At 47.6% G+C, this 121,896-nt stretch overlaps 1 protein-coding gene across 1 annotated transcript; it reads right to left on the bottom strand.

Annotated features, from left to right (window-relative positions):
• Nucleotides 1-2,689: 2,689 nt before the first annotated feature.
• SLC8A1 (solute carrier family 8 member A1) lies at nucleotides 2,690-117,821 on the bottom strand. The gene is made up of 8 exons (XM_005147411.3): nucleotides 117,723-117,821; nucleotides 105,225-107,060; nucleotides 16,928-17,031; nucleotides 13,905-13,922; nucleotides 11,859-11,989; nucleotides 10,937-11,036; nucleotides 7,116-7,391; nucleotides 2,690-5,243 (listed from the first exon to the last, which is right to left on the bottom strand). Exons 2-8 carry the CDS (start codon nucleotides 107,021-107,023, stop codon nucleotides 4,867-4,869), a joined length of 2,805 nt encoding a protein of 934 aa, XP_005147468.1. The 5' UTR covers nucleotides 107,024-107,060; nucleotides 117,723-117,821; the 3' UTR covers nucleotides 2,690-4,866.
• Between the last annotated feature and the right edge of the window lie 4,075 nt (nucleotides 117,822-121,896).

Genomic DNA, 121,896 nt, shown 5'->3' with positions numbered 1-121,896 from the left:
GTGAGTTAATAGCCTCTATCCAGACTTGTTACCAGAAACGGCTCAAAGCCTCCCTTTTTCTATTGTCCTTTAAGGAAGTGATGAAAGCAGGGAGAAGGATGCACAAATGACTCTTGCAACCTGCCCTTGCCCCAGAGCCACTGCTGGAAATAGGTGACACATGAGCAGGCATGTTGTTCGGAGACAAGGGATTTACATCTCTGGAGCAAGTGGTTCCCTCACTGCCCTGGCACAGGGGCAGGCAGGAACTGGTAGTTTGGATAGGCTCAGCCATGAGATGCTGTTGGTTTGTGGCTCCTATTGGCACCAGGGACTTGCAGAGTCCTGGGCTGTTTTGCACCTTTTTAGCATGTGTTCAGGTTGTGGCTGGGATTTGCCTCCATTCCCAGTGGCCCCTGAAGAGCTGCGGATATGGTTTTGCCAATATGCTCAGGGCTGTCACTGCTCTGTGGGCTCCTTTCATTTATCCCCAGGCACCCTGCAGTATCCTGTTGACTTATTTGGATGTTGGCCTCTGAACGTCCTTTGTGCCTTGCTGCAACCTGTTTCATGGAGAGGTTTGCTTTGGCTGATCGGGTGATAAGAGGGGGTGAGAGCAGCTGGGGCAGGTGAACAACAGAAGCTGAGGGTTTGAAGTGCTGTTTCTGGCAACCTCCCTGAGCATGGGGCTTTTTCAGAGGTACCCCATGCCTTTCCCTTCTGAGGGAGGGTGGAGAGGCTGGCGGAGATGGGAGAACACTGTCATCAGAGAGGGGACATGGAGAGGCAGGTGCCCCACAGGGTGAGTCTGCGGGCAAGATGCACCCCATGCTGGGGCTGTGCTCCTTGCTGCCAGCTGCAGATGTCTCACAGAGGGGGGCAGTTTGCTTTTGCCTTTGGAGGGTTTGGTTTAAAGACGAGGTTGGTGCGGAAAGGCAGGCATTACAACCTTGCAAACACAGGCTGGGGCTCGGTGGAGCGGTCCTTCCCCTCCTCAGCATGGAAGATGGCAGCCAGGTAGAAGGCTCGCTGCTCATCCGTGGCTCCTCCTGGGCACATAGACATCATGCTTTCATCAGCTTGTTAAAGATGCCAGAAAGCACATGGCTGGCAGAGAGTAATTGGATAAACAAGACTGGTGTTTACTGTGTGATTTAGGCCTTGTCCTAAGCAAGCAATGCTCCATCATTCCCTTCGGAAAGCTCTCTGAGCAGAACAGCTATTTACTGCCTGTTAAACTGAGCTGCTACACAAGCCCCGTTTGACTTGTTAATGACTTCAGCAACAGCAATTCATTCTGAAGAAGCAAATGATGAGAGTGAAATACCAGCATCACCTTTCGGCAGATGTAATTACTGGGTCAGGAGAGCTGCTTTGCTTCTGTGATTCACTGCCTGGGAGAAGCACGTGGATGTGACTGGCTGTGCTCGCCTGGGGCTTGATGAGCATTGGAGCTTGACCTGCACTTATCCTGGAGGGTGCTGAGCACCCACAGGCATCGTGAGGCTAGTGGCACAGATGGCAAGAAGCAGCATAGGGTGTGGGGAAGGGCCAGGTTTGCATGAGACCATCCTAGAGATGATGTTAACTCCTCTGGCTGCTGGGGTGCGTTACCTGCTCTGCCACGCATCCCTTCACAGATGGGAATTTTACTGCCTCTGGGCCTTTACAGACACGGTCATGCTGCAACAAAATCAACCACCTCCTATCCTCTCTCTTTCTGCTTGGTGGCACATGTCCAGCCTGGAGCTTGAAAGTCAGACCCTGCTGTGTGGTCTCATCCTGACCCTGCCTAGTGGAGGGGCAGGAGCATGGGCAGACCCCCAGGAACATGCACCCCAGGCATGTGCACCATACTGGGGGAAGCAGGGGGAGCCCCACCAGATGAAGGCAGTGCTTGCCTGGAACCTATCTCCGGAGCTGCTGTTTGAGTTCAGCTGTCAGAGCTGGACCTTGGAAGCATCGCAGGGAGGGTTTATCTCAGGACACTTCAACAGATGCTGGATGAAACACAAGGAGGAGCAATATCCCTGGCTATGTGGAGGCTTTTCTCCTCAGTGCTGGCTGCGATCAGAAAACATGTGGCCATGTGGATCAGAAACAGCCCATGGCATCTGGACTGGAGCATGGGCAGGAAGCTGCCCAGAGCAGATCAGCTCCTGCTTCACTCAGCAACCTCATGGGGTGTCTCAGATCTCTGTTTGCACCCACAGATCCTGTCCTGGTAATGCATCTCCTGTATTCCCACTTATCCTTAGCTAGTGGCTTAACCTAGTGCGAGTCACCTTGAGGCTGAAACAGCAGAAGCAGCTCTGTGTAACTAGAAGACAGAAGCAGAAGGAGATGCTGAGTACCATATGTATGGCTCTCCTCCATTCTAGGGCAAGCCAGCACTGATGGGGGACCCAGCACAGGTGAAAATCAATTGCACTGCAGCTTTGCCCCTGGGTGATCTCCTGCATCCCTCTGAGAGCCAAGTGGCCTGCGAGCCCTGTCTGTACCGCAGCACACCAAGCCCGAGGCACAATGGAGATGGAGCAGGAGGAAAGCTGTGAGATGGGACAAGAGTGAGCGTGCGGAGGCACGTTTGCCCCCCATCAGTGGCAGAAACACAGTGAAGGCAAACTAATAAGAAGAGATGGGTGTAACAAAAGGGGAGACAATGGGAGGAGAGGGTTTTCCACAGAGAATATGCAGGAGCACTACTGGATCCATCAGGAATCATTACAAACTTTATTTGTCTGTGCATTGTGTACCATTTATAAGGATCATCACAATTAGTGGACTCACTGCCTATAGTGGTGGGCAATACACACAAAAGAAAAGTCAATGAAGCCAAACAGATGAAAATGAAATCATTGTACACAAAGGTAATCATAAACCTGAACAACCTGCGCCTTTGTTTGATTCTTCCCGCAAAACAATGAGAAACAAAAAGAACCCCCCCAAAAAACCTGTCAAAAGTGGAAAAAAGGTTTGAGAAGAAGAAAAAAAACCCAACCCACAACTTCGTTTTCCTGGAGAAAAACCTTAATTAAAATTTCCACAGATTGTTCAAGATGAGTACAAATACTCCCAGCCAATTGGTTATGCTACAAGCATCAGATGTGGTTTTCAGCTGGGTGGGAAAAGCTCATCAGCGGATGTGCAGGCTGGGCATTTTCCTGGCTGGGACACCAGGATGCCTGGTGAAGGGCATAGGGAAAGGAGACATCTCTCAACACCAGTGCACAATGTCATCCCTGTGCTGTGCCCAGGGGAGTTCTATGTCCACACCTTCCTGGGCTTGGCTCACTACCCTAGTCCGTACTACTGGAGTTGGGAGGTGATGCCGAGTTACACCTCCCTGTCTCATCCTTCCCACTGGTTGCAGATTTGTACAGTGCAAAATGTGGCCTTTTTTTTCCTGGGGGACGCTTTCTGGTGATGCTCCCAGTGGTGTGGGAGATCTTGGTACAGCCTTCAGCTCTTACGCTGAATTATTCTGCTTCCAAATGGCTGTGGGAAAGGACCAGCTTTAGGGACTGATCCCGATGGCTTAACACTCAGAAACAGGGGCTGTCACTAGACTTCTGGGGACACAGGGAATACCAGGGGGCTAAGGGGTTTTGAGGCAGCCGCCAGCTATAAAGGCAGAGGCAGGCAAGGTGCTGGGAGCCAGCCACGCTTGTTCCCCTTGGGCTCAGCTGCTGCTCATCCCACTCAGGTTCAGTGGGACCTTGTGAAAACCTCCTGCAGATGGTGGAAGCCTTCACACCAGCTTCAGCATGTCCTGGACTGGCCAATGTGGGGGAACCCCAACCACATGGGGAGACAGAGCCTGCAGCCTTTGGAGTGTGGGTTTTCCTCCCCTGAAAACCTACATCTGCATGGCTGTTATTGCTTCTTGTGGACCCACGTGCAGAGCAATAAACGGGAACAGCTTTCCCTCCTTTTATTCCCACTAAGAGGAAACAAACAAAAAACCTATGGCAAAACTAAACTAACTAAAATAAATAAAACCTGGTGAAAAGAAAACACTTGTATCTGCAATGCTCAATCCACATGGCTGGAAGGACTATCCTATAGGATGCTATATACAGATAGGGTTCATTTCATTCATGCAAATGTTACAAGTACCACGACAGCATGCCCGAGGAGGCGGATGAGGCAGGAGGAATGCCCCTGCCGCTCCGCACAGCCTCAGCTTAGGACACTGGACACGAGGTTGCGGCTGCGCATCCCCGAAGCACGGAGGGGAAAAGGTGAGGGGCATGTGGGGGGAGATGCTACTTGTACACACGCCAAAACAAAACAAAAAACCCAACCCCAAATCAATGACGAAAACGGTTTGTGTTCTATCCTTAGAAAGCTCCCAATTTCCCCTTGTCTTCAGTCCGGTCTCTCGCTTCTCTCCAACAGGGCCAGAGGGGATGTTCCCGAGTGGTGAAGGCAGGCGGATGGTGGTCGGACATCAGGACCCTCACTTTCCTCTCCTTCCCTCGCCCACTGCTCTGTTTCTTACCAGCTACTCTGGACTTCCCCGTACTGATGCACCCTGGTTGCTTTCACATCCATCCTCCCGGGGAGCCGGCAGGCAGGAGAGAGCGATGGGAAAGGGCTCGGTGGCTATCAGCTGCTCTTGTTGATAGAGTTGCAGAGAGGGCCCTGCTGCTGGGCTCCTGGCCAGGGCCGCTGCCCAGGGAGGGGTCCTGCTGGCTTTGGGGTCCTGACTAGTTCAAAGGATCCTCCAAAGCCGCTTTCCGTCAGCAGGTGTGTGAACATGGCAAATCTCTTTTATTCTTTCTCTGTTCATTATACACAGCTTTATATCTATATCTATACCTATATATCACTCTATATAGATACATATAGATATACATATATTTACTATCTCTGATTGTCCCTTTAGAAGCCCTTTATGTGGCAGTAGGCTTCCAGAGATGAGAAGAATATGTACAAGAGCCAGAGGAGGATAAAGAGTGAGGATGTGAGCAGCTTGGAAGTCCGCGGCCCGCCCAGCTCACCTCCAATCTCAGGTCTCCGCCGGTAGAGCAGCACACCCACACTGATAAAAGCAAAAATGGTGAAGAGGGTGACGGAGAAGGCCAGGGTGCCGGGTGAGACTTGGAAAGCTTGTCCGTGCGCCGCATGGTAGATGGCTGCGATCGACCAGGCCACCCCGATGCCCAGGAAAACGTTCACGGCATTGCTCCCGGTGACATTCCCGATGGAGGCATCTGCATACTGGTCCTGCGTCGCTGCTACTTTGCTGGCAAAGGTGTCTGCAAAGGAAAGATGGAGAGAAACCTTCAGGAAACAGCCAGGTAAGGAGGGACCTCACCAGGCAGCTTGGGCACAAATGTCAATGGCATCCCTTTTGGGGAATGAAGATAGGGGTTAAGGGGACAAGGTACAGCCCTGTCTATATGCACTTCTAAGTAAGACACATCTGGCCAGAGCCAGAGTGAAAGTCAGGGCCCAGAAATGCCTAGGAGGGAAATCATAATGTCCAGAAATATGGGGCGTCCCCCACTATGGCCCCAGATGCCCTGCAGTGATTCAAGCATGAGACAACACCTCCCAGTACTACACCATGTTGGCCCCTTCTCCCGCATGCACTAATTTGTTGACTTGCAAAACACCTTAAAAGGTTGGAAAAGCTTTGTGGGAGCCACAGTGGTTTGTATCTATACTTCAGGTCTCCTGAAGTTTTCTTTTTGTGTTTTTGTGTTTGCTTTAATGATGTCTCTCCAAAACCTTTTTCCTCACTAAAGTCAGTGCCTTGTGCAGACCCTGACACTTTGGTAAGCAAGTGGTCATCTTTCACCCCTTAGGGAGAAAAACCATGCAGGTGGGTGTACGCTTGCATGGATTCTCCACCAGCTTTTATACTGGTAGCAATAGAGCTGTGATAAAACTCAGCTGGCCTTTTATATGGCAGATCTTGTGTCAAATAGACCAGCACGATGCTGCTCTGCACCATAGAAGAGTGTTGATTTTACATCCAAATGCACTCTGGATCTGCAGGGGGGTGAGCAGGAGAGGGATAAGCATCTGGGTTTTGTCTGGGTGAATTCTCTGAGATGATGATGAAAAGATGAATCCTTAACACATCTGCACTCCCAGATCACGTCGGTTACAGGCAGCAGAGTGTGGCTCAGAAAGAGAAAATGGAGAGGTCAGATTTCATGTTTTTAATTCTACAGTTTCCTTTACAATCCTCAGTGGGGCTTCAAGGTGAGATGGTGAAATGGAGCCTGGCACAAAGACCCAGTTTCATGTAACAGGAGAGGCTGAGCACCTAAGCACAGTGAGAGTGGCCGTTTGCAGCAAAGAAGTCAAAAGGCTGCTTTATTTTTTAAAGAAGCTCCCACGGAAATACATCTGACTGCTGAGGGAAGGAAAAGGCAATTCCCCTTGTTCTCAGCCTTGGTTACAGTGCAGTAATGGGGCTGTGTGGCAGTGCTGATGCCTCTGTGGCTCTCCAGGTGCCCCCATGGGAGGAGGAGGATGAGCAAAGGAGACTGGGTTGCAGCAAGTCGATGTGCACTGGGAGAACAAAGTGGCATGTAGGTAGGGAACTTGTGGTTGTTTTCTCTCCCTGGTCAGTCATCAATCTCTGTGCCTTCTGAGGCTGGGTCACCACTCAGTTGGAGACATGTCTCCAAACAGAAGGCTCTCAGGGCCTTCTGGGGGCTTCATAAGTTGCATTTTGAGCAACCTCACCTTGATCCATTTGAGCCAAAGCTGAACCTGGTCTCACACAGAGGTGTGTGGCCTAGTACCTAACTCACCTGGAAGGCAAGGTTAAAGGAGCAAATTCTGAGAAAGAAAGTGCAGGACTGCCAACATAGGCAGCATTTTAATGGAAAACCACTTTCCTGCTCTAAAAGTGGATGTCATGGAGACTGTCCACAGAAACAGACACCTCACAGTCTTTGCAAGGGGAAGGTCCTTGAAATAATTTCATCTTGGTTCAATCCTCCTGGCCCATCTGAGAATGAAAACCAGCTTCTACATACACCTGAAATATGTTCTCAGGGGTCCTGCACAGCACAGCCAAGGACCTCGCTGTTCCCAGCTTTCCTAACCCAGACCCAAACCCAGGCTGGACAGAGATGGACCTTTATAATAAACCCTGCTGTTGGCCTTACCTGGCACTGATGTCCCCAGCGCGACAAACACGACCGCGGTGACCGAGTCCTTCAAGCCAATGGTGCAGCCAAAGTGGGATGCCAGGTCACCGATGAAAGCTGTCAGGAGGCCGATCATGAGGATGGAGACGACGAAGCAAGCCCAGCCATTCCAGTAGTCTGTTGGGGGCACGAAGGCAAAAAGGACCTTCCAGAAGACGGTCAGAAAGTGCATCACGTAGTCAAAGCAGGAGGGCAGCTTCTCCTCCCCACATTCATCGTCATCGTCGTCTTCACCTGCAGAAAACCATCAGTTTCTGCCTGCCTGCAGACCTGCCTGCCTGGCTGTCAGCACAGCTTATCACCAATGGGTAACACATAATATGTTACCTCATGAGCACACAATGTGCTCTTCATCCCCATCAGACAGCACGAGTGAGCCCAGCTCTCCTTCCCTGGAGAACACCTCTGGATGGCAGAAAAAGTTGCTAAGTCCCAGAGTAGCCAAGATCACCCAGTGAAACCAGAGCCTTTGCTCTGCTCTACCACAGTGGATGAGAGGACAAGGTCCCATCTTGTCAGACACTGGTTTTAAGGGGATGATGGCTCTGTGCCTGGGAAAATCTGCTTCTCCCAGCAGCCACAGTACTGATGAGCCTGGCATAAGCTTTTGAATGAGACCATGCTGGTTTTATCTGCCCCACTGCTAGCCAGGGTGAACATTTCTCGTTTCACATCTTCCTCCACAATGTGGATGTTTAATTGAATAACAAGATGTATAAAGCCTCCACAGGGAGGATAAAATGGTCTTGCTGTTTGCTGTGTACCAACACGTGGCTATCAATGAATCCCGTGTTCAAATGGTGGCTCTGTGCCATGACAACAGGGTTTGTGGGGGAAGCTGCTGGTGCACATGCCGCACACAGTAGCAAGAAAAGCAAAAAGCCCAGGGATCACTCAGACCAGGATCACTCTCAAGAGATTTGCTATCCTGTAAGGAGAATCAACCTGCTCTTGGTCTGGGGCAGCTCTAGCATATGTAAACCTTGCACTCTGCTAGCATCCTTGGGGTTTTCAGCAGAGATGCAGCTGCAGGAGAGAGAGTAGTGACAGAGCCAGTGGGAGCAAGAGAGGAGGGAATCCCTAATGCAGATATCTCTGTACATGGGGCATATGGCATCCGACATGAGGGCTGGGCTGAAGTTGGAAGGCATTCAAGCTGGGCTCACCAAGATGACTGGAGCCTGGAAGATGTTGCCTATGGGGAGAGATGGAAGTAGCTGGCTTGGGGAAATAGGAGAAAAGGAGGTTCGAGCAACAGCATACAGCAACTTGGAGGGCATGTGCAGAGAGGGGGAAGCAAACTCTCTTCTGTGCTGACAGAGGCAATGGCCACAAACTGCAGCTTGGATGGTCACATCAGGAGATAACATTTTCTACAGGAGGGCAGTGCAGCCCTGGGACACATACCCTGGCCGATGGACATCATCTTCAATATTCAGTTAAAAGAAAGCCATGACCAACCAGGGAAAACTTCTACCCAGCACCCTGCTGGGGGGAAATTTTGCACAATTTTGTTGTCTTAAAAGCACTTTTGCAGACCAAGACCAACAGATATGATAGAGGTAATGGGAAACTTGATGTCTCTACAATAACTTGATGGAAATGATACATTGCCTGGCTTGAAAGCTTCAAATTCACTATGGCAGAAACAGTAGAAACAGTGCCATGATGTTATTATTTTGGCAGATATAAATATCCTATTCCTGTGTGTTGTTGTGAAGACAAGGAACAATTTTCAGCCTGGGAAGCTTATGCTGGCCTGTTTTTTTTTTCCCCTCACTGCACAAAGGCTGGTGCTGTGCTGCAGTTTTGCAGCAGGTATTTTAATCCCCTCTCAAGCTGCATGGCAGCAGGACTGTCATGGATATAAACCTTCAGGGAAACAATAAAACAGGCTGAAAAATGAACATGCGTGCCACTGTCATAACATTCGTCCAGATCTGTCTATCATTTCCTTAAGCAGCAATAGCATCTCTCTTTCAAATTGCTACCCAGATCCTGTGTAGGTGACTTAAAACACAGAGTGAGGTCTAGTGGTGACCTAGAGGAACAGGCTCACAAACTCCATGATGTTTTTGCTCTAGAAGAAACCTTATGGGCTGTTGGGTGAACAGTGAAGGCAGCTATGGATGACAGGCTTTGTCTCAGCCCCATGGACAGCATAGGATGGTCTGACCATGGTGTGGCACAATCCGGCCTGCACCAGCACTGCCTTTCCACCAACCTGGCCAGCATTGCCACCAGTTGATCACTGGATTGGAAATGGGGTTTTAATGTTTCCTTTCTCAGCTGGGATGTTACCTTTTGAAGTGTGACTTTCACCTGCTCTCCATGATGGGATGCAGGTAAAAATTTAAACCCTCAGCACAAAGCTTGAGGAGGTAAATCCTGGCAAAAAAGAGTAGGTCCAGATCTCTGATAAAAACTGCTGTTCCCCAAGTGCAAGGGACAGCTCATGTCCATCCAAAATGCCACATTTATTATATGTTTGCTAATCATCCTGTTAGCACTGATGGTGGTACCAGGGCTTTCACGTAACTGAAGTCTTTACATGTGTCACAGAGATCAGATCCAAGTAGCAGTGATTACCTTTGCTTTAATATAGGATGCAATTAAATAATTGATTCTGGCATAGATTAGTTGAGCTACAAAACCTGCAGCAAGGACTGTCTTGCATGATATGTTCATGCTGTATCCGAAATAATGGGAAGCTTTTGGCTGGAGGCTCTAAGAATAACTATGCTACAAGAGGAGAGATTGCATTTTGAGGAGATAGCTGCTGCACAATGTCCTGTCCTAATTTTCAGAGGTGGAATGGTAGGGCCATCACTTTTAATTACTTTGTGCTGGGCAGAGGTTACCCTGTACAGCAGAGCTTGAGGTAAGAAGTGAGAGTGCTTCCCCATGCTTTTCAATGCACAATTAGTCAGATGAGCTCAGATTGCCTTCCCCAATAGTTTAATTTAAGCTCATTGATTTTGCCCTAATGTGTGTGCAACTCAGTCTGGGCTGTGAGGCTGTAACATCCAGCTAGTGAATTATAGTACCTCCAGCTCTTAGAAATACATCTGGAGGGGACCTCCTTTCTTTCAGATGTGGGAATACTAATGTGTGCTATACTGGGCATACTGGTAACTGTGGCACTGGCACCTGTGAGAACAGTACAATGGCATTTCTGAGGGAAAAGCAATTCTCCAAGAGAGGGAAGATATAATCAGATATGATCTATAGAATCACAGGTATCACATGCTGCTGCCACTAATGGGCTGCTGAGTCATAACCTCCAGCCTCAACTAGCTGAAGCAGGAGTTCCTGAAAGCCAAGGATCAAGGGCAAATTTTGCTCTATAGATTCGGGATTCAGTGGCTGTCTTTGGAGCTTGGCACCCTCACTACTGTGGTGAGGACAACATAGTACTATGGGGAACACCAAGGATGGGAAGCGCTGCTGGTTGCACCAGCATCATTTACGCCACTCTAAATTTAAACACTGTATTTGCCTCCCAGATCTCCCCCACTGAAATGACTTTTCCTCTCTGCCATTTGGCAACAGTCAGGGAGTTTCTCTTCCGGACACAGTGCAGGAGGTTTCCTACACACCAGACAAGGTGCTCTCACAAAAGGCTTTACTCAGCAGTCTTATTTATGCAGACCCTGTAAATAACTCAGCCACCTGGTTTGCCTATGGCTGCTTCACTATGGTCTGTATTAGTGGTACAGCAAAGTGGAGTCACGAGAAAGGCTGATCATAATTCACCAGGAGTTGTGGTCCAAACTCACCTGCACTAACAGTAATAGCCTCAATAAACTGCTCTCTCCAGCTGTTTGTGCCAACCACCAGGGCCAGGTTTGTCTTCTTAATGAGCTTGTCCACTGTGTTCTGCGGATGGAGATGCAGAGGAGAGAATTAGGGACTATCAGGCTAGAGATGCTGGGCTAAAACCCACTGGCACTACTGCTTACAGCCATAAACTTATGGAAAAAGCTTAGCAGATTTTAAGCTCAGGACAACAGCCCCAGAAGTGAAAGCAAATGTAACTTGCAATTCCCCTTAGAGCTGCTCAAAAAGACCTCCTGAAACCTGCTCATGATGAGAGTCTGAACCATCTCAGTGGAGGTTTAACAACAAATGGTGCTGAGGTGCCAGGGCCTCGGGAAGAATTTTTATTGGGCTGCAGCAAAACATTAACTGAGACTTGATCAAGGCCCATTTGAGAGGCTGTGCTCTACCTAGGAGTTCCAGGCTCAGGGCTCACTCAAAACCGGCTGTAAGTAAGACCTGTGGGTAGCACATCACTGTGAGAACAAGGTTATATTTTAAAGCCACCTGCATCATTTTGGAGCCCAGTCAGCTCTTAGGCTCACCAGATTGATGTGCTCATATTATAATAATAATCACCACAAACGGTCTGTGAATGGGACAGAAAGTCTGGCATCATCCCCCAAGGACCATGGCTGTGGGCTAATGGACAGAGTGAGGATGCAGAGTGTATTCTAACCCACCACCATCTCACTGGAGTGACCCTCACCCTTCTGTCATGCCTTGACTTGGCCATCTTTCAAAGCATCCCTTGATCTTGCTCTGAGACCTTCTGATGCCAGGAGCTGCCTTGCTTTGCTGTGGTTCCATAAACATGTGTTTGCCAGTGTAGAACCCAAAAGCAGGGAAGGGAAGAACAGGAACAAGGGGCATGGACAGTACCTTGAACTCGTAAGATTCCTCAATGATGACTTCGAGCTTGGTGTGCTCCCCCAGGACCGGGCGCCCCATTTCTGCGATCCGACGCTCTTCCTCTTCCTTGCTGGTCAGGGGATGCTTTTCTTCATTCTCCTCTGTAAATCAAAGAGCCCACAGGTAAGCCAGGCCCAGCTGGTCACTCTCTGGAGCTGGCTTCCCATCACAGGGGAAGGTCAGGAAGCCTCTAGGTGGGAGCATGAGTGACAGAGCAGCTGAGAAGGAGCAGGTCATGGAGCAATAGAGAAGGTAGTATAGGTGGGAAATGCTGGTAAGGTCTGTAACCTCAGAAGTTCACTCTCACGGGTGGGGAATAGCTTATCACTGGTACTTGCTGTCTGTCCCATAGGGATGCTGAGAAGCGACAGATCATCACTAAGGCTGCTTTATTTCCCAGGTCTGCATCAGAGCATGGACTTGATTTCTCTCAGCCTTTTACAACCAGAGAGAGCTGCCAGAAGCCCTAGGTCTGAGAAGGATATGGAACCTTGGCTCTGCCTCCTTCTAAGCAGGTTTTTACTTTAGGGAGAGGCCTGGCAGCTGGAAAGCATGAAACTCTTACTGCAGTCATGGGGCTGGAGAAATAGTGCTGGTCCACACAGGTGTGAGGAGCCATGCACAGGGCATGGCCTGGCCCCATGCTCTGGGAGACAAGGCAGTGGAGGAACTGCAAGAACAATGGAGGAGGCCAGCATCTCCACTGGCATCCATGCAAGCTTTGGGGCATGGGAACCCCAGCCAGCATGGCTTTTGTCACTGTCCCTGCATAGACCCTTACTGAGTCCCCTTCCATCCCAGGAATGAACAGAAGGACATCAGGGCTAAAAAGGGCTGCATTCAATTGAGACAGGAGTCAAGCTATCAGTAAGCAAACACCCTGGTCGTCCATGTTAGACCACCACAGCCCTTGGGCATCACACTGCAGGTACCTTGGATGGTAATCACGGTGCAAGGAAGATGATGATCTCTAGGCTGGACCTTCCTGAAGATGGGTTTGCCTATCAAAGCGATCAGCAGGAGATCAGCAGGAGGGACTGTACACCCCATGCAAGCCACTGCCATGTGGTTAGTAAACTACTCCTACTTCACACAGTGTTAATGTTGCTGCTTCTTGTTTGCACAGATGGCACCAAGCCACGAAAAAGCCCTTCTCCTGATGGTCAAAGGGACTGACCCCATGTCCAGAGCCTTGTTAGTCTGAGTTATTGCTTCCAGGGCTCCTGAAGGGCTGCACTGCAATATGTGGGACCTGGGATCTTCCTTTCCTGAAGTGTTTGGCCTAATGATAGGTGCTCAGCTGGCTAATGATGAATAAGCAAACCTCACTGCCAGGTCTCACTGGTGGTAAGAGCAGGGGCTGAGTACCTGAAGCAGCCTCAAGCTGTGCTAGGGAAGGTTTAGATTGGATATTAGGAAAACATTCTTCACAGAGAGGGCGATGAGGCATTGGAACAGGCTGCCCAGTGCAGTGGTGGAATCACCGTTCCTGGAAGTCTTCAAAAACTGTATAGATAAGGCCCTTAGTGACATTGGTTAGTAGTGGACTTGGCAGTGCTGGGGAATGGTTGGACTTGATGATCTTAAAGGTCAACCTAGTTGATCCCATCATTCTATGATTCTATGCGGTCCCACACCTCCCACAGTGCTCAGGCACTGTGAGGACAGGCTCCCTGCGCCATGCAGAGTCCTGTGCGCAACTCTTATTTGGGCAGCAGGGAGGGCTGGATCCAATGGAGAAGTCCTCCCTTCTCCAAGAGATGGAGGGGGCTGCCTGTCATTGCTGGGGTGATGGCTCACCCTCCCTGAGGTGGGTTAAGTGTGTGTGGCAGGCAGAGCACTCTGTGAGAGGACACTGTTAGTGTGACCGGCTGCAGCACGGCACCTTCTTACCCTTCCAGAGTTTCCCTCCAGGACAGAACAAAAGCAAAGAGGAAACCAAGAGGAAAGAGCAGGGTAAGCATATGGACATTAAGAAGAGGGTAAGGAGAGGTGGGGGAGAGCAGAAATCCATACCTGTGATGGTGAAGCCACCTAGATGAAACCAAAAACATGGGAGAGAGAAAGAGAAAGAGAGAAGGAGAATTAGTATTGGCACAGCAACATGGACACCCTGTGGCCCACAGGGACATGGTGTTCCTTCCCTGACCACAATGGGGACTGTGGACATGGGGGAGCTTCTTCCCAACACACACCCCTGGGACAGTGGTAGGGAGACCTGAACACAGGCTTTTCAACCCACATCGGCAAGCTGCCACTCCCCAGTATCTAATATATGCTGTGGACTGGGTCAAAACAGTGTGAGCTTGCTTTGGGGCTAGGGATATTTCAGGAAATGAGGGCAGCTTTGCTTCATTCCCTGCTGCTCTATCCTGGGGATGGCCAGCAAGGAAACTCAGGGGCTGGGTGAGCTCTAAAACTCCCCAAGACTGGAGGCAAAGTTTGCACCATCTCTTCGAAAGGGGTTGGCCAACTTTCTTGTCCAGCCACAAGCATCCCTAAGTCACCAGGTAATCCTTTCTCTGCCATGTAAGGGGCAATGAGTTAATTTGCATGGTGCAGGTTTGTAACTTGGGGTGTTGGCAGGTTTACTGTGACTAGCAACACCACCCCCTAGAAATGCTCCTTGCCACAGCATGTAACTCCTTGTTAACAGTAGTGACTTTGAGGCTCTGCACCAAGGAAAGATGTGGCATTAGATACCCGAGCTTACTTAAATAGTTCTGACCACCCTAAAAGAGAACGGTGTGAGCAAAGGAAAACATTAAGCAAAATCAATTCGCTTCAGAAAATACGCAAACTGGAAAAACGGAAAAGAAAAAACGAATGCACGCTTACCAAGCTCATTCAACAACAGGGCTGTGAAGGAGACAGACAGAGACAAACACAGAAGAAGAAAAGTAAATGAATAATGAAATCAAAAGGGATATCCACAGAAAGACTCCAGATCCAAGGGCAGACATTTCAGACCTGTAAAGCTGCAGGATACCATTAGTGTTGAAGGCACTAAAAGGAACAAAAAAGTTTCATGGAACTGTGGATTTAAAATAAAAACTATTGCAAACATGATGTGGATATGGGATTACAAGGCACACTTCCAAAATTCATTTTCCCCCTTTGAATTGCATGTGCAAGATCTTCCATTGGCCTTGGAGGCAGTTCTGCCCCAGGGGAGGACACAAGTTGTCCCATGTACAGCGGCTACTGGCTTTGACCTCCTCCACCTGCCTAATGGGGAGCAATAGTTCCAGCATGTAGCTGTGCTTCTGGTGTATATGGCAGAAGAAAAATTCTTGGCAAGGCTTGGCTCAGGGATCTTGTTGCTCAATATTTCAGGTCTCCAAAGAAAAAGCCTCTCCCTTAATGTACCAGTGTCTCTAGCCCCTGCGTTGCAGACCCCACCATGGCTACATGGCCCAGAGGCGATGTTTCAGAGATGCTCTCATCTCCAGGGTGCCAAGCACATTGCTTGCTCTGCCCCACTGCCCCTTGTACAAAACCAAGCACAAAAAATGAGATCTAAATAAATAAATAAATAAAATCATTGCATGGCCAAAGCAGCAAGCAGCATCCTTTAAAATCCTGGCTTGCTTTCATCAGTGAGTTTGCAAAGCTGAGCTTCCCTCAGGTTTCCTCTGTTATCTATGTGACCAGGAAGATGAGGGACTTTCTTTCCTTTTCCTTTATTCTTAATTTCAGCTGGGGACCTCGTGGGTTAGCACAACAATTATCAAACCTGGGTCCTGGAAAGCACGTTTCCTGCTGCCAGACTTGTAAGGTTGAGCCCACACTGGCCCTCATGAAGGTGGACAAAGCTGGAGCCACTGATTTTAGCTGTCCACGTGTCACTTTATCCTGGCAACACTGGCTATGCTCCACAGATGCCATCAGCATCATTTAATGATACGAATCTCACTCGCAGAGTTGGGCCATGTCAGTGTGTCTGTTTTTTTTTAGCCCTGCTTCTGGTAGCTGGTCACATAAACCAGCAGGGAATCTGATGCAGCTGACCTAGATGGCACCTGCACTGAAGGGGAACGTGACAACACTGCCTCATGTGTTTTTAGACTGAAATAGAGTAACAGTCCCCACTCAGCATGGGGACCACTGGGGGCCTTTTCTGTCCTGAGCAAGTAATGTATTACAGCCCCATGCCTGCTGAACAGAGAGCTTATTTCCCAGAAATTAGAAAGCAGCTCCAAGGCAGACAGACCAAATCCTGCTGCCAATTTTTCACAAAGGCTTTAATGAGGGTCTGTTGTAGGACAACTAATTATCTTAAGTAACTCTAAAATTGCTTCTTGCTCAGCCACCAATAGTGCACAGAATTAGCTGCTGCCATTAATTTTCACTTAATTTCCTAGCAGAAAAATAATACATAGAAAACCAAGTAAACTCTGTATTTTCGGGAAGTTTTACAGTTGGTTAAGAAATGTGCTGAAAGAGGAAATTGGTTTTATTAATCCTATGAGAAGCCATTATCCAGTGCAGAGCCATGAAACTTTATTTGAGTATAACCTGATTTCTCCTAGACTGATCGCATCTTATGGTATTACCTGCTTGTGCCGTGATTCTTAGCTATTTTCAGATCCTAGTGCCAGTATAAAAAGGCTGGAATTACTGCTCTGGCCATGCATTTTATCTCCAGAGGAAGCTATTTTATGTTCTGATAAAAATAATGCAGCATTGCCTTTTTAATTCTCAAGGCTGAAGTTTCTACTCAATAAAACGAATGTGTAGTTGTGATGTGGCAGGGTACTGCTCTCAAAATGTCTCTAGTGGTGCTCACTGTCCGCTGCCTGGGTGCTCTGGGGGCCATCCAAGGAGCTCATCTTGCTCCTGGGGTCCCTTGTGAGTGAAACGGAGTCCTCCCGAAATGAAAGAGGAAAGAAAACAGAGCAAAAAGTGGCCAAGCTTCAGAGGAGGGAGGGCAAAACGGCTGGGAGCCAAAGTGCGAGGAGAAAGGAGTGTGAGAGTAGGGAGACACAGAGAAAGCGGACGGCAGCGTCTCGAGAGCTGGTCTGGTTTTACTCTCACACCTTTCACTCCTCGTCGTAGCCACACCGGGTCCCCAAGCACAAGGAAGAAACTGCACTCTTTCTCATACTCCTCACGGTCAAGTACTCTAAGGGTAATGAATTTCCTGTGGGAACACAAGACAAAGGCAAACACATGATTGGCATCACACATGCATGCAGTTCACATCTGCTGGGGTGCCGTGGTGCCGGAGATGGTTGGATGGGGGAAAGCGGCTGCACATCCCTCCTGGGGCATATGGGTAAGGGCAGGAGCATCCCCACAACCTGGCCATGGTTGGGCCATGGTGGGATGGGGCATGTCTGATTTCAGGGGAGACAGGAAGTGTCCTCACTCCTGCCCTTTTCCATAGGCGCTGGGGATGTGAGCTCGGTGTTGCATGTGCCAGGTATGAGTGAGCCAGACAGGGACACACAGGCTGGGCTCAGCCCCGGAACACATCCCCCACCTTTCTTCTCACTCATCTCCACCAGCCGGGGCTCCCCGATCTCTAGGTAGAAGGTCTTGTTTTTCTCATACTCCTCATCATCTATCACCTTGATTGATATCGTTTTGCTGGAACAGAGAAGAAATAGAGATTCAAGAGTAAGGGGGGAAAAGGGAAGAGGGGAGACAGGGAGGAGGGTAGAGATGGCAGTAGAAGGGGGCTGCAGACAGAAAACAGGTTTGGTAGCACAGGCTGGAAGGGGCAACACAGCTGAAAGCAAAGGGCAGGAGCTGATGGGCCGAGCTTGCTTCAGGATGAGCACAGATCATAGGATCAAAGCACCAGCAGCTCACAGGGTTCCATCCTCCCCGGCATGGCCAGGGACCATGACTGGATATGACACAGCCTAGACCAGCCTCCCCCAGAAATGCCTCAGCCTGGGGGCAGCAAGACACGTTCCTTCCCAAACACCCAGGGTACAGAACAGTTTGCACACATTGCGTGGGCTCCTAGGGCATGAGCACTGGGAGCCAGCACAGATCAAGCCTCTGAAAGCACAATTAATTGCTTAAACCAGACCCTGTGCACAGAAAAGGCTGTCTCACCAGGAGGAGCAGATCTATGCACAACACCATGATGATCTGATCACTTTGGGCTTTGGAGGCTCCAGTTTACAAGATTGAAAGGGATGCTGGAGTTTGGACTTTTTCTGTGCAGGGAGCATATGGGAAAGATGGCCTTTCTGGTTAGGATAGGCTGAAGGAAAGCTTCACTGATAGTGAGATTTCACTTCTTTATTTTCCTTTGCAAGCTGCACATCCTTCCCCAAGCCTCAAAGGTTTGTTGCTTTCCTGTTAGAGAGTATTGAAGCAAGTCTTTCTTCTCACACGGCCAGGGCTGCTGAACTTGCCCCTCTATCATCAGCAGGGCAGGTCCTTAGGGAGAGCCCCTGCTCAGAGCACAGCCATGAAGCATGCACCATGAAGGGTGAAAGCCTCACAGGAGGCTGTGGCCATCAGCAGAGAGATTTGCTCCTTGTGGCACCCCATAGAGTGAAAATTGCTTTACGGGGAAAAAAAATAGCACAGAAGTATTTTCCAGCTCTTTTCAGGGACTCATGTAAGTGGTCCAGAAACCCTGCTGAAAGCTGCTTGCCAGAAGGTGACTAAACCTGAAGTACAAGAGGGAACTGGGTAGGAAGGTGACACAACACTACTCTGATCTTTCCAACAGGGCAGAGCCCTCACAAAGTCATGATGGGGGACAGAAATCCAGCATCCCCTGCTCTCACCTGAAGCTCCCTGTTCACTGTTTACATGGGACAAGACCTCCTGCTGGCTCTGATCTTGTCCCAGACAAGGAATAAGAAGGCAATACCAACAAGAAACCAAAAGGCAATGGAGTGACTGCAGCCCTCTGCTTGCAGGTGACCTCCTGGCTGAGTTTGCTTCTCCACTGCTCTTGTTGGCACTGACTTCCTGTGAATGCTCTTAAACCAAAGTCTCAGTCACTCTCCCCCTGCCCAAGCTTGTCCCATGCTTCAGACAAAAGCCTCTTGTCCAGTCCCTGGCACCTCTGCACTTTCCATGGGCAGCCAGCACAAGCCAGAGTAGCCCTGAGGCTGATCTAATATACGACCAAGGAGGTTCCTAGCAGGTCCCAGCACTGAAACCTTATAAACATGGAAGGAAGCCACGCTCTAGGGGAGTGAAATTCAGGCCATGCTGCCGTAATTTCTGGCTTTCTCCCTTCCTTGCACATCTGTACTGCCACCCAGAGCCCTTCTGTTAAGCTGACAAGTATTTGGCAGCAGAGTTGACACTTTATTCAGAGCAAACACCGCCAACCACTCTGAGGAACAACCAGGATGATTTCTTGTGCTGTTTGCTATGAGTCAGAAGTGCATTAAGTTTGCCCTTCATGCTTATAATGAAACCATTTACTCAAGAACAAGCGATGGCTATGAAAATTGTAACAGTGCAGCACGGCTCGGTGTAATTGTATTTTATAATGAATATCTGTAATAATTTGTTCTGTTTATAATTATTTCTGCAATAAGTTTGTACATAGAAAAAAATGGTTACCAAGCACACAGCTGATCTTGCTTTGCATTGATGAGTTAGGGGAAATTATTGTGCATTAAAAAACTAATGAAGGATGCAAAAATGCTCTCAGCAATATTCTCGAGGAGGACCTGACAGAATTAACTGAATGGCATGATTTCAAAAGCATTACTAGAAAAATCAATAATTTCCTTGACAACTCCCATTAAAATGTACACTGCACCCTGCCCCCATGTATGAAAAAAGGCCTTTCTCTGGAAAATCAGTTAAAAAAGCTGCCTTCATCAATTCTGAGGGCAGAGAATGTATCAAGATGTAAACTTCCTATGGGCATCCTCTGCCTTGAAGCGTGCGGCCTTCCCCAAGGCCCCACAGAATAATTCTCAGCAATTAAAAGCCCTGTTGCTAATGCTTAGACCCAACATCAATAGGGCTTCCTTGAATAATGTGGCCTCAGAGCCTTAAATGTCACTGCCAGAGGGTGCTGCTATTCTGTCGTTTTCCAAGTGATCTTTGTAGGGTGTGAGCAAGTGCTACTTGTTGGGTAGATATGTGCACGGCTGCTGTTCCTGCTGTAGAAGGTTGCTGGGGAAAAGGGTGGGAAGAGCAAATGCTTAGTCTGCCATCTGAATGAATCTCCAATGGGCAAGAACTGCTGAGGTCAGTTTGTCCCTGGGATGAGATTGCAATCCCAGAGAAAAGGATGTCCTCCTGATAGTGTTTGAGATCACATCTGTTTGAGAAATAGCAAATTATGTGAAAATAACACAGGCTATTCTTAGAGCATGCTTCATCTCCACTGCACTGCCTTTTGCCCATTGCAAAGCCCCTCTGCAGCCATGCATGTGGCAATGTGGCAGGGTTTGATCAGTGGGGAAGGAGGAGGATGAGACAGCTCCACACTCTATCCTGCACTAGAGCAAGGACTGTTCTCTACAGCAATTTAGGATGTGCACTGGTTGCACTGATGACACCCTGCTCTTATGGAACCCTCTGACATGGTCTCTGCTTCTCATTTCTCTCCCAGGCAGAGATTTGCTGGATAGCAAGGCTGTAATAATGTAAGCAGCATTGAGCTAACATGGGGCTGTATCCATAGCCCGTGCATTTGCAGCCGTTGTTCACAGTGGCCTTGCTTAGTCCTGTGCTCCTGCTGCATTCAATGTCCAGTTTTGCAAGCCTACTGCCTGCAGTCCTCTTTTCCAGAGATACGTAGAACCATAGGATTATTTGAGTTGGACCTTGACCTTAAAGCTCATTCAGTTTCACCTTTCCACCACAGGCAGGGACACCTTCCACTAGACCAGCTTGCTCCAAGCCCCATCCAACCTGGCCTTGAACACTGCCAGGGATGAGGCAGCCACAGCTTCTCTGGGCACCCTGTGCCAGGGCCTCAGCACCCTCACAGAGAAGAACTTCTGCCTAAGATCTCATCTCAGTCTCCCCTGTGTCAGGTTAAAGCTGTTCCCTCTTTTCCTGTCCCTACAGGCCCCTGTCAAAAGCCCCTCTCTGGCTTTCTTGTAGCCCGTTTAGGCACTGGAAGTTGCTGTGCAACTCTGATTTTCTTGCATTAGAATACATGGTGTGAATGAAGCAGACCAGGAGTGCCTGGCAGAGCCAGGACAGCTTGCTGAGGCTCATGGTGTGATGTGTGATGCAGCACTGAGTGCAGCAGCTGAGATGTCTGCTCCTTGGCTTCCTTGGCTGGACACAGTGGGATGAAGTATGCCCATACCTGAAGTCCCAACAGTGCAAGTACGTGCTGAAAGGTGTGTTTAAAATCTCTTTCTCCTGTGGCTCAGGGGCTCTTTCAGCACAACAAGAGACTGTATAGCACCCTGAAAAACCTACTGCTGAGTCACTGCAGGGACAGAAACCAGGAGTTCCAAATTCATGAGACAGTGGCAAAAAAAAGAATATTAAAACAGAAGATCAAAACAGCCTCTAAGCCATTGCACATTTTCTTCTCCCCATGTAAATCTGGGGTCAATCTAGACAGCCTTGCCAAGCTGTTCTTCAAGTTTCCCCAGAGGTCTAGAATCAGCTTTGATTTGAGGATGAAAGTGGTGTTTCTGCCATAATCTAACATCTGCAGGAGCTGGGAATTTAAGCCAAACACTCAGGATCCCATGAGTGTGCAACACCACAGCCCTTGAAAAAGCTGAAGTTTTTTTCCTGCCTTGTCCCTTGGTCACATTGCAGGTGGGAAAGAACAATTCCTGGAGCATCTCTCCAACAGATTTATGTGCAGGGGGCTGGAGGTCCGCCTGCTGCCCCAGGTTGTGTGTTGGCCTAACCCACCAGGCTTGGCACATCTCCTGCCTTCTTCCCTGCACACTGCAATAAGCCCCAGTGACACTATGGGCCAAGTTTGCAGCAAGCTGCTGCTGCTGCTGGGGTTCTCCTTCCATTGGTGCTGAGTTCATTTCACCTGAGCTAAAGAGCCCTGCTCTGGCATGAAGGCTGAAGGCATCCATAGCACATTCAACTCTGCATTTCTGTACTGGAGATTGCTCTTCCCTGAGCCTTCAGCCAAGGCAATTGCTGAGGGAATGATTTTCATCTCATTTCCATGTACGGGAAGTCAAAGAATAAAACAAATCTTGCAGAACTGCAGCTCCAGCTCTTCTCCTCTTGCTGACACCCAGAACCAAAAAGAGAAGGATGGTGTCTTTGTGAACATTGCATACAAATCTTTGATATCTTTCCAAGTCTAATACTCTCCATCAGGATTTAGTTTTCATTTCAAACCATGCTATTTCATTTGAACTGTAAAGGTGTTTTAACAGCACATTCCTACATAACCTTTAGTTGCAACAGCCCACAGAAAAGTCCTCCTGGCTGATGATGCTGGTACACCAAGGGAAGAATCGCTACACCCTATCAGATCCAATGGCTATCCAGTACAGCCTCTTCTTCTACCTGCCATGAGCACCTTAAAGTAGAAGGGTATAAGAGCAGGATGGGCATATATACAGTATTTCCAACTGATGCGCTCCCAGATTTTCCTAGCCAGACCAGGTTTCTATGTATTTAGCTATGCTCTGCAGTTTTCTCCCATTTCCCTTTGCGCTTGGCTGAGCTTTTGACATTTATGGTATCTATCTTATATGCTAGGGAGGGACATGTGGTTGATAGTTCCAGCTCAGTGTCATGGACAGCAAGTAGATGCTCTGGGGAAGTGATCTGTACTTTACACACCAGCCCACCTGTGATTTTTGGGCACATCTCTGGAAAGGGACAGATCTCAAGGAGCAGAAATGTCTCAGCTCCAGCACTCACTTCCTACTGCTGCCCAGATTCATCATGGTGAAAGGTGCTTTTCATTGCTGCATAATGTATCTCTTAGCTCTTTCAGAACTGTAGTCATGCCTTTCTAACACTACCTTCTTCCTTTTTTTTTTTTTAATTATTGAGAGAATGAGGCCATCTACCTCCATTCTTGGGGATGTTCAAAGCTTGCCTGAGCAACATACTCTAGCTTTGATGTTGGCACTCTGATCCAGAGACCTTCCAATCTGGTTATCTTGCCCACCTCAACCCTGCAGTGCACCTAGATCAGAGATCAAGCGGCTAAGAAAACATCATTGTCCCTAGATCACCCACGAGCTGGAGCTGGAATAGACAAGAAGTACTGCACATAGCCAGTAATGGTGTCTCCAGTGGGCCAGGAAAATGTTCATCTCTAAACACACAACCAGCAAGTAACTAGGTGGCCAGTGAGAAGATGGAATGCTGGCACTGCCTGGATGGACAGACACTTATTCCTGAATCAACAGAGGGAACAATATACTTATGGAGCTTGTCACCCATCCAGCTTTCACTGATCACCCTGATCAGTGATCACTGATCACACTATTATATAGGAGAGCTATATGAGTAGCTTGGAAGACTTTCAACTGCAGATTCATAGTTACACCATGGAGGGTAGGCAGTCAGGGGTGGATCCTGTTGCCTAAGCCTAGTGCTGCCAGCTCTGACTCCCCAACAGCCAAATATTTCCCACCCAGAGGTTTAGTGATCACAAGGAGAATGTACCACTGTGATTGAGGGATGCACATTCTGGAGGTGGTATTTAAGTGCCACAACCAGTGGTGCTGCCCATTCCAGCCTGTGCTCTCAGACTGCTGCAGAAAGCTGCCACATTGATTTCTCATACATCTGCTTGCCAGCCAGTCAATTAATTAGCTGAAGTTAAAGCTTGCCATGAGGGACAGGCACGTGGCTTGGGAGACTCCTCTCCTCATGCAGCTCATGTGAGCGTGCGCAGGGCTGTACAGCAGTGCCTATGCAGAAGGGCAAACAGGATTCCCTATGGGATGTGGTGCTGCAGGGAAGAAAGTTCCCAATCATTCCCCTCACTGCAAGAGACATTGAGGTGCTGGAGCACATCCAGAGAAGGGCAATGGAAGTTGTGAAGGGTCTGGAGCACAAGTGCGATGAGGAATGACTGAGGGAACTGGAGGTGTTCTGTCTGGAGGAGGCTTGGGGGGACCTCTACAACTACCTGAAAGGAAGATGAAATAGGTGGGGGTTGGTTTCTTATCCCAAGGAACAAGTGATAAGAAGAAATGGCCTCACGCTGCACCAGGGGAGGTTTAGACTGGATGTTAGGAAAAATCTCTTCATGGAAAGGGTGCTAAGGCATTGGAACAAGCTGCCCAGAGAAGCAGTGGAATCACTGTCCCTGGAAGTGTTCACAAACCATGTAGACAAGGCCCTTCATGACATGGGTTAGTGGTGGGCTTGGCAGTCCTGGGGTAATGGTTGGACTTGATGATCTTAAAGGTCTTTTCTAACCCAGTTGATTCTATGATTCTATGGTCATCATCAGGGCTGGGCACCACCAGAACCAGCAGCCAGGGCCATGTAAATTGTCCATGATATGATCAAGGAGCCTGGACCAGACTCCACGGCATGGTGAGAGTCAACCACTAACAGCAAGGCAGCTCTTTATCTCCTCATACCCACCTTCACTACGTTTTGTTCTTCATCTCCCTGCGTGTCCTTATATCTGCTTGGTGAGACAAGCTCACGGAAGCTGCCAGTGCTTGAGGCCCTGTCTGTGCAGCTATAGATGCAATAAAAGCTATCTCCTGCCATGTTTGTCCCTGCAGCTGATAACTCTTCTGACTAGGGCACCAGGGAGTGCTTTTATGCACTAATCAGCTTTATTCCTCAAACTTCTGACAGCTACTTGAGAAGGGAAGTTGTCTTGTTCCTGGGAGCGAAAATGAGCGGATCAGGCTTTTATTTCACCAGTTGACAATAAAATTGCACCTGATGGTGAGGAGGTGACAGCCTCACATGCAGAGAGGCACCCAGGTCTGTGGTGGAGGCGTTCATCCCCATGCAGGGTATCTGTGCCTGGCAAGGGACACATGAGACGGCAACACGGTGCCTGTTCAGCCAGCACAGGGATTCACCTTTCTGAGGGACAGAAGATGCACAGAAATAGGCCAGATTATGCAAACAGACTTGTGTCACACATGATTTTAACTGTTACCCAGTGGTCTCTGACAGAGAGGGGCTCACGAGGGTTTCTGTCCTTGCTGATGGTATCCCATGAATCATGTTTGCGGGGTCCTTCACTGATTCAAGCCTTGCTGAATGAAAGGTCTGTACTTCATGAAAACTGTGCCTGCAGCGTGCTACAAACATGACATGGAGGGCAAAGGAAAACCTGCCTGAAGCTAAGCCTGGTGCATGCATTGGGAACTGTGGATGTGAGCTGATCTGATGTGGCAGCTTGGTTTGCTGGTCCAGCAGCCCAGGTCTGCACAGTCCAGTGCCTACCAACACCATGGTCAAGCACACCAGCCTGGGTACAGCAAACAGAGGGAGGGAGAATGAGTCCCTCTGTTCTCCCCCCATCTCTGGAGCCAAAATTAATCTGGCTGTTCTTGTTTTCTTGTTACTCTCCACCTCTTTCTCCAAGGTTTGCTGAATCAATCTTTGTAAGACCACAGGGCTGTGTTGTCACTCCCATGGCAGCATAAACCTATTGCTCCTCTGGCCTCAGGATGCATTGATTTTAAATGACAGCATAAGGCTCAAATATATAACACTGGCCTGCTCCAGAGCATCACTACCAGGAAAATACTGGAAAAGGATCCAGCCTGCTTTTTCTTGTCCTAAGGGAGACGCAAGATGTGAGACGTGGTTTACAGAGACAGGAGGACTGAGAGCTGTTGCTGCTCAGAGCTGGCAGATGACAGGCGCAGCTGATGCTCGGTGCCTCAGAAAACACTTTTCAGGAGCAACAATTGCCAGGTAAGATGATTTCACATGCTAGACTGAATGCTGCTTGACTGTCCTCTTATGAAGACCATATTGGGCAGGATTTGTCAGACCAGAAATGCTTTCTGGGGAATCTCAATGTTTGCTCTGACTTGCCATGAATTTTAACTCTAGCTAACACACTTCATTCTTCTGTCAGTGTCTCATCTTGCAAAGGGCCAGCTAGGCAGAGATGCATGGCACTCTCTTGGTGCTATGCTTAAATGTTCTGCTGTCCCAGGACAGCTGAAGGAGTGACCTTTCCTTTCCCATGCAGTAATACCAGTAAACAGTGCAGTGCTGTTCTTTCCCAGACCCATTGCTGTCATGTCTAGTGATCTAGAGACTGTGATCCACAGCCCTTAAAGCTCCCAGAGTACCTGCTGGAGGCAGGACCACTGGGGATCAAACAGGACAGACTCCATCTAGATCAGCATCTCAATCTCCAAGGACAGCAGGCACAAACAGTGCAATACAAGTGACAACAACTAGGAGGGAAAACACATTTGTTGTGAATTTGATCAAAACTACCCCTAGCATCAATTGCTTAAGGTGCCTGGGAAAGCTGACAGAGCACAAATAACTTCTCCTCTGGCTTGGCACAACACTGCCTGTGCCAGCTAAGAACTAACATTAGTCCCTAAAAATTCAGCCCACGCTGCAAGCAAATGATTGACTGCCCAGTGCTCAGCCCAGCCCAGCATCCTTGCTCAGTATAAAACCCTGCAAAACACAGTTCTAAGTCTGCAGGGTTCAAAACCAAAATCTGGTATTTCCCCCATTCTGCCTTTCTGGGATTTGCTCCTAGTCCCTGCCTGCTCAGTTGGGTCTGTGGATAATGCAGGCAGGTAACAAAGGGGACAGAAGCTCAGCTCCAGTGTTTCATCAAGATCAGCCCTGGTTCACACAGGGGTGAACAATAGGGTGGTGTATTGCAGGGAAGAGATGTGTGCTGAGCTGGGCTAAAGAGAGGTCAAGGCTAGATTTGAAACCTCTGCTGGAACACCTGAAGTGGAAAACAAGAATGGTAAGAAATAAAATAATGAAGATGTTTGTATGGGAGAGGACATCTCAGTCAACCCCCCATCCCATTCTCTGATCATCCTCATATATGTTTTCCCCAAGGAAAACAACTGGAAACTCTTACAAGTGCTTCTTGCTTCTCTATGAAGGTGAATGCACATGTGGTTTTTCTTTACAGCCAGGTTCCTCCTTAATTGCTCTAACCTTTCCAACAAATAGGAGTTGCTCTTCCCTGTGTGCCCCTGGCATAGTTGCCATGACAATGCTTCTCAAACAGGAGACGTCACTCTTAGTAAAAAGGCTTTGACAAGCGTCCAAATGTATTTCAATGAGCAGCTGCCAGCAAAGGGGACATTTCTGCAGCCCTGTAAGTTATTTAGCAAACTTTGCTGAGCTAAAGCTGACTAAACAAAACACTGGGACCATGCGAAATAAGAGGTCCATGTCCAAAAGCATGGTTTCGGCACCAGGAATTGGGATTTGAGGAAGCCCAAAATGCATCTGCTATGCATCAGCTGCTCCAGCACCACCACTGCAGCAAGGTTTTGTATAAATCATAGCAGTGCTTCCCTCCCAGGGAAGGCACATTTTGAATTCTGCTTGTCTGGCTTTCAGGGCAAGGAAGACACTGGACAAGGGGTCTCAGTTGTGCCCTGCCACTCTGCCAGGGCTGCTGACAGGTAGTTCTGCTGCTGGAAAAGCAGCTCTATGTTGGAAAAAGAGAGGATGAGAGGGTACTCAGTGACAGCAGAAGGCATGCCATAGAAATTCAAAGGGCAAGCATCAGTATCAAATGTGCATGTTCCCTTTCAGGAGCAGTATTCGTCTTCATTTTAACTCCATGCTCAGTCAGGGATGCATCTGACCCATTTTTCACTGGCTGGTCCCAAAAATCAGCCCCCTCTTTCAAGACACCCCCAAAACTGTTGGAATGGTGACCCAAATGCAGGATCTGGTCCTCCTGATGGTGTTGCAGAAATAAGGACTTCACCACCACCACATTTAGCATCCTTTGCCTAGCGATGCAAGCTACTGACTCACGACTTGGAAGGTACCTGTGACTGAACCTGTGACTGCTTACACTGGCATGCCCCACTGCTCTCAACAGCTTCTGTGCCAACTTGGCAAAACACATGTGCGTGCACATGCACATGAACACAAGTTGCAGTCAAACTGCTGAACAAAATGACATCTGCTTCAACACATGGTGTGTGCATGTGTGCAGATGTGATTTGCATTCGTAAGCACCGCACACAGCACACATCCTACCTGCTCTCCCTGTGGGGGTTCTGCTTGATGTTAGTGGACTCCTAAGCTACAGAAAACCCTTCTGACCTTTCATGAGCTTGTCACTGTCATGCTCAACTTTTATCAGAAATCGTAAGTAATCTGTCAAAGGGAAGTTCAGGTGCAGAGTTCACATTTTGGCAATTTAAATGGCTGGCTGCAGAGTTCATCACTGGTCCTTTGGCAAGTCACCCCGGCTGGACCAATACTGAGGGTTACCTGGCTGTACAAAAGACATGAAACCTCTCAGTACTAGCATGTGAAATGTGTCATTGTACAGGCCCGAAGCATCAGGGATGCTGATTCCTGAAGACCACAACCTAACCACGAACTACACCCCAGTGCCATGCAGTGCTGTCACTTTGCCACAAGGCATGCCCTGTGAGGGAAGTGATGCAGAGCTACCCAGAGATAAGGCCAGCAAAATCAGAATAGGCCCTGTAAAATACTCCACAGCAACCCTTAGAAGGGCTGCTGCTATGGCAATGCTGCCTTAAACAGTGACAGTGTTTGGAGCATAAAGGCAAGAAATGACTTAGTGTCATTTAATGTCACCTTGCTCTTAAGGTTCTTTCCAACTCTAACCATTCTATTATCCTGTGAAATGACTCCAAAATCTCAACTGTAAGTTCTGCACTAAAGGTGTTGCTGGGTGTCTTCACACTGCTGTTCCCATCCTTTGGGGATGGATCTGGCCAAGAAAGAGCATGAGCTGAGGTAGGCTGGCAACAGCAGAGTTCCTCTCTGTCCCAAGCCTAGAAAGACACTACAGGGAGGGAACAAACTTGGCCCCAAGGCGTGGCTCTGACCGGAGCAGAGCAATGGGGAAAGCTGTTCTGCCTTTGAAAACTGTCTCTCTGGACACAACTTGTTTTCAGAAAGAGGGAATAGAAAAAGAAAGGAAAGAGCTGATTTTACCTCCCCTGGCTGGAAACACAACCAAGCCTTCAGAGTTTGGGAGTTCTTTTCATTTTACTATTTTCTTTCCCCCTTCCTTTCCAACAAGTTGCCTCTCCAGAAGGCAGAGGTAAAAACAGTGTCAGCTGAGACCTGAGATGGGGCATTTCCCCTGCCTTTTCAAACACCTCCAGATCTTCAGGATCTGCCAGCTATTAATGCCCATCCCCTTGCAGGGACCTTTCTGAAACTACCCCAAGAAGACTTTAATGTCCTTGGGCTGTTGTGTCCTGGCAGAGACAAGCACTACAAGATGTGCAGGGCTGTGGTACCCATGGTGGAGAGTGTCACAGCAAGGAGCTGTTTTCTGTCAATGACAAAGGGTTTTGCCACTCCGGTGGCTGCAGCATCTGGACAAAGGCCACTCCAGTAGAGCTTCCCTGCTGCTGGACACGCTTGAGGCTGGAAGCACTTGGACAATTGTAAGAGCCTCTGTTCACACTGTGTGACTGACACGCTCTCTGTTTACTGCCAAATAAATTAAACTGTGAAATATGGCCCTGTCAACTGGAACTCTGTTTATAAAAGCCCTTTGAAAGAGACACCAGGTCCCCTTAAATCCCCAGTGATACATGGGGTTGAAGCTTTGTGAGAGCACAAAGCAAACACATATTTGCTAAGGCTCCCTCCTGGTGCTGAGATAGGCAGGAAACCAACCCTATGAAGAGGATAAAAAAATTCTGCTTCTGTCTCCAGTTACCAAGGAGATTGTTTAAACAAAGCTAAAATAAGAGGAACCAAGTGGCCAAGAGAAACGTGAGTGTGGAAGAACACTCAAGTGCTTTGCGACATCTTGCTGCCTTACATGATGGGCAAGGGTCCATGTGGTGTGCTAAACCTTGGCCAGCAGCCCTTCCCCTCCTCCTGGGGGAAAAAGCCCATGTTTCATTTCACATGCCGCTGGGTGAAAATGGCAAGGGGCATTTACAAATGGCAATACAGAAAAGTTTTTGCCCACAGAGGCCTCAGCCATGTGTCAGCTCCGTGTATGGCAGCAGGATGCAGTGTTTGGTGCCCTCAGCCTGGACCCATCTTTGTGTGTTTGTGTTCAGGCCACCAGAGGAGACCTCCCCTGGGAGAAAGCTTAATCCAGCTATATGTGGGGCTAAAAATGACCCCCCTTTGTGGCCAGTTCGGGAGCTCCAGTGCCTGTCTGTGAGCTGGGAGGACTGATGGGTATAGAGAATGCTAGATGGAAGATCCTACTGCAGAGCCCTGTGGACACACACATTGCTGGATTTGCTTCTGAGACAGTCAAAGGTGAGAAGCCAAAGCCCACCAAAGACAGGGCTCTCTCAAGCCCCACAGGTTGCACACCCCATGCCAAGGGTGGCTCCATGTCCAGCTGCATATTGCTGTTATGCTGGAAACTGCTGATATTATGTGGAAGAGATGATTCCCACACAAACTCCAGAGCCAGGGAGCTGGTTACCATCCCTTGGCAATCCTTAGTCAAGATAAGAAGAGGGGAGAGTTCCTGAATGCCATTTCTCCAGCTGATCCCCACGTCTTACATATGCTTATGCGGATGCCTGATGCCATCCAGGCTTTGAGTCAAAGGCAGAGCATGCCAAAGCGCCTGCCATTAAACTTGCTCATGACTTTCCACTGTTTTAGAGTTCCTTGCTACTTTACCCATTCAGACTGAAACTTTCCATGTGGAGTGACCACTGCTGGGACAGCTATTGATAGCCCCACTGTTTTCACCAATGAAGAATCAGCTTAGGGAAAAAAAAACCCGTGGTTTTACCCATGCAAACATTTTTTTCCCAGACACCTTATTGAGTAATTCTGTCTTCCTCATGCTTTGCTGCAGAGGATAAAATTCAGCAGAAGGATCTCTCCAGAGTTTAGGATGTGCCAATCCCATAAAAATCTGCTTAAATTAGACCAAGTTCTAAGGCTCTAAAAACTTGCAAAATGCGTAGGCTTCTTCGAACTGGCAGCTCAAGGTCTTGGAAGATTTAATCTGCTCTGGAAATGCTCCATCCTTTTCCAGTGCCAAACCTGCCTTTACATGAGCTGTGTCCTCAGCAGGGCTTTCCCTGTGCCGAGGAGCCACTTGGGAGCTCTGACTGCAACAGGGAAGCTGGCTGGCCTGGGTGCCCATAGTAGGGTCAGGCACATGGCCTGAGGGAATTCCATATCCATGCCTCCTCCCGTTTACCAATGGCCTCTCAGCTATGAATCATAAAATGATTAGGGGTGGAAAGCACCTTAAGATCATCTAGTTCCAACCCCCGGCCATAGGCAGAGACTCCAAGTACATGAAGTCCCACTTGCTGCAAGGGTGACAGGCTCTTCACAGTAATTTTGGTAGCACTCCTCATCAGCTTGTGCTAGGTGGGCAATGAAGCTTGCTGGGGCATCTCCACCTGCCCCCTCGTACTCAGTCTGGGATCTGCAGGGGATGAGTCTCCTTTTACAGCTATCCTGATCCTGAGCTCATTGTAGTGAGCCAGGGTTGCTGGGAAAAGCCAGAGGCACACGGCTGGAATTTAACTCTGGGCCAAAGCACTTATCTTGATAGGACCATGCCCCAGCCTGCTCATTGCGTTGGCTGGCTGCAGATGGAGTGATGCTACAGAAAATAACAGGGAAGGGGAATTTAAAACCAGAAGACTTTGAAACATTTAAAGCACAAAGAGTTTGAAACACATCATGGTATATTGTGCTCAGGAGTTTCTACCTAGCCTGGGCCTGGTGGGAACTACAGGGATGGTTTAGGAGCCGTTGGGTGGAAGTAAGGAAGGAGGGAGGGAAAGGGAACAAGAGAGACCTCTACCAGTGCAAAGCCTGTGAGAGGAAGAAAAAGAAACAAAGCTAGCATTAATTGCCTTTGGCTCCAGAAAGCCATGCTGTCAATGGCAATTGAGTATAAAGAAAAAGAGGTGCTTTTAAGAAGATTTCCTTGTCAGGATTCAAGGGGATTGTAGCAAAGTGTAATAAGAGGAAAACAAATTGACCAAACCAACCACCCAGGAAATAAATGCTGTTATTTTTTATTCTGCCCTTCTTCCTCTCTGAAACTCATTAGCTTTTCCTTCAAGCATGGGTAGGTGCTGTTGTGAGGATAGTAGAGCTTTCAAAGAAGAGTGAAATTTCAGCAGGATTCAGAGTCCTTGTTTCAAACCAGGCTGAGCTGCCCTTCCAAATGCTCTGCGGTGCAGCCCCTACTGCTGAAATTCATCACACCAATTCTCACCATCTCTTTGTGATGCCAATTTTTTAAATGAATACCAGGATGCTTCACCCACCCGTGAGCATGTTTATTTACTGCAGCCAGGTAGGGATTCTCTGGTAGCCATACACAGTTCTGTGTCCTCACCAGAGCTCACATTTTCAAAGCTATTTAAGTGTTTAAGGTTAATTTAAGCCACAATAGCTGTAGCAGGACTCAAGCACAGTCAGGGTTTCTGGCCATGTGCCCTCAGTCTTCAGCCTGAGCCTGAAAGGCCAAGAATGCCTGTGGCAGCACAGTCCCAAAGACTCAGATGATGGTACCACCATGTGCAGCAAAATGTGTGGGGATCTGGACCAAATCAGGAGAGAAGGGCTGTAAGGAGGCACAATTAAGTCAAATTTGCCCCACTGCAGTTTTTAGCATGTTTTGACTGCATGATCACCATGGTCTAGTGAAAGGTGTCCCTGTCCATGGCAGGGGTTTGGAACTGGATGATCTTAAGGTCCTTTCCAACTCAAACCATTATGTGACTATGTTTGGCCAAGCCAATGTGTCTGGGCACAGCTGCTGCAGCCTTGGATTCGGAGTCCTCCATCTGTAGAAGTGAGCATTTGTTTGCAGTTGCTGTTTCCCCAGAGGTACCTTTGCAGAGCACATTATCAAAAGTCTCTAATTTTATTGGAATTACTCAGGGAAGATGCCAGGAAATGGGGTGGAAAAGAAAAAGCTCAGGAATTTGGAACAGTGCAGCATATAATGTATTTGCTGAGAGACATTTTTAATTTGCTGCCTCCTTTTCTGAGGGCTACACTATATATCAAAAAGTATGCTTTTTTTTTTAATAGAACCCTTTAGTAATGGTCTTTATTGTTTTCCAACTCATAGCTGCTGGAGAGCCTGGAGAAATATTCTGCACAGAGCTATAAATGATGCCCCATATTAATGATTGGTTTCACTGATCTTTGCAGGAAAATTCCAGGGGAGCTTGTAAAGATGAGATTTCCATTTCTACACCTCAAATAAACAGCTTCATGTCAGAATCCAAGCAGATAGATAGGCAGAAAAGTGTGCTTCCAAGCTCCCAGAAACCCAGATAGAAATGCCCAAGGTGTATTCCAAGTTGCTTACAATTTATGTGGATTGGCCCTGCCAGAAAAGCTGTGAATAAAACCCATCTCCATCTGAAAAGCAAGGGGAACCCTGCACTATGTTCTTGGGCTAGGCAGCATGCTCAGGCATGAGAGACCACAGCTTTTCATGGGGCCAGAATATGTCAAAGTTTCCCAACTGAAACAGCAGTGCTATAAAATAGACCAGAGGAAGGCTGGTTTGAAAGATGAAGATAATACAGGTTTACTTCCAATTCACACAAGATCTAGGTAAAGCCACCAACTCCTCTGTGCTTCCTAAAAGGCAGAGCAAGTCAGCCTGGTTACTTCCTGTTGTACATATAATGTCCCACAAATAGCAGGACCATGTATATTTAATAGGCATTGGCACACAGACACACACAGCCTGGAGGCATGCAGAGCTGCAGCAGACACTTGTAGCCTCGATGCTGGCTTGTGTTGGTTTTGCCTTTTCAAGTTCAAAGCAGCCCTGGTTCCCTTCTGCTACTGCTGTTCAGGACCATCAGCCAGCCACAGGTAAGGGTTTGTTTTCCAGCTGATGGGCACACACAAACCCTGTAAACACAGTGTGTCAGGAAGGGAGGGTAATGCCACAAGCAGCACAAGCCTGTTCACTGACATGATGGGAGTTACATTCACCGTGGATTTTGTCCTGTATTAGGCCTCCTGTGTTCACTCTATAATTCATGAATCCAGCCTCATTTCCTCAAACTGCATGGAAAGCCAAGAACTAATCGAGATGATTAATTTTTGGGCTGGCACCCTTCACCTGCCAGAGCACCATGGGGAAGCACCCGGTACCAGGGGAGCCAGGATTTCCATTCTAGGGCTGTTGTGAGCACTAGGAAAATGAGCAATATCCAGGCAATATCCAAGCAAATCAAGACCAGCTGCAAAAGTCACTGCAGCTATTGGGAAAAATTTGACCAGCCCGTGGGGCTTCCCTTTTCCTAGCATGTTGATAGCTACAGGAAACAGACTTTTAAAAGTTTTCACAACTGGGTTTCAGGGGGACTCATCAGACTTATTAAATACAATATCTCACTCTACAAACCCTTATTTATTTATTTATCTTGGCCCTGCCATCCCCACCAAGCTGCCTGGAAGTGAGGAAACACAGCCCCACTGAACTGCAGATGGAAGCAATGCTCTGGGTCTGCAAGCCAAGGAAGAACAGAAGCCAAGCTAAAAATATGCATGCATATATTTGTATATATATTTGCAATTATTCTTTGTGGCAAGGATTTGGGATTTTTTTTTTATTGCTTTCATTGTGTTTATAGACCTTCTTTCCAAATCTGATGCTTAGGGAAACATATTTTGTTACTATATCCAGCGATCATTATGATACTTTGATTTGCAATGTGACAGGCTATTCCACAAACACGGCTCCAGCCAGGCCCTGGTAAACAAGAGAAACAAGGCTGGAAGCGAGGTATGTGGAAGGCTTGCTTGTGTGGTTTGTAGCTGTTTATTTAACAAAGATTTTGCATAAGCTGGATTCCATCTATGGATGCAACCAACACAGATGCGCTTCAGTAAGCTCATCCAGGCAGTGCTTGATTTTTCCCACTCTTCCCTTGCTGTTTGCTTCAGCTGTGTGCTCAGATCACAAGTGGGTTCATCCTGTTCCTCTGTGTAGCTACTAAAAAAGAGCCTAAATGCTTCAGAGGAAATGAAAGTACCTCACTTTGGAGCTGGCTGTGCACACCAGCCATTTGCACCAATTGCATATGATTTGCATTTCATCATTGATCACTGCACAAATGTGCAGAAAATACCATTTGAGTCAGCTGACTGTGGGCAAACAAAGTAATCCCTCTCACAGTTTGGAGCCAGCAATCTCCTGTCATGGCATCGGACGTGATGTGAATTGCTCCTCAGATGGCCCGGGCTTTAAGCGGGCAAACCAAGCTGTCAGCCCATGGCCATAGGATACCCTGACCTGCCCTGCTCTTCTCTGGTCCTTCTCCCTGGCAGTGCTAATTTCATTTAGGAAAGCAGTGTGATGCTTTGTGAGACCCATGCAATTGTTACTGTCAAGTATATATCAGCATCCCAGAGCTCATGCCTGCAATCAGAGGTTGGAAGCACCAAGGCACAGGACTCATCCCAGCCCTGATGAAATGGATAGACTCGCTCTCACCAACTCCCTCCATCACTGGACAGACAGATATCTCCAGGGGACACCATTCAGGCTATCAGGAGGCCAAACACTGCAGAGAAAGGTGCTTTCAGACCTGAGGATGGGCAGCTCACTAGCAGTAGGCTATGTGGGAGCACCAGCAGTTTCTCCTCCCGAACATTGGTTTTCTTGTCTTTTGCTTTGCACTTCAGCTCTTTCTAAAATCTGCTTGTGTCTTTCAAAAGTTGCCACATGAAAACCTGAGCAGCTCACAAAGTGCTGTGCTTTTGGATGTCCATGGCAAAAGGAACCACGACCGCATAGAGCTACCTGGGGGGGATGAAGGTGGGTGCCTGTCACCAAACAGGCAGTGAATTTGGGGTGGTAAATGAGCCTGTCTGTCAAACTGCAGAGGCTGTCAGAGTGATGCATGTGCCCCTTATAAAGCCAGCTGCTTTTTGGATAGGTATTTTAAAAGTTTTCTTACCAGAAAGAAATAATCTAGCAGTGATTTACACCTCTGTTTGCGTTGCTTGGCACAGTGGGAAAAAAATCTCCTTTCTGCTAAGGCAGTGGGAGGTAGGGCACTGTCAGATGGCTTTTACTGATGCTAGGTGATCTCAGACACACACTAGCATCTTTCATAGCCCCCCTCACCCGCATGGTTCTGCCCCTGCACCCTCAGAGGAGGTGATGCTCCAGGACCTGCACTGCACACTGTGGGGTGTCCCAGGAGAGATCATAGTCTGGTTGCTGGAAAGGGGAGGCTTACAGGATCACCAATGCACACTTGTTTCCCTGCCCTGCTTCCCTCCTCTCCATCTCCTTGAGAAGTCCATGGCTGACTGGATGTTTTGAAGGGTGACCTTCAAAAACGCATTTTGCCTTGAGCAACCTGCTCTAGTGAAAGGTGTCCCTGTCTCTGGCAGGGGGTTCGAACTAGATGAACTTTAAGGTCCCTTCAACCCAAACCATTCTGTAACTCTGATTGTGAAAGTGTCATCTTTCTAATGACTAGTCATTAGAAAGTTATGGCCTGACAGCAAGCTTTCTGCTGCTAACCATGTGCAAACTCCACATGCAGATTTTTCTGCAGCAGGGTCATGCCTGATGTCTTGTTCCTGTATGAGTTTTCAGGTGTCTAATACTGGGTTAAGCTACTCCAGCCTCCACATAATTCACTTGAGATATCAGTCAGCCATAGGCAAGCCAACTGTCATCAATGAGCCAAATCACAAACTGAGCCTAATTCATGCCAGTGCATGCAGAATGGCTGGTTTTCCTTACTGAATCTCTCAAAACCAGGCAAACTGGTCCCATTCACCACTTAGAGGTTTGCTGATGGAACAAGACAGAAGATGGGAAGTTCTGACCAAAACAGGACATTTCCGGGCAAGTCCAGTGTGACTGGTTTTCCTGAGGACAGAAGTGGATGTTTGTGAGCCTAGGGCAGTTATTCAGCAGAGAAATCCCAGCTTTGCTCGTGACCCACTGTCTGAGGTCTCAGGAGAAGGAGCCAAGCCAACATTTCATCACAGCCTTTGGAGAAAGATGCTGAAGTCACCCGGTCTAACTGGCCATGTGCCCAGTGGCCAGTGTCACCCCCATGGGCAATGGGCCAGGTCAGCAGCTCTGTAAATACAGCCTTTTTAATGAAAGTCCTGAACTGGAGCTGGGTGTCTGGCCTAGACAAACCCAGATTAACCAAGGACTGACTGCATTCTGCCGCTATTTTCAGCTTCCCAAAACAGTCTGACCATGTGCTGCCCGTGAACCCTTTCAGTTTGATTTGACTCAGAAACCCATTAGACACAAGCGTCCCTGTATCTGATCCTCAACGTTTCTGTGGTGCTGATCTTCTCTTTCTTCCCACGTCATGCCGGATCCCAGCTGTATTTCAATCCATATGAGCGAGTGGGTGTCTCCAAGTGTTGGTGGACAAATTCCCCAGGAGCTACCTCAGAGTAACCAGGCTGCCAGGCTCATTGGGATGCTTCACAGCAAAGATGCCTGAATGCGCACTCCGCATCTCCTCTGAGCCTCGGGTGCTTTGTTAATCTAACAAACTGATAGAATCGTAGAATCATGGAATGGTTTGGGTTGGAAAGGACCTTAAGATCCTCTAGTTCCAACCCCCTGCCACAGGCAGGGATGCCTCACACTATACCACGTTGCCCAAGGCTCTGGCCAGCCTGACCTTGATACATGCAGTGCCTCTTGGGTTTGTTTTGCCACTGACAAAGCACATCTCTGGAAGCAGGAGCTGTCTGGGCTTATGCACCAAATCATTCACCAGCTTTAGAGAAGGGAGAGCAAGCTGAGAGGCAGAAATGGTTTAGCCACCTTGGATTTGCCTTGGTAGGTGCCAGCTAAAATGTCCCAGCCAGCTGGTGGCAAAGGGAGGGCTGCTTACACATCAAGATGTCCATATCTGCTTAGAGCATGCTGTAAAAGTGTTGTCCTGCTGGGTTAAAGCCAAACAAATACAGACCCAGCTTTTCTCTCAACACCTCTAGGGCTGAGTGCCAGCACTCCAAGCAGAAATGCTGTGTGCCTCTTCCCAGATAGGTGAGGCACTGCACACACAGAAACTTGCTGATATGGAGGTGTGAAACCCAGCACTGAACTCATGCTTAAAAACAGAGGTCCTGCAGGAGTCCTTATCTCTCCTGCTCCATGAAACGCAGTCACATGAAGCTCTGAAAAACAAATCATGTGTTTTTGTCCCCCATCTGTGATTCTCAGAGGAAGACAGGGTCTCTAAAATCATAGGCAATTATTAGAAGTCTGGCTCTGTTTTTTCCCAAATCTTCCCAGCACCATAAGGGGCCCATTAAGTTTGGACCTGAAAGTCAAAATCTACTTGAAAAAAACACACTCAACCCTACCCCAGACCCCTTCAATGTGATATACACATCCTGCTGGACCAGGAGCTGCTCCTTTCTAACTACCGGGTTTTGTAAGAGGAAGGAAGAAGTTTTTCCACTGCAGTTCTATGAGGCTTTCGTTTTTCTTTCCCTTCTTATTTTGTCAGAAGGTACAAGATGAAAAGTTACGAAAGATAAGTATTTCCTGGAACACAGATGGATCCCTGTTGTACAGATGTGAACATTAAGCCTTATCTGCATCATAGTTTCCAGGAAGCAGCTCATTTTAACTCCCCGATCAGCAGTAACACACAGCCCAAACGTCCTCTCGGACACGTGGTCTCACCTTGCTGAGGACTGTGGTCACCACCAAGCCATCCACAAGCAATGGTGGGGAGGACAGCTACACACGTGGAAGCTCAGTGCCTGCTCCGGCTTAGTGGTGGCATCACCTACCCCCAGTTCTGGGGACAGCTGGTAGCAAAGGGGAGAACGCACCTGCTGACACTGGAGGCTGGACTGGCTCTGTTACCTCTCCCATCCTCAAAACCTCCTTGTCCTGGAGGAACAAGATGCTGAAGGAGGGGAGATCACCACAGATTTGTTTCTCAATCATGCTCTTTGTGTGTAGTTTCCATTTTTACTGAAAATGACGCATTGCTCTATGTCCTAGGATCCACTCAGCATACCTTATGCTATTGGTAAAATGCCAATTCATTTACAACCTTACTTTCTATGTTCAGAACATAAGTCACAGTGCCCATAAAAAACACCCTCATCACATCTCTGCCAAAATGGCTGAAGCTCTTACTTGTACGAAAGCAACCTCACTGTCCTAAATCAGGGTATCCTTATCTTGCCAATTAAGTACCCACCACAGATCACAAAAGCTTCTGGCCCACATAACAAAACTCAAATCCTTTTCCCCATATCAAAGGCAAACTGTGGGTTTCCCATTTGTGTTGCACCAGTCATCATGGTTTCCAGGCAGATGGGACCCAACTCCACCCTGCTTACATCACTCCAACTAACCACAGATGGACACAGCAATCCCATCCAACAGACATAATGGAATGAACTCCATGATATGACCAGTCGTCTAAAAATACAGCTGTTTTACAAGGGGAGGTCCTGGGTGGGAAAGTGCCAGAATTTTGTCTCTGGCACACTTTAGTCTGGCCCTGCTCAGTTTTCAGCCTGCTCAGCATTACGAAACAGTAATCACAAATAGCACAATTAAATAGAAACCTCTCCTTCCTGCACAGGAACATCTGTCATGGAGAAAAAGTGTGTGAGATGGATCCCTTCCATGCTCACCATCTCCAAGGAACCTGCAAAAAGACTTTGCCAATCCCTCTTTTCTTCCCAGGTGGCAGTTCCCACCTGCTTTCTGCTGACAACCTGGCTTTTGTGTGGGATGATGAGAATTGTATGCAGGAGGCTTGGGGAGAAATTTCCGTGACCCTGTGAAACCAGTAGGAAATGTGCTGCTGGTGCCAGACATGGCAGTGCTTTGTCCCTCGCCCATTGCTTCCAAATCCTTCCTCACACTCTGTACATGTCAAATGCATGCATATCATTTGGCCCTTCATTTAATCCCCAAAACAGCTGGACTTAGGCTGCTGTTCCTGTACTCTCATTGCGCATCCTCTCTCCAGCCAGGGCTGTGGGCAGTGTACAGCACCCATGGGTGTCTCAGACCTTGTCAGACTTAGGCATTTTTTACCCCCCTGAATGTGCAGAATCTTTATCTTACAGAATACCCATGCCTTTGATTAAAACATATTTGTTATCCCTTCCTGATCCCTGCAGTCCATGCAAGGAGCAGTGCCACTTGCCAGGTATCATTCAATAGGATGCCCCCATGGGCAGGGTAACCCCCAGTTGACCTGAGCTCTTCCCCAGTGTATTCACTGTTGAGCCCCACTAGCTGGGGCCGCATGCAGCCCTGCTCCCTGGCACTTCTCCTCCTGCTGCCTCCATCCCTCCCTCCCTAGCAGCAGGGGCTGATGGGGACACCCATCCCAAGAGGCACGCTGAATTATGCCAGAGTCAGCAGTGAGACCTAAGTCCTTGGCTCATCCCTGAGTCTTGATCCGCCAAGACAAACCCAGACCGGTCACAGAGGCCTCCTGGCAGCATGCCCAGGTGCTCCTCTTGCTTTAAGTGCATTTCTTCCAAGTTCATGCCTGGTAGAAACAACGTTAAGGAAGAACTTTGCTGCACATTCCTTCTCTCGAGGAGCCAGGTACTTCCCACTTGCTGGACTGCCACAGAGAGGATTATGAGCTGCAATTAATGCCTGGCTTGTTTCCCAGGGTTGTCTTTTCCTTCCTGGGAGGAAAGGGAAAGGGAGTAACATGGTCACACCAGCCCCGCCAGATGATGGAAGTGCTATTGTGCATCTCAGGGACATTCCTGGAGTCCAGCATCAGGCAGAGGCAAGCTCCCACTCAGGCTGGTGGAGCAGAAAGCAGTGCTCATCCCCAGCCTTCATCTTCTGCTAGGCTGCAATATCAGAAGTGCCTGAAATATACATTGAGAGATGAAGTCGCCCCTGCCCTTCCCAGAGGCATAGCCTTGGTTTTGGAGAATGTGCAACATCACTGGGGCAGTAAAAACACCTGACTGGCCAGCAGCTCTTCAAACAAGAACACCAAGGGTAGAAGATTTGTTGGGAATCAGTGGGAGTCACATCTGCAGTAATAAGGAAGGCATACAGCACACAGGGGTGTGTAGAGGGCTGCCATCTGGAAGATGACAGGGCATGCAACTGCTTTTCTCCAAGCCCACCTGGAATGCTGCATCCATGACACAATATCTTTGGAAAGATGAAGGTGACCTTGAGATATATTGGAGGGTGCTCAGGAGGGGGCAGGCATGGGTTTCCTCAATAAAACTGGGTATCAGGGCAAAACCACCCTGTCTGTTGGGCATGGTAAATAGTGGTGCTGGTCAGGCTGCCTGGCAGGGAACATCTGTGTCAGTCTAGGCTAGAGGTACACGTCAATGCAGCAGAGACCATACTGCAGCCTCTGGAGTCACTCACTGCCAGATCTCCCCATTTTCACTTTCTTCCCTATTTTCTCCCCTTTGCTCCATCCTCTTTTGCAGTGATGGAAACCTTATCTCTGCCTGCATCAGCTGCCAGCAGCCCGATGAGCAAAATGGGGCCAGAGCAGGGACTGTGGTACCGGGAGGTTTTGGCGCAGTGAAACCTGGGGGGAAACATGCACGTCACAGCCTGGACCCAGGGAAGAGATTATAATGCTCCTGTTGTGCCTTAGGCTTGATATCCAACATAGTTAATGCTTTCTTAATCACTCATAAGCCACTCTGCTCTGAAAGAGTAATAATAATAATATAAAAACCCTCTTTAGCCTCCTTGCTTTCTATTTCCCTGTTTGTAAATCTGAAGGCCTTCAACAGAGCACTGTCACTGCTAAAGTGAACTGAACTGTTAAGATACAAAGAGCTACCAATGATTATGCCTCTGAAAATAGATTTTATCCATTCCATCCACTCCCCTTTACTGATCTAGACAGAAATGCTTAGTGATTGTTACTTGGCAACCATGGTAAAAATGTACTGAGCCACAAGTGGCTACAAAGGATGAAATCACTGTCATGAAATTTCCAAAATAAGTACTGTAATTCCAGAACTCTTATTCCTAAAAGGAATAAATAAATCCCTTCCTTCTTTATATCCTTCTTGTTTGTTTGTTTTAAAACAATTTATTTTTATACATAGATACAATTTTTCTTCTTGCTTCTTTGCGAAGCTTATTTGTGAATTGATTTAGCTTATTCTGCTGCAGTGAGTATCAAATACATTTCTGTGTGTAAATGGGCTCACAGCATTTGAAAAAGCACGTACACCCTCTCCTTAAGTCTGGTTAGAAATATGCAGTTGTAGAAGGGCTCAGGGGGCAGGGACCTCTGGAGGTCTTTTGCCAAAGCAAGGCCAACCCCAGAGCTAGGGCAGAGTGCTCATATATGTCTCTATATAGATGCGTGCATGTTCACACACACCATCTGGCCCACTTTCCAGACTCTCAGAAGCAAGCCCAGAGCACATAATAAAAGGTTAATCCATCTGAGACTGCATTAAACTAGATATCAGTAGTGCAATGAAAAGCTGGGATGGATACCAGTTATTGATTAATCAAGTGCCTGAACCTACAGCTGTCAAACATCCAACTCACGTCTCCATAAATCCATTCTTCTCCTGTATCTTAGGTCCTGTATTTAATGCTGTGTAGCCCCAAGGGCTACCAGAAAGAAGATGCAACTTGTAGGAGATACTTTTCCCGATAACAAAAATCTGAGCTTTAATTTTTGATAAAATATTTTACAGTAAGAAAATGTACTGTGGCTCTTCTATCGAAAACTCTATGCCTTTATATATGTGATTGAAACCTGGTTTTGATAGCCTTTGATTAATACATGTTTCTCTATTGGTCTCTCAATAAAGCAGGAAGGAAATTCATGTTTTTGCTTTGCTCAAAGGTCTGGAGGCTGTCCAGCTTCTGGACAGACTGAACACCACACAATCAGATCTAAAACTGACATACACCAAGCTTAATTTTTCAAACAAGAGCCTCTTGAAGTTGTCTAACTTCTCACCAGGGAAATGTTTAATTCCAGAGATTAAAAATTCTGTCTGCAAACTCAGAAGAAAAATGTAATTCTGATTAGCATTTGTCTCAAAGCCTGATTATTCACACTGTTCCCCTTTCAGGGAACATACTTCTTTCAAGCTCACACATAAATTTGTGCCCACAGATCTGCTTTTTCCTCTGATCAATACCCATTAGTTGCAGGTTTTCCTAGATCGCAGTAGCAAGGACATCCGCTCCTCTTCAGAGCAGTGCTAGATGGGATCAGCAATCTGAAATCAGATTCACCCCCATTTTTAACCCAGGCCAGCCCCAGAGCCATGCACTCTCAAATGCAGCTTTCCTGGTAATAATGCAAGTACAAGTCTGGAAAGACATCTCCCTGGACTTCCCTCTACAAGGCTTTGCAAGCAGCACCTAGGAATCTCTGTGAGGCCCTTGCAGACAGTGAAATGTTGGAGGAAGCAGCTTAACTCTAAACATGTTCTTCCCTCTTCGCTGGATTCATCTTCCCCACCAGTCTGCCCCCACTTTATGCCTGGCCAGGAGTTGTGGGCTCCTGGGCCAGGCAGGCTGTGGGACAAGTCTGCTTGGATGGACACAGCCCTGGCATCTGGCCCACCTTGCTGGGATTTCATCCTAGGCAAAGCTGGGAAGGAGGATCCCCAGCTCCCTATGGTTCTTTCATGCCTCTTCCCCAGAACTTTCCAAAAGCAGCTGCCAGAAATCCCAAGGGAACAGGGAATAGCTCTGAGGCTTTCCAGCTTAGTGGGAGATGTTTTCATTTGCAAAGTAGCATGAAACAATGCTGAGAAGGAAAGAGATCCACACAAACAGGGAGTTTTTAACTAACCTGCCCAGGCCAGTGACACAAAACTAGGTTTAGAAAACAGCCTAGTATGAAACCACACAGCATTTTGCATCTGCTTCCTGAAGCCCCTGTTCAGCTGGGCTCTGAACTCCCCCAGAAAACATTTCTGCTTCCTACTTAGCGCTTTAGAAATGGGTTTGAACACTGGCTTTTTAATCGGTGAGAACTGCTGGGCCATATCGAATTCCCCATACTTAAAAGCTGTTTTTTCACCAGGGCACTTTTAAAAGATTCTTTCAAAATATAAAAAATCCCCATGCCTGCTAAATTGCATCTGCTTCCTATATGTACAGTGCAGACATGCAGAGCTATGGGTGACTAATAGGTATTTAAACTATTCTTTTCTTCTGCAAACAGTGGCAAACCACAAATGCTAATTGTATGGGATTTCATTATCTCACGTGCCAAAGACAGCACTCCAGGCAGCTGACGTGCAGGGAGAAATTAAAACCTGCATCTCAAAAAGCCCTAAATGAGCTGCTCTGAAGAATGATGACCAAAACCCACCTCATCAGCTCTTCTTCAAGGTCAACTTGTTAGCATTGCCTTGCTGGCAAATTCCTGGCACGAGCAGTTTGTGGGTATTTAATGCTTTGATTGCACAAAAGGTGCGCAGCAGCAGGGCAATGAGAGCATAAAGAGATACAGCATCATCCCTTGGCCTTCTCAGGTGCTGTTTTACCCCAAGTGAGCACCCTTGATACTTCACACCATGTTCTTGGTGGCTCAGCTGTAGCTATGTTGCACTAAGGAGATACGTAGAGGTCTACATCTGCGCAGAAGTGCCTATGGGCAGAAAAGCAAAGACTGTCCATATAACCTTAATCCTGCACAGATGCATGTGGTCATGCACCTCAGGTTCAGTGTTCATGTACTACATCTCCAACAGCTAAATGTAACAGTACCACCTGCGTAAACCATCCCAAGCACACAGGGACGGGGCCAGCACACACACCTGAGTGCTCCTGAGACAGTGTGTGTGTAGCATTCATTTTAAACCATTCCATCACTGGGGGCATTCTGAGCTCAGCAGCACTTTAAAAATACAGCCACAACAAAACCCCATTTTATGGCCAACAGACAATTTTGGCATAAAAGCCAGGCCTTGCTCACCCCTGTTCTGCACTCCAAGGCAGACAAGGAGCAGGAGACAGGAGCTGTTCTTTCTGTATCACAGGCAGCAGAAGCAGCCGTTTCTGTTAGACATTAGAAAGGTGTTTTATTTTTCATTTTGTTCTGCTTTCCCCAACACTTGGAACACAAAACGTTTCCTATTTCAATCCCTTAAGAGCTGATGACCTCCCTGTGTTGGGGCCAGCTCGTCCCCACCTGCCAGCAGAACAGCCACTTTCACTGTGGTTCTCCTGTCTGGGAGCTCTTTGACTAAAAATGAGACAAGCTATTTGCCAATTCACTTTTAAATAAAACGTGGCTTTCAGCAGGCAGCAGGAAAGCACAGCCTCTCCTGCCCCCTGTGCTAGCAGCAGGCTTGGGCATATCACAAACAGGGCACAGCAGCAGGGATGCGGCAAAGGGGCGACTGAGGTACCAGTGCTGGCAGGGGTCCTGTGTCCACCTTCTTCTTCCACTTCTCTGTTCCAGTTCCTGTTAGTCTCATCTCTGCTCTCCTTTCTGTCTGCCTGAGCTTCCAGCTTTCTTAAGGACCAGAATCCCAGCAAGCCTGTGGGACAAGCAGCACAGCAGAAGCCATTGGCAGAAAGGGAGGTCTGCATAGCAGGACATGGACTCAATAGTCTGTCCAAACAACTGTGCAGTTCCCTTTCTCCACTGTTCCTTCTCCCTACTATTCGCTCTCCCCTTCCACTGAAGATAGGATCACTCCAGGCAGAAAGCTTAATAACCTGTCTCCAGCCCACAATAAGAGCAGTAGCCTTTAAATAACTATTAGTTGAGCCAAAAGAAGACTGCCAGTTCCCTCCAGTCTCCTAGTCAGTGAGAGTGGGGAGCAATGAACCACTGCCAATGGTGGGAGCTCCACACGGCACAGGAGGCACTAGGGTTGGGCTGGCACCCCTAACCTTAGACCTTAGACCCACCACAGCCTCATGTGTGCATCTGGTGGAGAAGAGCAGTGATGTTGTCTGTGCCATTGGCATGCAGCAGCGTTTGAAACTCTGCCAGCTGCCAGAAGAAATCGATTATATTTTAACATGGGTTATGATTCCCTCCTCTCTTTTAAGCGCCATGGGGCAGCTCAGCAATCCACTAGGCTCTGGCCAAAGATAGTTCTGTAATTTATCTTTCTGTCTAGAACAACATCCTACAGCAGGCAAACAAGTCGTCCCAACCTCCATCCTGGGACACACGTGGATACCAGAAGAAAGGATGTGTTGCCTCAAAGGCTCTAAAACTGCTTGGAGATAAAGAAAGGGGTAAATGTAGGAGGTGCCAGGAAGGCAGCAGCTGTCGAAGGAGCCAAGGGATGGATTAGTTTGCATAATTCATTCCTGCACTTCAAGGGGAGGCTCAGGAGCCAAGGTCTCCCTTGTGCTGAAGTTGCTCTCCTCCATCGGTGTTCAGCAGAGATGCGATCAATCACAACCGCTGCAGCTCTCCGGTGACATTTCTAAGTGCTCCGCTGAGCTGAGCTGAATTAGAGATGGTTGCAGTGTAACTGTGGGGTGCCCAGGTCTCTCTCCAAGGCTTCTGCAGCCACTGAGCTCCATCTTTGCTCTCCTCTCAATCTCATTTCCTGAGACAGATCGGATCAAGAAGATAACACTTGTACATAGCAGCACCAGTCCTGATAATGAGCTATTAACAAGAGGCACTTTCAGGTTATACCTCTTTTAGCAGGAGACTGACAACTCTGGAGTAAATAAGGTAAAATCAGATAAAACTCAAGTGTTTCTCTCTCTGCTGCTCACAGCCACAGGACAGACTGTGAGTGTGCTGGAAAACTCAGCCATGTGGTCTGATCCAACACACATCACCTCTGTCTCAGTTCTTCTGTGCCTCTGCTTCTCCTACCCCCGTGACAAGCTGGAAGTGATGCATAAGACTCCAGATGTTGATATAAACTGCTGGACTAGTACAGATTTAAGCCCATGGCTTCCTTGGGTTAAGTATGGGATGTAGACAGCAGCGTGACCACTTGGGATTTGGCCTTAGGAGCGTAAACATGTTCTGGATTCCTTCTGTGATCACTTCAGACCTGTTGGTATCAGCTGCCCCACCGTAAGCAAGAAAAAATCCTTTTCCAGGATCCTCATCCTTGCACACAATGAATTCCCCAGGGCTGCAGCTGCTCTTTACACTGTTTATCCAACCATCCTGATATCAAGAAGAAAGCCCTGTGCTGTGACACATTGCCCCTCAGCTCTCTTTGGAGCCTCAGCTCCTGTAAGGACTGGAGAGCTGTGTGTGCCCTCTGCTCACACCAAGGGCAAGCAGTGCTCCATTCTGCAAGTGTCTGCATCATGGCCTCTGCCCAGAGGGATGAGTCCCTGTTGGGGCTATGTTCCCCAATGCCAGGCACAGCTCCCAGCTGCAGCTATTTTTTACTGGGTTGTCATTTTTACTGGGTAATATTTCTGAAGATTACAGGACCTTCCATTCTGCAGCCATCAATCTGCTGGGCAGCTGTTTCCACATCTGGGAAGGAAGGAAGGAAGCAGCCTTTGGGCTGAAGCAACACTGGGACAGCACAGTTTGAATGTAGTGCCCTCTGTTGCCTCCTACATACATTCCTGCAGCATCTTGGGAGGACCTTTGTTTCTCACCAGCATTGCCAGGGCCACAAACCTCCTGTAAGAGGTCCAGAGCACCCAAGGAGCAGATAGGAGACCTTCCAGAGCATGAGGAAAGCAAAGGGGTAATTCAGCACTGCTAATGTGATGGCTGGATCCAGGCATGATCCCACCTCGTCACCCATGCTCACAAGCACACTCATTCCAGCTGGTTGCAGAAGCCATGCCCCAGCAATTTAGGTGCCAGTGAAACCCTAACACTGCTGGACCAGAGGATCAGCATGGCAGGGGTGAGCAAGAAGACAGACGTAGCCTCGAACTGTAGGGCAAACAAGCAGCTCTTGAAAGCTGATGGAAGGAAAGATCTCTTCTGAAAGAGGAAAGAAAGTGTGAATTAATGAAGCTGCTGAGTGAGGAGGCAACGACCCTGTTCGTGCCAAGCGCTGCAGAGGCAGCTTGCAAATGGAGAGCAGCAGATGTGGTGGGAACTGGCAGTGCCCCTGGGAGCCAAAGGCCCCGCCGCCTCGCAGACACCCAGCCCAGGCACCAAGAGCTAAAAATACACTGCTCCCAGCATGATGCCTGGGAAAGAGTGGGATTCCCATGGCACAGCCACAAAAGCAGGAAGCATGGGGGAGGGCAGGGCTGCCATGCTAACCCACCGTCATCCCTGGGAGGGAGCTGGGCTGGGAAGCGAAAGGCTCTGGAAGGAAGCAAGAGGAAAATGCTTCATCAGTGATTCCCATTCAGGGCACAATCCAGATGCATCAAAGGCAGTTTCAGCCCTGACACTGCAGCTTTAGTTGATGCCTATGGTTTGAGCTTTTGCTTATTTCCCATTGGAAGTCCCTGCCTCCACTGGCAAACTTTTACTACTGTGACTGACATCTGTTCAGGCTCAGTGTCAGCCCCTTATGGACTTTGGTGGGTCACTTGGGGGGTGCAGTGCACCAGCCCTCCCCATTCATAACAGCCTTCCAATATTTCAAGGGGGCCTGCAAGGGTGCTGGAAAGGGACTCTTTGTCAGGGACTGTAGCAATAGGAGAAGGGGTAATGGATTCAGACTTAGACGGGGAAGTTCAGGTTGGATATACGGAAGAAGTTCTTTACTGTGAGGGTGGTGAGGCACCGGAATGGGTTGCTCAAAGATGTGGTAAATGACCCATCCCTGGCCATGCTGAGCAGAGTCTTGGGTGACATGGTCTAGAGTGAGGTGTTCCTGACCATGGTGGGGAGCAGAACTAGATGATTTATGGTCTTTTCTAACCCAAACCATTCTATTGCTTTTATCTATCTATTCTATGATTCTGTGATTCACAAGACTATGGCACTGCACTGCTGGCATGATGGGGCAGCCCCTTCCACCCACCACCTTCTCACTCAGCACTGCTGCCCATCTGAGAGGGGTAGTTGCTTCCTACAGGAAGCCAGTGTGTCTTCTATAAGGCTTGGGAGATGCTGTATGCATGGGATGAGGGTGGGCAGTGGTGAGAGGGCAGCCTTGAGGACTGCTCAGCACTCCAGGGGAAGAGCATCCAATGAAACTGGTAGCTCTGCTCTCAGCTCAGTTTGGCAGGCAAGTCATTGCCAATCCACAAAGCCATAAGCCAAGAAAGGAGATCAAGTAGATGACATCTATTAAACAGATGTTATTTGTCAGTGCAGGGGATAAGATCTAGTCCTTACACTGGAAGAAGCACATGTTTGAGTCACGGGCAGCAGCATTTTTGAGGTTGCCCTACCACCTGCTTGTGTTGGCATGAGGGCGTGCAGGCTGGATACGACTTGCTTTGTTCAGAAGTGTTCTTGCCAATCTCAGTAGTACAGGATGATGTAAGTATATCATCCATTATTAGTATTTTCATACTTGACACAGGGAAAATTAATTTTCTTTTAAAAAGTGATGTATGAAGAACCCAGATTTGCCTGAATAATATACAAACCTATAATCTGGATGTTACCCTTTGTCTGAAGCATTAACATTAGCAGAAAGCAATTTAGGATGATTGCTTTTAAGTTCTAAAGCCAGTGTTCAATTAGAGCATGAAATGAAAGACTTATCACTAGCACTGGCATAGAGATTTATTCGCAAAGTATTTCTTCTCAGCCATAAAGATGCTGGTTTTGTTGAAAGTGACATGTTTAGAACAAGACACTTTTGTCTAATATTACTATGAAAAATGGTTTGGAATCAAACATTTTTATATTTAAGATAATGACAGAGCTTTGTTAAAAAAAATTCAACATCATGCTTTGAAATTCAGATACATTTTGGTTGAAGGAGATTTCCTTTCCTCTAGTGAGCCCTATTGCATCATGTAGAGGATACTGTTCACTCTCTCTGACATCTCTTTTTCCACTAGTCGCAGTGGAAGCCTCAGTGATGCCACCAACCATTTTAATGACCAAACAGAGATCCCAGCAGACTTCCACAGGTCTGAAGCTTTGTGGGCTCCAAAATGAACTACCTGTGAATGAAGTCTTTGTGCAGTGCTGGGGACCAGAGGTGTAGGCAGCCTTCCCCCCACCAAACTAAGAAATAACTGCAAGTCGTGACTGAAAGGCACAGGAGTGGGTATCCAGGCTGAGCAGAGCAGGGAAGCCCAGGCTCTGCTTCAGTACCTGCCAACACTGCCAATAGTGCCTTGAGTTTAAACCCTCATCTGCCTGTAGATCCTGGGGCATTCAGGGTGCTTTGGAATGGTAATTCCCATTTTGCTTGCATCTTTAAATGGCCAAGGCATCCAGCTTTCTAGTGAGCTCTCAAGAGAGGTGTGGCGAGCAATGGATTTCTGAAGATGCAGCAAGTACAGAAGGGAAAATTGTGCATGCAACACATGGAGTTTCACTGGGGAAATAAGAGAAAGCAGTGACAAATAGCCTGCTGGTATGTAATGTTACACAGCAGCTGGTCTGCATGCTGCACAGGGCTCTTCTAGTGATTGCTTTATCCCAGTTGTTGTTGCATGCAGCACTATTTCTTTGCCCAAGTGACCATTCATTCAGTCCCACGCTTTCCAAAGGGAAAATGCACTGGGAGCAGACTTGGGGTTTGTGCTGGGCTAGGCACAGGATAACAAAAAGAGGGCACTTCACTGCTTGCTCTTCCATCAGTGCTTGGAAATACCTGCAGGGGATGTGCAAAGCCCAAGCCACATGTAGGAGACTGCCATGGTCAGGGGGGCTTGAGCTACCATGCACTGGCAGTGGGGGAACACAGGAGATGCACATCTCTGCAACTCACCTCTCCCTGATTCCTGTCAAATCAGAAAGGGATGAGCACCTGTCCCTTAAGGGATGCTGGGGCTTCCAGAGCTGTGAGAGAACAAGGCCATCAGGGCTGAGGAATCCCTTTGCTGGCTCCCATAGAGGCAGCCACGGTCTGCCTGGTCCCAGGGAAGCTCACCAGTACGTCTTGTTCCCACTCAGCACTATTAATTTGGCTAAGCGGTCAGAGCTGGCAAACTCATCTGCACAGAGTCCTGCACTGAATAATAAGCCCCAGTGTCAAGACACAAAGTAGAGCCAGCAAGCTCTGCGAGCTGCCCCTCTCGGCCTGGCACTGCCCACCATGCCTAGGAGTCTGGCACTACCATGCTTCTTGCTCCTCTAAACTGCATCACTGCCTCCCAGTTTCTTCCCAATTCACAAGCTGTGATGCAGACACCCATGTAGCCTACTCTCACCCTAGAAACACATTACAGACCAGCGTTTAACTTCCTGAGACTGCAGCTCACCTCTTTCTATGATCTTTTGCAATATTCATGTAAACAACATGCATGCAAGCAATAATGCACACACCACTGGCATAAAATGGCCAAGTGCCATCATACTCAATCGAGAGGCACTGATTTCTGCAAAAAGAAGGTCTAGACCCGAATTGCTACCAGGACTTTTTCTTTTTGGTAGAAACATTATCCAGCCATGCTTTCATGTGCTTAGGTTGGCAATTGTTTAGTTTAATGGTATGGTATGGCTAGTGAGAGCAAGACAGCTGGGTATCTGCAATTAATCCATGCCTGAAACAGACTGAAAATGAGCATACAGTCTGCTTTGATCTTAGGGTGCTGATATGGAAATCCCAGGGAAAAGATTAATTGAGGAAAAGGATGCAATATTTCCAAGGGAAGTTTATTCCTGCAGAAGAAACCTTGGCATTCATTTATACAAAGCTGTTTCCCAAGGCTGTACCGATTATCACCTTGCTGAGATATTTTCCAGCTGCACTTTGCAGAGGTCTGGATGGATCAGAATTACACCTTAGTTCTGGGCAGCCTCTGGCAAAAGTTCATACAGCATCAAGAAATAGGGAAAAAAATGTACTAGAAAGTTTCTCTCAGTGAGAACATTTGTCACGGAGATGTTTCATGGAATAAACCCTGGGCATGGGACCAAGAGAAGTAATTGGACTGGCCATGCTCCATGTTTAAGATACTTGTCTTGGGCTTTTCAAATGTGAAAAGAGTATCAGGTCTTTCTTCCAGAGAGCAAGGAAGAGCGGGGTTGATGGCATTTGTTTCTCAGGCTCACGTATCTTTTAGGCCTTTACCCTGAAGCTATGCCAGCATGAAAACCTGCTGTTTAATGCTGTCCTGAAAGCCCTGTAATGCACCAAGCTGTCTGCACAGTGTTGCCAGACCAGGAAGGAGCAGGCAGAACCATGCCCATGTGGGACCATGCCACGTGGAGGTCACACTGCAGCACATTGTGAAATTAGCCCTGGAGTCGTGCAAGGACAGTGCCTCCAGAGAGGCACCTCGCTCACCACATGCCTATGGCTCAGGAGAGCCAACAGAGATGTTTTCAGCATGCCTTTTGCTGGCGGCTCCCCTGGGCTGCCCATCTGCCACCTTGGTCCTGAGGGTACATCCTGGCTGCAGAGGAGCAGACAAACCCTAGCCCTTCATGCACAAACCCCTGTCCCTCCCCAGATTCCTGATGATGGGAAAGGAGGGGAAGAAGACAGTGTGCAACACAGTGAGAACACTGACATGGTAGAGAAGACTGTGGCCAGAGCTAATACCGTACATCAAGAGATTAAAGAGACCACAGCTAGTCCCAAAGGATCTGGGGACAACAATCCAGCTCACACACTGCCAGTTCTACATAGGCAGAAGCTGGCTTGTAAACATCTCTGCTTCTCAAGACCATGCTGCGGATTAAACATCCGGGCTGGCACATGCAATGGACCCTGCTGCCTGCTGAGCTGCGTGCTCAGCATCTCACTTAAGGAATGGCTCCTGTGAGGAGCTCAGGCCATGTGAATGGGCCCAGCAAGAGGCTGAGAGGGTGATGGGGGAGAAAGCAGATCCACAGCTTTGGTGTTCACCTGGGACAGCCTCAAATTATCCTCATGCAGGCAGCCCCTCTTGGTCTGCTGGGCTTGTGTCTGATTTGGGGGATCCGGTTCCTGATGCAACTGTGAGGTGGGGGTGGGATCTGCCTGGGAAATTTGGAATTCTACAGGTTCGTGTGTTTGGAAAGACTGAGTGTGGCTGACTTGGGTAGCAGGGGAGAGACTGTGCCAGTTGCATGCAGCCCAGCCTGGACTTGGGAATCTGCTTCTCACTGTGCTGGTTTCTCAATGCAGCAACTCCCCAGGCTCTCTGGCATCACATTGCCTTTCGCAGCAGGGATCTGTTGATTTGGACTTTTTAAAACTAATCCTCCATACTAGTATGTGCCTGGCAGGGCTTGAAGTAAAATAATAGCAACCAGAGCCACCGGTTACCCAATCAGTAACACAGACGTAACAGCAGCCCTGTGATGATGGGACCAGCCACAGTCCTTGCTGAGATTGCCCATGCTTCTTAGGGATGTTGTAAGGATCAACATACTAAAGACTGATGCTGTATTGCCATGTCAGTAAGTACTCAAGCACAGATTAATTGCTAGTTTCAGGAGGTAATTAAAGGGACTTTATGTCCCCCTTCTGTCCCAGGCAACACAGACCACACAGTTCAGCCCATGTGGCTGCGATTGCACAAACCCTCTGTCTCCTGAACTGTGGCAATGAGCTGAGATGGATAGATTTACACAATATTTGTTTGCCAACAGGCGATCTGCCATCAATATTTAAAGCTGAATGAGTCTCAAGAGTGGGATGAAGAGCCCTTCATAAGGCAGCATCCATCATTTTGGGTTTTAATTTTGTGCTTGCTCGCTGCACAGCATTATATGCACATCAGGTAAATGAATAATAGATAAATAATTCACCAAATTGCTCAGCCTCTTGGTTCTTTGAATCGTCATGGGGCTTGGGTGCCTGGCATGGGGATCCTGGAAGTACCAAGTGCAGGGAGATATGTTTTGGGGGGCAGTATCATATGCATTACTCAACACTTCTGAAATCCCTCTGCTAACAGCTGCAGCATCAGAGCTGCCCAGCTGGCTCTGCGGTGGTAAGTCAATGCTTCTTGTCCTCCCAGCTCTACTCCGGAGCTCTCAGGAACACCATCAGCCCATAGCCATGTCTCTGCTTGTTCTTCCCATGCAGTGAGCACTAGACACCCATCCTTGCCATTCCCAGTGTGCTGCAGGGGTTCCAGCAGCACCATGGGTAGGTGCCTAGAGCTTTTTGCTGCCCCATTGCCATGCTCCAAGGGCAGCTAGAGAAATCCCAGTCCTCCTGAGGACTGTGCTGAATCTCTGTTGGCCAGACAAGCAGAAACATCAGCCTCTAATGCCATTGCTGAATGGGGAGGACGGGCCTTTGTTACCCCCCTGGGTTGTTTGCCACAAGGGCCTTGGACATGACTTCACAGCTCTCATCAGCACCTTTTAAAGTGGCACTTCTGAAGTCAAGGGTTGAAGGGGGAATGCTACCAGTGTCTGCTCTAGGAAAGGCAATGAAACTAAGGCTGCAGCTCTGCTGGCTGCACCCCACTCTGCAGCCATAACACATTTACTCCTCCTGTCCCTTCTGCATACGGGGTGGCTGGCCAAGTTTTGGCAGGTCCCTTCTGCTCTAGCACAGCTCTCTGCTGACCCTTTCCTTTCCACAGGCAACACTGAAGTCTGCAGGCCATGTATTCCCAGTTCAAATGCTGCAGGACCATTTGCAGGAGCACCCAGAAGCCTTATCTGCAGGAAATGCTAACAAATGTGTAACTGGACGATAAGAGCCTGAGAGGCATGGGAGAAGCTGTGGAGCAGGGATTTAGCATGTGCAGATTTCTGTCAGGCTTCTCCAGGGACCAGACATCCATCCTCAGCAGCACTCCCCTGGTCATGCTGACACCATTCAAGAGACGTTCATCCATCTCATAGGCTTCCTATCATTGGACTAAGCTGATCTCCAGTGATGAACAATCACAGCCTAAGCCCTGGGCTGGGCTACCCAAACAGACCCTACAAGCTCCTGGTGGCTAAAAGCAGAGCACCGGACATCCAGAGCCCTGATGTCATGGCTGGAAAGGCTCCATTTGCCCATGTTTGCTCGTCACTGCTGTTCCCACAGCAGGGACACTGCCAAATCACTGCCCCTTTGCAATGCTGGCATAGCCGGCTCATTGCCTCTCAAACGTCAGCTCAGCATGTCCTCTGTTTTGAGATGTTAACATTAGCTAGACTTTACCAGCACACCACCAGGGAAACTTAACTCCACTCTGGGAGTCCTCTGGGACACTGGGGGAGAGCAAATCTGCCACAAATGCCACAAAGCTTCTGTGGTCCAGCTTCTGCTTTTGGACACCAGACACACAACTGAGCTGCTTGAGACAGCCTCGGTCCCCAGCCCCTCACTGTGACCTGACTTAGTTTATAGTCACAAGTAGAAATCAACTCCATGTGTTTGGTGCAAAGGGCTCAATGGTTCCTGCTTGAAGATGTGTGCAGAGGAGCTGATTTTTCTCCAGCAGTGATCAGCAGGCTCCGAACCTCTCTAAAGCAGCTTGCTTTTTGCTGAAAGCTTTACAGCTACACTTCCACAATGTGATCCCAGAGGGGTGAACAGGTATCACCTCTTCCAGAGCAACCTCTTCCCCCTCTGCCTGCAGAAGTGCTGGTCTATCGTGACAGTCATGATTCAGTTCTGCTCTGGCTTCGGACCTGGTTTGTAAGAGAGCTGCCACCCTGTAGCTTTATGCATTTCTGGGTCTTCAGGTGAGATGTTAGAGCTCACCAACTCCATCTGGTAGAGCAAGCCAGTAGGATACACAGTACGTCTTAAAGTTTATCAACCAGATTCCTAAAACATGGACCCTGAAACATAGAAGGATGCACAGAAATGCTTTTGGCTTCACTTTCTGTTCTTCTCCTCACTGCTCTTCTGTATTTCTATTTCTTCCAATTGCAGCTGCCACACAGACATGCACAGAAACTTACTGCTGCAGTAAAAGCGTTGCACAGCTCCAGCAGGAAACGTGCAGGAAATCCCTGTGGGAAGCCATGCGCAGCCAAGCGGTGGCAGGGGCTAGGAGAAAGCCTTTCTAAACCACCCCAGCAGGAAAAGCCAAGACCTTGCTCCAGTCCCTGCTGTGCCACTGCAGGGACTGTAATTTCAGCACTAGGGGTTACAGGGGACATAGAGGTGAAATAGCCAAGGGGTCAGTGTTAAGGCAGTAAGGCAAGAAGCAAGCTAGTGCTGTGGCAAGAGGGGATCTCTCAAGCCCCAGTATAGCCTGGCAGTAAAATCTGACCCTTTTTTTGACAGTTTTTTTTTATTATCCTGGTTTTTTTTGTCCCCATTTTTGTTGGTTTTTAATACACAACAACCACAAAAGTAATTCTTTTGGCAGGCACATGGACCTGTGATTTGCCATGAGAAATGGTTCAGCATGTGGTAGCAGAGTTGATGAGCAGTGTCTTTAATACACTGCATGGATACTTCCTTTAACAGGAAAATTTGTGGAGGTGCAAATGAGCAGAGGGCAGTGATGGAAGAGAACCCTCACCAGCATCCATGGACAGGACTCCCAGCAGTGTCAGTCAGGCTCAGGTCTCTGGCCAGCACTGTGCCCAGGGTGAGCACACAGTGGAACAAGCAAAGATGGGCAGGTTACCCCATTCCTTCCCCACACCACAGTCCAAGAAAGAGAAACAAGAACCCAGCATAAAAGGAAAAGGCAACCAGATCCCTTTGCACATCCTTGGTTGATTTTGTGCTGACCTTTAGTAATTGCAGAAGGGGAAATGGGCTGGTCAGTTTGCATTAGAAATTCACTAAAGAGTGCTTTCTCTTGCTTATCAAATCCAAGCTGCCTGGATGAGCCCAGTGAGCAATTAGTGCTACAACCTACAGCCAGAACTCCATTTGCATGTAGTTAAGGAAGGAGAACACTGATTAATTTGCTCTGATACACTCCAGAAAAAAAAATCTCAAATAGCATGAGGGAGCTCAGGCAGATTATAAATTGCATTGCTCAAGACTGTAAATATTGCATCTGTGCCTCCCTGTGTGTTTTAAAGACATCTTCATGAGCTGTGCCTGCGTGGAAGAGATTTGTTTTAATATTTTACCAAGGAATGCATATTTCATCTGTGTGGTGCTTGGAAGGGAGGGATCTTTCATACTGAAAAGCTTCTTCAGCAGTGAGGAGAGTGAGTGTGGACGATACACAGACATGCAATTGCAATAAGCCAGGATTCTGAGGCTGCCCTGAGATGTGATTAAAAATGCACAGGGCAGGAGGGGGGAAAAAAAGGACAAAAAGGAGAGCTAGAAAAATGAAGCGGGTGATGCCTCAGCAATGAGGGAAGTGAGGCCCGATACGCAGTGCTGAGACTTGAGCCTCTCATCACTGCAACTGGCAGTGCAGCAGCAGCCAGCCGAGAAGGGATATTAAATAGTGGCTGCTGTTAATTCAAGGCAATCACCTCTTGCCATCAATATCTAGGCATTTACTGATCAGGGCTGTTATGGCATTGACATCAAAGGATCATTGATATCTGCATCAGAGGATGGTCAATGAAATATGCTGATCCCTCCAATACAGAATGACAAAGCTTTAAGGTACTTAGACTTGCTGATGGCCTCTTGTGCCACATTAGCAGCTGATCCCATGTTTTCTCTTTTCCTCTAAGGAAGAAGCTTCGTGCTTCAAATAAGTTTTTGACCATGAGGGTAACAGATTCAAGCTCCCTGGCCTTGTGGAGTGACTTTAGAGGTCACTCATGGTCCCTCAACAAATCAAAATCAATGGTGCTCAGTGCAAGACATTGCCCAGGATGTGCAGGGCCCCTTTTCTAAGATGCCACTCCCATGGCAAATACAAGAGCCTTCCATTGTCACTACACCAATTGTCTCTCATTCAGGGGTACTCTGACCCAGGAGGTTTCTTGCAACCCAAGGGGTGCATGAGTTGATACCCCTACACTGAGCTGTGAAAGCTGGATCCCCAGTCAAGCTTGTTGCTGTGGTGGGCTGTAGCTACCCCTGTTCAGCAGTGTGCACAGCCAGCCACCAATAAGGTAATTTGCTGGGAAAAGCAATGAGACTGGATTCTGATGCTTCTCAAGACCAGAAAGTGACCCCTTGCTTTGCCAGAACTAAGGATCTACCTGAGCAGAGGGATCCTTTTCTGAGCAGCAGAAATGTCCCCGAGCCCTGCTCTCCCAGTGAGACCATTAAAAGACCCCACCCTAGTGGCAGCTCCAGATGCCAGCAAAGCTGCAGACAGAGAAAACAGGGCCTGTTCTGTGCATCAAGCAGTGTTTTAGGGAAAAAGTTAGGAAGACAGATTGAAAGAGCTGCCTTTTAAAGAGCTGCTAACATTTAGAGGATGCCTTAAAGAATTTTGTCTATTTTTGTACTGTGAGCTGAGCTCTTCTGATCTAAATCCAGATCGGCTGCACTTCACAAACACAGCAGCTTTGAGTTCAGCCTGGTTTAGCTCTGGCTTTTTATCCCTGGGAAATGTGGCCTCCTCCGAAGATGGGAGGAAGCAGATAGAAGAGAACAATGCTATGAAAAACGCGAGGTGTTCAGTCTTTGAAGCCAAAGAAACAGGCGTGCAGGGGATGATATCCATGTGCAGCTAACTGCAGTTATTCTGAGACACTGCAAGCAAATGGCTAAATTCAGCAGCCAGCCCATCCATCCAAGGCAGCTAAGAAGTGGAAAGACCTAACAGAAATTACACTGCATCTCCCTCGTGATGCTACCGGGGATGGACTCTGCTTGGAAGGGGATACAGTTTGCCAGCATTCAATCTGCCATTAACAGCAAGATGTTGAAGACCTATGCCAGAAAAGTGCCCCTTTACTCCTTCCTCTAAGACTCTCCAGCTTCCAGTACATGATACCCTCTGGCCTCATCAGTAATATCTGTGCAGGTTGGAGAGATGCTTACGAGCCGTCCGCAAACTGGGCTACACAAAGGATGCTTGCCATGTGTCATGGCCATGTTTGCCAGGGTGGTGACTGTGCTGTGGGGTCTTTGCAGAAACACAGATCTTGGGGCTGGGATAACACAGCCAGAGGAGGAAGGCAACACACAGCCCTGCAGGTTCACACCAATACCTGACCTCTGTCAAGGCCTTTAGCTCATCTCTTCTGGGCACTGGCAAGGATTTAGAGCAGCATGAACATCAAGCAAAGCCTACATGCAGCTGGAAAGAGCCCAGCACATTGCTCCTGGGTGCTTACCCAGGCTTTTCACTAACCCCCTCCACATTTTTAATGCACACTGCTGCAAGGTAGAGCAACGCTGTTGTACAGGGAGGAGACATGAAACACAGCCAACATTTGTCTTTTGCAGGGGTCAGGACAGACCTCAACACCAGAGCTCTCTCCTAATACACCCTTATACACATCCCTCTGATGAGCTGCTCATGGCCAAGCTGGTGACCTGGCTTTCAGTTCTGTGATTTCAATTGCAAAGCACTGAAGCAACCAGACCATTGCTTGGAGCATCTCCAGGCTTGGATCAATATGCACTGAAAACCACTGCTCTGAGTGCTCAAATGCACCTTAAATCAGCTGTTTGTATTAAGTGGGGCCAAAGACCCACAGCTGCCTCCCTGGGAGAAGGAAAGGTCTGCTGCTGCTACACAGCAGTTATCCTGCAGTGTGTCTTCCAGGTACCGACAGCTTATCTAGCAGACATAATCTGCCCGAAATTGTTCGCATTCATCATTTTTCTGTGGTATTTCAGTGCCTTGCAATCTTCACCAGTTCTCTGTGATAAAGGGAGCTGCTGCTATCTGCTGGGAGGTTGTGGGTGGAACTGATGAAGATGTGGACCTGCTCAAGTGAGTCCAGAGGAGGCCATGAACATGATCAGAAAGTTGGAGCCCCTGTGCTATAGAGACAGGCTGAGAGAGCTGGGCTTGTTCAGCCTGGAGAAAATGAAGGTCTGGGTAGAAAGAAATCTGGAGAGGGGCTTTTGACAAGGGCCTGTAGGGACAGGACAAACTTTAACTTTGACTTTAAACTGCAGAGGGGAGACTTAGAGTAGATATTGAGAAGTTCTTCCCTGTAAGGGTGGTGAGGCCCTGGCACAGGTTGACCAGAGAAGCTGTGGCTGCCCCATCCCTGGCAGTGTTCAAGGCCAGGTTGGACAGGGCTTGGAGCAACCTGGTCTAGTGGAAGGTGTGCCTGCCCATGGCATGAGTCTTTGGGGTGGGAGACATCCCCACAGTCCCTCCCCACCCAGCTGCCCAAACCTCACTCCTCCTGCCCACGATGCCTGACTCCAGAGCATGACCATCTTCATGATGGGGGAAGCAGCAAGGACAAAGAGCTTGGCTTCTGCTCCTCCTTTCTGATGATGCTCTCCTTAGTTTTCTAAAAAGCTCCTGCTTCAATCTCCTCTCCTTGGCTGCCATAAAAAGCCCTGCCAGGACACAGGAGGGGCAGCTGAAGCAGATGCTTGGGTGGCCACATATTTGGGTGGCTGCATGCCCTGCCTGGTCTCCATCAGGCAAGCCTGAGGAGAAAGCTAAACTGCTCACCCAAAACCATAGCCTTGTGTCTGGATGCGCAAGGGAGGTCTCCAACAAAGACCATGCACCACTGATAGGGTGCTGCAGAGACAGAATATTTAGTTGTTTCATGTGCCTCTGGTTTCATCCCTGTTGAGTGGCATAAACAATCAAATCAGCATTACTAAGGGCATTTGGTGGAGGCTTTTAGGTTCTTATCTTGCTTTTAATGATTCATTAAGTTTCCCTTGGTTCTTGCAGTCCAAGCCCTCTCCATGTTTTCCTTCTTGTACAAAACCTGCTGGGAGCAATACCAGGACCTCTCAGCACTGTCTGGAGAAATCAAAGGGGCTTGGGTTATGTACTGGCTGCGAGGACTAAAGGACTCATATGGGGAGGATGATTTCTCTACAGGGGCACACAGAAAACCGCTGAGTTCACTTGAGCTTGTTAATTCTTAATTAGCAGCTCCACAGACCTGCAACACCAAGATATTCCTGCTGCCACAATGATCAGACACACCACAGTTCGTGATGGCTTATTGGCATCATCACCAGCCCTCAGTCTCCTCTCACCTCTACCATGGAAGGGGGGCATGCCACTGTAGCCCCACAGCCAGGCTGATGCTCTGCTGATGCAGTGGACACCATGGTGGTGCTGATCCCTCTGTTCCCTGTCTAACTGCAGCAAAGGTGGGAGGGAGCCACCTTCACCTCTGCACCATGTCAGCCTGAGCAGCTCTCAACCTGGTTCATCTGGAGTGGAGAAACCCTCCAGTGCATCTCGCATCCGTCAGGCAGCTCTCCCCACTCCTTGACGCTGATTTATGGTCTTCTTGTCCAGCTGCCAGAGGAACCCTTTATACCAGATAGCTTTTATCTCAAAATAAGCCCTGGAAAAATACCACAGGGTTTATTTGTCATTCGCTCTGGGAAAGTTTTGAGCTAATAAATAAAGTGAAGTTATTTTAAAGGGCAGCAGCTTTCCTGAAAACTTAAACTCAGGGCTCTGACAGAAACAATAATACCTCCATTGCCTAAATAATACCCATAGCCTCAGCTCCTGCAAGATTTGATTTCTCAGGCTGCAAAGAACAAAACTTTGCAAATCAAATTGTGTCACAGTCACGTAATTAGTAATTATCTCCCTGGTGGAAAATGATTCCCCCACACAATATTTGGGTGAATCATATCCAAGTAAGTTTTTATCCGCTTGTTTGGTTTTCTTTTTCCATGTGCATACACAAAAACACAGAGGCACATCAGGATTTTGGCCAAGATCTCCCCTTTAATCTTCCCTTTATTTCAGTGCAGTTCAAACCAGAGGTCTCAGATCTTAAACCACCAGAGACTTCCAAGTGTTACTGTTGGTATTAGCAATCCCATTGCCCCACTGGTGCTAAAAGAAAAGGCAGGGATGTGGTCCTGATCCCTGATGTGGTCAGGTGGAGGACAGATGAAGAGTTTCAGCACATTTTTGCTGAGCTATTTATGGTGCTTAGGCAAAGAAGTGGGGACATAACTGCCCCATGGAGGTGGAGACATGCAGGTGGCACAGCATTATGCAGGAGAAGGACCCTTCACTATGAGCTGGATTTTGAGCCCTCATTTTCAAACAATAGATCTGAGCTACCACATCCTCTGCTTTTGCCGTAACCTCATTGCAGCAGCAGCCTGGTGAGAGGCCCCTCCAGGAACAACCATATTTCTCTTATTCTCCTGGTCTTGTGGGAGCAGATATGGCCTTTCATCACTTTCCCAGCTGGAAGTATTGGCAGGATTATGAGAAAATGCATGGACCTCAGTAAATTCACCCAGTGATGTCGGCCAAGACTGAATCCCCCTGCTCAGGACACTAACACAACCATAAGAACGCAACAGTGCCATTAGAACAATGTATATCCATGCGTGCAACTTTATTTTGATGGTAACTCATGAAGAGCTGGGCTTCAAAGCTCATTTAAACTCTTGAATTGTTTCAGTTCCCAAATCAGCAAGAACACAAAGAATGAGACCACATGCTAGCATAAATCAGCAATGCCTCCACCGTCTTCTGAAAAACACAGCCTTAGGCTCTGCCCTCATAGACAAGGTTTATGTACACTTGGGATCTAATCCATGAAGCCTTAGTCACCTCTCAAAGGTGACGAAAGTCCCTGCATCCCTGCAAAGCAGCATGACATTTGTACCCATGACAGGAATGCAGAGTGCAAACCACAGGAGAGTTCTTGCTTTCTCTTTAGACTAGCTGAGACAGGGACCTGTGGGAGCAGTGGAAAGCCACCTGTGCCTAGCAGAGAAACCAAATACAGCTCTGGGCTGGAGGGTGCTTAGGGCAGGATTGCACTACATGCAGAGCTCTCCCTGGACTTCATTTGTCTGCCTCGTGTACCAGCCCTTTCCTGCATTATTTCAACACAGAGCTTGCTCAGGACTGCTCATTTCAGGTTGCTGTTGGAACTTCTGCTCACCAAGTGAATGGTTCACAAGTTCCTAGTGCTTTTTTGTTAGGCTGGTTTCCCAGTTTGAAGGGAAACGTGACTTCATTGAAATGTGACAATTCTGAGCTCTACCCCCACCACACACATTGCAACATTCTGGGATAAAAAAAGCCCATAATCTGTTCTTAAGTTCTCTCTCCCTTCTACACTATTGAATACTGTTTCACTGCTCAGTAAAAGCATGCATGATACACTACATTTCTCCCAGCATGGTGAACCTGAATTTTATGTATGAAACTACTAAGAGAGAAGCTCCTCATGCTGAATGAGACATCAGACCTTGTTAGAGCGAAAGACTCTGCCCTTGGCTTATTATCAGGTAACCTGACACAGGGACTCACCGAACATGAAGTAATTTATATTTTTTTCAATAAAAACTTCATATAATGAAGGAAAATGGCTTCTCTCAAGGTGGGTCTAAAGCTGAAAGGCTACAACACGAGGTAAGCAATGTAGAAGCCCTCATCATGTTCACTGAAGGGGCCACCACTCATTTCAGGACCTAGAGTAGCAAGACATCCCCACTGCTTTATGTAAAACTTGCTTGTGTTGATCCTGACCTCCTTAAGGATTCCCAAAGGTGCTGTCCACACTCTGCAGAGGGAGGCTTTCTAGATCTGTAGTGGTGGTATCACAGGATCAGAATGGTTTGGATTGGAAAGGACCTTATTAATATCATCTAGTTCCAACCCTCCGGCCATAGGCAGGGACATCTCTCACTATACCAGGTTGGTCAAAACCAACCTGGTTTTGAATATTGGCAGGGATGGAGTGTTCCAACCTGTTCCAGTGCCTCACCACCCTCACAAGGAAGAACTTCTTCCTTACATCTAACCTGAACTTTCACTGTTTCAGTTTAACCTATTGCCCCTTGTACTACCACTACAGTCCCTGATGAAGTGTCCCTCTCCGGCATCCTTGTAGGCTCCCTTCAGATACTGGAAGGATGCTATGAGGTCTCCATGCAGTCTTCTCCAGGCTGAACAGCCCCAACTTTCTCAGCCTGTATCACTTCATGGCCCACCTAGAAAACAGAAAGTCTGGCCTACGCCATCCATAGACTCTAGGAAGAGCTGGCTGTTTGCCCCTGGGTGGGTTGCTGGGTGCAAATTAGATATGATTGTGTGCTTGCTTATTCAGGTTTTGGTGCATCAAGTGGGGCAGCTGTTCTGTGGGACAGGCAGCCCACAGCCACGTGGGGTGGCGCAGCTCTAAGCCCTGGATCTGCTCAGCCTCATTACTTTGCTGACAGAGCAATAACAGGCCTTTGACATTTGGCTTCGTCTCCTGACCCCAGCTCACATGTGGCACAAAATTTTCCAATATTTTATTTTTTCAGTGTGCAAAGTGTCTTTGTGCAGATTAAATTTGGAGAGAGAATGAGCCATCAACCGGAGGCGTCTGGTGTCAGAGCAGGAAATTTGAGGATAAGCATCTAAGAGCACTCTGTGCAGCACCAGCTCATGCGTAGTTCAGATGGCTTCCGCCAGGTCCAGGCCCTTGTGAAAGGCAACAAAAGCCAGTGATCAATATTTAAGAGATCTGAGAGACGTTGCAGCATTGAAAACAGCTCAGAAGTGGAAAACAAGGAAGAAGAATAAATGGTCAATTTTCAAGAGAGCAAGCTCACCAGTGGGTGCCGTGCAGTTGCATGGAAGAATATACAAGGCTTCATAAATTCTTTAACAGTCTGACAACAAAGCCCATACACACACACACACACCCCTCCCTTCATATATGTATACATATATATATGCATACAAATATGTGTATATACATGTATATGCATATTTGACTCAAATTCCAAGAGAACTGTGGGAATCTTCAAAGGGTGAGAGAGTGGGAAGATGAAGACTGAAGAAATGAATGCAAAGCAACGCACACTTCGATGGGAAAAAACCCAAACTACTCCTACATGCCCTACATTGTAAATCAGCTGTAGCTGCTGGTGGAAAGGGTTTCGCAGCAGTCAGCCCAGTGAAGAACTCCGCTCTGACATCTAGAAAACAACAGAAACCCTTGGACGTGCAAAGAGTAGATTGAGAAAAATAGCATCAAACCAGCATGACAGTAAATTTGCAGTGAGGGCACATAGGTGGTTTCTGTCATTCTATTTCAGAGAGAGAGAACATCAAGTAACAGGGTGACAACTGATAAAGGAGTGCAGAAATTTCCATAGTAAGCCAGTCTGCACACGATGGATTTGTTTAGCTTCAAGATAAAGTAATATATGAAAGGTCTGCCTGACACTTCTCATTTATCCTTCCTTGACACCAGAATAAGTGATCTGTTGGTGGAATTACAAAGCAACGGATTTAGAAGAAACAAAAGGAATTTTATATTCTCACGTAAAGCACTCCAAATTGTGGCGCTGACAGAGTATTTTTGAGGTCGGGAGATCAGTATGATTAAAGACAGAATCAGGTATTTAGGTGGAAAATTAGTTACTTTATATGAATGTTTAGAAAAAAGCATGCAAGTACCTATGTTTTTATGAGGAGGTTTTAACAATACACTTTCTTATTCAGTCCAGGTCAAACAACTAGGAATAAAGAATTGGTCCAGTGGTGCTAAAGGAAGGTTTGTAGCACCAAAGCAGTGTCCCTGGGAATGGTGCAGTTCTCCCATCACTATGCTGCGTGTCCTGAGCTGGGTGCATAGAAAGGGAGATACATTTGCAGACAGGAAAAAGGGTTGAATTTACTGGGTAAGGATAAGTAACTTAACTTCTTTTCTCTGGACTGTGTAAGACCCGGCATTTCCCCCCTGAAGAAGGCTTCCCCAGGCTCCCAGTGGGTAGGATCTGACCCATCAGCTGTTTTTATCCTACAGCAGCCTTATCCCCCCATCCTCCCTCTCTAGCTTGACTCCTGTCAGCCCTGTGCTTCACGGCTGCGCACTTTGGTCAGACAAGATGGGTTTGGAAATGAAATTACTGCAAGATGCAGAGGGGGAGCAGGCAGGCCAGGGTGCACTTCCAGAGGTCATGTCCTCCTGGCCTTTCCTATGGGAAAGTGCTCTCTAAACCTGGTCACACCCTCCCACAACAGTTTCAGAGCCCGAAGCTGACCCCCCAGTTACATGCCTGTGATGCCATTCTCCAGCTGGGTAACCCTGGAAGGACAGTTCTGCTGCAGGGAGCAAAAGGGTTTTTCTTCTCTCCTTGCTGGGACCCTGATAGTGTTGCTTAGAGTCAAAAAGTGTCTCTCCCTGGGGAAACATGAGCAATGTGGCTGCTGCATGTCAATGATGGGGATGCAGAAAGGGACGAGATCTCACCATGGTGGGCTCAGCTTTGCAATAGGAACGAAATTCTTGTTCCTGGCTGCTGTGAGGCAGGATCCACAGACTAAGCCCAAGCCAACCACTTGCCATAGTGGAGGGATGTTCTCAGACTGAAATAGCTTAATTTCTTAGCTTCATGTACCCTTGGATAGATCAAATGTTTTCATCTTGTGCCACAGAAGTGTTGACAGCCTTCATATGGAGCAGTTCTGGGATGACAGGCAGGCGAGGAGCAGAATCACGGAAGCAATGTGACTGCTGAGGTCCTGCTCAGCACTTGGACTGGGCACAGATCTGATTGTGTTGGTGCTCAGTGGGTTCTTCCCACTGTCTCTTTACTGTAAAGTCCCAGACGTGCTCTCCAGCAAGAGCAAGAGACTGCAGCAGGTTCAGGACTTCCCAGCCACAGGAACAGAGTTTTGCCTCTAGCAAGTGCAGCCAGTGCCTGGGTGAGGCAATGCCTGCAACAGGAAAAGGATGTACAGATGCCTGCTGATAACTGGAGTTGGTTACTAGCTCCCTTTCAATGGTCCCACCAAGGGGAAAAAGATCCTAATGCTATTACCTGTAATAACATAATGCTATGCTCTGTCCTTGGTAACCCTGTTGGGCCACCATCTGTGGTCTTCTTCTGTTTGCTATGGGGTGATGCAAAAAGATGGGTGACATCTAAAAGCCAGTCTTCTCCTGGGACTGCTAAAGCGCACGTGCCTGCAAGAAATCTCCACTGCAGATCTCCCTTATGCCTCTTTATTCTAGCAATAGTGGAGTGATAAGATCTGTGCACAGTTTTCAGCTGCTGCTTTGTTTTAAAGGCAGCAGTGGTTCATCAGATAGAGACGTGTGCTTGCCCTTCCTCTCTGTGAGGTGCTTTGTTTGTGGGAGAACCAGCACAGTCACCAGTCACAGTTACACTGACCCTGTGGCCTGCAACTGGTTCAGGGACTGTCTCTCAGAGGGCCCATGAAAGGTGATGGAACAAGCATGTGGTGCCTTCCTGCATTGTTCCAGGGGGTACAACATGCCGAACATGATGAGGACATTGCTGACCTATACCAGTAGCTTTGCTAAGCATGCCTGAGTGTGAAATCCCCAATCACATGTTTCCTTCAGCTCATCCTCACCATCCACAGCTCCTGCAGGCAGATACAGGGAAGCCAGGAGGGACAGTAATCTGTCAGGCTACACCTCACAGGAACCCTGGTGCTGTTCACAGCCATTTTCAGTGCTGCTGAAAAAATACGTTTAGTGCAAGACAGAGCTGAAGACGAAGGTGCTACCAAGCTACTGCCAAAGCCCACATTCTCCAACATCTGCAGTGAAGGGGGAACTTGCACATCCTTGATTTCTTCCCGTTGGACTCTTTTCATCCCATTTGCTGTCAACAGGCTTAAACTGACTTTCAGACAATCTAAGTTTGTGAATTTTCTTTTCCAAAAACATCTCATGGAAAATATTTAGAGGTTTTCAACCCCAAAGCAGCTGCTGAACACTACGCAGAGGGGCTGGGGAGTTTCTTTCCTTGCCCACCATCAGGGCTGTTTCACCAAGGGGCAGCAGGAAGGCCTCCAAGCCCCTTCACTCGCCTTGCAATGTCCCTGTGAGATAAACAGCCCCCTTCTGTGTATGTGAGCAGCTTCACCATCAGCTGCTCAAGGAGAATCATGCCTGGCTGAGACTCAGTTCCACCACTGCATTGGAGCAGGTAGAATGGCAGGCTGCAACACATCCACATGTAAGTTAGTGGGGCTTGGAGAGGTCCCCTGGTCCCTGAAGCATCCAGTGGTTCATGGTAAAGTGAAACTCAGAGCTGGAACACCACTGAGAAAGAAAGAGGGCTCTGGGTTTTGCATGGACAGAGAGAAGGTGCAAAACAGGCAGAGACATCATTGTCACCAGTGGCTGCAGGGTCCTCCCCATCCTATAAGACCCTGTCAGAAAAGCATGGAAAGGGGCTGGGGGCAGCAGTTGATAAGAGGAAAGTGCCAGAGCAGAATCCAAGACACTCATATGGGATGTACAGAAGTGCAGCTGGCCTGTGTCTGGCACATCCCCAGCAATTCCCCCAGAGCTAGGAATCAGACAGATTTAAATATAAGGTATCTTGGTCCTTATTGAAGATCTAACCCTACACTGGAGTCCTCTGGGAAATAAAACCAACAACCACAACTCCCTTCCCTTTACAGCATGAGCAGGAGCTATGGCTTTGCATCCTTGAGCACATCATGGAGATGCTTTCTTACAGCCCCAGCTACTATTCTTGTCCCTGGGTTTCCGCAGCCTCTTCCGGAGATGACAGTGTGGTGTCCAATTAACTCATCAGTCACAGCTCCACAAGCTTTGCTGGGTGCAAACTCTCAACTACATAAATAATAAATAGGAAAATTAACATCTTGTCTCTGTTTCTCTACTCCTCTCAATTGCAAATTCATCTGCTGTAGGCATTAGTGTATACACATGCACACGCAGACACACGCGCACACACGCAGGTGCGTGGAGATGCTAAATTCCCGCACTCCAGTTTGATTAATTCTGCATTTGGTGATGAGTTCAGTTTGCATCAAAGTTGTACACACAAATAGAAAATAACATTGGCTTTAATAGACCTAATTTTCATTAATCTTGCTGCTTCCCTCTCAGCCTCACCAAAGAAAGGAACTGAGGTTAATCATTAATAAAGGAGTCTCCTTCGCAGAGCTGGTGGGAGTTTGCAACAGGGCTGCACTGGTTATTTTCCACATTCCCCTGAGGCCCAGTAGGAACAGACATTTAGTCCAAACTATATTACTTGGCTAACAAGATTTACAAGCAGTTTGAGATAATGCAATCATTTCCAAAATGAAAGAAAGGCATTCTCTAAAAAGTAAAGCTGGGAGGGAGCTGAGGGCTCATCTTCTCAAAATCCATTATGTGCAGCCTGGGTTTTTTGTGTGTGTGTGTTGGTTTCAGACCATGAAGACTGAATTAAAGGCCGACTCTGTATATTTACCACTAGTCTTTATCTGCAGCATCATTTTTCATCTTCATCTGTATTTTTTCCCTCTCTTTGACTCCCATGAATCTTACACAAACAAACAACAAAATCTAATCAGGCTGCCCAGCCTCGTCTCATCTCTGCTGTGTTTTACTCCATACAGCCTTTGCCTGTCAGCAGCAATGCAAGAGAAGAGCATGTATCAATTCAAACAGGAATGCTTAGCTAATGCAATAACGCTCTCACAGGCGGATGCCTGCTTTGCTGTGTGTCAGATCCCCAGAGATCATGCCTGCTCCTTATTCACCTGACCTGTAGAGTAATGTGGTTAGCTGTCCAAAATGATTGATGGTCATTGAATCATAGAACTCAGGGATGGAAAAACAAACCGCATCATACTGCTGTCTACCACCTCATCCCTGTATGCATCCATGCAAGTACACACAAGCTCTCTGCTGCTATTGCAGGATCTCTCCTGCAAAAAAGGAAGGGCTAAGCATGTCTGGGTTTTAAATTATGACAGGGAGAATACAGGTCTCCCTGGGAATCTGTGAGCTACCCAGGCAGATGTCCCCCACAGTACTGACAGTCCTTCCTTCTCAAATGACTGTTTTTAATTGCTCCATCATCCTTGCTATGCATCCTGTGGAGTTCCCTGCCAGGAAGAAACCTTCTCCCAGCTCCACCAACCCCTGCACATACATTTCTGCTATTTTACTGCAAGCAAATCCCTCAGGCTTTTCCCCTTGTTCATGGTCCTCTTGCAGCTGTGCCCACATAGGCAGTTGAGGTTTTACTGCAGAGGGATGAGGAAATGCAGGTGGTCATGGTGGAAGGGGCAGGATGGCCAAGGCAGAGGACCATGCACTGAGGTGTGGCTGGAGAGGCAGAGGGAAGATGAAGAGAGCAAACTATTCTCCCTCCCCAAAAAGGAAGGTGGCATGTTAGAAATCCCACACTGCTTTAAAGACAAACTCCCTTCATCCACTTCATTTGCCAGGTTTCACATGCGCAACAAGGTCTGGTAAGTAGACAGGATGTTTAATATTAAATTTGCTATTTATTATTTACACAGCAAAAAGCACATGCTAAGGAGCTCTTCCAAGGCAGACGCGCTGAGTCTGGCCTCAAAAAACCTTCCTTGCTCCTCCCAGCAAGGCCAAGAGAACAAACTCTTTAAAAGTCTGGGAATATATCCACTGACAGCATGGGTGTATGGAGGTCATAGCGATGCAGTGGAACATTGAAACAGGACAATGATGTACATCAAAGAAAAGTGTGTGGCTAGGTTGGGAGCTCAGCAATCCAGGGTGTGAGCACAGAGGGATTTTCTCTGGGGTTCTGGATAATGAGTGTGGAGGGACAGGACCATAAGGCTGCAGGGAGGGATTCTTGCCAGAGACGATGGGGAAAAGATCCAGATCTCTTTGGAAATCCCTCTCATTTCAAGTGGTTACACAATAGTGCTGGGTTGCCAATTAAGTACAAGAGATGTTAAAGCTAAAGGTACCTTCAAAAGCCCAAAGCCCATGCAATGTTTCTTTGACAGAAAAAAAAAGCATATTTCTCTTAACTGGTTAATATTCAGACTCTGGCTAAATTTATAGCAGCCTACAGTAAAGCCAGTGGCCAGCTAACATTGCTGTCTGCCCAACATCCTTCACCACCCTTATGCTTCTGCTGGGAGCACAGAAGAGCTCCTTCCTACTGTGACAGCTTTTCCTCCTGGGGTGCCATTGCCTGGCAGTCCCAAACCCAGCCCCGCTGTGTCCAAAACCACGCTGCGGCTCAGGGCCAGGCAGGTAGGTTGCCCACCCTCCATACCCTTGAATGTCCTGAGCTCTTTATATTGGAGATGTTGGTAGCAGGAATAATCTTCCAAACCTCCTGGGTTACACCACCAGCAAGGTTTATCTGCTGGCATGGGACCGAGATGGCTGTGACATAAATGGTCACGATGGCTTTGAGTGGGTTTCGTGTTGATGAATTCTGAGTACCTCACTGCCTGCTTCCCAGGCACAGGAACCGTTTAGGAGGCATCACTTTCTTAAGAAAGCAGCTGTGATATTCTCCCCTTGCACAGAGCAGTTTCTGGCAACTTCTGAAGAGAAAAAAATAGCAGCAACAGCCAGCACACAGTGTAAGAGACTTTGAGCTCATGACACTGAGCCAAAGTTTGACACTTTCATGTCAGCATTTCTCTCATGTAACTTCCATCAGATTCTTCTCCAGCACTTCAGAGCTTTTCATTCCTGCACAGACTTGTATTTGTTGATGAGGAAATGTAAATCACAGCTCCAGAAAATACATCTAAAACCCCACTGCACCCAAGTACCTTGCAGATCAGACAGAGGCTGTGCTTCCTCATGACCAATGCATGTGTGCTAAGCCCCAAACCACAGACAGATAGCTGGAGAAAATTCCTCACCCAAATCCCACAGTGTTGAAAATATCTATGTATACATATGATGGAAGCCCACACCTTTTAACTTCCAGATACCCTGTGGTTTGCACAATGCATGTCAAAACTGCTGGTTGGCAAGGCTGTGTTTCACTGGGCCAGCAGAAGCAGCTCACAGGTCAGTGCTGGAAGCAGCTGCAGGCAGAACACCATCATCAGACAAGCACTGTCATCAGATAGTGTAAGGTATCATAAGTAATAAGCAACAGCAGCAGTCTACAAAGTGGTTTATGAAGGACTTGATGAGTAACTCAGCTGAGCCTCTGGATTACACACAGGACAAGTCATTTAATTTCTGTCCTTAAGCAGCAGTCCATCCGCAGTGTGCAAGGAGCATCCCTGCTCCTCACATTTCAGGGGCTCCAGATAAAAGGGTGAGAATAGCTATTACAACACGGCAACGCAAGTCAGATTTTTCACTTAGTCCTGAAAGAAATGCGTGATTCTCCGTGCCTGATTCCTATAACTGGGGAGTACTTGATATGCACAGATGTGCAAAGCTCTAAATGGACACAGAACTGTGAAAAGCTCAATGAGCAAGCTGTGCTGGCTGATAGCTGTGCCCAAATTCAAAACAGCGGTTGGCTGGATGCACTGACTTGTACCTTATAAAGCTGCACTGATTTCTTCCCTGTGCAATACTGTTTAAATTCAGGAACAAAGTATTCTGCAAGTATGGTGAACCTGCATGCTGTCAGGTGCGGAAGATACAAGGACCCACTTCTTCCAGCCATCACCCCTGATGCATCAGTCCTGCTTCCTTAGCAGAGCCTCCCTGGCTGTTTGCCCAGGGGTGTCCTTCTGCTTCAGCTTCCTTAATCTCCCAGGATTATTTTCCCAGGGTGTCTCCATTCTGAATTCTCAGGAAGGGTCCTTGAGTAACCTACTTTGTACTTGGAATTGTGTGAATCATGCAGAGACACAGACAAGCCAACAAAGAACTTGCTTTGTTCTCCCGAGGGATTTGAGTCAGCATCTTTGGAAGTATTTCCTCTGCTTTCAACCAGGAAAGTTCTGCTGCACATTGAGAACTGTGTGCAGGACACATTACATCTCAGGCAAATAGGTCCTTGCAGCTTCATCTGCAAATGCACAGCAAGGCTGACGTGACCAAAAGGCACTTGGCTCCTAGCAGAGCACTCTTACAGTCAGAGTCACAGTGAGCTGTGTGCATTCACCTGGGATCAACAGGTCCCTGGGACTTTAGCCCTGATAGCCCCATTGTTCTGCTTGCACAGAGTATTGTGAAGGTCCTGGCTGGAAAGAAGCAGGTTCCTGCAGTCTGAGCCTACCACCTGGCTAAGAGACACCTGAGGGGAAAGATGAACCTCTACCAGGAATGGCATCTATAGTTTCCAAGTCACACAGATGAGATGAAGCATTTGGAGTGTAACATCCCCCAAATGTTGCTCAACAAAGTAAACTTGATTAGTTGGGCTACGTGGTCTAATGGAAGGTGTCCCTGCTAATGGCAGGGTCCTCTTAAGGTCCTCTCCAACCCCAACCATTCTATGATTCTATGATTCTAATGGCATTTGCCAGAAAGCATACAAGGGTGTTGATCTTGCCAGGAGAGCTGGGGCATTCCTGGGGGGTGTTGAGTTTGGGGTACATGTGAAGCTCACTCTCTAGTGAAGCCCAGGTTATGCTACATGGAGGCCCACAGACACCCTTCCTTTCCCCTTGTGTGATGGGTGGGTGAGCAGCTCCCATCCCTAGGCTTGGGCTCTGTTAGTGAGCTGAGCTGCCAAGGACTAGGGGAGCAGCCAAGCATGCGCTAGCTCATCCCTTTGGTGTCCACCCTCCACTCTGTGCTCACGTGTGCCTGCAAAAGCACCCAGATGGGACTTGGCATCTCTGACATGCCTCAGGCATGGGGACGGCAGGTCCCTGCTCACCCAAAGGAGAGCCATTCCCCAAAGCTCATCTGTCTCTCACATAGAGCTATGTTGCTCCATGTAGCACAGGCAACATCCTTTGGCCCCCTCAAGCTCACTTGGCTCACACTCAGCAGCAGCAGGCAGGCTTTCAGTTGCAGGTTTCACCAGCAGCCCCAAAGTGGAGCTCTCCATACGAAGACATTTCAAGGCAGCCCCATTGTTCCAGAGCCTTTTGCTCTAGATGATTCAACATTACCCTGAGCTCGTTTTAAACTTTAAAGGGTTGGTTTTCACCATGCCACAAACAGCCATCAACTTGTTGCTAAAGGAGAAGGGATTGTTATGAAGGAGGACAAAATTGCCTGGGAGCTCCTGGTAAAAAATGTAACGTATCCCCCCCAGCAATCAAATGGTTAATGCTGGTTTTAACCCCTGGGCTGCCATTGCTCCTGGCTGGTTGCAGGTAGGAGCCTCTGCAGGTCATGAAGTGTGGGAGAGGGCTGTGCAGAGCTTGTGCTGTAACTGACATTTCCAAGCACATTTGTGTCATCATGGCTGGCTGGATGTGAGACCAGGAGCACACTGAGCTGTACCTAGGGAGCAGCCTGACTTCCTAGATCATGGTGAAATAACAGCACAGTCCAGTCTTCCCTCCAAACATACGACCATGAGACATCTGCGCTTTGCTGCCTTCATCCATCTGCTTCAAAACAAAGACCCACATCTCTAATGGTGAAGAACAAGGCACAAACAGCTCCTCTTCACCTGAGAACCCAAAAGCTAACCGCTGAGGTGTGCAAACCCTACTTTATCCTGCTCTACAGCTGGTGGTTTGCCAGTAAGGCAAGGGGAACAAACCCTTTCTGGCTGAAAAATGACTTTCAAGAGGGCTGTGGCTAGGGAGAGTGTTTCTATTCTGAGCCACATCTCCCAAGGTCTCCAGCACCCGGCTGCTTTCCCAGAACTTGCTTTAATTTCTCAGGAATGAAGGGAGGGAGGGGCAGGTCACAGAGACCCCCCCCCTTTCAGGGGACTGCCTTTTGGCACCATGACAGTGGGCTCTCAGCTTCAAGGTGTTTGCAGGGAGGCAGGGGCACACAAGGATGCCAGAGTGCTGTGGGTGCTGCTGTTTGCTCAGTGAGGCACTCCTAATCCTGCACCATCGAACACCAATCATGTCAGGCGCTCCAATTCTCTTTATTTCCTAATTTATTCTCCCAGGCTAAGATGTTGGCTGGTTTGTTCCAGTGTAAATCCTCTCCAAGGCAGGTTCGGAGACTATCCCAGTTTCCAGCAGCTGGGTAATAAACCAGGATAATAATGCGTTGCAGCAGAACAATTAGCAGAGGGAAAGGAAAGCAGAGCAAGTGAACGAGCATGAATGAGAGCTGGCATGAGCCACAATGTCTGCAGTGATTTATTTTCAATTTCACTTATTAAAACCTCTCTGGGTACAGATTGCTTTTACCCACTTCGTCTTCGTTATTGCTCCACATTGAGATTGGGTGACAGGGGTGTGTTGATCAGCTAACTGAAAACCTGGCTAATTTCCCTGGTGTTTCCTCTGTGGTGTGATGAAACCACTGCCCCAGAGAGCTTCAGCAGCCACACCAGGCAAAGCCCTTGTTTTTCCTGGGGCAGGTCTGGGCTGTAGTGTCATGAAACACAAGATCACAGTTGAAGTGATCTCCATTTGCACTGGCATTCATAGAAAACTGTGAGCAAACATATGTCTCCTCTCTCCAGATGTCCTGCCATCAGGATCAGGGACAGGAGGATACAGGTGGACCCCTGTGACTTGCTGCTTCAGATATGGCAAAGGGGGCTGCCAGGACCATGTTGAAACCAGGCTCCAGAAGAGACCTCTGCCCAACACAGAAACTGCCCAACCAGAAGCAAACCCACATCATCTGCCTATAGTGCTTTGCCCTGACTAAGAGGCTGGTGCCAGCATGGACCTGGGGCCAGCAGGATGGCTTGTTCTCATGGAGTCCCAGGGTGGTTACTCCAGGATGATCACTTGAGACATTACAGCCCTCATGTGAGCTGAGGGCTGATGTTGCACAGATTTTTGCTCCACTTCAGATCCCCATTTTAGAACTGCAGAAGAGACAAGTTTTTGTTACAGTCCATAACTAGCACTGCTTCCATCTTTTCAGAACAGGGTATGGGATGCCTAGTACAACATCTCTCACTGGTCACAGTCATACCCTGGTCTTCAGCATTTCTTTGAGTCATACTTGGCAGACACCAGGGCTTGCTCTGTGCTGGAGGCAATTCAAGGCAAGGACACCTTACAGTACCAGATGTTAGAGTGGTCAAATCTGTCTTGCCATAGAAAAACAAACTGTGTAAGAGTTGAGCATCTCGACCCCTCACCAGTGGAGAGCCTGTGCATCAGCCAGCATGGGATCTGTTTGAGTGGGAAGCAAAAAGCAAACAGGGAGTTTCTCCCTCTTGCACTGATGGAGACCACGAATATCTCCCTTGCAGACGGCAAGCTGCCAATGACTCCCAAACATGCTGTGGTCTGGACCATGCTCAAGATAGCATCCCGTCACATTAATAGCTTCATCAGATCAATCAGCTTTTTTTCTCTCCTGCTTTTAGGTCACCAAAGAGTTGAGGGCTTGTGCTGCTCCAAAGGGACTGAATTTCTTCCACAACAGTTTTGCATCCACCTCTTCTTCCCAGCTTGCTCATGTCTTCCACATCCTCAAGGGCTTATGAGACCTCATCAGCCAATTCAAAGGTGTTCATGGCCAGATTCAGCAGCATCTGCCATCCTGCATTTCAGACCCTGAATGGGACATACTGCAGTAAAACCAAATAAAGGGCACTAGTTTCACAAGTCCAAGTTTTCTTTGGATAAATTGAAAAACACCTGCTTCCCATGCTAAACTAAGAATTGTGCATCTGTCTTCAGTGCCTCGCACAAGGAATTATGGCTGCCTCATCTGCAGGATTTAAAGCTGCATTCAGCTCAGAAAGATCACAAGGCTGTATTTACTTTCTGACAGATGTATGGGTTTATCACATCCTCTCCCTTGAATATGTATGCCCTTGAGTTTATATACACTCAAGGTGTCTCTGGGCAAAACTCTGAGAATATGACTGCGAGAAGATCCTGGCCTTTTCCAGGGCAGCTAAGTTTTCTGTCCAAGCATAGCAGCATTGATAGCACAAGGCATGCTGGAAAACAGCTTTCTTCACTCCTGCATTACACCAGTTTGGGTCTAATTTGCCCTGGCTGCCAGCTGCTAATACAAGTACTTTAGGCAGACATGTACTTAGAGTGCTCTCCTTGCTCATGCATGCTGGGCTATATGGTTGCACACTGTGATTGTGCATCTAAAATTACGGCAGCTGATAAACTGAAGGCAGAAAAGGAAGTTAGAGCTCAAGTAAAAGTCTGCCAAGTTTCTAATAAAATTCAAAACACAGCAGTATTTAAGAGCGTACATGAAGCCAGCATTTGTCTGTGTTTCAGTCTGCCTTGAAATCCCCTGAGCAATCAACCCACGTGGATGAAGCTTAAGGAATGGAAAAATCAGTCACTTCCATTTCTCATGTCTTTTTTAGTCTGCAAAGTACAATATGCAGTGGGAAAATGAGATCTAAACCACTTACTCGGCAACAAAAGCAATTTTGATTGTTTTCAACAAGAGAAAACCAATGATACCTTTTCCTAAGGCCTCTCATGACACAATCTATGGATACTTGACCAATTACCTAACCTCAAATATGAAAGTTTCTCAGAAAAGGGCACTTTTTCACTAGCTCCCCAAATGATCCTTTAGTTCCATTGTCCATGGGCACGTGTTGCAATCCAAGAGGCTTGTTCACAAGTCTAAGTAACAGAGAAATTACTTCCTCCCACTGTTTCTAGGCATTTAGTACTGGACAGGTTTTTAGACAGTTCTTGTTAAATATCCAAGAGGGAAGATGCCCCTGGGCATTTGTGTTGGGTCTGCAGTTGTGTTCTCCGTCTCCTACAGAGAAGGTATTGGAGATCCCAGCCTCTAAGGTCCCTGTTCCCCCCAGCCTTGCAATGAAAACAGTTTCTCTGTGATGGAAGATACACATGGATAGTCAGGAGGAAGGTGAGGGTAACATTTATCTCTTGGATATCACCCTGTCAGCACATCCATGTGCTCTGAGCTAAGCCTGGAAGGAGAGTGCAAATGTGAAACCCTGGTGGTTTCCAATCCTGCAAACACCTCAGCAAGAATATTTCTCTCAAGTCCAAGTGAGGAAGACAGGGTTGCCCTCTCCAGCATAACCAGTGTCTCTGCAGGCATTGCTGTGGTAGGAGCTGGGCCAGCACGAGTCAGAGGGCCACCTACAGAACTTGCTGTGGTGCCACGGACACCACTGGTGCAGGAAAGCAAGTGCAGTGGGAAAGGCTAGTCTGGCACAGGGCATCTACAGAAGTATCCTAAGACGTTATTCTTTGGATGGAAGGAGGTGACAAGGTGTTTGGATCAGTTTGTGCCATGGCAACGTGCAGAAGAGTACAAGGACAATGCTACAGATATCTTCACCTAGGTGGAGGGGAAAGCTTATTGTAAACTCTTAATCTCAACCCTAAGAAGATTATGGCTATGAGGAGGTCCTCCCTACAGTATGGGGAGCAAGCTCCAATCCCAAGACAATATGGGACATTGAAGTTGATAATAGCCTAATATTGGGGTCAAAAGAGACAGAAGTGTCCTAAGTAGTGTAACATAGATCAAGGTAAGAATTTGGTGGGTGGAGAGAGGACAATCTTGAAGCTGCAGAGAAGTAAGAACCTGGAAAGAGGCAGACAGGGCTGTAGTCACCCATGGCTATGCAGAGACCCCCTGTTTCCTTTTCCATCTGGGAAAGCAAGTTCTTCATTGACATTTTGACTCATATAAACATGTTGCAGCTTTCTCTGCTCTTTGAGAAGAGGGGAAAACTCATGAGAAACATCTCCTAGGTGCAAAGGAAGTGCCTCTCGGAGATCTTATCTAGGCCAAGGTGGATAGCTTTCACTAAACAAGATGCCAATGACCCTGAGTTGCATCTGATCTTTCCTGAGCTCTGATGATGTTAAGTCATGTGCTGGTGTTTGGCTGTGGTGTTGGCACCACTTTGTGCAATAAGACCAGTTTTCTAAATACCATAGTTCACATTTTAGCTGCTTGTTTTATCAACTGTAAAACCAGCTCACTTCCTATGAGAAGTAGTGCCCTAATATTTTTTATTTATATTACAGTTTTGGTTCTAAATTTCATCTCTGAAATACTAAATGCCCTTGTGGTGGGAGTTTTTCCCATTATTCCTTATGAATATGTAGGATCTCACATCTTTAAATAGGGCAGAGTGAATCACTGCATTTCAGTACAGGTCACTTGCTATTCTGGCTGAAGGAAAATTTCTTTATTTCCTCTAAGTGTTCTCTTTAAAGGAATAATATTTACTCCCAGAGCTGTTCAAAAATGTCTCTTTATAAGTTCTTTTTCCCTCTCAAAAGTTACATTGCAATTATACTCTAAAAGTCTTCTCTATCCTCAAAAAAGTCTGAATACCGCATTTCCCCTGCCTCTTCTTATATTATTTTAAATATTATTCATTTTTATTCCTAATTTTATTATTATACAGCTGTTTCCTTGCCACTTCTTTAAGTCTTCACTGTTGTTGTTGCCTACCCATTTCTTGGACTTTCCTTCCAGCATTTAATTAATTTTTCACAACAGTCAAAAAACAGAGGAAAAAAGGAAAAAACTGCTCTCTCATTTCTTTTTGCTAAACAGACTCTCCAAAGCTGCTGAAATTCCAAAATGCTACAAAGTTACCACAGCCACAGTCCTACTTTTTATTTGCCATGTCAGAGACTCCTTCCCATAAACCCAAGGAACTCTGGAAAAGATGGAGAATAGTAAAAGGAGTTTAAGGAACAAAGTAAAGAATTTCTTTCCCAACCTTCCCTGTGACTTGGCAGTCACCAATAATCCTCTTTGTAAAGATGGAATAACAGCCAGAAAGTAAGAAAAAGGTTAAGATTCTAGGGTTTGGGATTTTTCTTGGGGTAATCTAGCATTTTCTTGTGTCAACACTGTGAGGTTTTGTCCTATTTCAATTAAATTTCTTTCCCCCCTCTTCCACCAGCTCTACTCTTCAGACTATGTAATAATGTTTCCTATTTAATATTTCACTAGCTCATCTTGCATTTGCTTCCAAAATTAGGGCTCAGCAATAATTGTTTCTGGTTCTGGGAATAATTAACTCAGAAAAGATCTCTTCCCATATGCAACCTGCATTGCTCCTGCCCACAGAGCGCATTGTGTCTACATTTAACACATCCAACCACAGTTCCATAATTCCCTGTACAAAAAAAAAGCGTAAGACACAGAGCCCCCATCCTGGTGAACCCCTGTCTCCAAGGACACACTACCCCAGGAAGTCCAGGGCCAGGCAGTTTCCTAGTTACAAGGTATTTGTCTTCCGCACCAAGTGTCCATTTACCACTGGTGAGATAGGGAGAATGAAAGCTCTGGGGCATTATCAGTCTCAGTCAACACATACTATTAATAATCATTACTTCTGCACTGCATATTGCACAGCACCCTCAACAAGATTAGCTCTGCTTTTTGCATCACAGCTATACACATGCTTATTACCACCCAGTTTACAACCAATGCAATTACTTGGGCAATTACTAAAAATAACAGATATGGCAGAAATACTTCTTTTAATCTCTTGAAACATCAGAAAACCTCCAGGGCTATAAACCCCCCAAGGCTAAAGAAAACAACAATAAAATTATTATTATAGGTATTAAATGATTCCTCTCTCACCCCCCATACTTGCTTGAGTGTTTGCTTTTTTTCTGATTTACATGCAGAACTACCCTAATCATTATGGCAATAGCATTGCCAGGCCCCATTTCTTAAGGAGAGAAGGGAAGCGGGGGAGCCTGAGCTGCCTGCCTGGGTGCAAAAGAGCCGGTGGAAAGCAGCAGCGCAGGGCAGGATACATGAGAGGTGCCAAAGGGACAAGCTCAGACAGGAACAGAAGGAATCACTGCCCCATAGAATCATAGAATGGTTACGGTTGGAAAGGACATTAAAATCATCTACTTCCAGCCCCCCTGCCATGGGCAGGGATGCCTCACATTAGACCAAGGCTCTGTCCATCTTACCCTTGAACACTGACAAGGATGGAGCATTTACCACTTTGGACAGCCTGTTCCAGTTCCTCACCATCCTAACAGTAAATAACTTCTTCCTTATATCTCACCTGAGCTTCCCTAATAATTGCAAGTTTGTCTGCTTTTAATTCTGAAGCATAATATTTGCAGCCCTTTAAACTGCCTTAATTAAGAGAGGCGGAAAAAAAAGGAAAATAGGACCTGGAATAAGGACAAAGCAAACAGAAATCATGTTGAGAGAATTCTCCTGATACCTCTCAATGTCTCATGCTGGAAAGAAAGACAAATGCTAAATCTTAAACTTACCTACTTCCAGCATGTCATAGAAAATCCTGGCTTTGCAAGAGGATGCCAGGGACCTACAGTGTTTCAGCCCCTTTATACCTTGTATTTCTGCTGTCCATCATCCTGTCCATCCTGCCTGATACAGATGTGCCCTTGTGTGGACCAGCAAATCAATGCTCATAGGCTTTTGGAAAGCCACGTCTTCTGGTACAGGGCTCAGGACCCCCAAGCTGTGAGCAGCTGCCCTGGTTTTGTCCTTAACAATGCACATTAAGAGAAACAGGCAAGATGAAAAATCTCAGTGAACTCGTTCAAACAAACCATGGCTAAAGACCACAAGCTTCTGCTTCAGGTTGGAAGTGTGGTGTGGAAAGCCGAACTCAGCGTTTCAGTCCAGCAATTAATAAAGTATATCAGAAATCCCATGAAGGTCCATTGGTTTCCCTCAAGAGCTGCTTGGTGATTGAAGCTGGCTGGAGGAGGCTGTGGGCAGGACATGGCTACTGCTCTTCTCCCAGTGAGAAAACTCACCCCAAAGCCCGTGGGCTGACAGGGGAGCTTGAACAATGATGCATGCCAGGAGGTGACCATGGGCTAGTCCCAGATCCCTGTGTCTCCATTTCCCACCTGCAAGGGCGAGATTAATGGTGTTCATAGGCCTGTACAAAGCTCTTTGGGCAGGATGTGGTATTATCAGGTGCCAGCATGGCAGGGTCCTGCTTTATGTTCCTGGATGTGGAAATACAGCAATAACCTTTATGAGTGCTGGGAGAGGGGGGACAAAAGCATGTGGCCCACATGGTGACAGGTAGAGGCACATCTGTGGGCTGCAGAGGAGGTGAAGGACAGCAGAGCAAACCTGTCTGACCAAGGTGCTCTCATGAACCCACATTGTGGTTAAACTACCCAAGGAGAGCCAATAACACACCACATATAAAGGATCCTACATGCATCATGAGTACAGGCAAGCAGGGGGTTCTGAGCACAGGCAGGATGATTATACAGCAAGGAGAGCCCGGCTGTGCTGGATAAATCCCAAGGGGCCACTGCTGGACTAGTATGGGAACACAAGCGGGAACAGGCTGGTTTTCCCTGCATGCTGCCTGTGCTGGAGGACAGGAGCCAAGAGGGACACTTCTGCAGCAGCACCCCCATGCACACAGGTTCTCATTCACAGTCTTAAGCAAATGGGAGATGCTGGATGCTGGATCCAGCCACGCACGGCAGGGAAAAATTTTCCTCACTGCCGTGACACATCTATTTTTAAACTCTTGCATATGTTTCCTTTCACTACCAGTCATTCTCATTTGCTTTAAAAGGAGGTTACAAATAAGGAGAAAGCCCCTCGTTAATTAAGTGACTGGATGGGTCCATGCCTTTGGCTGAAGTGATTTATTGCCTCCTCTGTCTCTTAGCAGCCACCCAGGCTTAAAGGCTCTACAAGGAAGAGCTGCTTAGCTCTTGTTTGGAAATGAACTGGGTGAAGACCAACGCGGAGGAGATGGGATTGACCCCAGTATTTGGCTGCCTGCCTTTTAACCTCTAGACAGTTCTTTGGATGGGAGGTCCCAAAAAAGGGAGCCCTTCCTGCATCTTGCAGATCACAAGCTGTAACCTGCCAGTGTTTGGTGTTATTTACTCCAGAGCATCAAAATTTTCTCCTGCTTGGCATTTCAGACAGGTGTAAATACAGACAGGGTAAATGGAAAGAGATTTCCTAAAATCTCAGCTATGGGCATTTTTAATGCACAAAAATCCCCCTACTTTCTGCTAACCCCATAGGGCAACTTGTGCCATCCTTAAAGTCAGACCCAGCAACTGATTTATCAGACAGGTTTCTGTGTGCCTTCAGAGAGAAGGCCAGACAGTACCACAGGGAATTGGGCTTCCCCGGGTGATGAGAGGGAGGAAAAAGATAAAGAGGGAGGAAAAAGATAAAAGAAGGCCTAAAGGAAAAAAAGGTATAAGGAATAACATAATGGAAAGCGGGAGGGGAAAAAAGGAGATGGAAACAAAGTTTAAAACAAGCTTCAACAGTCTTCAGGGGAGCAGAAAATAAAATGAAGCCCTGGCCTCCAACAAGGTGTTCCAATGGCTCAGTTCTGGGTATCAACAGAAGAGCCCAGACAGGCAAACCAGAGGGATGTTATTTAGAGCAGCTTGCTGGCTTTCCCTAGAGTTTAATAATAGCAACTGTATTTATACGACTAAAATGTTTTTGTTAAAAGGCTAAGTACTGGTATGTCACGCTAGTCACTTTAATTTAAAATAAATTCTAAAAGTTCTCACTGGAAAGGCTTGCAGCTAACTATAAATATATGCAATATGCAGATGGGTTTTTTTGAAAGCAGATTTATTCTTCTTCAGAGGCACTAAATTGCACAACGGTGCAGTGTTTCTATGGCACAAATTTCTAGAGGCCCCTGTAGCCAGGATTTCAAACTGATCTTGCTGCATTATTTTTTTTTAGCCCTTCTGCATGGAGCAGCAGCTCTGACTGATTTTATGTGTTTTTTTTTTTTAATTTTGGTTATTTTTTTTATATGTGAAGATATTTTAAAAGATAGACAAGAGAGGGAGGAAGGGGAAAATCAAAAAGGAAGAATCCTGGCCAGGGTGACAGCCCTTATTCACCTTGTTACTCTGAGCGTTCAGACGAATAACTGGTCAGTCAGGTAGGATACTGAAAGCAGCTGCCCAAACTCCAGACCCAGGGCTTCTCTAGACAAGTGACAATGCCTCCAAATGCTCACTGCATTCACTACTTTTCCCTAAAAATGGAGACCACAGAAAGTCTCCTCCAGAAAGATCCAGCCTTTGTGCTCCACTGGCTGCACTCAAGGGGGAACACCATCCCATGCAATAGGGATAGATGGATGGTGTGCTGGATGGCACCCAGGCACAGGTTTCTTTTGCTGGTGGTCAGCAGGGAGCAGAACCTGGGTGAATCTTTTGATTCTCCACAGTGTAAGAGTGCCCAGCACCAACTCCCATCCCCTGTGTGGTCACAGCAGAGAACCCTCAGGAGGATGCAGGTGGCCGTTTTCATTTAACACTTCCTTCACCTTTGCAATCCTCAGGATGGGACAATGGAGGCTCATCTGTATTTCAAACCCCAGCTCCTGCAAATGGGGTCCACTCCACCAGCACCCTGCCAGGAAGGGGAAAGCAGCCAGGCAGGTTCCACCCTGCAAAGGGAACAGCAGTGTCCCCTCTTTTTGTACTTGCAGAGTCTAAACCCATCACCAGTGGTCTTTGCACACGCTTACTTTGGCTTGCAAGCATTGCTGGAGCGTGTGACATCAGACACTGGCGTTGCCCTAGCAGCGGTCCCATAGCAAAGCAACAGAGCTGCAGCTCCCGGCGCAGAGGCCAGCAGCACTGTGGTGGGCTTTGCAGGAGAGCTCTGCCCTCCCCTGGGCCTTCAGCCCCTCCGACAGTGCCATAGCCCCATCCCACCAGAGTAGCCGGTGGGCAGGCTCCATCCACAGTCTTTTGCCAGGAGCAGTTTTTGTTGCAGCTGTTATAAAGGATAATTAAGGTGAATTCCTTAGAAGGGACTGAAGTCAGCCTTGCTACCAGATAGCAGAAAATATTCATAACAGTCACTTCCAACTGCAGCTTTTAATCTAAAATCTAAACAGAAAGCTGAAATCCCCAGGCCTGTAAGTTGATACTGTGGCTATATATGGTCAAAGAACTACACAGGGGAGAAAAAGATGCTAAAAGTCCCTAGGAATCCTCCTACACGTGGCACCACTGAGATCCATTAGCCTCTGTAAAATTAACAAGCCCATATCATCAATCAGCTTTGAAGTACGATTGTCACGCTGTTGCATTAAGAGCTCTGCTCTCCCAGGGGTGTCTCAGCATGCCACACTTGCAGCCACGTGTACAACAGGGCTTAGCACACTGGAGATGCACAGAGACATCCCCAAGGCTCGCGTGCCTGCAACAGCAGTTCCGAGTTATAAAGCACTATTAACTACTGCAAAGTCATTGGGGGACCCACTGTGCACTCTTGAGGTAAAGCCCCGCCAAGCAGAGGCAGGGCATTTTATAAGATGCTCACTGGCAAATAGGAGAATGGTGTTTTCTGGTATTCAGGCTTGGAGAAATGAGAGTAAAACCAACTCCTGCATGAAGATAGACTTAAAAAAGGCATTGAAACACTTTGCTTTATACAGTTGCAGTGACTACAACTTACACATTGTGCACATAGTTTTCCAATAGCAAAAGTCCACATTTTCCACTAAAATTTCAAATTATTTTAGGAATCCCCCCAGTGTCCCTCTGCAGCAGCAGGAAAAGAGCTGCAGAGCTTTATTCAGAGAGGTGCTTCGTTTATCACACATGCTCCTGCATCTGTTGCATGGCTAGGAACAATAGCACAGGGGTGGAGATGTCCCCAGTGTGGGGCACATGGCCTGGCACAAGGTGCTTCTTCACTACCCAGGGATTAACAAACTGGAGCCTGGCTGGGGCGATGTTTTCTTGCTGTTCTGTTCTGCCTTTAGCTGAGTGTTCACAAACCTAGCACCATGGATGTCAACTGTGTCCTCCCTTCCCCTTCGGCTTGTAAGCTGTTGCCTCCCAGATTTCAGGTTTACTATAGTGCTGGAAGAGGCATTATTTCTGCCTTTGCCATGCGTTTGGGAAGGCAGGGACATTGCCTCTTAGGTGAGACACACAGTAGGGATGTATGCTCACAGATGGGCTTGAAAAACAGCATTGCATGTTTTCCTTGCAGGAGAGAACAGGTTCATAGCTTCTGAAAAATCAACAGCTTTGGCCCTGAGATATCAAGTGCTTTCTCTCTCAAAGACACTGCTGTGCACATGCACTCCATCACAGAGATTGTCTCATGCTAAAAGCAAAGAGCTGCCATTCCTGCTCTCAGTCTGCTGCATGTAGGCTTTTAACAGCTCACCCGTAACATTAATCGTGAACCAGTCAAGTGAGTTCGCCAACATTCATAAGCCTTGAGCCAGAGCTCATGATGCTTGGTCCTCATCAAGAGATCAGCCTCTGCACAGGACATCTCATAAAGCTGGCTGTCAGGCAGACAGACCTGTGTGCCTCTGGGGATAGCCTGTTTCTTTTTCATTGCAGTTGAATGCCTTCCTGCCCACCCCCAATTCAATACTTACCATTCACTTTCAAGACAACAGCAGTGAACATCTGAATTGAAAAAAGAGAGACTATAAGAGTCTTATTTCCTTTTGTGAGATCTAACATACTGTCTCAACCTGCTTATTGTTACTAGGCAAGCAGCAGCAAATTAATTTCTGCATATGTCCCTGCCATATGTGGTGGCAAAACCACGAGAAACATTTCTATTTAAATACAAACCCTTTTTTGTTTCTCTTTCAGTAACTTGTGCTGTGTCTCAGCAGGGCACGGTCATGAAACCACCAACCAAATTTTGGTCTCAGCAGTAACACCAGCTAGCTCTGCCACAGCAAAAGGTGGGCTTGCAGGGTAGAAACAACCACCAAGCACAACAAACCTCTTTGCAGTGATGGCAAGTGCAAAGGTGCCGGCTTGAGAACTGCAGTTTGAAATATAAAATCCAATAGCTGTTGCTGGTAGCTATCATGTGGGCTGTACCACAGTGCACATTTTGCTTATCCAACCAGTGCCAGCGTGTTTGCAGCAGATCATTCTGCATCATCAGGCTGTACAGACATGCATCACCATGCATCCCAGTGCAGCCTGGGGCATTTGCCCAAAGGACACTGAGGCATCCTGATTTAGATCCTAGTAAAATTCAGCTCTTTGATTCATTTCTGACACCTGAGGACTAAGTCTGTTGGATATCAGTTCTTTCGCAAGGGGCCTGCAAGGCCAAACCAAGAGCAACATTATGCTTATGTAGGTAGCCACAGCACTCTGTGGCAGGATGACTCAGGTCTGCCTGGTTTGAAGCAGGGTACAAGTTGCCTTCTGATTCCTTGACACTCAGAAGGTGAGCAGAGGAAACTGGAGTGGTGAGAAGGAGGGGAGGATGGTGGGAAACAGGGACAACATAAGGAAAACCATGAGGTTTCTGTAGGAAGAAGGGGGTTTCCAGCCTCACAGGAAGGTGTGGTGAGAAAAGACCTTGATGCTTGCTGATGCTTCTGAGCTTCCTCACATGTTCCAGAGCCACTTTGCTGTCAACCTTCATTCTTCATGCCTCAGAAGCCTTGTTCCCCCTGACCACCAGTCTGAATTACTCCCTGCCTGCATGTCACAACCAAGCAAGTGGTGCTTGCAGACACTGATTAGGAAATGTGAAAGGACAGATCTGAAAAGGAAGAAACAACTGAACTGTTAGATGGCCCCAGCCACAAGCCAGAGCATCGGTATTTGCATGCAGACTCATGCAGTTGCAACCCAGGCATTACACTCCCTAGCTGACAGACAAGAGTTCTATGCACTCGTTCAGTATGCAGCATCCTTCATAAGAAATATGGGTGTTACAAACATTTGTTGAATCTTTTCTCAACAATTTCAACACATATAACCCGGGGGTTTAGCTACTAGGGAAAATTCTTCAGGTTTATCTGCAGTTTTTTATACTATAGAATTCAAAAAAGCACTGTCTTTGCAGCCAGTAGCTTTGAGATTTGAAAAGAACTCCTTTGCCAAAAGCTGTGGAGCCTATCAACAGAAGCAGTGGCCAGATGATTCTGGACTTGGCAGTCCTTGGGTAGAGGTTGGACTTGATGATCTTGAAGGTCTTTTCCAACCTAGCTGATTCTGTGATTCTATGATTAACCCTCCAGCTTCAAGGCATTTTCAGCCACAGATGTGGCTGAGCTGGCTTCCCTGTCCCAGGCTACCGCCACTCTACTGGCAAAAAAGGAAACTCTTGCCCCCATACCTGGCAGGAGCTGCACCCAAGGCCTCAGTGCCCACATCTACAGAGCAAAGACAAAATATCCTCATGTTCCCTGCCAATATATTCTCATTCCTCCACAAGCTCCTATTAACAAGATAATGAGAAAGAAGAAGTACAGGCCTGAAAAACACATCTGTGATGGCAGCATTTCAGAAGGCACACTGCTTCCAGAAGGCAAGAACTATTCTCCACCACCATATCTACCAAGATGCAAGAAACTGGTTGATGATGAGGAGCTAGATAATAAAAGCTCTGATTTAACTCATTAAGGTTTCTGTTATGGCTCCAGGTATGCGTAGTCCCAGTGGGTGTTGAATTTTATTTATGCTTGCACTGCAACCCCCTTTGGAGAGCACTGCTACAGGGTACAGAGCAACAGAAGAAGAAACTGTTCCACAGCTCAAGAGATGTGATCTGTTTCCAATGTCATAGTGTGCAAGCAAACCTCCACCTTCTGCACAACTGAACCTACACCCCTACAGCAGGATCATGGCCCAGGGCCTTCTCAGCTCAGTAAATCTCTGCAGGTCACTCAGTGTTAGTGTTGTGATGTAGATTTCTGCCACTGAGGGCTGAAGTAGGCAAGGATGATATTTATTTTGTCCCAGGTGTCTTCTCTAACAAACAAGCCCTCCAGTCTATATGGCTCCTCTTCCTCCACCTTTCTAAATGAAAACCAAGTACGCTTCTGTGGAGTTTCCAATTTTCCTCATTTTCACCAAAAAAAGAAATCACAGTGAGGTACTTCTGGGGAAAAACCCCCAGTCAAACATCTCCCCAGTTCCAGCTGTTGTAGGAATGACAGCCAGCAAGCCTGTACAAGCTCTGTCACACAGGGAACTAAGCCAAGTGAACCTTTACAGGCCTTCTCCAGCAACTTTGATGTATGAAGCTATGTTGTATTTGTAGCTTGGACCAGCTGTGAGGTGAAGTCTTTCTCCACAGCGTATCATTTACGGTTAAGAATCAGTGGCCTCCATCTTCACCAAACCTTCCTGCAGCCAGCACAGAGATACCACAGAGCAATGAAGAAAGCCTCATTTGAATGTCAATATCACCCAGGCTGCTGGAACACACCAGTAGGCAGAGAAGATCCTCAGGAGATATGAGGTGGGTTTTCCTGGCAGCGATTTATCCTCCTGGACTTTGCCTCTCCTGGCAAAACCTGAAGAGAAATCTTTATGCTGGATCCTCCTCTCTTGTATTGCTGGGGCTGTTTTGTAATGGGACTGATGGAGAAACCAAGGGAGGAGCAAGAGAGAGCAATGCTTGTGCTGGCATGTCTCCAGACCCACTTTGCTCACCCTGCAGCATGCCCTCAGCCTCGGGAGGATGTTCATGCGGGAAGGGCTTCCCCTCATGGGTCAGCAAATGTTTTGGCTTCCAGCCTCCCAAGGGTTTAAATTCAGTCTGTCCCAGGTTTGTTACAAGCTCATCATAAGCTAGTCTGCCTCAGCCTCTCCTTTTCATACAGTAGCTTCACACAACTCTATTGCATTAATCACACACTTTCTGTGTTAGAAGTCATTAGTGCAGTGGTGTTGGGGAGATAACTGCTGCCAAATCAAGGCCCCAGCTCACAGTAACTGATGCAAAAAGAACACCATTTTACTCCATTTTTAATGACCCAAATGCAAGCCTAAAGCTACCCGTGTTCAAATACATTATCAGAGCTCACCAGTTCCCCTCTAATTAGTTCATATGCCTAAGCACAAAAAGAAATAAATGAATAAAACTCATGCCACAGATCAAAGGGTGCTGTACCCCAGCAAGGACTGGAGGGCAGGCCCTACCCTCACTCTCCATGGTTACTGGTAGAGATCACTATCATGCTGAGCTCCAGATCCAAAGCTGACATGTGTCTTTGTGACTCCCACCTGCTCCTTTGCAGGATTTTCCATCACATAGCTAGGGTGCTAGCAGCAAATCCCTACTTGCAAAGAGCTGCTGCACAAGGTGACTGACTTGATATATACCTTTTCAATGTAGTGGCTTTCACAGAGAAATTGAGATGCTGAAGTGTTGCCGCTTCACCTTCTGACACAGTTGCTGATCGGCTTTCAAAACACTTGGCCTGAAATCCATTCCCTGCTCATGTTTCCGGAGTTAAAGAAGGAAATTTTGGTTCAAATGCAACTTGAATTTTTTTTGTGAGGCAATAAATAATAATATAAAAGTCCCCACAACCCCAAAATTCAATTAATTTCTTCAGACTTCCAAACTAACTGATTCAGTTGAAACTTTCCTGAAAGGTAAAGCTTTCTTCCCTAATTACAAACCATTCACGCAGATCAGTACATTTCCCCTCATGTCCAGCAAAGGAAATTTAAACCTCTGCTGTAGCTGGGAGGGAAGAGATTATCAACAATGTTAAATATGGAGTTCTTTGTGTTACCTTTTTCCTTTCCCTCTCTCACATGCATGTATCCATCCACACTGAGTGTGACTTCCTTGCCACCAAAATGCTGACCAACAGCAGGAAAATTCAGATCATTTTGGTTCTCTCTTTCCCATGCACAGTGATTTTTCTTGGCAAGGCCGGAAAAACTCTCTTTTCCTCATTGCTTTTATGTTTGCTGCCTAATGCCAAGCCAGAGCTCCCCCTGCAAGCACACTGAAGCTGAAACTTGTGCAATATCAGCTCAACGCATAAAAACATGGATGTCAAACTCAATTCTGTAGCAAGAGCCAAACTTTTTCCAACTAGTTGTTGCAAAGTTGAGCAGCCCAACCTTGCTCTAAGCTTTGATGGGACCAGGAGCCTTTGAACGTCACCCTGAGCATGCTGCAGCTCTGGAAGGGCTCGCCAGCAGCTGAGAGGAAGCACTCATACAAACCACTGTGATTTCAGGTTTTCTTCCACACCTCCTTTTTCAATTTTCATTGTATATTCATCTCTCTTTTACTTTATGCCTCTTCATCCCCATATATGCTCTTCCCTTGTCAGCATTTCACCTACTCTAATTGCTGAGGCATAGGCATATGCAACCCTTAAGTATTTGGGCATCTTGATATGTATACATCCCTTTTGGAGATGGCTTACAGTTGCTGCATGAGTAAGTCCATCTACTAACACTAAGAGGAAAGGGCAGTGGTGTGAATTAGCTTTGTAACTGAGCTGTGCAATTGCTGAAGGCAGCAAACGCCCTGCACTCATGAAGCAGAGCAGTGGCTGAGCAGTGCCACACTCCCTTTGAGGTATGGGATTAAGTGCCTGGGTTTTAATCCCTGGGAATCTGAGTGTATTTTCCAGAAGGTCTCTGGTTTACACCATGTGTGTGGTGAAGTGTCCAGAGCAGGGGTGGAAATCAGTGCCTCTCGTGTCCCACCTGCATGGCCTGACTGCCTTGTCCTCATCATGAGCCAGGCCAGTGTTTGTCTCCATAGAGGTGACAGACGTCTCCTCTCACAGGTTGCCTTCCAGTGCTGCCAAGCAGCTCGCCCTGCATCCCAGTCAGTAGCTAACAGCATCCCAGGATCTTCACTAAAAAGGCACTACTTTAGCAGCATAATGAGTTCCCCAGGTTGTCTTTTACTGACTCCCCACAAATCACTGAAAGGGCAAACTGCTGGTTTGGTTCATTAGCAACTGCTTTGTAGAAATCTGTTTGTGTATTGCAAGAGACCAGCATGTGCATTCATACTAGATCTAGGAAGACTTGACTTGAGAAGCAGCTTAAGCTTCTCCCCTTCCCTTCCAGCTCTGCAGGATTAATAATAGAAAGCAATTCTCCCCACAAAACATATAAATTCTCCCCTGGCACCTCAAGGGCCAGACAGAGCATTCTAGATGCTGGTTAGCATTTTTCTTAAAACCCCAACTCTTGGAGCTCTGGGATTCAACAAGACATTTAATTTTCACCTAAAACACAAGTACAGAACCCCCTGAGGGTTTAGTTCTTGGCATGGCAGAGTAAAACTTAACCAGAGAGGCTCAGGCAAATAAAATGAACATCAGTGGCATTGGCATCACTTTTAGGTCTTGCAGCATTTTAAAGGAGCCAAATTACCAAGAAAACTGTTGGTGTTCCATCTCATGGAACTCATGGATTCTGTACATGTGCATAGAAGAAAATGGGAGCAAACACCAGGCAAAAGACTAGGAGTCAAGGATGGAGGAAAAAGAACTTCAGCCTTTTGCTTGTGCTTTTGCAAAGTTGCTACCTTCAGGAAGCAGAAGTCCTCCTCCACTTCGTATTTACAAATCAAAACAGGCACCACCTCCTTTAGCACCCAAGGATGAAGTGAAGCTTTCCTTAAGGGCTTGAAGCTGCTGAGGAAGAGGAATTCTGGAAAACTTCAGGCTGGTTCTGCAGTTTTACTCTGCCAGGTTTTATGAATCCATCCAAGCTTTCCCTCATCATGGTTTTACTACATTAACACCCAGAAGCACCTATGGGATGAAAGCTACTGCTACAATCCACAAAGCCTGATTGCTGAACTGGCACAGTGTGCAACAGTGGATTTCTGAACACACTTTACAGGGAAGCTAACTGCTCTCCTGGCTTGGAGAAGGCAGGCTAAAGAATCAGAAATCAGGGACTGCATATGTGCTGTGGCAAAGGAGCAGGAAGAGGAAAGTAGCTGCTTTAGTGGCTAGAGCAAACTAGCCACTAAATAACCTAAGATAACTTTGGATTGTGGAACAAAGGGAAACATCAGAGAGATACCAGGAAGCCCCTGGCTGGCAGGCACAGGGGCAATAGCTTTGTCTCCTGTGCATTGGGAGAGAAGGGCACAAACAGTGTTGCTCTTTGTCAAGCCAAATATTTACAACTCTCCTCAATTTCCCCTGCGTTTTCAGGATAGCCTCTCCTTGCATAGGTGTCTACTATGGTCTGTGCCTGCCTGCATGGAAGAGCAGAGCAATCTCCCTTTCAGTGCCAGAGCTTTGGGTTTCCATTACCTCTTCTGGGAGAGGGAGAACACCACAGAGAAGTAAGGAGCCTGTGGTCCAAGGAATGTTCCCAGCTTTTCTCTTTAGATGTGTTTCCCAGATGAAGTTTAATAAGCGCAGCCCCTAGCCCACCACTGTCTTCAGATCTGTTCATTAACACCTTGGTGAGTGCTTTCCAAGGCTGCCAGTTCTCAGGGGGCTGAAGAGCCGTGTTTTAATTGTATATAATTAAATACTGCTCCCTTATCTAGATTTCAGATTTTACTGTTGGGGCTTCAGTACCAATGCTCTCGTCCCCTCTAATTAGCTTCCTTAATCTGTGCAACCTTGCTTCTTCCCCCGTGGGGACAGGGCTCTCCTACAGGGAAGCTTGGATTGCATCTAATTATTAGCAAAGGAGACAGATGGCAGGCAAACACAATGGATATCTGGTCCTGTCCCAGATACCCACTGGAAGCAAAAAGCCCAGATTGGGTGGCCACAGGGAAGTTCTAAAGGTTGCATGTTCAAGCGTGCATTTGGACTTTCTGCTCCATCTGTAGGTTGCTTTATATGTTGCATGTTACCTCTTCTCACGTTTGCAGCAGAAGACTGTAGGACAAAGGCCACCTGACTGAAGTGTAACTCACTTGATGGATGCTTTTGCCTGGCTAACACATAACAACAGGAGAGGAAGAGTTCCCAAGACCTCATCTGACTCTAACTTGTCCTAAAAGAGACAATACATCTGGTATCTTCAGTGAAGTTTTCGACATTGTCTCTAAGCTGTCCTCTGCTGTTGACAGAGGTCACCCATTCCTGGAAGCTACTCCTAAGTGCACCCATCTGTACTAGGAGGAAGTCTTCCCTCCTGTGTAACCTGAATTTCCTCTGTTGCTTCCTCAAGACCCTGCAGACACAGAGAATATCTTCTTGCCATTTACATAGCTAAGGGCTTAGACCTTCTCTACGCTTGTGTATTTCTAAATTAAACAGCCCCTGTTCCCACCTTGGGTCGAATTTCTTAGACCACTAGTCATTTTCTGTGCTTTCCATTGGACTCTTCCCAACCTCTTCTGGAGCTGAGTGCTCAAAGCTGGACACAGCTGGGCAGAGAGAGTGTAAGGATGGCTGCACTCCCCATGAATATCTGCAGGATGACGTCTGTCTCATTCATTGCAAGAGCATGATGCTGTGAGCTCAGATTTGGCTGAAGGATCACACTGGCACCCCCTGACTCAGTTGTTCCCCTCTCACTTGGATTTATGCTCATGACTACTATTGCACAAGCACTTTAGAGTGTCTTCCTTCTGCTCAGACTACTTCCCAGCCCACATCTGTAAATCCCCAGCCTACTTTCAGTAATGCTTCCAGTCTCTCCACTTCTGTTATCTGCAAGTTTATACACCAAACTTCTCCGTCCCTTGCCCAACAACCTCCAGTTCAAGACAAGCATCTGCTGAACACCTTTTCATTCTGTTCAGTGCCTCATTCCTTTTTCCAGGCAGGTCTGACCCCATCACCCCTGTGGCCCATTTAGTCATTGCTTCCTTACAACAATACTGAACAAGGCAACATTAAAAGCTCTTCTGAAGCTGAGTGTTATGACAACCACTGCTTCTCCCTTAACAAAAAGGCTGGCATAAATGGCAATTAGGTTGGCTTGCTAGGATTTGTTCTTGACAAAAACATATAGTGGCTGTTATGCATCTCCTTGTTATCTCTGAGGTACTTACAAATAGGATTACAGTCATAGGACCTTAATGATCATCTAGCTCCAACCCCCTGCCATGAGTACAGACACCTTCCATTAGACCAGCTTGCTCAAAGCTCCGTTCAACCTGGCCTTGAATGCTGTCAGGGATGGCGCAGCCACAGCTTCTCTGGGCAACCTGTGCTAAATCTCCCCTTTGCCAGTTTAAAGCCGTCCCTCCTCGTCCTGTCCCTACATGTCCCTGTCAAAAGCCCCTCTTCAGATTTCTTGTTGGCCCCTTTAGGCACTGGAAGCTGCTCTTAGGTCTCCCTGGATTCTTCTCTTCTCTAGGCTGAACCAGCCCAGCTCTCTCAGCCTGTCTCCATAGCAGAGCTGCTCCAGCCCTCACAGCATCTCTGTGGATTCCTCTGGACTCGCTCCAACAGCTCCATGTCTCTCTTGTGTTGTTGCCCCAGAGCTGGATGCAGGACTGTGGGGGAGGTCTCACCAGAGCAGAGCAGAGGGGGAGAATCCCCTCCCTCAACCTGCTGGTCACACTGCTGGTGATGCAGCCCAGGACATAGCTGGTTTCTGTGCTCAGGGGCACACTGCTGGGTCATGGTGAGCTTCTCACTGACCAACACCCCCAAGTCCTTCTCCTCAGTGCTGCTCCCAGTCAAGTCTCTGTTCAGCCTGTGTTTGTGCTTGGGATTGCCCTGACCCAGGTCCAGGACCTTGCACGTCAGTATGCTGAACTTCATGAAGTTCACACAGGCCCACCTCACAAGTGTTTCCAGGTCCCTCCGGGTGGCATACCTTCCCTCTAGTGTGTCGACAGCACTACACAGCTTGGTGTTGTCACAGACTTGCTGAGGGTGCAACCTCTGGGATCAACCACTGCCCATGTACTGAAAAAGTTGTTGAATAGGACTGGTCCCAGCACTGATCCCTGAGGGACACCACTCATCACTGATCTCCACTTGGACATTGAGCCATTGGCAACAACTCTTTGAGTGTGACCACCCATCTAATTCATTATCCACAGAGTGGTTCACCTGTCACATCCATCCCATAATGGATAACGTGATGATTTACGCTAGGCTCTTTCAGATACAGAAAGCAGACCTAATCTGGCTGAGCTGCTTTTGAAGGCAGTTCCTGAGCTTGCCTGCAGATCTTACCTTTGCCCAGGAAACCTTCCATGGGGATTGCTAGCAGCTCACAGAGCCCCTCAGGCATTCTCCTAACAACAAAGCTAGATTTCAGTATGCTCACTGAGTGTGAGGACAGCTATGTTGTATCATCTCTGTCCTACACCTGCAGGCCTCATGGACACAGATGTCTGCAGAGGGATCTTCTTCTTGGTGGAATCTGTTGTTCAGCTCCCTTCCCCTTCTCCCTCTGCATTGCTGAGGCATGGATATCTTTTTCCCCTCTAATTCTTGTCCATTTCATGCTCAGTCTGCATTTGACCCCACACTCCCATGCTGCTCTGTTACAATCCTCCCTACTAAACTGACCCATTTTCAGGTTTTTGTATGATTCTTTCTAGTTTCAGGTCACTGGAGAGCTCATGAGCCAGGTAAATCAATCTCCTGTTACACTTCCCTCCCTTTCCCCTCTGGTAGGATCATTTGTGCTTGTGGCATTAATACTGACTTTGTTTATGTTATTTTTACCTTATGTAGGAGTGATACTTTATCCCCCTAGGTCCCACCACATATCCAGGCACTAAGGAGGAACATAAATTTTAATAACCAAGCCTAAAGTGTGAATGCAAATCTACTGAACTAAGCAAATATAATGCCCTGTGCAGACTCTGGTGCAAGGCAAAACCTGCTCCCAACCTGCTTGAACCAAAGTGACAGGTTTTGTCTTAGATCCAGCCTCCCATTCTCATTGAAACTTGCGCATCTCTCTCCTGTTCATCACAGTTCTATTTATTCCAGACTCCCTGCAGAACAGACTTTTTTCTGCCTCTCATGTTGTGACAGGGCTGCACATTCATGTGAGAGCTGTGCCGTATTAGGATATCAGAGTCTGGCCTGCCAAATGGCATTGCCAAGAGGGAAAGGAGGGCTGCAGCTTAGGACACACAGCTCCTCAGAGCATGATGTCCGCAGTCTCCAGACGAGCATGTTTCTTGCCCATATCTAAAGGCATGCAGGGAAAATCATCTGTCACAGCAATGGTGAGAGGAGTATTCGGCCTGCACCGGTAAGGTCTTGGTTGGAGAATGGCAGAGCCAAGGCCATATGAATGGTGCAGAGATGGGAGGGTGAGTGCTGGGGAGAAGAGGCAGGCAGGGCAAATGCTTGCACATGCTGAGAAACCTGAGCCATTAGCACATAAAGCTGGGACTGCCAGGGCAGTTTGAGGGGCTGATGGGCGCTTTAATGGACCAATATATTTCATCAGGAACTGCAGTGACAGGACAAGGGGTAATGGGTTCAAACTAAAACAGGGGAGGTTTACATTAGATATAAGAAAGAAATTTTTACTATGTAAAGAATGAAGGTAATTAAGATAAGGCACTGGAATAGGCTGCCCAAGGAAGTTGTGGATGCTCCATCCCTGGCAGTGTTCAAAGCCAGGTTGGAAGGAACTTTGAGCAACCTGGAAGGTGTCCTTGCCCTTGGTGAGGGGATTTGAACTAGACAATCTTCAGGTCCTTTCCAACCTAAACCATTCTATGATTCTACTTCTACTCCAAATTGTTTGCAAAGGCCCCGTGTATATATTTTGCTCTCCTGGAAGCAAGCAACAGAGTTTGGAAAAGAACTCAGAGAAAATCAATCATTTCTGTTTTGTTTTATTCTGGACCCAGCAAGAAACTTCATGTCCTTCTTATGTCCCAGCCAGCGAGACAACAGATTTGTCACCTGGTGATGGTGCATCTGGCCTCGGGGACAAGGCTCTCCTCAGGGTGTACTGGGCCTGTGGTTAATTTAGAGCCACATTGCATGACCCCAAAATAGTGCAGCATATGACTACTGCACATCAGTGTTGTACAGGAGCTAGAGACCAGAGGAATCACTCGAGAACTCCAAAGGGCAAAGAAGCTTCCTGACAACAATGCTGTAAAATTTAAACCACGTCCAGAGAAAAATAAATGTAGTATCTCTGCACTGGACTCCACTCAGCCCATCTCCATCCCTGTCTTCAGCCATCTGAGAGTATCTGCACTCAAAAGACCTTCCCCTGGAAAGGACTTCACTCTGATGGGGCCAGCATATCTTATCAGTTCCATGTGTCTCCTTCCAGCACCCACTTCATGGAGATCCAGTCTGTGTCCTCATTCTTTGTTATTGCTTTTTTTCTCATTGCCAGACACATTTTATTGTTACTTTGATTGTGTAGGAAGGAGTCCAGGCACTATGGGAATGGAACCATATAGGGACTGGATGGAGGAGGCACATGCTGGTCACCCTCTTATTTGCACAGCAGTGGGAATATTTTCTCTCTTATGCTAAGATATTTTTAAAACAGAGACTGCTGTTATTATTTGTTGTCACCCAGGATCCAGCATTGCCATTCTTGGAAACCAGAGCAATGCCTCCAATGTCAGTGTCAGAAACATTATTAGTAGAGTTTTTGATATCTCCCAAGATGTCCTCAGGCTAAATGTCATTTATGACTTGGAGAGGCCTGACCTTAACTCCAACCATTCCTGAGACTGCAAAGCAGATGACATACCCACTAATACCACTGCTGCTAGGTCATGCACCCGGCTATCACAATCACTGTGGCTGTGAAAGACTAACTTTTAATTAGAGCTCCTCACCCAAGAGTACTATTAGAAATACAGATGGTTCAGCAAGACCAGGCTATGAAGGTTAACACAGTTATCCTATAATGCTAAAGAACAGGAGAAGGAGCAGAGACAAGGGATAACACAGGTGTGTTTCCCCTTGCATGGCACTGATAGGCATGTCATTGCTATGAACATGGGATTTTGTTCCTGGTCTGATCAAAGCCAGTAAGAACATATACAAGGCAGACCCAAACATGTGCATCACCTCTGGTGGGCCTGCCTACCAGGGGCACAGCACATCACATAACCCCAGTGGCAGAAAGCAGGCTGATAGAGCTCCATCTGCTTGAAGCATGTGGGATGATGCCTCTGGGCTCAGCCTTTTCCCCCAGGGAGGGTCTGATTCTGACTCAGCCAGTTGTCTGCCAGGTCCAGCTTCTCTCTCTGTTTGGCTCTGGATGACAGCAGATATTTCTCTGCCTATCCGCACAGATGCTTGAATGCCGGCTGTGGTCAGATCTCTGCTTTTTGTTCTTCTATTCTTGTTTTAAGCCCACAAAAGCAGCCCTGCTGCTGGAAGATAACTACTGAGTGCCATAAACCCCGGTCAAACCTGAGGGCAAAGTGTCAGAGGAAAGAAGACTGTTCCCAAGGCAGATGCACAACTTGAATTCAGCACTTGCATAGGGGTCCTGTGTACCAACTATTTACCTCACCCTGCGCAAGGATTTGCCACTGTAAAGCACCCCATGTGCACAGCAGGGAAAGGGGTATATCTCTACTCTGTTGGCCTGCCCATCACAGCTGGTGTTAAATCTGATGCCAGCATGATTTAACATGCTGGCAGGGAAAGAAGAGTGGCATGGCTGCAAAGGGCAACAGGGTTTCTCCTATACCCCAATCTCACCTCCCTGGCAAGGAGCTGCAGAGCAGCACTTCAAGATAACTCTTTCCCCCTGCCAACAAGCTTCTATAGAGTTGCTGCTTTGATTTCTTAAAACAAGCCTAGATCCTGTGTTTCATAAATTACTACAATGCATTTAATAGGTAGCCTTTTCATAAAGGAGCACAGCGGATGTGTACACAGGCCCTGATGAAGCTAATAACTGCCTCTCAATGGCTTTCAGAGTGTTATTATATATTTAAGATCCGAGCTCCCTTAATCAACCACAGAGATGCAGCTGGCAGCAGTAAATTGCCAACAACAGCTCATTACAAATAAGGCAACATTAGTTTTTCAAGGGCAAAAACCATGTCAGTTCTTCACTGAGAGCTAAGCACTCTTGTCCTCACCCTTCTCCCCCTACTCCCCCCAGTGAGGTGCTGGCACAACTAGCTTCATCTAATAATACAACATCATTGCCCAATCCCCTCCACAGGGGACATCATCAAATCAAGTTCCTAGATTTCATTACTTATTTGGGCAAACGGCACAGACCGCATCCCATGCTCTCCCTCCTAAAGCAAGCTACAGGCAGAATGTGTCCCATAACACCATGACAATATGCCACAGGAGCACAAGCACTGACCTTACTCTGGGGAGAAGAGGAGCATATTAGGCCATAAGACCTTTAGAGACACAGTTGTGAGTATGTGCTTTGCAGGCTTCAGACCTGACATGGCACTTGGGAATGATTTTTTGGGTACACACCATGTGTGTGTCACTCAGTGCACAATCTGTATGCACCGGAAAACAGCAAGCACCTGTAGGAACTTGGGTGCAGGAGAAAGAGGAAGATCTGTAAACACCACATGGTGTTCACACTTGTTTCCTTGCTGTCTCCTGAAAGAAACGTGGGGGTTGCCCAGTGAAGCCAAGACAAGAGCACAGCAGTTTTAAGAGAGATGCACATGGCTGGGAGATTTTAAGACTAACATTTTAAGGGGGTTCAGGAAAGACTAAGTATTGTGTGAATGAAGAGGAGAAAAAGAAAATGCAGTTCACCCTGTTATAGCTGTATCTTCCCCCCTGAAGAAGGTATGACCAACTTCTGTCCTTCAGGACCTGAAGCAATGATGCATATCAGCCCCAGGGAGCTTTTCCTCCCCATATTTTCCCTGGAGATGAAAACAGTCGCCTATGCCATGCCCCAGCCTGGTGCAGTACATGTGCTCTGCTCCCTGCTATGGGCTGTGGCCAGGGACACCTCTCATGGGAAAGACCCAGGGCACTGGATGCTCCAGCCAAGGACCCAAGATCTAGATCCTGGTGGTGGTATTTGAACTGCCTGCAAATCCCTCTGGACCAGGTAAGTCTGCCAGTGGTGAGGGGAACACATAGAAAGAGAGAATAATTCGGGTTGGAAAGGATCTTCAGATCATCCAGTTCCAACCCCTCTGCCATGGGCAGGAGCACCTTCCACTAGAGCAGGTTGCTCAATGCCCTGTACAACCTGGCCTTGAACACTGCCAGGGACGCTGAGGTAGGTGCTGGAAGCAGGCTGAATAGGAGTTTAATCTTGGCTTGGTCTGTTATGATACCTTATCCCGTGGCTTCAGACATTAACCCTGTGCAAGCCAGGGAGGTGATGCACATTGATCCATGCAAACAAAGTGGGACAGACAAAGAGAAAATGTGCTCAACGATGAAACGTGAAAAGGGGAATGTCTTTCCTTCACACTCAGCCTGGTTTACAGAGGTCTCTCTGCCACACCAGAAGACTCTCTGCTCTTTGATGTGTTCTACTGCGAGGATGAACATGCTGGAGGTTTCATTTTTTTCTCTGAAGCTGCAGGCCACAGATGAAAAGCTGAGCTAGAGAGGTCCAAATGCTGAGTCAGGGGTTTATTTTTGCTGTTTCTTTAGAAACACCTCACCCAACTTCTCTTGGAAAAGAAAAGAGGAACTTCAAAAAGCAGTACTGCTTTGTTCTCCCCCTGCCACTATCTATATATTGACAATGGCAATTTTAAAGGACTTTTGGAAGGGAGGCTACATGGTCTCTGGGGAACTTCCCCTAGAAACATCAGAGGATTTAGCTCATATTTGTCTCACTGTTGGGGTCTGGCTTCTAAATTTATGCTTCCAGAGAAATTCCAAAGATGGCTTGGAAAAGTCAAATTCAGTGGGCCAAGAGTGTAATTTCCTAAACCTTCAGCAGGAAACTTTCAGCTAAGTTATATATTATGAAGAACAGGGTCTAGTGACACAGGATTCTCCATTAATTTATAGGTGTAAATTGCATAGATAAAATACCAGTTTAACTAGTTTTCTATGTAATTGTGCACATTATCTTCCTCACTGACATATTAATACAGTAAAGAACTTTTGAGGGGTGGTGGTACAGATGTAAGAATCCAGATTGTAATAGAACTCCAGTTGTAATGTTGTCTCTAGAAAAACTACTGCTTTTTGAACATGAAAGAACACACAGTTTTCATCCAGTTTTGCACTGACATCTGAAAAAGATGCCCCTCCTGTTATTTCGAGACAGTAAGGAGAAGAGACACCAGCAGATGGGGGAAGGATCGCTTCCTCCTTTAAGATAGGAGCTGGACTTCTTTTGAGTTATTTGACATTGAGTCAGGAGATAAAAATACAGTGGCTAGATGAGCCAGTGACCTCTTCTCTGATCGTGATAACTGTTGTAGATGGGTGGGCATGAAGAGCCTGAAACTACACATCTTCTCCATGTTCTCATCAAGAAAGTTTGAATCTTTAACGGAGATGCAAGACAAGGCTGGAGTCACTGTGTTGAGGATGTCTCCAGAGGGAAGACTCTCCCTTACACTTCAAATAATAGCACCATATCCTATACCAGTGTCTCAGAGCCCTGGGTACCTGTGAAGCATCAGTTAAGACTGACCTTGCTGAGACCCAAATCAGACTTCTTCAGCTTTCCCACACAGCTTGGAACAATCTGTTTCACAAACCCAGCTAACCCCTTTGCAAAACACATTTAAACGCCATTCCTTTCACTTGCAAACATGAACCCATTGAACACACAAGCTGTGCTTCAGGAGCAAGGAGAACAAAAGCATCAGTCCAAGATGCTTACAGGCATTTGTTGGAAGAAAATGTTCCATAGAAGGACCAATACCTTCTCCATTATGCATCTTTTTTGGTAGCATCAGAGTAGGATCCTGGTTTAAATGTGCAGGAATGGCACAGCTTGAGCAGTTACACAGCTATTCTGTGTGCTCTGGGAAAGGGGACATCAACAGATTGCAAAATGGGAAAGTCTCTCTGGACGCTGCAAACAAACATGTTACGTAATTAGGCCTTTTGGGAACTGGAGGAAGGTCTCCAGAAGATCAGGGCTCTCAGAGCACTTACTCATTTTACTGGGACTTACCAGCAGTTTAATAATAGAGGCTTTTACATGGTTTTCTTTCATCATTGTGTCCCCCTGCACTGCCCTACCTTTGTTGTTAGTGCCCCACAAAAACGCATCCTACCCTGTTTTATCAAGCTGATTGATACAGCCTAGAATAACAAAGAGGCACTAAACACCTTTAGAAAGGGCAGCAAAACCATCTCTTGGCCACCAAAGCATGGGAAATCCTAAAGGTTTAGAACTCAACTGAATCAAATATGCTGGGGAATTGCACCATTCTACATAGCTGCGTTTTAGCTGAAGGACAGTGCTAACAAGCAATGACATAGCAAACAGGCTTTAGCTCTATAATCCACATACTGTGCTAGCACATATCTTTACTCCCATTAGAGCAAATTCTTCCAAGGGATAATGCCTGTAAGCAGCACCTCAGCTTCAGGACTATACTGCACTTTTGCTGCAAGGTTGTCCTAAACTTGTGCCCTGGCAAACACAGACATGCAGGGAGTTTTCTGCAAGTCAATTGTACCATTCTATACCTGAACATACACTGTGGCAGCCAAGCTTTTGACAAGTACCTACTGCCTTTCAGACACATGAATAGATTGCAATTTCTACAATCAGTTTCATCCTTCTCCCAGGAAAATGAAGTATGTGCATGTCCTCTCCTACCTGAACGAAGCAAGCCTCTTGGTCAACACATGGCCCTGCAGTTGCCACCTTTTTTAACCCCATTCCCCAAGCCCACATCTGTACCAGGCTGCTAACTCCTAAAGTGGTGCTTCCCATGTACCATCCCTTCCTGCGATTCCAGGGAGAGATAGTTTAAAGGCAATAGAAAGATGATGCCAAAGACCTGGCATCTGCACAGAAAAAACACCCTCAGGTTTCTAAAAAAGCTGGTTTTCCCCTGTTTCTTGCTTGCTGTGCACATGCTGACAGCCAGTAAGAAAAGGAAGGAGGAGGCTTGCCAGCATGGGGAGGGCACACCAGCACACCCCGGGAGGCCAGGCAGTAGCTCCGGCAGGATGTGGTCAGCCTGTTCCCAGCACACCCGTTGATTACTGGGCTGTTGGCAAAACGCAGCAGTGAACAGATTACTGGAGGAAAGGCTACCAGCAGAGGCACAGCACAGAAGGTCCTGGTGTGAAGCCTTGGAGGAGGCACCACTGTCCCACTGCAAAACCCCCCATCACAGCCTGAGTACCAACAGACAGGTGACACTACCTGTCTTGGATGAAGGAAAACACAGAGGTCCTGGCCAGAGTGATGGATCCAAGACATGGGGAACCCTAAATGCCTCTGAGCCCTCTGTGGTTCTGTGTTTGGCCTGCCATGTAAAGATGTCACATCCCAGGGGAACTGAGATCAGGCTTCAAAGCCAAGTTTTGCTAGTGCCGAGTGACCTGGTTAAAAAGCAAAGAGCCTTCCAGGAGTATCCTTATAGCCTAGTTCATCAACCTCTGCAGGCAACTCCCTGCTTTCCTAAAATCAGAAAGAAATAATAATCCAAGAACTGTATTCCTTGCTACTACAGTTATCCTGGAGCCAGGAACAATGGCGTATCATGTGCTTTCTGTCCTTTTGTGAGCAACATGCATGTTCTGGCCTCCAGACTGCTGGAGCTGTGAAGTTCTTGCTCAGTTTTTCCTGAGAAGTCAAAACCCCAACTGGTCTCATATCCTTTCTGAGAACTACCAAATATTTTTTTCTCTCCCCCTACTTCAAGAAGTTTTACGATTCTTTCTTTTGCTTCATTCTCCATGTGAATGCAGAGCAAGTAACAGAACATAAGGCTTTCTCTCAGCACTCATCATGGGTCTGTCTCAGCTGTCAAGAGACCAATTGTATGATATGCAACACCCAAGCTAACATTTACTTCTCCCTTGACACAGAAGTGCCCTTTTTCAGTGACGGCTCCAAGTTCTACGCAATGGTTTTGTGTTACAGAATCTACTGCTGGCAGACACTGATGTACAGACACAGACTTCACTATAGGAAGAGCCTGAGGCTGGAACAATGCAACTCCCAATCCTCACTCTTCCCAGAGCTCAGCTGGGCAAGGAAGTATCTTCACAGCATATCCAAGGATAGACATTTTCTACCATGATTTACTGGGCTAATTTGTATTCTCCACATAATGTAACAAAGCAGGGTACAGCGCTAATTTTTCCACCATCCACCTAACAACAGTCAGGATTAGCTTCCAACAGCTTTCAGCCTCTTTATCATTTGCAAGCATCCAAATGTAGCTGCAGTTGCATCCTAACCATGAAGTTTCTCTGCATGACAGTACTATTTCAGGACATGCATTGGCCAGTGATACAGAACTGCAGACTTTAAAAGAGTAGGAGGTGAAGTTACCTTCGCCAAAGCCCTAAACAGAGAACCAGTAGAACAGGCTGTGACCCAATTCCAGATGACCTGACTTTTAACAGGCAAGTGGAAGTAGGTACCACAATTCATACATTCAGTTTAGGCCCTTCACAAGACAGATCCCTATGACTGGATGGTAACAGCCAGCTCAGTTTTGTTCTCTACTGCACTGTAGAGCTGAGGCCATAGAGATCTGCTCAGCATATGGGCAGGCTGTGGGAAGCTGGGCTCACAAACCAGTCCAAACTTGCTGCTGCTGGAAGAGTGGAGTGCCCCCGAGCAGGCATCACTCTCTGGTCTGTTACCAAGGCAGGAATGCAGCTTTTCGGGCTCCCCAAAGCCCATAAGGCTGTTCATGGCTTTCTGTAATGCACTTGTACCCAAACACCTCCAGTGCAGCTCTGGGAGCCACGTGCATTTAATGTCAGGAGAACCAGAAACTGTAAGTAACAAATAAAACCTTCACTTACACTATCTCATCATTCTGGAACTCCAGCTCCCCGCAGGTGTCTTCAAAGTCCTCTCCTCCACCTTTGGCTGAGCCTTCAATGGTTTTGTAGGGTACAATAACATTTCCTCGTGCACCAGAGGTTCGCAACACTTTCACTTCCATGGTCCCCACACTTTCACTGATGTGCATTACTGGCTCCTCAAAAGTGAAGATGCCAGCATGGTCATCATCAAAGATGGTGACGGTGGCTGTAGATGGTGATCCCAGGCAGGCAAGCGTTGAGACACGACTGGCCTCAAGAATGCCCTCATCTGAGGCCTCAGTGCTCACACGGACATTACTGAGATGGACCAGGAAGTTCTCATCCTCCTCAAAAATGTCATCATCGATTATGCCAACACGGATTTCTTTCTGGGTCTCTCCAGGCTTGAAGACCACTGTCCCTTCAGTGAACTCATAGTCAGAGCCAGCATTGGCCGTCCCATCCTCTGTCCGGAAGTCAACGTACACTGTGTTGGTCAAGTCACCTCCCCGGCGAATGATGGTCAAAGCGACTGTGCCACAGTTCTCCAGGCACTGGTAGGTCCCCTGCTCAAAGTAGAGCTTGCTGATGGGATCGTTTTCTGCCACCTCGCTGTTGACCTCGTGCATGCTGACAGCTTTGCGGGCCTGGTCTGCAGCATGTCTCTTCAAGATGTTGCCAGCTCCTGTCATGAGCCGAGTAGCCTGAATGCGGTAAAAGGCCCTGCTCTTTTGCTGCTGGCTCAGGACCTGGTAGTTGGCCAACTCAATAAGCTGCTCAATTTCCTTGTCGGGGTGTTTTTGTTTCAGCTCCTTCAGGATCCGAGCCATTTCCCTCCTGGCTTCCTCGTCATCCTGGTCTTTCTCATCCACCTCCAACACCAGTGTCCCATCCAAAAAGTTCTCCACATGAGAGTTAGCAACCTTTCCGTCCATCTCGATATCAGCTTTGGAGGAGGGCCGGTCACCCTCATGCTCAATGATCATGCCTCTCTGCTTGCCAGCTCGGTATTTCTTGTAGACGTACTTGTAAAATAAAAGCCTCCTGTCAGCTATCCAGGCAAACACCACACAAATGGGGAAGAAGAAGAAGGTGAGCAAGCCTTCCCAAACCTCCACAATCCCGGGAGAAGACACAGATAAAATAATGTAAAGCCAAGTGTAGGCAAAGATGCTCCATGCCGCTGTAACAAAAAACACTCGCAAGTGCTTGATCTTCCTTATCTCTCCATCTGGAACCACATAAACACAGATCGCAATGATGACAAACATGTTAAACGCAGCACTCCCCACAATTGTGCTTGGTCCCAAGTCTCCTGCCGTGAAGCCATGGCCACACACTTCGATAACAGACAGGAGAATTTCAGGAGCAGACGAGCCCAAAGCCATTAGTGTGAGGTTGGAAACGGTCTCATTCCAGATCCTCACTGTGGTTTTGCTGGTCTCACCATTGGGCTTCTTGATGGTTATTTCCCTCTCTTGGGATGTAATGACTTCAATGGAGGACATGAAGCGGTCAGCAATGATGGATACTCCCAGGAACATGTACACCATTGCTACAAAATACACTGTTGCCCGAGCAATTTTGTCACCGAATGAGGGGTCTTGCGGTTCCCATATTGGTAAAATCACACCCTTTTTGCAGATGTATGAGCCAGTGCACTCCTCGGTGTCGTTCACAGGCAGTTCGCTGGGGCCTTCCGCGTGTATGCCATCTGCATGGAAGAGCAACACCAGCACAACGCTCAGGAGTTGGAAGCTCACTGGGAAGGTGGGTGGGTGAGTTGCTTGCGACATGGCCGCTTCCACAGAACAGGTCCCAGATCTCCTCAACCTGCAGAGACAAAAGGAAAGATGCATTAAGTGAGGCTGACCAGAGAGAACAGATTTTTCCTCTACAGCCTGTTTATTTCCCATCTTTCCAAACATATAATCAGCTTACACTGTTACTCAAGAAGACACATCTAATGAGCCCATTTGTGTTATTACTGCAGTTTTCCATGTACAAATCATCTAGTTCAGTTATCTGAACAACGACTGATTCAGATGCTACCAGTGGGCCATCACCTTCCCCCTTTAGCTACTATGATGTTTAATGCCACTCTCTTTCTCTTCACTGAAAGCCTATTTGTTCAATTGCATTTTCTTGTTCCTCATCTAATTAAAGCCTATCATTCTGCTTCACAGATGGCAGAAGTGTTTCCCATTTCAAAATTACAATGCACTCACTCACTGGAGTTCAGGATAAGAGCAGGAGAGGAGAGGGAAATCTATTATCCCCTCTTGTTTAAAAAAAAAAAGAAGTTTCTATATTTGCCATTTTTAGTCATTGTAAACTATGTATTTCACAGCCTTTTCTTGCTCACAATCCTCCCAGGCATTTACTCCACATCAGAAATCTGCACAAAATAAGCTCAAGCCCTGGCAAAACCTTGTTCTTAACAGTAACTTGGTCATAAGGTGCACCAGAAGGGCAGTCTTTAATTAATGATTTTGGAGCCATTCCTTCCACAGTGCATCACTTTGCACCTTCCTGAAACTGGAAAGAACCCCATATGCATCCAAGCCTGGCTCTCTTGGCATGCTTCAAGAGGAAATCTGTTCCTGTGCTTTTTTCCCACTAGGTCAGCTTTGACGTCTTCCCCTTCAAGGGCCTTTCTCACTCCATTTACAGCATCAGTCAACAGGCACAACAGCAGTACTTGCCCTTCTCCTGTCCCAGGATTTTCCAGCAGTGTAGAGGAGCTGTTAAAGAGGTTTGCAGTTAGTTAACAGTGCATAAACTGACTGAACAGATGCCTTTAGTGCAAAAAACTGAGCATGCTCAGTGTTACAGTCTCAATATTACTAGGCAATAAAAGCCAGATTCCTAGTTATTAAAGCAGTTTTTTCTCCTCAAGGAGAGCCTTTGCAATGCTTCTCCAATACACGTTAATTTAATCATATGGTCTCTATGAAGAGAGGAAAATGAGTACATCAATACCTTCAATTTTCTCGTGAATACAAAAGGCTGAAATGGTTTTTTGCTCATAAAAACCACACACCCCAGAAAGAAAAAATAAAAATGAAAGGTTTCAGCAATGAAAGGTTTCAACTTCTAACAGAAGGATGGTATTCCCAAGCCCATATCAGAGATGGGACACAAGCAGAAGATCCAGTTAACGCCTCTCAAAGCCCAGCCTCCACAGTGCCTGGCAAGTCTCACCCTACCATTTGCCATCTGCCTGGTCTCCAGCAAACACAATGCCAGGTCTGACAGCTGCATGCAGTGGGAGACACAGACCAACCCATCCACACTAAAGGCAGCATCCAGCGACAGCATCCCAGCTGTCACCTGGGCCCCATCACAGCAAACGTGACGTAAGCAGGATGGCTAAACACACCTTCCCTCTTCCTTCTTAAGAAGTGCTTGTTTCACAGCACAGCTGGGAGCCAGGCTGGCTCTCCACCATGAAACAGCTACACCCATGCTGCACTGCTGACTGCAGAAGTACAGGCCTGCCAGCATTCCTGGGGAAAAGCATTTACCCTCCTGAACAGCACCAACATCTACTTGAAGAAAAGCACCTGCTCACCACCATGCATCTCCTTATCCACCATGACACAGAAATCACCCTTCCTCATTAGAGCAGGGGCGTATTACACAGGGAGAGGGCTGCACATGAATGAAGAACTGGTTGGAAGAATCAATGGGAAGCATCCTACACCGATGTTACAGGACCTGCTCCACAAAGAGACATTGTAATGATGGAGCAAATCCCTCTCCTCCGTTTGTTTTTAAGGATGCTGTAGTGGCATTATAGGGCTGGGAGAATAGTACTGAGAATTTATCAAGATAGTTTTGTACAAATGGCATTATACAAATGAAATTTCCAAGTTCTTCTGCCTTGCCCCTACCACCCCCGATTTTCTAATTAAGAAAAAGGTACAGAGAGCAGGAAGCGAAGAAGCCAGAGAACTGGGTGATAAGAACACATAAGATGAACAAGAAGCAGCAAGTCTCTTGTATGAAGGCAGATTTGAAAGAAATGAGTTGTTTGCAGTTGTAGCTGTTAATGCTATAAAAAGCTCTAGTGCTGGCGTGAGAACCCTCAACATTGCTCCCTTGATCACAGTCCCTGGGTACCTCCTGCTTCCCAGAACTCAGGCGGTAGGCATAGCTAACAAATCTGAAGTAAAAAACTGAAAACATGATGTTTGTAAAGAAGAGTACCTTGTTACAGGCTATTTGGTGAATAGCTAACTTGAAACAGATGTCTGTTCATGGTCACTGAAGTTTAGCCAATTAGTCACCCAACATCTGTACTCCTGTGTTTCACACTGCTCCAAACCAAGTCTCGGAGACATTTGATAAAGGAGCTGTCAAAACAGAGACTGACTTGGTATCTACTCTGTTTACTCCAGATAGCTCCTAAGTGTAGTTGGGTTTTGATTTTTTTTTTATTTAAATATGTAGGTTTAAAAAAGACTTAGTGTGGGCATAAAATATTACTCAGCTGCATGGGTCTTCATCCTCTCTTTCTAAAGGGTAGTAGTTTCAACAGAAAACTCAAGAGCATCCACCTGCCCTTGTTCAGTTAATTTTCTCCCTGTGGCATGTCATATCCTTGCACATGTACAATTATTCAGATCAACCAGGCATTGTGAAATCCCCTTGGCAAGAAGAGGAAACAGATGGTTCTAGAGAATATATTATGCTTTGGGTCACTGATTTAGGTCAGAAAGAATAGAAGAGTCCCATCACACTTTGGACCAACTCTACAGTCTTAAAAGGATTTGAGCACTGGAAGTCTCAGCCAGCAAAAAAAGACAGCCACTAAATCAGATTAATAAGGCACTTTAAGATTATTTGCCATGCTCCTCCCTTTCAACCATTCTAGTATAAGTCTGGTTGGTTCTTTGGGGGATGGTTTTTCTTTGGGGTTTGTTTGATCTTTTTTCTAATCAAGCCCCATATTACATTAAACAGGAGGAAAAGAGACCTAGAGACTCACATCTGATCTTTCTGGCCTTCCCATCCACCTCTCCATGTACAAACAATATTTTTCCCCTCTGATGGCAGGAGATAAGAAGCATGGAACTTTTCTAGAGAGTTCAGAAGGGTGGGGAAAGGCTGAAGCTTTGGAAGAGAAACCCACCAACCTTGGCAATGTGCTGGGACCCTTTGGGCGGCAGCAGCATCCTCCAACAGAGAGCTGTTGGACTTTCTCCAGCATTTTGTGGTGCAGCCATCAAGCAAGATTCACATACCCTCACCAGATTTTCTACAGGTTAGAACTTAAACAGGGGAAATTTAGATTGGATATAAGTAAGGAATTCTTTACAGTGAGGGTGGTGAAGCACTGGAATGGGTTGCCCAGGGCAGTTGTGAATGCTCCATCACTGGTGGTGTTCAAGGCCAGGTTGGACAGAGCCTTGGGTGACATGGCTTAGTGTGAGGTGTCCCTGCCAATGGGAGGGGGGCTGGAACTTGAATGCCCTTTCCAACCCTAACTATTCTATGATTCTATGACACTTGAACCAATTCATAATGAGTGTTATTAACACTGGACTCAGGAATTACTGAGGGCTGGAAAATGCTTGGCCCCAGCATGCTGTTTATACACACACAATCAGAGTGTGACACTAAAAATATCTCTGAGAAGCAGCTGCTATAAGATTAGCAGAATTTCTTTATTTGTAGAATCCAAAATATACACTTTAGTCCTCAGAGACCCTCTTTCACTGCATTTGCATAGGGTCTCAGCACATGGTCAGCCCACTGCTGTAGGCACAGGGTTAGGAATATTCCCAGTAAAATCATTCCTATTATTCTCTAACAAGAAGCAAGGCTACCAGAATGCCAGCCCTCTGTCCAAACCCAACTTTGTTAGCTTTTCATTAAGGTGGCTCAATTGCATTTCCCATCCCAGCCATCAACAATAAAAGCAAATGTGGTAGCTGATTCACAGCATGCGAGGTTAGCAACCCAGCAAGCACTGCCTGCACAGTGCTCGTGGTCTCCCCATCACTCCCCCAATGTCTCTTGGCTTGGATTTATCACAGCAGCACTGAGCAGGGGTTCAAGCTGCTCTTGTGCTCAGTGCTAGCAAACGTGTGTGGTGAAGGGTCCCAAACCACCACCCAGGCCAACAAAACCTTGCCCATAATCACTACCCCATGCCCAGGGCACCCAGAGCCCTTTTCATCACCAAAGGAACCAGGTTGCCCTGGGGATCCCTGGAACTAGCTGCCTGAGAACTTTCAAAGGGAGCTGGAGCTAACCAGGAGAGCCAGATCCTAACATATGCTCTCCTGAAGCAGTAGCTGTGCTACCATGGACAAGCTTCCCCCAGGGTTCTAGCAGTTGGTTTTGCACAGTCATGGAAGAAAACCTTCGAGAGGTTACATGGCTCTTCGAGGCAAGCTCCATTTAGATCCAGCTCCTGGCCAAGGGATGCTGGTCCAGCCTTTATGCCAACCCTTGGTGTTGTCAAACACCAGGAGGGCAGTTGCTGCCCACATTGACACATGCCTCCCTGCTGGGCATGGGGAGCTCTAGATTTTATGGAGTTGCAGGACAGAGCTCCTGCTCCCAGCTTGTGCTCCAGCTCCCCCAGCTCAGGAGCTGTCAGATAGGGAGAAAACATCCTTTAGACTCTGCTCTAACCTCTCCCTGGCAGCAACACTCTTTCAGGCTGGCTGGTTGCTGTATGCGAAGTGAGCCTAGAAGCTGCTCTATGTTTCAGCAAAGCACATCTTTTCCTTTGCAGCAGCCCCTCGGAGTCCAATCGCCATTTGGGTACTTCACCCTTGAAATATCCACTGTGAGACCCTTGCAGTTAATTTCCTACACCTTTGTATCACACACACTTTTATGACCATCTGCAACAAGCTGGTAGCACCATTATTTTTCAGAGTACTGAAGAAACACTGCTAGCCCAGACTCTATTACACAAGAAGGACTGGGGAGGGAAGGAAATGGCCTGGGCACACAAGGAACGAGTAGCCACAGAAAGAGAGAATTTCCACAGTGATTTTTTTCCCCAGTGTTTGACAGAAAACCCAGACAGAGCAACTGTAACTCAGCAGTGCTCAGACCATTACAGCCACCACTGATGCTAACCAACGGTGATGACCCCACTGAGACATCAGATTCATAATAGCCAATACCAGCTTGCATGGGAGAGGGTGTCCCCACAGCCATGTCACTGGTGTGTGGGAGGTGGGAGCAGCCCCCTGTCCCCACAGGGTGACTGCTGGGTTGTTGAGGGGCAGAGGGAAGTTTGCTCTTCAGTGAGAGCAGCTGCTTTTCGACATGCTGTGGGGACATGACCAGGACCATGTTGCAACACCGTGGGGACTGCCAGCCAGCTCTTCCCCATCCCACACACAGAGCTAGAGAGAGGAGCTAGTGAGGCTCCGCTGCTCAAAACCCCCTTTGCTGCTGCAGGAGCAGGAGAAAGACAGAAAGATGGTCTCTCTTCAGCTAGAGGGGCCAAAAACTTTGACAACGAAGAAGCTAGCAGCTGCTGCAAGGCACAGCTACCTGCAAGCTAGAGAAACAGAGCCTCCAAGCAAGACAACTACTCGTTCCCCTGTCAGTGTCCCTGGTGAAAAGACAGCAACCCCTCAAAAGGCCCCAAGTGAGACGATAGGCTCTCTTAGCCAGCACATGTGTGTGTCATCCCCCCTTCACAGCAAGAATGGCTGTTTCAAGTTCTGTGCCCCTATGCTCCTACCTCAAGATCGAACCTTAAGTCTCCAAGTCACAGCACCCCTTTCCCAGTTTCTCTTGCAGGAAAGGAACACCTAAGAGTCTACCACAAGAAATGATCAGCCTTTCCTGAGGGATACACGGCGCACCTCACCTCCATGGGTGGGATTCATACCCACTGCCCCATCTCCAGAAGGCTAGCAAACCTCTCCTCTCCTGCTGCCCCTTCCTGGCCATGCCGAAGCCTGTAGACCTGTTCCTCATTGAAAGCAGCAATCTGCTTCACAGCAGGGCAACTTAAGCAAAGCCTGCAGTGGGAAAAGACATGACTGTGGGGATAAAAAAAGAAGCCCAAACCAATTGTCTGGTGTCTGACCATCAATCATAAACCAGCCAAGAGCCTACGTCCAGCTTCCTACGGCCAAGGGACACAAAATGGATTCCAGCAGCCCTGAAAGGTATGGAGTGGTTGGAGATTTGTCAGGGCAGCCACAGGCTCTGCTAGCTTCACTTTTGATCTTGATTTTGAGCTGTGGCACACCTCTGGTAAAAAGTAGCTCCTGTCAGCTGTGACTTTCACCCATTAAAAGAAGAGTATCCCACTGCCATGCTGGCTGTGCATCCGGACCCGTGGAGGAAAGCTACTATGTCCAAATACCATTTTGCCACTCAGGACTGCGCAGTATGACAGCACTTTAAACACAGCTTGGAAAACCCTTGGCTCACAGCCCTGCTCTGACTCTGCCCGGCTCCTTCTCCCTTCCACCCAGTCTTGCGACCCCAGAACAGACACAGCCTGTTGGTAACCCCTGCCTATGACTCGCTAGATCTCCACATCAGGAGAACGATGTTCAGGCCATCAGCATCCTCATTGCATCAGTACAAAAAACCCGTTAAAACCTTTCCAAATATAGTCAGAGGCACAATCCCTCCATGAAGCCAATCAAGTAAAATACACACCAGGCCACCCTCTTTTCTGTAAAAGACATAAAAAAGAACAATTATCAGTCTGCAACTGATTTTTCCAAGAATCCTATCTCTTCAATGAAACATCCAATCTCCTCCCACAATTTCCCCAGCAACTTTCCAAAATAAACATAAATAGAGAAAATAAAACATCCCTGATATAAAATTTCAGCCAGATTGGATGGATTTGGGGGCAGCTTGTAAAGACAGAGCTTGAAAGTGTTTGTCAGGGAGATCCCAGCCTTGCTTTTTTAACGCATGGAGACCAAATGGCAAGTCCTCCCTTTCCCCCACGATTCAAGATCTCAGCAAGGAAAATGCCAGGAAATGAGAACCAAAGGCGAAATACTTTTTAGGGTCATACATATGTATATATATATATATATATATATATATATATATATACACATATATATCTCCTCTTCTAATCACTGCTCTTTCCGCACTAGTTCTCTATCCCTGCCACCTGCTTTTGTCCTCATCTTTATTAAACAGCATCAGCCTCTTCTCCATTATTCCTCCTGGGCTGTTAATGCCTTCCTCTGCCTGTGGATCTCCCCTGCTGGTTTAAGCACGGTGCTATCTTCCTGTTCTCCAGGAGCCACCTTTGAGGCTGCCCTGCAGACAGACTCCCTCTGTGGTCTCAGGGCAGCCCTTCACCTCTCTGTGCTCTGTGTCTTCCTCTATGAAATGGGAAGAGCACCTCCTCTGAGTGTTGGGGGAATAAAACAGTGCTAGTAAGCCTGAGGCTCCTGGGTAGCCTGGAAGGAAGCATCTGCCCAAGAGGTGTCCCATAGGGGCCAGGAGAAATGAATTAGCAGGCCTGTTGCTTTCCTGTCTGCCTGTGTCCACTCTTCCCTCTGGGTCCATTTTTGCACCTGGTTTGTAGTTGTGTGTGTGTCCCCTGTGCAGTGAGATGCTCTCCTGGGCTCTGTGGGAAGGAGGAACAGGAAGCTTCAAGGGAGCAGAGACAAGTCAGCAGCTCCACATTCTTGCGCCCATCCAGAAATGAACAGGTGAGAGACATCCCTGGGAGTGTGTGTGGAGTAAGGCTGAGGTGAATGCAGATTGTGGACCTGGGTGATTTGAACATGGTCCTAGACAGGAAGTGGGCAGATTAGTTTGGGCTGGAGACCCACCCTGGCATGCTCCATCCATCAGCTGAGTGCCTTGCCCTGGCTGGTGAAGGGTGGTAAAAGGATAGTCTCCATCCAGAGGTACAGTTCTTGAACCATTGACTCTAGAGGGAGCTGAACCCTAGTGCCGAGCAGATGCTCAGCTCTTAAACCACCACATCTCAGGAAAGGGAGTCTAAGCCCGCATGTTTGCCAGGTCTTGGTTGCTTATCTCAAAAGCAAGATTAACCACCTGTCCCTCCTGCCCAGTGTTCCCCACCTTCTCTGTTTCCCCAGGAGCTCCTTGCAGCAGCAAATCTCACCTCCATTAGTTAGCCAGGTTTCCTTAGGAAGCCAGGCATATGAAATCAGTTTCCACCTCTGCTTGTCTTTTCACATTGCTCCCCCTAATTTCAGTTAAAATCACTAGAGGAACAGAGATAGCAGAGAAAGCTAAGTTCCTACAAGCGGCCTGAAAATAGCTGGAAAGATAGCACTCACACCCTTTGGCAAGGGAAAGGACAGTCTGTGAGCTCAGCCTATATTGGATGCCAGATTCCCAATGGCATAGCATACTGAGCACCCTGCAGCAGACCCAGTATTTGCACAGCTGTGGGCACCAATGTCCATGAGCTGGGAGCACATGCAGATCACAGCACCCTGAGATTGAACAGATCTCCAGATTTTTCACTGTACTGGTTGCAAGGAGAGCCAGTATTGCGTGCCATTTGTGTTGTCTATGACCAACCTGTTAGTTGGTTGTCCAGTGATGCTCATGCCTTGGGGCACACTGGTCTTTATTTTAGAATCTCAGTTTCATTAGGATGCTGGAGAAGAGTGGCTTTGCCCTGGTAAGCCAGCAGGACTGTACCCCCCCCCCCCCCAGAAAAACCATCCCCCAGCAGAAAACCACATTCTGTCCTAGATGTAATACTGGAACATTGCAACCCAGACAATGCTGAGCACATCAGGACAATACCAAAGGCCCAAACAGGCAGAGAAATGGCTCTGCCTTTATGGCATCATGCAGGGCTGTGAAGACTCCCAGGAAATCCAACATGAGCCAACTTCATGCTTTGCCATGTACAGCAGTGGCAGGAGAGCAAACTACGAACAGCCTGGCCAGCTGCAGAAGAGTGAATATTGAACTCTCAGGAGTAGTTCACAGCAAGAAGATTGCAAAAAGCTTAGGGAAAGTGGGGGAGATAGAAGCAAGCAAAGTTTTATCAGCTTAAAACTGTGTTACTCAGTGTTGGCGTTCAGGGACGCTGAGCACAAAGAGTACCTCCAGTCTCCTCAAACATCTGCAACCCAAACCCTGGTACAGAGGAAGCTTCAATCAGCGTGGTTTCCCGGCACTGGCTTAGGAGCTGTTTATGCCTCCAGAGAAGCAAAGCTGGTGGGATATAAGAGGAGTTAGGCAGTGCAGCAACTTTCCTGGGGAGACAGTGGTGGGGGTTCATGATAATGGCTCTAGAAATGCTGAGTTATTTCCCTATTTGGGCTAAATACCTCTGCTGGAAAATGGGCAAAGCTGCTATTGAAGAAACAATCAGAAGGAAAAGGGGAGAAATAGACATTTATCAGATGCACCCAGAGGAACGCAAACGCCTTTCTTCGGTGATGTCCACTGCCCCAGCCAAAGTAATATAGCACAGCTCTTTTTTCCCTGGCTGCCATCAACACATCAACATGCAAGTGTCCAAGCTTCCTTTTCCTAAATAAGTGTGCACCTCTTCCCTTTGTGCTGGTGAGAAAAAGCACATGAATGCTTGGGCAGGTGTTGGGAGAGTGCGCAGAGAGCCCCAGCCTGTCTCAGCCCCATTTCCATTGCCTGGCTCATGGATGTCCAACATCGGGGACTGGAAGGAGCAGCATCCTGCGAAGCGCAAGCAGAGGAGCCCTGAAATCACTCGCACCCACATGCCTGTGACCTTGTGGTTTTACTACAGCTTTCATTTTCAGACTCCAGTTCTCCCTAGTGCTTGCTGCATTTCTGCAACGTTTTGGCAGCTGGCTCTCGCCCTGGAGACAGAGCTGAGTGTGGGGAAGCAACAAGGCTACGATTAAAGAATTAAACTCGAGATGACGGAAGAGCCCCAGCCATGCTTCCACCTAGACAAAGCCTACGTGATGAGTAAAGCTTAATGCCAGCCCTTAACAACACATGCTGGTCGAGACGAAAACGAGAATTTCATCGTGGCTGCAGGTGGCTCCGGCCACTCACCTCGGAAACCGTTTCAAGGCAGAAAGCCCGGGGCTGGAGAAAAAGCAGCCCTGCCCGGAGGCACGAACAGCCACGCCGGGCGGAGGCACCGCTCCCCGCCGCCTCGTTCGGGCGAAGATGCCCGTAAGCCCCCCGAGGGGAGCCGCTTTGCTCTCGCATCCTCCCCAGCCCCACCTGCCCTGCAATGCCCGGCCCCAGGGGTAGGGGGGAGGCAACCCCCCGCCGCAGCCGCTCCTCCCGTCGCGACATATTGCGATTGGCCAGCGGGGGAGGGGGGCGAGCCCCACCGTCTTCCCAGAGGTGCCATGCCTGGGCTGGAAAACGCATTCTCGAGGCTAGAGGGAGAGGGAAGCATCCTACCCCTTCCTCCCCATCCTTTCCCACACGGCTCCTGGTCCCCCATCCCTCCTCCCCCATCTTCCCCGACACTAGGGACCCCAGTGTAGAAACCGGTGTCGGGGCCGCGCTGGGTCCGGCCGGTCGCGGTCCTACCTGTCGGAGGGCGGGGGTGCAGGAGCGAGCGCCCAGCGGCCGGTTCAGCAGCGGCTCAGCATCGCGGCGGGACGCGGGGCGGGTGCCGGAGCCCCGGTGCGCGGCTGCGGCGCGGCGGCGGCGGGCGGGAGAGAGGGAGGGAGGGAGGGAGAGCAGGAGGAAGGGAGGGATGGAGGGAGAGATGGAGGGAGCGCGCACGCACACACACAGCCCCGGGGATGCGCTCAGCCGGCCCGCCCCGCAGGCAGCCTCCCCTCCCTCCGCATCCCGGAGAGAGAAACCCTCCGTCCCTCCTCCGCGGTGGCAGCTTCAGCCCCCTCCTCCTGCTGCTACTGCTGCTGCTGGAAATATTTCCCGGTTTCCTCCTCGGAGCGAGGGACTTTGAAAGGCAGGGCTGGATGCGGACCCACCCCCAGCAGCCCTGCCCGCCCTGCCTGGGGCAGCCCCCAGCCCTGCCCTGACTGACCCCTGTGCTGCCCGGGGTAGTTCCTATTGATGCTCTGCCTGCCCTCAGCCGTGGCTCGTCGCATCCTCCCAGCCAGGGCAAGCCCGTCCCCATTTGTGAGTGAGCCCTGGGAGGGACAGTGAGAAGAGAAGCAAGACGGAGGGTGTCCTGCTGTGTCTGTCACTGTGCCCCACTGTTGCTCATGGCTGCTATGGGGAGGTAGGATCATCCCAAGGAGCCCTGGGTTGTGGTTCACTCCCCAGTCACATCACCAGTGTTGTGGTGTTTGCAAAGGACAGTGCGGGCAACGGGGTGACAAACAAGGGGCATTTGGGGCCCTCCTGGGAACTGACCCCACATCTGGCTATGTGCAGGTCAGCCCCTTGAACCCACAGAGCCTCCTGCTCCCCATGGGAAAGTTCATCAGTGCTGGGGAGGTCCTGCAGGAAGCCAGCAGCCTGGCACAAAATGACTTGCTTGCACCTCAGGCTGGCCTAAGTGTCCTTCCTGAGGGCAATTCCCCTTTCACCATGCCTGAATGATTCCTCCACCCACTGCTGGTTCCAGCAAGGAGCAGATGAACCCATTGTCCCACCCTCCAGGCAAAACTCTGTCTTTAAGAACTTAAAATAGGACCAAAGCTAATAACTCACACACTGGTAGTTGCAAATACCCAGTGACCTTGAGTAGCCCTCTACACCCATATCCTCAGGTGCAACAAGAACCATGGAAAAGCAGAGCCATTATACTAGCTTCTGTACCTTCTTACACCTTCTTTGTTTTATCTTGTCAGCTGTGCCTGTAATTTTTGTCACCACTGGCAAGACAGCAAGCCAGAATTTTACCTTTGGCTTTCAATTGTTTTTTTTTTTCTTCCTCTCGTTCCTTTTTTTTTTTTTTAATCTAATTAAAAAAAACCCACCCAAAAGATGTCTGCATCATTATGTCCTTCAGAGATGGGAAACTAAATTTCTCTGCTCAAGATGAGGTGTAACACATGGAAAATGTCACAAAACTCTTTCGTAAAGCACTTTGTGATGAACTGACCAACCAAAACCACAGCTACTTGTTATTAGACTGGCAGCTGTTAGTGATATTATTTAGTTTTGGTTTCACTTTAAGAGCTTATTACCTACACATGGGATGAAAGGCATTTCCAAATATGGATTTGGTTTAGGAAAAACCCATGGTTTGTGTCTAGTAGCTAACTCCGGTTGTCTCTCTCACCTCTTTTGATTTAAAATTCTTTAGAGAAGGGATAAAGTTGCATCTGGCCACATGTGGTACTTTCATGGGACTCAATCCTACCAGCCGGGCTGCTGATATAAAATGAGCACAATTAAATGTGTAGACAATCCATAGTGCTATGGTCTGATCAGGGACAGAGCAGAGCAGTGGATGCGTACCAGTGACGTTTGGTTTGGCAGTGGCTGCAGGATGCAAGGCTGATACAAGTCAACAAGATGGCATAGCAAATGAATAGTGTGAGCAGAAGAGAATGCTCACACTACCCAACACAGGTTGGACAACAATTTGTTGTTTACTGCAACAAAGGCTGCAGCAAACACAAACCCTGCTGTTGCTTTTCACCCTGCACACTGAAACCTAATCATTGCAATAGTAAGCAGTGGAACTCAGAGTTTAATTAGCTGTCAGCCATGAAGTTCTCCCTAAAGCTCCCCCTCTCCCTCAGTTATGTTGCTGACCTACTTCCCAGCTCTTTCACTGAATATAGTACCATACTCCTCTGGAACACTAAGACATTAACTCTACTAATGGGGATCCACTGGTGAGCTTCTGGCTGTAGAGGCAGCACATCCCCAGTTCACTTCTCTCTGAAGCTTGCAGTCTATGTTCCTGTCTCCCAGTGCCTCCTGCTGAAACCCTCAGAAAGCTTGCTTCAGGTGAGTGATTTCTGTGACCTTTGAGGGGAGCTGAAAGAAACAAGAGTTTCTGTGTATGTGGTGATGCTCATTACTCCATGTAAATGAACCCTTTGTATCACCCTGCCTTAATGGCACTGGGACAGAAAGGTTGAAGCAGAGATGCAGCATTATCCCATCTGCACCTGAGAGCAGCTTTCATAGTGGAAAGCGACTGGTTAGGAGGGATATGACTCTGAGAGGCTGGGAGAAGGTGTCCACCACTCCCCAGTCCCCCACACTCATTTCCAAGCACATTCAGACTTACATCTCCCACAGTCTCCAGAGAAAGATGAGGTTGGGCTCTGAAAGAAAGAATGGAAGTCTGGGAGTAGGGAAGACAATGAGCCCAAATGGTGAAGAAGTGATACTGTGATACTGTTCCACACTGCAGTGGCTATGGTTCACACGGCTTTTTCTCATTCAAAGTAGCTGAAGTGGTAGCTGTAACAGCACAGAGCTCTGCATGGGCTGTGGGATCTGCTGGAGAAGCTGAGCAAATGCTCCTGTATTCTGCTGGGTGCTCCAGGCAGAAATGCAAGAAGACTGCTCATGTCCTGACACAACAAGTTTGTTGTCATGTGGGCACATCCATGCCTCATCATGACTGCAGCCTAAGCTATGGTGGTAGAGGCAGTGGTTTGCTCCGATTTGCTTTCCTTACCTGTCTCTCTTTGCAGCCATGTAAGTGAACACCTACCGTTGCAAACTCACTTACAACCACTAATTAGTAGTCTCAAAATAATGGAGATTCTCATGCCAGTACTAACGAATGGTTCATTCATTCATTCATGCACACCCACAGCTTGCTCTGACAGCAGCTTGCATCTCTCTGCAGTTGCTGGGGGAGGTTTTAGGGTATTGTCTACATATGCTGAGCAGAAAGGCAATTCCTCACCGCAAAGAATGGGGTTAGTGGACTGTGATGTCTCAAGCACTGGAAAGAATTGCGCAGGCCAGTTCTCTGCCCAGTGCCTTGTGAAAAAAGATATCTGAGCTCCTGCACATTTTAGAGGAGGGGGAAAAGAAAAAACCCTCAGGTATTTCTTGCTTAAAAAATTCTTTCCTTATATTCCCTATAAGAGATAAGTGATCAGGACAAGGTCAGTCTTCAGCTCAGCCACAGCATGTTCACTTCTGAGCAGCTGTCCTACCATTCTTTCTTGGTCTGTCTGGAACACATCCGCCATGTGATGCTTTGGTTTCTGCTCCAGCTTTTGTGGCTTCAGATAATGCTGGAGGATAACCAGTGAATCCTCATTGGTTATTTATATCTGGTCATGGTTTTACTTGAGTCCCTCAAGAGATGGCAAAGAGACCCTGCAGGAGCAGATGGGATGTCACCTCTGGCTTGCCATCCATCTGTCTTTGCTCCTCACTGCAGCAGACTTAAGGATGAGCCCACTGAACCTTCTCTGGCTCTCCTCTGCATGTTCTTGGCAGAGACCCCTGAGAGTGGTGTTTCTAAAAAAGATGCTCAGAAATATAGTTTCCAACAGTTTGAGCATTCACTTTCACTGTCACCTTCGAAACTGCCTTTGCTCTTTGGCGAATAAATCAAGCATTTAGAAATGTGGTGGATGGAGTGGGACACAGCAGTGAATAAGAAGGGCAATTCAGTGTGCTGGACAACACACACATCTTTTTAAGCTCTCCAGGCAGTGCCTCCTTGGTTGTTTCCAAATAGCTGATACGGTCTGAGTGATGACCCCAGGAAGGTCTAAATGCATGACAGAGGTCTTGGGTGTAGAAGGTGTTTTCTATCCCTGGAAAACCGAGAGTAAAGCCTATACCCAGGGAGAAGGCA

Source organism: Melopsittacus undulatus, chromosome 3, assembly GCF_012275295.1.
Source record: "Melopsittacus undulatus isolate bMelUnd1 chromosome 3, bMelUnd1.mat.Z, whole genome shotgun sequence".
Lineage (NCBI taxonomy): Eukaryota > Metazoa > Chordata > Aves > Psittaciformes > Psittaculidae > Melopsittacus > Melopsittacus undulatus.
This window is presented reverse-complemented; position numbering and strand designations above follow the sequence as displayed.

Excerpts from the sequence above, each read along its gene's own strand:
- SLC8A1 (XM_005147411.3), bottom strand. The coding sequence starts at position 107,023 with ATGTCGCAAGCAACTCACCCACCCACCTTCCCAGTGAGCTTCCAACTC. Across the intron at positions 17,032-105,224 it reads TTCCAGAATGATGAGATAGT|GAAATTCATTACCCTTAGAG; the intron begins GTAAGTGAAGGT and ends GTGTTCCCACAG. Across the intron at positions 5,244-7,115 it reads GCTGGGGACATCAGTGCCAG|ACACCTTTGCCAGCAAAGTA; the intron begins GTAAGGCCAACA and ends TTTCCTTTGCAG.